Raw genomic sequence first — 144179 nt, forward strand, 5'->3', positions numbered from 1 at the left:
GTTACGTGTCATGGAATCCTTTAGAGTTAAATTTGTGTTAGCATATATAGCACAGAAAGTGGTCTCTTCTGTTTGTATGCTAAGGAGTGTGACCATTTTTTAAACTATAAATGTAATTTTATTTGTGATTGCAAGTCAATTATTATTTTTATAAAATTACCAACGAGTAATGCTTATATTAAAGAGTACGTATAATTATTTTATAAGTTTTCTAATTATGTAAATATTGTTTATACCGACAATGCAAATAATTGATTCTTTTTTATCTATCTAAAGTTCTGGAATGATAGACATGACAATTGTAATTGCTGTCTAGATACTATACTTCTATAATTTATTAGTTATGACTCCAAGAAAAATGTCCTTGTTTTTTTTTTGTTTTAGCAACTGATTTCACAAACTCAATTTTGCAAATTTCAAGGAGATGTATGAACCGGGGTTCATTTTCAAATTGGGAAAATGTCCCTTTTCCCCTTTTTAGACACGTGATTCTAGATCTAATTGCTACACATTTCAAACATAAAATACGTGTAATAGACACGAATCACAATCTAAATCCTTTGAATCAAATCGAATTTAGATTCAAACTTCAAACTAGTCGAACTTCGAACAACTTTTACCCACACCCCTCAGTTTTCTCATATTTTTTCCTGAACTAGGCAAAAATGTAGTTCATAAAGAGCACAATGACCGGTCAGAGGCGTAACTAGGATTTCAAATTTATAGGTTCTAAATTTTAATCGTCTTAAATTATTGAGTTCTAAATTAATAATTTATATATATTCAATACTATTTTTCAAGACAAATACAGAGTTCGAACTGGGTTCGACCAAACCCGCTTTCAATATTCTAGCTCCGCCCCGTGATGACCAAAATACAAAATTCAATACAACCTTCACTAACCTCGTTAGTTTCCTTTTCTCTTTTTTTTTCAGGTCAATTGATCATCCTTGGATCAATGTGAATTCGCTAAAAAAGTGAGGGGTTAGGTGGATTATGTGGTAGTGGAGAGTCCGTTTCGGAGTGCGTAGGTAAATGACTAAACAGAAATGGTGAACATTCACAAAGGTAGCATTAATAACAATAATTGTTCTGGATGTCAATGGTATAGGTGGATAAAAGTTGTGGGCAATAGAAGTTCGAATTAAATAAGCAAGTTGGGACTTCAGCATATGACATTCGTTACTTTCTTTATTACTACCTAGTTCACTTTTATTTTGGCACGTTTTGACTTTTCACGTCTCTTAAAAAATAATAAATAAAATATATAATTTATCATGATACTCATACTAATTGATACATTTTTTATTAAATTTAAAAAAATAATTTAAATTTGAGTATAAATATTATGGGTATAAAAATAAAATAAAAATTATCTTTTCTTGATACACGTAAACCTTCCCGTTAAAAAGTTACTGGTATATTTGACCAAAACACAAATCTAGTGATTCAACAACCTCAATTTATCTCTCCAAGAGAAATTCTCTCTCTTTCTGTCTCTCATTTAAATTTGAAGTGTTTATTGTTTTTGATGGATTCCCATCCAAGAAAAAGTACCAATATAGCGTCTGACGCCAAACACAATGAAAGTAGTACTGTACTTGTTTAACCTTTTTTTAAAAACAACTAGCTTCATGTTTGCCATTAATGTTTGAACTTATATAGCATGAACTCAACGTACATTTTTTTTGGCATGACCGAATGAAATACATATATCTTCTTGACATTTTTCCATTACCCTTTGTTCAGCACCACCATTTTAAGGGCAGATAGGTGCAAATGATATTTCGTATTCATATAAGATTTAGGAAAAGACCGTACCCAAGAGATTTGATATAGATAATTTGACTAATACAAATATTAATAATTGTTTTCACGATTTAAACAAGTAACCCATAGGTCACACGAAGATTAGTAATTGCTTCAATGCTTCTTTTTAAGCACCACCGTTTTAGCTTGGTCGATAATGTGAAGTGTGAACTAAAACATTATAAGTGCAAGTTATATATTATATCTTGGCAAGGCTTCCATACTAGTACTAGTACTACTAGTAATGATGAAGTGCAGTCTCCTTTGAGTCACGCCTAGTATGGTAATGCCATATGACGCCTTCGGATGAGTGTAAAGCATGGGGAAGATAGCTGGATCTAAATTAAGCCAATTAGTTTAGGCTATTTATAGTAAGTTGGGAGGAAATATTCAGCTCTTTGGATCCGACTCAGGGCAACTACGTTTTAATAAAGTTAAAAAGTTAAATGATTGATAAGGTTAATATGAACCCGTCTCATACAAATTTCTCATTTTGTGTGTTGAGAGCTCCACAAGACGAGAAGAAATACTCTCGAATCTCTCCTATTCTTCTATTAAATTAAAGTATTATTTTTGTTATTCATTTTCTTTGAGTCAGGAGTCAAATTCAGGACCATCAAATGCAGTAGAGCTCTTTAAAGAGTGGGCTTGGGCCATCAGCTCATTATGAGGAACCAAACTATAATACAAGGTTTGGGTAATTTTTGAGAGATCTTTACACAAATATCCGTACACATTCATTGTTTACTTTTTCTAACCATATAAATAACGGTAAATGTCCAAATATACTTCTCTACTTTCGAAAATGGTCCAAGAATACCCTTCGTTATACTATTGAGTTATCTATATCCATGCAGTCATACTTTGGGTTCAAATATACCCCTCATTTAAACGGAGGGACACGTGTCATAGCCATGTTGGTCAATTCTAAATATCTTCTAATTAATTAAAAAGACTCATTATCCATACCCGAAAAATAATTTTTTTTTTGTTGTAAAAACTGGAAAAAAACTGAAATTATTTTTACTAAAAACTGAAAAAAAACAAAAATATTTTTTTTTCCAGTTTTTACAAAAAAACTGCTTTAGAAAAAACTGAAAAATATTTTTTAAAACAATATTTTTGTAAAAACTGAAAACAAAAAACTGAAAATTAATTTTCTAAAGCAATTTTTTTGTAAAAACTAGAAAAAACTGATTTTTTTTTACTAAAAACTGAAAAAAAAAAAAAATCTTTCTAGTTTTTACAAAAAACTGCTTTAAAAAAAGCTGAAAAATATTTTCTAAAACAATATTTTTGTAAAAACTGAAATAAAACTAAAAAGTAATTTTCTAAAGCAAAATTTTTGTAAAAACTGAAAAAACAAATATTTTTTTTTTCAGTTTTTAGTTAAAAATATTTTAGTTTTTTCCAGTTTTTAATTGCTTTAGAAAATTATTTTTCATTTTTTTTTTCAGTTTTTACAAAAATATTATTTTTGAATTTTTCCCCCCAGTTTTTTAAAGCAAATGTTTTTTGTAAAAACTGGAAAAAAAAATGTTTTCATTTTTTCAGTTTTTTGTAAAAACAAAATTAGTTTTTTTTTAAGTTTTTACAAAAAAAAAAAAATTATTTTCGAATATGGGTAATAAGTCTTTTTAATTAATTAGGAGATATTTAGAATTGACCAACAAGACGATGACACGTGTCCCTCCGTTTAAAATGAGGGGTATATTTGAACCCAAAGTATGACTGCAGGGGTATAGATAACCCAATAGTATAAGGAGTGGTATTTGTAGACCATTTTCGAAAGTAGAGGGGTATATTTTATCCTTTGCTGTATAAATAATCTATACATTGATAATATATATATATATATATATATATATATATATATATATATATATATATATACGGTCAAATCCGAGTTTGCCCTACGTGTAATTAGTCGAGATTGTAACATGATAGAACCGAGGGTCGTCATTGTAAAATCGAGATAAGAAATATCGAGCTCGAGATCCGGAGATCGACCAATACCAAGACCGACCAAGATCGAGCTAAGAGACAGAGAGCCGTTGTAGCCGCACTTAGGGAGAGAATCTCGGCAGGAATTAAGGAAAAACTAATTAACTAATCTATCATGGGATCCTCACTATGTATTTTTTATTATATCCAAAGTAGAATTTTTTCACTATATTAAGAATGAGTATCATTTATGTAAGGGGCACATTGAACATCTAGAGAAGCAAACATTGATACACTCACATTTCAAAGATTATTACACTGATATATAATAGAGATTATCCTTTTTGAGCTTTGACATTGATTCATCTTACTTATTTATAAATCATTCTCTACTCAATTTAGTTTGTATTTCATTCCTTTTTTACGGTCAATGTTCGATATATATTTCTACTTACTTTTTCGATTTGTACCAAGTTATACCACGTATCCTTAGAACTATGTATAAATTCAACTCTATTTGTTTTTTTGGATAAACAATATATATTATACCTCCGCCAACTACTTATAATTTAAGAGGCTGGATGTACAACTATTTGAGTTACTTTTTCAATTCTTTTTGATTCATCCTTGGCTTTTGGATGTGAGCACACCTACAATCATAATGGCCTCTTCTACCCTTGAGCCGAGCCTAATTACGCTTTACAAGAATACTTTTGAAATTATAACATATCATGACAGTTGTATGATTATAGAGTAAAAAGAAAAAATTAAAATTTTTAAATACAAAAAAGATGTCATTCTTTTTTATATGAATTAAAAATAAATAGTATCATACAAAATGAATCAGAAGGTATACATATATTTTAGGAATTGAAATTGCATGTTGGACATTGCAATAAAGCTTTAATTTAACATGTAATAACATATTGCTGTTTTAGATAACTCACTAATTCTATTATATAAAGTTATGTGTAATTATTTTCTTGGCTGAATTTATTAAGTAAATGTTTTTTACACCATTTGAATAAAACTTAAATCAGTGTTTTTTTTTTCTTCCCTTTTTCTGGACTTGGTTAAAAAGAGAGTAAAATAAATGCTCTGCAATTAAGCTCCATTCAAGAATGAAAGCTAAAAACAGCTTTCTTTCCTTGAAGCAGTAGCAGCAGTAGAAGACCTTTATCAGATCCGATATACGAACAAATCAAACCCAAAAATAGCAAAACCCTGCCGCCAAGATTACAGCCATGGATGCTTTGAGGAAGCAAGCTTTCAAGCTAAGAGAACAAGTCGCCAAACAGCAACAGGTTCCGTCATTTTTTGTTTCTTAATCTAATTTTCTTGTTTTTTGAGCTGCGAGAAAATGTATAATATCCTTGGAATTCTGGGTACCCTTTATGTGTTTCTTTTTGTAGGTAATCTTAATTCATAGCGATCATCTACTAGAACTATAAAATGGGAAAAATTCAATTTTGGGCTGTGAGAGACGAGCTAATTTTTACTGATTCATTTAGCAAAGTTCAATTTTGATCCAATCATATTTCTTCTTGATTCTCCAAATTGGTCTACTTTGAGCATAAGTTCTATGCACTAATGTAGAAAATATTTACACTATCAGGTCATTTATTAGCCAATTAAGTAAATCTCTTAATAAATATTAATTGGTAATCTGGTAAAAATGGTAACTAACCTGGTATCAGAGGTTAAAATTCACCGTAGAAAGAAATTAAGCTTTCAGTGCATATAACTTAAGTCCATCTTGGTTTAATGTGTGAATGGATACTTGAATTCTGAGAATCCCCACATTTGCATTATTAGAAAAGAAAAAGAAAAAAAGCAATGATAATGAAGCCCCCCACCTTTCTCAAGAATTCAACTAAGTAACTGACTTTTTCAGTGATGGTACAAGTTGTTTGTTTTCACAGTGAGTGTTATTCTTGTAGTGTCAGATATTGATTCTTACTTGCTAGTTGTTTTGATGCTTAAACTTCAGGCAGTCATCAAGCAGTTTAGTACAACTGGTTATGAAAGTTCAGATGTTATGGTCGTTGATGAGGTAGAGATGCGAGTACATCACCAACTGGACAAGTTGTATAAGTCTACTCGCGAAAAAAGGGTAAGGATTTTCACTGCAATGTAAATAAAGCCTGTTCACTGTCTACAACTTTTCTTTCCATTGGCATATTGGAACATTTGATGTTCAGTCATTTACTTAACTGTGAAATTCGCTACAATATATTCCAGAATGCAACTTATATATGCAGAAAAGAACTGCTGATATACTGTTTTAGTCATATCAAAGCCTTCACTTTTCTCTTCCTGCGTCTTGCCAACGCTAAAAAGTGAGTGATTTAGCTCTTTTAGTTGGAGGAAGAGCTTTATTTGGGCTTTAGTTACATCTGACTTACAAGGGTGTGGCCTAGTGGTCAATGAGATTCACAAAACGTCTAGATTTATTAAATTTACTTGGGAGTATATTGGAAAATATTTTATATTGTTCTCTAGTACACCGTAGAATATTTTGTATTTAACGGTAGAACATATATGTAGAATCATAGAAATATAGAATAACTACTTATCAAAAAAAGAAATTCAGAATAACTACTTACCATGTTTTACGTGTGGTTGCTGTCCAAGAATTTATTTATTTGATATCCGCGTCAATGTTCCATGGTCTGAAAATGCTGAACTAAATGGTCGCTTCTGTTGTGATTCTTAGCTGGCCTACATTTTTGCCCACTAAGGCTGAATTTGGCCTAGCTCAGCTGGTCATAATGTGCTTGGCTCATTGACAAGCATTCACTTTTCTAAATCAGCTTGAGCTTGACCTCGTTCAAGATATTTTTAGTAGGCTTGCTAGTCATTTTCGTTACTTCTTCTCCGACTACTATAATTTATTCTTGGCTTTTTAAGATGCATTTGATCTTCTTCTTAGACGAGCTGAGCATAATGATGTCAAGCTTAGCTTGTTGTATCAGCTCGAGCTAGGTGCTTTGTTATATGCATGAGACAGTGTGTATCTGTTGACAAGATAAATGTCATGCTTGTGGAGAGCATTATATTCCTAGATCTTGTCTTTTGTAGTTGTGGATCTAGGACTTGGCAAATTCATTTCATAATTCTGATCTGAACTCATTGTGTTTCCCTTTCTGTCTTAAGTTAGGATATCTCTGTTTGTATCTTTTTGCAGGATTTTCAGAAAGAGATTGTTAAGGCAGCTGAAGCATTTACAGCTATAGGATACAAGCATATAGAAGCAGGTAAAACTTTTGAAGGCTATTTTGTACAAGTAGTCATGATTCTTTGGCCGTATTTGGACGTTCGATAAAATAATGACTGTCTTCTGCTACTTCTAAAAGATTCTGGCACTCCTTTATGCCTTCTTTAGGATAAGACAAGATTATCCTTAACCTTGATGTTTATCTTTCTTGTTTCTGGATACTGCTGGATAGGCTAGAAGTTCTGGAGTTCTCAAACCTGCCTAGAACTCCATCCTTCTCTCTCCCATTTTCATGGGAGCGGGACATGTTTTTTATTTTTATTTTTTCTATTTTTTTTATTTTTTTATTTCAACTTATTTTATGGAGGTTTATGCTAGCCAGGAACTAAATTATCAGAAGATTGCTGCAAATATGGAGTTGAAAATCCCAATGACGAGGTGTTAGCTAAGGCTGCTTCTATTTACGGTGATGCTCGTAAGCATGCAGAAAAGGAGGTTGAAGATCTAAACAAACTGTTCTTTAGTCAGGTTGGTAAAATGTTTTTCCTCTAATGTGCATGTAACTATGAAGTATGACCAATTATCAGGAGTATTTCAAAGAAAGCTAATTACAAGCAAAGATATATTGGCTCATTTGTTTGTTAAAGTTGCATGAGTTAGATAGAAGTTTTTCCTCTAGACCTAAAAGTCAGTGGATTGCGGCTATCAATGCAGTAGTTTAGTTTTAGTCCCTGCCTAGCCTAAGACCCTGATATCCTTACACGAATAGGCTAATAGCCGCTTTTTCCTTTCCGGTGTTCTCCTTCAATATACGTGGCAAGAAGGATGTCACTTCCGTGTTCCCTTGTGCTTGGAGTTTTTCTCTTTAATACTGGTTTCTGGATGGTTTTCTGTAAGCATATGCGTCAGTTGCAAAGGAAAAATATAACCACCTACCACCCTATTCCCCAACCAAAAAGAAGGATAAATAACATATGTAAAGAATCATGGCTTGGTGCGGTATATGCGGAGTAATATTTGGCACTATCCACTATCAAATGGATGGGAAAGTTGATACATGAAGGTGCAAATACTTTCTCGTAGATGAACATATTGAAACATAACCTGGATAAAGTGAACTCATAAGTCCCTGCTTCCTGTGATTAACAATGTTGTGATGGCCTTGTCTGGATTCTAGTGCAGTAAATGAATTCAATCTTTTCAGTTCTTCCAAATGATTAATTGTGTTATGCCTTTCTTGGATTTTGCTTCAGTAAAGAAGTTTTTTCTTTTCAGTTATTACAAAGTTGCAACTATTTGGTGGAAAGATCAACCAGTATTCTCTCCAACTTATGTAATTTGTGGCATCATTTATCAGGGCTATGTAGCAAACTGGGTCCTGATTCTACTGCAAGATTTGTTTAAAAGAGGATGCTAGTGAACTTTTTGTCACATGAAACATACTTTTAGAAGATATTTCACTACCTTATTTTTCACTTTTCTTTCTGTTATTTCTGATGAATTTAGCTTTTATAAGGCTTTAAATGGGGTCGTGTCCGGAACCTACATTTAGGGTTACTGCCTTATTCCTTGTTAAGATACTGCACATTTCTTGATACAGGAAATTTGTTACAGTAAACCTGCATTCAGTACTTCATAGTTCAGCCATACGTAGCAAACTGAAATGAGTTTTTGGATTTCCAGGTACTAGAACCATTGAGAGCTATGGTAGCTGGTTCTCCCTTAGAGGATGCTCGTCATCTTGCACAGCGTTACAGTAAAATGAGACAAGAGGCAGAGATACAGGTTACTGTACCGATTATTTCTGTTCTTAAAAGACTGTTACTCTAACTGTCTGTTGATACTTGTCTTATTATCCAATTTGCACTGTCATCACATCCTTAGTATTGAATTAATCTTAAGCAGGCAGCCGAAGTTTCTAGAAGACAAGCTCGGGTGAGGGAAGCTCCCATCCCAGAGAATGTGGCAAAGCTGCACGCAGCAGAAACTAAAATGCACGAACTCAAAGCCAACATGGCAGTACTAGGTAAAGAAGCAGCGGCAGCATTAGCTGCTGTAGAATCACAGCAGGAGAGGCTTACATATCAGAGGCTTGTTGCAATGGTATATATGCTGGTGCAGATTTGCTTCTCATGGAGTTGATACTTAATTTTTTTCCCCATAAACAACCATTTTCAAACTGTGGTTAATGTGAGCATTGAAGGGGAGCCTTAGCGGAACTGGTAAAGTTGCTGCCATGTGACTAGGAGGTCACGGGTTCGAGCCGTGGAAACATACTCTTGCAGAAATGCAGGGTAAGGTTGCGTACAATAGACCCTTGTGGTCCGGCCCTTCCCCGGGCGTATAGCGGGAGCTTAGTGCACCGGGCTGCCCTTTTTTGGTTAACGTGTGCATTATCATCTGCAGGTTGAAGCAGAAAGGCTTTATCATGAGAGAGTTGCTGTTATTCTGGGTAATATTGAAGCTGAGGTGAGTGTTAATTATTTCTCCGGAGGTATGCTTTACACCTAGGTAATTTTTCTAACACGAGAATTTGCAATTTGTACAGATAGTTTCTGAAAAACAGCGAAAAGAGGCTGCTCCTCCTGTAGCCACACTTCCTGTAAACCCTCCAGCTCACTTACCTGAGAAAACAAAATACTTTTTGGCCGAGGTAACCTCTGCTTTAGCAACAGTTGTCTAAGTTGTCATAATCTTATCGCAGACTGATTTATTTTAACTATACCATTTGAAAGAGATCTCTGAGGAAAAGCTGATTGTGAATCAGGATGTATTGCTGGTCTGAGCTCTTTTAAACTGTGGTGCTCTAAAGACATTCTTATCAGAGTGGTTTTTACTGTTTTATTAATGAGTTAAGTATTTAATGAAGCATGGTCATAATTTTGTGCCTCTCAAACAGGCGGTTCATTCTTTTGAAGCTGAATCAGAAAAGGAGCTAAGCTTGGCAGTGGGTGATTTTGTTGTTGTTCGTAAGGTTGTTTATTTCATTCTAAAATTCTGTCCCTTCTTCTTTTGGCCCCTCTTTCTTAAGATATAAACATATTGATTATAAAGTTTAGACATAAACTCACTTATACATCTACTGGAGCATCATCCTTTGTAGTATCTTAAAACCCTTTTAAATTCCTAAGACTTTTCCAGTTTACCAGTAAAGATGATTGCTGTCACTAGTCCTCTGAAGTTCTGTCTTCCAATTTATCTGAAAAATAATTTAAGATATGCCCAACTAGAGGAAGTGGAAAGACAAAAAGCAAACAAATATAGAATACTATATAAATGAAAAAGGAAAACCGCAAGTCCTTAAACTCTCTTGTCCTGTATAGCTTTTTTATCCGACTTCTCAAAACTTGTAGAGTCCAATCAATCAAACTGTTGTTATTCTGAGATGTAATGAGATAGTGTAGACTCCAATAAAAGTAATCATGGTTAAATCTTCTATTCCTTCAGATCCATCTTGCATTAAAGAGTGCCTTCCTTTTCTAATTGCATGCTATGTTCAGGTAACTCAATCAGGGTGGTCCGAAGGAGAATGCAAAGGCAAGGCTGGTTGGTTTCCGTCTGAGTACGTGGAGAAACGACAAAGAGTACCTACTTATAATGGAGCGGGTGAAGTTTACTGAGGTTTAACGTCTTGGCTGCTAGTACTTGTTGACCTGTTGTCAGTTAAAACCATTTTGTTCATGCAGAGCTTAGAGTCGAGTGTGTCACATATTGCTTTCAATTCTTTCAGGCTTATACTGTGGATATAAAAAATTACAGAAAATTCTTTTGGTCCTTTTCCTTTTTTCCCATGGTCGTAGAGGTGTCATTACTGATCGGACAAAAGTGATATACAGCGAGTTAAGTGACCTCCTTCTCTGATGGTTGTGAAAATTGTTGTGGGAATTTGTGAATTATGAAAGAAATCACTGCTTGCTTATTACTGAGATCTGTAGAACACTAACAATGATAAAGGTTGCATATGCATTAGTTAGAAGGAATGCACCAAATCATGCTTTCAATAACATAGAACATGAAATATATAGGAGGGCCACCACATAAAGAATTCTACGTATCATTGATTGTTTTTGCTTCTGTTGTCTATCTATTCAGATGCACATAGTTATTGCTTCACGAGTCACATTTTAGAAAGAAAATCATATTGAATTTAGTATCCAAAATACTCATCTTATATAGTCCAGAACATAATGCAAGCATAGTTAAACTATTCTACTGCAATATCAAATACATAGTGGAAATATATCCAGAATCGGTTGTAGAGTTCATTGAGCAGCTATTTTGGAGTACTTTTCCAAAACAACATATATAAATAGCGATCATAGAAATCTTTCATGTTTACTTCTTGTTGTGTAAAAATTAATTTTGTATTTGAGTGCTTTTAGACTTTTGACAATACATGTATAGAAAGAAGAGAGCATTTTAAAATTTGATATGGGCATGCAAATATATGGATGTTTTGGCGGCAAAACTGGGAGCCCGCATGCTTATAATATGGGATTCTTTATTTATACGAGGTTGAGGTAGGCCTAACAAGTACTGGTGAGAGGTGATTAGGCAGGGCATGACGTTGCTTCAGCTCATGATAGAAGGGTGTGGAGGTCGATGATTAGGGTAGAAGATTAATATACAGTTGGAAGTTTCTCATTTGCTTACCAATAGTCTTACTAGCACGCATGTCTCTTCATATTCGTAGATCTTTATTCCGTCATGTGGGTTTGTTCGGCCCGAGTATTGTATTCCATGTTGTTACTAGTTGGTACTATTTATCCTTTTTCTCCTTTTTTCTTCTTCTCTTTTCCTTTTCTTGCTTTCCTCCTCCTCCTTATGTTCCTCCTCCTCCTTCTTCTCGCTCTTTCCAAGCCAAGAGTCTATTGGAAACAACCTCTCTACCTTCACTAGGTAGGGGTAAGGTCTGCGTACCCGCTATCTTCTGCAGACCTTACCTGTTGGGAATATACTGGATCTGTTGTTGTTGTAGGGACCAAACCTTACCTCCAAAATACAACATTAGATTGGTAGAGATCAATCTTCAAAAGGAGGAGCTGAAATAGGGACTAGAAAAATTAAATCATCCTATTTAGCTCAACCTATCCTACTCAACTTACAAAGAAAGTAGCTTTATCAACAAAACAATTAGATGAGAATATAAATGTTAAATGAGTGATCAATTGCACACAACATAAGTTAATCAGCTGAATAAATATGCTATAAGGAATTTGATCCCAATATAAATATTAAAAGAGTGAATTGCTGATTGCATGTATGTACCCCATAGGATTTGGTTACCACCGAGCAAGTTATTACTATTATTATTTTAAGAAAATCTCCATGCCTGATGCCGTGTAGTTGTAGAGTGTTACGTTTTTGGTAAGTTTGGTAATAAAGATATATATTTATCATAGAGTTGACAGTGTGAATCTCTTTTTGTTTATTAGTCTTAGTTTCCATTTATTAATTTCTTATTCATAAATAGTTTTTCTATGTTATGCCTAGCTCGTATTCCATTTTCCACCGCACCCTTTCTCTTTCACCCCTCACTCCAAAACCAAACTCTTTTACGATAAAAACTTAACAGTGTTCCCACTAAATTAATAGACAAATGCAGAAATGCTATATATGTTTGTACACAGACTTCTCATTTAACAATGATAAACTAGTAGTATGTGTTTTCTCCTCATTAAATCACTTAACTGTAATAAATTCAAATAATTTAGTGTAAATAGTAAATTTATACCACTCTTTTATAAAGGTAAATATTAATGTTGTCTACATAGACAGCCACACTCACACTCACACTCACACTCTTCTTTTTTAAGTCTTGACTTTCTCATCGTCACATTCTTTGCGTTGTCTTTCGTCCCTTTTCCACTTTTCTATAAACCTCTTCTATTTTGAAAATTAATTGATTTTTAATATTCATTTTCCTATCTTTTTCCTTTTCTAATGTACGTTATGTATTGTGTGAAGTTAATTTTCCCCCTCCTAGCTAAAGAAACAACTGTTTTAATCCTCAATAAATACTTGTAATCTTACGTAGGTCCTCTATTTTAGTTGGATTGTTAATTGAAACTAAATTTTCATGCATACTAGCAATAGTAATACAAAATGACAAGATATTATTATACATAGAGCGTTCCTTTGTTCAGGCAGTTTTCATCGTTAGAACATTATGCTTATTCAATGGAGTAGAGTGATGCTAAATTATGTAAATTATTTTTAAAACAGAATAAAAAAGAAGCTAAAAATCGGTACACTCTGTTACAACTCATACTGTCAAAAAGTTTCTAGAAGAGATATATAATTCTCTATTTTTTGTTTTGATGGATAAGCGAAGGGAAGAAAAAGATTTGGTATATAAAAATCCGAATATTACGCATGTAGTGTAAGGTAATACTCGAAAAATACAGTAAGCTACCGCTTAATTCCCGTGGTGTTAATCGTGCTATTTGACTATAATAATACGGTCAAAATTTTCTAGAAGAGATAACTATTTTTTCACGGATAGAAAAAATAACTAAAGAAGCGCCGCCCCCAAAAACAAAAAACCCTCCAAAAAGAAGAGAGAACTTTTCCGTGTTCGCGTTCATACGTTTAATGATGTGATATAGACAATCTATTCAAATACAAACATCAATTACACAATTTAAACCCGTGATCATAGGTCAAATAGAAATAACTTTACCGTTCCGGACTCTACTCCCCTAAAAAAAAAAAAAAAAGCTAAAAAGCAGAAGAATAGCAGTTTGTTTAGAAATTTAAGTACATAAGTCCTAATTATACTTGGAGAAAAAGAAATTTACAGCTATAAATACGCTAAAATGGCACCTAAGATCCAAATTATCTAATTGAAGAGCTTACTATACTATTCTTGAATATTTGCGCAAACCACTTCTTTCTTTCTTTCTTCCCGTGACCACTTTTCTTCTTCTTCTTGGCTTTGAAGAATTTTATTCTTCAAAGCTTACTTTCTTATCTCTCCACTGTGTTATATCTTTAAAGAACCCTACATATATATAGAAGAGCACAACATCTTCACAAAGGTTTATTAATCAATAAGGGATAGCGAAAAGGAAGAAAAATCCTTTTTCTATATTCCCCTCAAGATTCAAGAAAATGGCCGATAATAGTGGAGAAAAAATAGAAAAAGGGTCGAGAAAAGGAGATCAAGATCAAAAAGTGCCATTTTACAGGTTATTTTCGTTTGCAGATAGGCTGGATGTTACCCTAATGATCATTGGAACGATAGGAGCCATTGGCAATGGATTAACTCAACCTTTAATGACACTCATTTTTGGCCAGCTTGTTAATTCTTTTGGTTCTTCTTCTGATGATGATGTTGTTCACAAAATCTCAAAGGTACCCATTTTATTGAAATCTTTTCCTTTCCTTCTCGTCTCCTTTTTTGTTTCATTTGTATAAATTGTTTGTTTGTTCTCTTAATTTACTGGAAATATTTTTGTTTATTCTTGATATTCATCAGCTTTTTCATTTTCCTGTTTCGAAATAGTTTTATTTTATCCATTTAATCTGATGGTTTCATGCAGTTAAAGTTGCGACGTTCTAACCACAAGCATAAACCTAAAACTTGACTTCTAAGGTCTCATTCAACAGCATACATAAAAAGTTTTTATTTTCTTCTTTTGTGGTTGGGAGGGGGGAGGCATGAAAATCTGGTTTTTCTTAAAACCCTTCATCTGTTCTATTAAGCAATTGTAATTAAAATTTCAGAGAAAGTAGATAACTACATTCCACAAATTAGTTTTAATACTATATTTCATATTTGAAGAGAGTTGGTAAATGCGCAATCAATTTAACACCATATCTATATGTATTAAAGTTGATTCTATTTCTTAAAACTTATTATTCGTTGATATACGGTTGTTTCATTGTTTGATTACTCTACTTCATGTTAGATAAAATACTTGGAATGCATTTGTAAGAAGACCCTATTTTAAGTAATCATTAATTAGTATGTTTTCATTTTTATTGAAGAAGTGACAAGTTCCACTCATCTGACTAGAACCTATAGCTATTTTGCAGAGGTAAAATGAGATAGTGTAAAACTATTTAAACTTATATAATGTAAAAGTAAACTATCAGCTAATCACCTTTACAAGAATGATAAGAGAAGTATCCTTAGTGCTGCCTCGCATCTACTACTTTGGTCTTTTTAATAGACATGTCAATTTTGGATTTACAAGAGAATAACAATTAGAATTCACTTTTCGCCTTGTGGCAAACATAATTATGATTTTCTCATGTAGATTTCTATTTGGTTTTTGCTATGTAACGCAATCATAACTTTTTTGCTTATCTTAATTTCAAAATCTTTCAATTTTTCCTTTGCGAAATTCCCACTAGAAAGTGGGAAAGAACAAAAGCATATACCTATGAAATGTGCACTCTAATGTTTTGTCTCACGTCCCAATCAACATTGTGAATACAGTGATTCGTAAGTGGTATAATAACCAAAGCTTTTGACTAAAATGTGTTGCCTTTTCTCCTTTAACTTCTTCTTCTTCTCTCTCTCTCTTTTTATTTATTTATTTATTTATTTTAATTTTTTATTTCCAGGTTTCCATTTACTATGTCTACCTCGCTATTGGGTCTGGCATTGCATCCCTTCTACGTAAGTGTACACAACTTGGTTTTTAGTGTCAGTGATATTCTTGGTAAATACACAAAAGTAGTATATCTGTAGTTATAACATGAGTATAACTAAAACATCAAAATACCAAAAGTTACTCTTTTAATAAATAATACATAGAAATTCATCTAAAATATTTGTAATGTGTCCGATATTAATATAAATATAGTTGCACCAAATAAATGTCATAGTCAAAGGAGGCCCACTCATTAGCGGTAATTATTCAATGGATGTCTTTAAGAATATCGGTGCTTTGCGTGCATGTTTTATAAAGGCATAATAGAAGTAAAAGGACAAGTTCAATCAATTACTACCCCACCGTGCTTAGAAAAAAATGTTGTCTTGGTTTATATTATGATAGATATATATCTTTTGGATCAGTAAATTCCCAAGAAAAGGTAATTTCCCAAGATTAATTGTATAATCAATCTAAGTATCAGGAAAGTGTAAAATGAACCAGAAAAGAGAACTAGTAAATTTGAGTTCTTGAACTAAATAGTAATGGAAAGAACATGTGCACTCAATATTGAGAGCTTAATTGTTACTAATTAAACATTACAGAAATGTCATGTTGGATGGTTACTGGAGAGAGACAAGCGACTCGAATTCGGGGATTGTATTTGAAAACAATCTTGAGGCAAGACATTGCCTTCTTTGACACTGAAACTACAACTGGAGAAGTCATTGGAAGAATGTCTGGAGATACTATTCTCATTCAAGATGCCTTGGGTGAAAAGGTGCAGTTTCTTATTAATAACAAATGCTACTGCAATTGACTAATGTTTTAGTTTTCTTGCAATAAGAAAAAATAATCATAACAAACGTATGTTGAATGATTCCAGGTCGGGAAGTTCATCCAATTCCTGTCAACATTTGTTGGAGGCTTCATAATTGCCTTCATAAAGGGATGGCTTCTCTCAATAGTATTGGTTTCTTGCATACCTGCTCTTGTCATTGCTGGAGGAGCTATGGCATTGATCATGTCCAAAATGTCAAGTCGCGGACAAGTTGCCTATGCACAAGCTGGAAATGTAGTTGAGCAAACAATAGGAGCAATCAGAACAGTAAAGACTCAAAATAACTATCCAAATCTTTCTACATGTTTTTGTATTAAACGTGCAAATTTAATCTAAAAAACTTGTTAACTTTAGGTTGCAGCATTCACAGGAGAGAAGCTGGCGATAAGTAAGTATGACAGCAAACTAAAAATTGCTTGTGCTGCTACTGTTCAACAAGGGCTTGTTTCAGGCGTTGGACTTGGCACAGTCTTACTCGTCGTCTTCTCTACTTATGGACTAGCCGTTTGGTATGGTTCCAAACTGATAATTGAGAAAGGTTATAATGGTGGAGATGTCATCAATGTTATCATGGCTATAATGACTGGTGGAATGTAAGCATAAAATTCTTTGTTTAAAGCATCTTAATTTTTTTTGCATTGGAAAATTGGCGTAGGCTAAAGAGTGTGCCAACCCTTTTGTTTGTTCTCTTACCAATTTGCAGGTCACTAGGCCAAACAACACCATCATTGAATGCATTTGCAGCAGGACAAGCTGCAGCCTACAAAATGTTTGAGACAATCAACCGGAAACCTCTGATTGACACATCTGACACGAGCGGGATTGTGTTGGAAGACGTCAAGGGTGAAATTGAGCTTAAAGATGTGTACTTCAGGTATCCAGCCAGGCCAGATGTGCAAATATTTAGCGGATTCTCACTTGTTGTACCTAGTGGAAAAACTGCAGCTTTGGTTGGGCAAAGTGGAAGTGGGAAGTCCACAGTTATCAGTTTACTGGAGAGATTCTATGATCCTGAAGCCGGAGAGGTACTCATAGATGGTGTCAATTTGAAGAAATTCCAACTCAAATGGCTAAGGCAGCAGATGGGATTAGTAAGTCAGGAACCTATCCTGTTTGCAACAACCATAAAAGAGAATATCAGTTATGGTAAAGAAAATGCTACTGACGACGAGATTAAGACAGCTATTGAACTTGCTAATGCTGCTAAGTTCCTCAACAAACTTCCCCAGGTAAAATATTTTCCCATTATTCCATATTCACACACATCCAATTAACTGTTAAATAAGCAAAGGATTCTGTAACTTTAAATTCATTCTTTTCATCGCGGCGATCTATAGGGGCTTGACACTATGGTAGGTGAGCATGGAACACAACTATCTGGGGGACAAAAGCAAAGACTTGCAATAGCAAGGGCTATTCTAAAGAACCCAAAAATACTTCTCCTCGATGAAGCTACAAGTGCACTTGATGCTGAATCAGAGCGAATCGTGCAAGAAGCACTTGAGAAAGTCATGGCGAATAGAACAACTGTGGTTGTTGCTCATCGTCTAACAACCATTAGAAATGCTGATCTTATAGCAGTGGTGAATGCTGGAAAATTACTAGAACAAGGTAAGAATTCTACAGAATGTTTACCAAGCTTTATTTTGTGTTTAACTAAGCTATAAGCACTTTTTTTCCCTCTCATCACGAAAATAGGAACGCATGCTGAGTTGATACAAGATCCAAATGGGGCGTATTCCCAGCTTGTGCGAATGCAAGGAGGAAATAGGGAAGAAGAGAACACAAAAAATATGGACCTTGATAAGGTGGATTTAACCACGGATTTGGAGAATAACTTGAGCAGGTCATCAAGTCAGCGATTGTCAGCAGTGAAGCGATCAACAAGCCACGGATCATCTAGACATTCCTTCACACTCAGCTATCCTGTTCCGGGGCTAATTGATATTCATGAAGCAGAAATAGGAGATGAGGGCAAGAAAAAAGAAGATAAAGGAAGCTTAGAGAAACGAAAGAAAGTTTCCATTAGGCGGCTTGCTGAACTAAACAAACCTGAGCTTCCATATTTGCTACTTGGATCGTTGGCTGCGATCATACATGGTCTGATTTTCCCCTTATTTGGACTCTTGCTATCAACAGCTATTAAAATATTCTTTTATCCACCACATAAGTTGCGAACTGAATCAAGATTCTGGTCACTCATGTACGTTGGCCTTGGTGTGGTAACTTTGCTAGTTGTACCTTTCCAGAACTACTTATTTGGAGTTGCAGGTGGGAAATTGATCGAGAGAATTCGTTCTTTGACGTTTAAGAAAGTAGTCCACCAAGAAATCAGCTGGTTCGATGACCCTGCAAATTCAAGGTATGTTAGCAAATCAATAAGCATTGAATTCTTCCCCTCTAACTTAACATAGTATCACAGGCTAAATAACTGAAATTTTCTCGAGTGCAGCGGTGCAGTGGGTGCAAGGTTATCAACTGATGCTTCTACAGTCAGGACGATTATGGGTGATGCACTGGCACTTATTGTACAGAACATAGCAACTGTAGTAGCCGGCCTTGTGATAGCCTTCACTGCTAATTGGATTTTGGCAATTATAATCCTTCTTGTGTTACCTTTAATTGGTTTGCAAGGATTCCTCCAGACCAAGTTGTACAAAGGCTTTAGTGCCGATGCCAAGGTTTTCCATTTTTCTCATCGCTAAATAAATTTCATTAAAGGTGCTTGAATATAATTTGAATAACCTTCTAGGTGATGTATGAAGAAGCCAGCCAAATAGCAAATGATGCTGTTGGCAGCATCAGAACAGTGGCATCATTCTGTGCAGAGGAGAAAGTGATGGACATGTACCAAAAGAAATGTGAAGGTCCAATGAAGCAAGGAGTAAAGATAGGAATTGTTAGTGGAGCTAGCTTTGGTTTTGGTTCTTTTATACTGTATTGTACAAATGCCTTCTGTTTCTACATAGGATCTGTCCTTATTCATCATGGATTAGCAACATTTGGCCAAGTTTTTAAGGTAAAAGAACTTAGTTTTCTCTTTCTTTTCAGCTCTTGCTTATCTGTATTTAGTTTCTGAAAGAAATCCTTATTATTGCAGGTTTTCTTTGCATTGACACTATCAGCTGTTGGAGTTACTCAAAGCACTGGAATGGCTCCAGATGCTAACAAAGCCAAGGATTCTATAGCTTCTATTTTCGACATTCTTGATAGAAAACCCAAGATTGACTCAAGTTCTGATGTTGGCACTACTCTAGCTGTTATTCGCGGAGACATTGAATTCAAACATGTGAGTTACAGATATGCAACTCGCCCGGATGTCCAAATCTTCAAGGACTTATGCCTAACCATCCCTTCTGGAAAGGTAGTTCCTAGTACTCCCTCTAACATTATAATAACGTGCTTTATCTTTTATTCGACTGGCTTAACATTTCGCTTCTCTTTGTAGACTGTTGCTCTAGTGGGAGAGAGTGGAAGTGGGAAATCAACTGTCATTAGCCTAATAGAGAGGTTCTATAATCCTGAATCAGGAGAGATATATTTGGATGGTGTAGAAATCAAACAATTCAAGTTAAGTTGGCTAAGGCAACAAATGGGCCTGGTTAGTCAAGAACCAATACTGTTTAACGAAACTATTCGTGACAACATTGCCTACAGCAGACAAGGGAATGCAACAGAAGAAGAGATCATTCAAGCAGCAAAATCAGCAAATGCACACAACTTTGTATCCTCATTGCCTCAAGGATATGATACATCTGTTGGGGAAAGAGGGGTACAGTTATCCGGTGGACAAAAGCAAAGAATAGCTATAGCGAGAGCAATACTGAAGGATCCAAAGATTCTATTGCTAGACGAGGCAACAAGTGCATTAGATGCAGAATCAGAACGTATAGTACAAGAAGCATTGGATCGAGTAATGGTAAATAGGACAACCGTGGTAGTAGCTCATCGCTTAACCACAATCAAAGGGGCTGATATAATTGCTGTTGTGAAGAATGGAGTCATTGCTGAGAAAGGAAGGCATGAAGTTCTTATGAACATAAAAGATGGAGTTTATGCATCCTTAGTAGCATTGCATATGACTTCAACCTGATTACTGAAATCAACATTATTTCTTCATCTTGTGACCAAGACTTAGATAAGGTCTCTTTTTGTCTTTCTTTTATTCCCACTCATATACATTTCTTTCTTTTTTCTTTTTCACTTTTTTTTTTCCCGCTTATGTTGCTCAAGTGTACAGTCTCTTGGGGTTATATGATTTGTATTTCAAAATATTGTCAAAGAACAATTTTACCTTTCTCGATAAAATTCTTTAACCCTTTGTTGGATTATGACATCACAACCATGTATAGCAGCAAAAGCATTTTATAGTAATTCATAATTTTCCACCAAAATGACCCCAATAACATCAGAATCTTAGCGAAGTAACGCAAACAACTAGTAGTATATTTAATCATATAGGATAATAACTTAAACATAATACAAATATAGGGATATTGAGGAGTTTCAACTTGCTGGATTCTCATAATTTTCAAATTCTCATAACATCCAAGTAGGATTTCTTATCAAGCTTACGAGCAAATAAACCTCTGAAATAATCTGTAGCTCCAATATTTTTGAACTTTGCCGGGTTTTCAGAGGAAATGATGCTTGGAGCAGGACCAATTTGTCCATCAAGTTTTGGACTGTAAAATGTTGCAATTGAGAGTCTTTCCTTTTCGTTGTTAACCGTTGCTCTATGCTCAATGCTACGGTAGGTTCCATTAGTCACTATCTGCAAATGTATACATACATATTAGTAAATACAGTTAGAGTAAAAGAAAAGGCCAATTTAGCAGATTAATTACCTCTAAGATATCACCAATGTTGACAATGAAGGCATTAGGAAGAGGACTAATAGGAATCCATAGACCATCTTTCTTAATCTGAAGTCCTTCCATTTGGTTAAGTTGAAGGAGAATAGTGAGGCCAACAGCATCTGAATGAGGAGAAAGTCCTATCACTTTCTCTGGTTCGGGACAGGGTGGATAGTAGTTCATCCTCATCGTTTGCATCCCTTCTCCAAACAGTTCCCTCATGTATTCTCCATCCATATTCAATACTTTTGCTATCAAATCAATTATCTTTAAAGCCAATGTTTTCAATTCAGCTGCGTATAGTTCAACTGTTTCTCTGCTTCAACACAACTACTAATTAGCCATCCTGAATTTAGTTGGCATGAGATAACTGCATCTCAAATCAACTCGGATTCAACATATATATGCACAATTGATAGTGCAAAGAATTTTAATGATACTGTATTTTGACGTGTTGTAGCAAGTAAAATTGCCTTATTTTTCATGTTACTAATTCCAGTTTATATCAACACTTACTTTTGGTAAGGTGTTTGGACAAGTTTTTATAAGGAAAAACAGAAGAAGCATAAGCAATTTTTGAGGTTACTGATTTCACTTTTTATGAATGCTTACCCATATTAATCATTTATGGGGAATACCTGAATAGTAGAGGGAGGTGGGGGAAGATATGTTGTTTTCTCAAAAAAGGAGGGAGGGTTGTCAAGAAGAAGAGATCAGCCCAGTCAAGTTTCTGGTCCTCAGAAACAACAAAAGCTTGTCCAAAACCATCCAAATCTCCATCCACTTGCTTCCACATTTTCTTTTGGTCCATTGGTAGGTTGAAGAAATCTTGAGTATCCTTCTTCACTTTCTCAACTAATGAACCACTCACACCGTGATTTATCACCTGGGTAATCATTGCAAACAACAATAGAAGGAATATGCAATTAAATTAAATTTTTGAGAATCTAATACGTCAAATTTGTACGTGTAAATATTCATATCTACTGTAAACCCTCCTAGCTAACGGTATTAGAATTAATAATCCCTGAATTATTTAGTTCTAATGCTTTGTGTTGAATTAAATGAGATTACGGGTAATCACTTATTTTTCCATGTTTGATTGGTGAGTGTAAATCTTTTTTAATGTTTTGTTAGAAAGTAAGAAAATATTTTTAGGAAAATAATTTTTTATGTTATTCTGTTCACCCCTTCCCCCAAGTCTTATGTTTTCTGTGCTCTCCCCCTCCCCCACCCCATATACCCAACAATTTACACAAACCAAAAGAACTTAATGTGTTACTTCACTTTTTTACGCAAAACAACGTTGAAATTTGTGCTCCATAGCTAAAAAGAAAACACTCTTTTTTTAGTTGCAAAAGAAATTACTCCTTCCACAATATGAAAATAAAGTACTAATTTTGTTGAAATGAGAGAAAATACTTTTTTTACATCATGAAAAAAATATTCTTTTTGTTGAAATGAAAGAAAATACTTTTTACTACATCATTTTGTTGAAATGAAACAAAATATTTTTTCTACATTACGGAAAAAAGTACTTTTTTTGTTAAAATAATTTTTTCTTTTATATTGTGAAAAGAAAATACTCATTTGTTAAAATGAAAAAATAATACGGCAAAGGGCCAAATATACTCTTGTACTTTCGAAAATGGTCTAAGAATACCCCTCGTTATACTATTGAGCTATATATACCCTTCCAGTCATACTTTGGAACAAATATACCCTTATTTTGGATGGAGTGCCACGTGTCAGCACCAGATGAAAACGACCCATTTCTTTTTTTTTTTTACCCGACCCGTTTTAAAAAACCCACCACCCGACCCGTTTTAAAAAACCCACCACCCGACCCGTTTTAAAATTCAGTTTTTTTAAAGCATATATTTTGTAAAAATTAGAATTTTTTTTTGTAAAAACTGAAAAAAAAAATTACAAAATATATATTTTAAAGTCTTTTTAGTTTATTTAAAGTATTTTTTATTGTAAAAACTGAAAAAAATATTTTTTTAAAAAATGCTTTAAAAACTGAAAAATATATATTATGTAAAAACTGAAAAAAAGGAATTTGCAAAATATATATATTTCAGTTTTTTCAGTTTTTTAAAGTATGTTTTTTGTAAAAATTGAAAAAAAAAAGATTTTGCAAAATATTTCTATTTTTTTAAAACTAATGCATATGTAGTCCACTGATTTAGGAGAGTCTTTTTTTTTTTTTTTTTCAGTTTTTACAAAAAAAAAGCTTTAAAAAAACTGAAAAGACTTAAAAATATATATTTTGCAAATTTTTTTTTTTCCAGTTTTTACAGAATATATATTTTTCAGTTTTTAAAGTACTTTTAAAAAAATATTTTTTTTTCCAGTTTTAACAAAAAATATACTTTAAAAAAATTGAAAAGACTTAAAAATATATATTTTGCAATTTGTTTTTATTTATTTTTTTTTTCAGTTTTTATAAAAAAAATTCTAGTTTTTACAAAATATATGCTTTAAAAAAACTGAATTTTAAAACGGGTCGGGTGGTGGGTTTTTTAAAACGGATCGGGTAAAAAAAAGAAAATGGGTCGTTTTCATCTGGTGCTGACACGTGGCACTCCATCCAAAATAAGGGTATATTTATTCCAAAGTATGACGGAAAAAGTATATATAATCCAATAGTATAACGAGGGGTATTCTTAGACGATTTTCGAAAGTATAGGGGTATATTTGGCCCTTTGCCAAAAATAATACCTAGCTAGATAACGAAATAAAATAATTCGCGGATTACTTATTCCCGAATTGAAAATTTTAACTAAACGCGGGTAAGATAATCTTACATATATCTAGAGATTATTTTCTTTATCCTGGTACCCAGAAGCGGAACTAGATTATTAGCTACGGGTTCGGACGAATCTAATAGCTTTTGTTTATATGCGGTATTTCTATTAGAAGATCCATTCGAGTATATATAACTATTCAATTGCGAACCAAGTAACTAAGACGAGCTATGAATTCGATGGTAAATTCAGGACCATAAATTTTAAATCTTGGCTTCGCCCTGCTACTCCCAAATGACCCCTAACGATACTTGTGTACAATTATACAAAATTTTCAAATTTTTAATAGCAGAAAACCAAGGCCGGCTAGTAAAATATATATTCCACAAAAGAACCTGGAAAAATCCCCCGTCTTTGCAAGCAGAATCAAGCTTCTTCAATTCGATTTCATCTCCAAGAAGTAAGCTTTCCATGTTGATGATTGGGATATTATCAGAGAAACTAATAAAATGAGATGATTTGATCGGAGAAAAATCTTGATCATCTCTCAGGTAACGCGCCGGGACTTTTTCCGGTGAGTCTTTGGCCAGTTCTTGAACACTTGGCACAGCCAAAGTTCCACCTAGTGTCGCTGCCAAATTTTCCTCCATCATTATAACCACTAACTTATAATTTTGCTCATGTTAATTAATACACACAACTATATATAGTATCTCTTAATGCGTGTATGGTGGGGGTAGAATTAGGCACACCTAACCTCATCATAATATATAGAAGAATACGATATGAGTTTAATATATTTATATAATCAAATCATTTAAAAGATAATTATAATTACTATATTGTAATTTTATTTGTAAATAATTTAGGAAATACACATAAGTTATCTGTTATAATCAATTAAATTATACTTAAAGTGTTAAAATTTTTATACAGCAACAGTATGCAAAATCATATTCAAACATTGTTAAAGTTTTTTGTTTCCAAAAGATTGTCTGGATTCTGTTTGAAAGAACATTGACCACAAAACAAAACAAAAATATGTAGTAAACGTGCGTAATTGCTTACCTTGCAGTGCAGGGCAAATGATAAAATGTTTTCTAGAAGCGGTTTGCATAATGTGAAGAGGAAAAAGTTACATGTGGAGGAGCCACTCTTTGCCGAGGAGAGTCAATTGATATCGTTTCACTAGAAAATGACACTGCATAAATAGGTCAAATTGTTCCTAAAAATATTAGGTGGCATGTCACACCATAATCAAATTTCTCTGTTAACAGTATTTGCGAGTGTATTCACGACTTTCCCTCTAAAAAATATTCAAAGGAAAAACAGGAGAGGTGAGGAATTGGACCCTTGTTAATAAGGTAAAAATTCATGTAGCCAACCAATTATTTTATAGACATTTTATGTAGGAGCGGATTTACCTGGAGGGGTGTGGGACACATGAACCCATACTCCCGTCTCTAGATTTTATATTGAGTTTTTTTTTAAAAAATATAAAAATATTTGAGATCCTTTCATTAGATGTAATATTTAATAGAACTATGAAGTGCATTTATTTTTATTTATTATAAATAATGAGTTGTATCACTGACTTATCAAGTGTTACTGAAATGCGTCAATCATGTCTTTGTTTTTCTATATTCATATGTCAAGATTTCTTATATCTTTTTTGAATTTGAAATGGTATTTCGATAATTTAAAATTAAATAGAATATATTATTATTTAGGTATCATCTTGATTTTTATGTTTAATTATTAAATTCAGTTAACCTTGAAAGTATATATTAACGAAAAATTATTGTTAGACAACTAAGAAAATAACTATCACGTGTTACTAAAAAAATTCTCCCATAAGAATATTTTAATAGATCATATGTTTTGTCAATTTTTTAATTTTTACTAAATATATATTCACTTATCGAAACTTTATCTATAACTTAAACTAAGTAAGATTAAAAAATATTCATGTAAAAAAATTCGAAAAATCAGACAAAATCGAACCAATCCAAATCGATATATCATAGTAAAATTAAACCAACTCGGTCCATGTACACCCCTAGTTATTATCATAGCAAAAATTTGATGGAGTCAAGCCAAACGATAGTATAATGTATCCATACTTTTAAAATCCTAGATACGTAACAATTTTAAGTCGACCCATAACTAGTAGGTTGGGCAGGAGAAAACGACCTGAATATCATCTTTTTCCTATTGTTTGATTGCGTAAGTTGAGAAAGCATAAAATCAGCTCCCTCGATTCCACTATTATAATACTCTCTCTTCCAATTTATATTATTTAATTTGATCGACACAATGTTTTAAAAAAAAAAAAATTTAAATTTATGGTGGTAAACATATCATAATATATTTGTGTGGCTAAAATACTTTTAAAATATTTGATCATAATAAATATATAATAATATTTGTTTGGTTATAAAATTTATTATTACGAAAAAACAAAAAATTTAAAGTTATATTACTTTAAATATAAAAATATATCATTATTTGTGGAACAAATTAATTAATTAGAAAATAGTGTCACATGCAGGGGCTGATTTACCTTATGAGGTGGGGGTGCCACGCCACCCGTTCGTTCGCTAAAATTTTTACTATGTACATAATATCTCTATGAAGAAATGTATATATGAATAGAGTGACACCCAGAAGTCACAAAGTGAAAGTGAGTGCCATTGGTTCACGCTTCCCTTTGAAGGCTTTCCTTGGAGTAGCTCATTTGATTTTTCCTTTTTTCTACTTATTAAGATTTCTTTTATTTTCAGTTGAGCCCTAGGGCCTCACCTCTTTTCCTTTTTCGGTGCTTTCCCTCATTTTCTTCCTTTTATTACTTGCTAAGTCTCTCTTCTTCATTTTTTTTTGACTTTCAGTCCTCGTTTTGTTTCTATCATTATACCTTACTTTATGAACAATTATTTTCTATAGATAATTTAAATTGATTTTAAATAGCATATAATTTCTTTATTTTTAATGAAACGATATTAATTTATGTATTGGAGTATAATTTGAGCAATAACTTCTATTGGGTTTTGAAAAAATATTAAATGGCTTGATTGATAGTCGTTTTGAGTCGAATATCATAGGTTGAATGTTGAAGTTTTTTCTTTAAAAATAGTTGTCATATAACTCAAAAATTAAGATGGAAAAATAAATAAAGAACAATACAAGTAAATTAATCTAGTCAAACAAAGAATATATAGTATAGTTAAGCTACTCTTTAAGCAAATATTTATATTGGAGGCGCTCTTTCATGAAATGTTATTTTTCTTTTGCATTTTTATTTAGAATGTGTTTAAATTAAGCGTTAAAAATTTGAACTAAAATCGAACTTATTTGCTTTGTGAATGAAAGGCCTATTCAAATTAACAAAAAACTAACCGACCCGACCCATTATTCCTAATCTGTCTTTATAGCTACTGACATGTATACTGAATGCATAACATGCTGGCACCCGCAACATTCAAATCCTGGATCCGCATCCGGTCACGGTCACATAAGGTAGAAGTTGGAAGAAGTCACAGGGAATAGTACTTTATAACTTATGGTTGAGAATTGAGATTTAAGAAATTTAGAACTAGCTAGTTTTTTAGACGGATAAGGGTCTGATTTGCCCTTCTACTATCATAAATAGGCCTTATTTACCATCTGTTTAATTTTTCTATCAAAAATATCCTTACCGTTATATATTAGGTTCATATTTACCCCTTAAACGCTTAAAATAGTTACATTTGCCCTTCGTTATACTTTAGGATCATATTTACCCCTCTACTCTTCAAAAAGGGTTACATTTGCCCTTCGTTATACTTTTTTGACATATTTATCCTTACAATTATACCCTACATTTACCCTCATCTGGTAGATCGCCATGTTCCACATTTTTGTTTTCCTACATGGGACCTAATTGAATTTCTTTTCTTCCAATTTAAATATGGTCACTTATTTGAGATAATTTAACCTGTCCACCCAATTTAAATAAGACACACTAACTAAAATAAATAAAAATCATAATTCCCAATCCCCACCCCCCACCCCCACAAACAATAACTTTGAACTCAAAATCACTAATCTAATATAACTCACAATTATTGCAGTAACCAAAGTAAATTACAAGAAATTGCACAACAATAGAGTTAATGAAGTCTTATTTAAATTGGGTGGGCATGTTAAATTATCTTAAATAGGTGACCATATTTAAATTGGAAGAAAAGAAATCCACATAGGCGCCATGTAGGAAAACAAAGGTGGGATATGGCGATCTACCGGATGAGGGTAAATGTAGGGTATAATTGTAAGGATAAATATGTCAAGAAAATATAACGAAGGGCAAATGTAACTCTTTTTGAAGAGTAGAGGGGTAAATATGATCCTAAAATATAACGAAGGGCAAATATAACTCTTTTAAACGTTTAAGGGGTAAATATGAACCTAATGTATAAATATTTTTGATAGAAAACGTAAACGGAGGATAAATAAGACCTATTTATGATAGTAGATGGGCAAATTAGACCCTTATCCGTTCTCTAGATGTTTTCGTGGGTGATTCTCATGGTGTCCACATACGATTTCCCGACAACGGGAGAAGTTGTATCAATTAATTATTGATTAATTTAATAATTATAGCAATAAGAATTATTTTAGTATATTATTATACAATACGATGCATTCAAAGTAAATAACAAAAATGCCACTCTTTAAACAATAGCAAATGATATACTCAATTAGTTCAAATATTATATCCACAAAACAATACAATATACATAGTACGAAACTATACAATAGTAAAAACCCTCCAAACAAGTTGTAATAAAAGCAAATCATGATAATAATATTCAACACATAGGAGTGATTTATTTTATTTTATCTTTCATATTAAAGGTTTTACAGGTTATTTAATTTGCACTAGTGATTCTCATGGTGTCCAAATATGATTTCCCATCAAGTTTACGGGTGAAGAATCCTCTAAAATATTCATGGACATTTATAGTTTTAAATATCGGTGGAGTATCAGCAGTAATAAGGCTAGTTGCTGGACCTAATTCACCATCCAATCTTGGACTATGAAATGTTGCTATGGAGATCCTTTCTTTCACTGCGCTCACCACTGATCTATGCTCTATGCTTCTGTAAATTCCATTTGAAAATATCTGGAAAACAAATAAACTTATATATAATAAGCAGATGAATAGATTTAAAAGTGTGATTTCCAACACTTGATAAAATAAGAGGGAGGGAGATTGAATGGAGAAAGTACCTCCAAAGAATCTCCAACATTGACTACGAAAGCATTGGGGAGGGGTAAAATGGGAATCCAAATTCCATCTTTCCTAATTTGAAGACCTTCAGTTTCATTTACTTGAAGAAGGATTGCTAAGGCACATGCATCAGAGTGAGGGCAAAGTCCCATCACAAGATCTGGTTGTGGACAGGGTGGATAATAATTCATTCTCATTGATTGCATCCCTTTTTCAAAAAGGTTGTTCACTTCTTCTGCTTTAATCCCCACAGCTTTACCCAACACTTTCAAAACTTTCATGGCTAGCTCCTTTACTTCTTCTGAGTACGCATCAATTGTCTCTCTACATATTCCAAAAAGATGAAATTTATAAGATCTAATTTCGATGTAGGTAATTCGATCGGGTCAAATCAGAATCTAGAGTCCGTAAGTTCAAAACAAATATTATCTTCTAATATGTACTATAATACATAATTCAAGAAAAAAACAATGGTTCAGGTGAACCTAACAGTAGCAGCCGCCGTAGCTATGTTGGGCTTAAGCTTGTTAAAAGCTTAAAATAAAGAGTGAATGAAAAATGAACGGAAAATGAAATATTTGAATTTTTCGCTTTGATAAAGCAATATTGGAAGAGGAAAAGAGTTTTGATGGTATATATACAATTGTTTTTCTTTTGGTTCTTAAAGAGTTAAGAAGAAGGCAAGCATCACGCCATCATCGTCGCTTGGCTTTCAATTGGTTAATTTTAATTCAAATTAGCCGTTTTTGTAACGATAAATTAATTTTCCTCCGCGTTTGATTTTCCCGTTTTATTTTGCGTAAATAGCCATTTATGTAATGGCCGTTTTTACGTGAACAGTCAAAACAGTAATTCTGAAGAGTTGCACCTCTTCGTTTAAACCCAATCTGTTGGCTATAAGTAGCAGACCACTCCCTCATATTTTCCTTATGAAAATTCCAAAATCTCCTTCTTTCTTCTACATTGTTTTAACTACAAAGAAAGCAACAGTAAGTGTGATTTGCTACAGATCATTGTGTTCGCTGAAACACTGGGGTTTGAAGTACCGCTACACTAGTGTGTAATCCGTTCTATCCTGGGAAAAAATAATCCACAACCACGAGTACTAGGAGGGGATTAAGTTCCTTAAGGAAATACTGTGAATTCAGTGAGCTCAAATTAAATTCTATTAATTCTACATTTCTATTTTTACGTTATTTTATTTCCAGAATTACTTTATAAATACAGATTACTAACAAGCTGAAGGAACTTTACTATATTCTGTATTTGTATTGTATATACTGTTCTGGAGACTAAAACATGTGTGGTTTTCTACTCCCAGTTTGGAAATTAAAGCCTTCGTGGTTTTCTACTCCATTTTTATCTTAACGTATATTTTGTTTTATTTTATTATCTGTTATTTGGAGATTAAAATCTTAGTGATTTTCTACTTCGTTGGAGATTAAAATCTACGTGATTTTCTACTCCAGTTTATTCGATTTTAAGATATAAAAACTTCACTGTATATTAAACATTTGTTTGTGTCATCCTTTTACGGAAATGACGACTGAGAACGAAAACCAGGTTGTTCCTATGGTGACTGCCAATGCATCGACAAGTCGAACAACACCGGCATTGGCACCGACACCGATAGAAAAGCACGAAAAATCTTCCGAGATTGATTTTAAGCGGTGGCAGCAGAAGATGTTCTTCTACTTGGCGATTTTAAGTCTACATAAGTTCATTAAGGAAGATGTTCCTGTTCTGCCTAACGAAACTCCATAAAATGAACGCTTCCTCGTGATTGAGGCATGGAAGCATTCTGATTTTTTGTGCAAGAATTATATTCTTAGCGGACTGGAGGACGATCTGTATAACGTCTACAGTAATATGGAGACGTCAAAAGAACTGTGGATTGCGCTTGAAAAGAAATAAAAAAAACTGAGGATGCCGAGTTGAAAAGATTTGTTGCCGCAAAAGTTTTGGACTACAAAATGGTAGATAGCAAGTCTGTTATTACCCAAGTTCAGGAATTGTAAGTGATTGTTCACGATCTCATTGCTGAAGGTATAAGTCGAATTAATACTTTTGTTGAAAGTATTAATTATATTATTATTACTAATATAATTTTTATTGAAGGTCTTGTCATCAATGAAACATTCCAAGTTGCAGCAATGATTGAGAAGTTGCCTCCTTTGTGGAAGGACTTCAAAAATTACTTGAAACACAAACGCAAGGAGATGTCGCTCGAAGATCTCATTGTTCGGTTGAGGATCGAAGAGGACAAAGAAGCTGCTGAAAAGAAGGGTCGTGGAAACTCAACAATAATGGGAGCAAACATTGTTGAGGATGCTCCACAAAATAGGAAGAAGCCTTCTAGACCAAAAAGCAACCCAAGCAAGAAGCGATTCAAAGAAAATTGCTACAACTACGGGAAAGATGGACACAAATCTGCAGATTGCCGTGCTCCAAAGAAAGACAGGAAGAAGGATCAAGCAAACATGGTTGAAAAGCACGAGGATATTGATGACTTGAGTGTTATGCTTTCTGAATGCAACCTGGTGGGAAATCCTAAGGAATAGTGGATCGATTCTGGAGCCACTCACCATGTTTATACTGTTAGAGAAGCGTTTGCTACATATACTCCCGTTGGACCCGAAGAGACGCTTTCTATGGGAAATTCTGCAACGCCCAAGATTGAAGGATGTGACAAGATATTTCTGAAAATGACTTCTGGCAAGATGGTGACTCTGAACAACGTCCTTCATGTTCCTGAAACTAGGAAGAACTTAGTCTCTACTGCACTTCTTGTCAAGAACGATTTTAAGTGAGTTTTTGTATCTGATAAGGTTGTAATAAGTAAGAACGAAATATTTGTAGGAAAAGGTTACCTCACTGAGGGCCTTTTCAAACTAAATGTAATGGTCATTGAGAATAATAAAATTTCAGCTTCTTCTTACTTACTTGAGTCAAATGATTTATGGCATAGACATTTGGGACATGTCAATTATAAAACCTTACGAAAAATGATTAATTTAGAAGTATTGCCTAAGTTTGAATGTGACCAATCAAAATATCAAATATGTGTGGAATCTAAGTATGTTAAACATCGTTATAAGTCTGTTGAAAGGAATTCAAATCCTTTAGACTTAATTCACACAGATATTTGCGACATGAAGTCAATACCATCTCGCGGTGGAAAGAAGTGTTTCATAACTTTTATTGACGATTGTACTCACTATTTCTATATTTACTTACTTAGTAGTAAAGATAAATCAATAGATGCATTCAAGCAATACAAAAATGAAGTTGAAATGCAACTTAAAAAAAAATAAAAATGATAAGAAGTGATAGGGATGGTGAATACAAATCTCCTTTTGAAGAAATATGTTTAGAATATGAAATTATTTACCAAACAACGGCCCCTTACACGCCCAAATCCAATGGGATTGCGAAAAAAAAAATCGTTCATTAAAGGAGATGATGAACGCGTTGTAGATAAGTTATGGTTTTGCACAAAACTTGTGGGGGGAAGCCATTCTTACGGTTAACCGGATACTAAATCGAGTACCCCATAGCAAAACGCAATCTATTCCATATGAAAAATAAAAAGAAAGGAACCCCAACTTGAATTATTTTAAAGTGTGGGGGTATTTGGCAGAAGTGCAAGTTCCTAAATCCAAAAGGGTAAAGATAGGACCGAAAATCGTTGATTGTGTTTTCATAGGATATGCGACCAATAATAAAGCATATTGATTTCTGATTCATAAATTAAAAAATTCCGACATCCATAATAATACGGTTATAGAATCAGATAATGCTGAATTTTTCTAAAATATATATCCGTATAAAAAAAAATATAAGTCGATTGGTGAAAGATCTAAATAACATCGGGAAGAAACAAAAGAAAGTACGTCTAATCAGGAGGATCCAAAACGTAGTAAACGTCAAAGAACATCTACTTCATGTGGACCATATTTTGTGACTTTCTTATTGAAAATGAGCCTCGAACATTTAAAGAAGCTATGTCTTCTTCGAAATCATTATTTTGGAAAGAGGCAGTCAATAGTAAAATAAAATCCATATTGAACAACCATACATGAGAATTGGTTGATCTTCCTCCTGAAAATAAACCGTTGGGTTCTAAATAGATTTTTAAGAGAAAAATGAAAGATGGTGGCACTATTGATAAATATAAGGCAAAACTTGTAGTCAAAGGGTATAGACAACGAGAAGGTTTTGACTATTTTGATACATACTCTCCAGTTACAAGAATTACGTCCATACGAACGTTAGTAACATTGGCTGCGGTATATGGTCTTGAAATTCATCAAATGAACGTTAAGACGGCCTTCTTAAATGGAGATTTGGAGGAAGAAATCAACATGGAACAACCTGAAAAGTTTGTGGTTCCAGGTAAAGAAAAGAAGGTATGTAGACTTGTTAAGTCCCTTTACGGACTAAAACAAGTACCCAAACAATGGCATGCGAAATTTTACTAAACAATGTTGTCAAATGGTTTTAAGATAAATGAATGTGATAAATGTGTGTACATTTAAAATGTTCCAAATCACATAATCATTGTTTGCTTATATGTGGATGATATGCTGATAATGAGTAATAACATTGCCAACATAAATGCGACTAAGTGTATGCTAACTAGCAAGTTTGATATGAAAGACTTGGGAGTTGCCGATTTAATTTTGGGCATTAAGATCCATAAGACTCCTCAAGGTCTGCATTGTCACAATCTCATTGCATGAAAATAGTACTTGAAAAATTCAAGCACTTCGATTTTAAAGTTATAAAGACTCCAATTGACGTGAATCTTGCACTAGCAAAGAACAAAGGCCAAAGCATATAACAATTGGATTATGCTCGTGTGTTGGGATGTTTAATGTATATCATGAATTCTACACGCCCAGATATAGCTTGTGCTATAAGTAATTTGAGTCGATACACGAGTAATCTATGTCAATCTCATTGGATGGAAATGAAACGAATTTTGAGATATGTAAAACATACCCAAGACTTTGCTTTGCACTACAGTAAATATCTTGCGGGTGATTGAAGGATACTGTGATGCAAATTAGATCATCGGTTCAACTGATTCTAAGTCCACAAGTGAATATATATTCACTATTGGTGGAGGAGCGGTATCTTGGAAGTCGTCTAAACAAACTTATATTGCCCGCTCTACAATGGAGGTTGAGTTTATAGCTTTAGATAAAACCTGTGAAGAAGCTGAATGGCTCTAAAATTTCTTGAAAGATATTCCATTTTGGCTCAAACCGATGGCCCCAATATGTATACATTACGATAGTCAAGCGACAATTGGAAGGGCTTGGAGCGTTATGTATAACGAGAAATCTCGTCATTTACGACGAAAACATAAAATCGTTAGGCAATTACTCTCTAGAGAAATTATCACGGTTGACTACGTAAAGTCAAACGATAATGTGTCGGATCCACTTACGAAAGGCATAACTAGAGAGGTAGTTGAGAAATCATCGAAGGGAATGGGACTATGTCCGAGGACAAGTCATTGTGGCGGTAACTCTACCTAGAAGACTGGAAATTCCAAGATCTAGGTTCAAGGAGATCAAACAAAGTCACCAATGACGGTTCAACATTGTCAACTAAAATTTTGGTCCATTCTCGTGATGAGACAATGTTCAGTACCAAGGATAAAGTATTAAGGCTTTTTAATGGTTTCGAAATTTGATACGGGGTATATCAAATAATGTATCTACGGGATGACACATTTAGGAATCACCTATGTAAGTGTGAAGTGTTAGCCGTTTCAAGGAGAATTTTGTAAGGCCAGTTCTTTACGCACTTATGAAACCAGGCGATGTTCATGGCTGAAACGAACACAACACTGAGAACCAAAGACGGTTAAGGGTTGATTGTGTGACTTATGGTTGTCTAGGTATACGCCAAAGTTCGACGGTTCAAAGATATCAAATCTACTGATTGACCGAGTATATCCGACATAAGCTCACTACGAAAAGTTCAAAGGGAAACCTACTTATCCAGATGCAATTAATCCTTGCTTGCGAATCACATAGTTTTTCATGCATATTTCCGTGATATATCATTCCCCATTAACGTGGGGGATTGTTGGGTTTAAGCATGTTAAAAGCTTAAAATAAAGAGTGGATGGAAAATGGAGGGAAAAATAAAAATATTTGAATTTTCCTCTTTGATAAATAGACATTGTCCCATATTGGAGGAGGAAAATTTTTTTGATGGGTATATATACAATTGCTCTTCTTCTACCTCTTAAAGAGTTAAGAAAAAGACAAGCCTCATGTTGTTGCCGTCGTCGCTTGTTCGGCTTCAGTTTCGACTTCGGATTTGGTCAAATAATTTGATTGATTATTTTTTGGACCAAATTTATTTGTTACTATTAAGATTTACGTAATATTATTTTAATCCAAATTAGATATTTTTGTAACGGTAAATTAGTTTTCCTCCGCGTTTGATTTTTCTGTTTTATTTTGTGTAAATAGCCATTTGCGTGGCCGTTTTTACGCGAACGGTCATTTTGAAGACGTGCACCTCTTCGTTTAAACCCAACCTGTTGGCTATAAATAGCAGACCATTCCCTCAGATTTTTCTTACGAAAATTTTGAAATCTCCTTCTTTCTTCTGCATTGTTTTAACTACAAAGAAAGCAATAGTAAGTGTGATTTGGTACCGATCATTGTGTTCGCTGAAACAGTAGGGTTTGAAGTATCGCTACACCAGTGTGTAATCCGTTCTATCCTGAGAGAAAATAATCCACAACCTCGGGTACTAGGAGGGGATTAAGTTCCTTAAGGAAACACTGTAAATTCAGTGAGCTCGGATTAAAATTCCTCGGATTAAATTATGTTAATTCTACATTTATGTTCTTTACGTTATTTTATTTCCAGAATTGCTTTACAAATACATATTACTAACAGATAAACCCCTCAAATATATTCTTAACATGATGTGATATTGTACGGTGTCCGTTTTGGACCAAGCCCACACGATTTTTCCGAAAAAGTCTCACACCATTAAGAACATTCAACTCCCATAAGTACTTTTTTTTTAAAAACTTTTCATGTGAGACTTTTTTCACACACATCTAACAAATATTCAGATGTTTGTTTTGTAACAAGTGTTGAATATTATGGTTGATTAATTGAGGACGACATTATAATACGTACCTAAATGAAAGGGAAAGCTTGGAAAATATAGGCTTCCTTAAATGTGTAGGCGAGGTCTTCAAGCAAAACATGTCTGCCCAGTCAAGCTTTTGATCATCAGAGACAACGAATAGCTGCCCAAACCCATCTGTATCCCCTGGCAATTGTTCAAACTTCTCTTTCGCTTCCAATGGCAGATTGAAGAATTTTTGAATCTCAGATTTCATTTTCTCCACCACTGAAGAACTTACTCCATGATTAATCAACTGCAGTGTTAGCATATTGAGTACACAAATTATTCATATTGAATATATTCAGTTGCAACCTGTATAATCTCATAGTAATATATGATAAATAAAAAGGTTATAATACGCGTTAAATCCAAATAACAATAATTAGTTATCAGAAACTAGGAAGTATAGATAAGTACCTGAAAAAAACCCCAATCTTTGGCTGCAAAATGCAATTTCTGAAGCTCGAGATTCATTGAATGATCAGTAGAGTTTAATCGTTGCAAGTCAATGACTGGAACTTCCTTATCTGACGATGAAATTGAACGGTCCTGATCATCACGTACATATCGCGATGGAATCGTCACCAATTTCTGCTTTGCCAGTTCCTGAACAGAAGGAACTTTCATGGAATCTTCTAGCTCTCCCGTATGTGCTTCCATGGCGTTTCTCCCTTTTAGCTAGATCTCTCCACTTCTCTACTATTTTCTGATCCCAATTTGCATTATTCAACAAGGATTGTAAGGTTATGACTAGGAAGATCTAATCAGATTTTTGCGTTTGTGATTTGACAACTCCTTAAATCCAACCGGTCTATATTCTATATGACATGATTAATGCCACAAGATTCAAATGATATTTTTGTACATTACTCACATTTTTAATTTAATACTATAAAATCCATAAGTCTCACTTCTTTGGCTAGTCAAAATAAGACACTTTGATTGAAGCAGAGGGAGTAAAGAAAAATGTAATATTTTTAATTAGTAAGTTGAAGATTACTGTTAAGAATGTAACATCACCATATATATTGTAGGGTCATGTTGTACCCAAAATAATTGAACTTGTTTTGTTGAAGGATACCTTTCCAAAAAAAAAGCCTTCTCAACTTCTAAAAATATAGCACTATCGCGTACATATGCAACTATGCAAGTAATAACTTATTCCCAATTTCATGCGATACTTTTAAGACTAAAATAAAGCAAATACTCTGTGAACATTTGGATTAGTGTGTTGAAATCTCCACGGTAACTTTAATTAGGGTATAAAAAATTGTACACGGATAATCTTTTTTACAAAGAAAATTATTTGAGGTGAAATTTAGAGTGGCAAAGCACCTAACGCCATCAATTTGATTTTTTGACCATTATACATTCTAAGCAGTTCATATATAGTTCAGTTATATTCATGACACAAAAAAACATTAGTTCTATAATTTGATCTAACTATAATTGGTTTTTAAGTAAGTTAATAATGTAAAAATATGCATTGTTCTGCTAGAAGAAAAAAATTAGAAAAAAATCCAGGAAACAAGAACCCGCCTACCATTCAACGGCTAACTGTCATTCCTCTCCCACTCTGAAACAAATTCAAGGAAACCAAACTCCCATTCAATAATTTTTTTTTTTCTTTTGAATTGAAAAGCAGAAACTTCTTTTCCAAATCATCCTTAGAAATCCGAGGAAATGGTGCCTAAATTTAGCAAGCTCAAGGTTTCAGAAAAAGCGAGGAAATTAGTATTTCCTGAAATGCTTGGTAGCTTAGTGGTTGGTAGAGAAGAAAGAAATTACATTATGGGGTCTGATAAAAGAGATGAATCTACCGGTGAAGAATTACGCACTTTTGAGCCTCATGGGTTTGCTCTAAAACATATGATTAAGGATCAAACTAATGATTTTGACGAGGAGCTTAGTGTTCCCCAAAAGACAAATAGGAGTTTGGGAGCAATTGTGCACGCCTGCATTAATGATGATGATGATGAAAAAAGATCTGATCTTGAATATGAGGTGAGACTGGTAATCATAATTTTCATTACTATGCACTACTAACAGTGTAAAAATGTTTATACGATCAGGTCACTTATTAAGTAATTACCGGTAAATCTTTTGACAAACATTAATTTGTAATATGTATAAAATAGATAATTAGTATACGATCATAAGTTAAAATTCATTGTTAGTCAATGTTTAAAATAAAAACAAAAAAACTAGCCCGATGCACAAAGTCTTGCAGCAATGGTAGAGTTGTCTCTGTGTTGTGACCTATATAAGAATTTACAATTCAATTTATAGGAAATAAAAGGTGAGATTTGAAGTGTGATAAATAGGTGCAGATCACCTCTAATCAAGAGCGAAAACAATGATACGGCATTTCTTATTATATATGTATAGTAGCTTAATGGTTTTTCCAAATATGCGGTTTCTAATTTTTCTTGTCTGGGCGTATCAATATATTTGTCGTTTCTCTAATTATTATTTATTGGTGGTGTTGCACAGCTTTCTGAGAAGGAGATTACTTTGGAGAAGTTGCAAAGAGTTGCCAGTTCAGGTATTCCAAACGGAGGGAGTTTGCGAGCAATAATTTGGAAGGTTATTATATTACCTGTACTAATATTAATAACATGCATGCTCCATTAGTATAAGCATTTTCGCAAACATACAACTAATATGACCTGATAGAACTAAATGGTGAACTAGATATGGGATTAAGCTGACGAAAGAGTACGTATCTTTATTAATGAAAGTAGAAGAATATAATCTTAAATCCAATTTGTCATAATTTTTCATCTAAAAGAATCTTTATTCATTCTGAGATTCCATACTTACTGCTTTGCTTGTTGAAACTTATGTCATGCTCATGGGAGAGTAATTACTGAATGTGTTATTGACTATTTATTAGTCCTTTTGCTCTATGTCTATATATGCTTCAATTTGACATAATGAATTGCAGCTATTGTTGGGGTATTTACCGACTTCTCCTGACTTATGGGAAAAGGAGTTGACTGAGAGTCGATTAAAATATGCTAAGCTCAAAGATGAGCTTTTACTAAACCCTGTAAGTTTCCACTAACCTTGTAATTTATGGTCTTAGTTTTGTTGTTTATTATGACTGTATATCAAATAACACTCTTTAATCTAGACAGTCAGAATTGTCAAGGAGAAAAGATAAAAGCTTGAGATTTCTTGGACATGATACTAACAGCAAAGTCAGTGAGGCCCTTGAACGCTACAACATCTCAAAAGAGGATCATCCGCTAAGCTTAGGTAAAACTAGTATATGGCATCAGTACTTTGAGGCAAGTACCTACCGCACTGTGTGTTCTTCTGCAACCTTTTTCTCTCACTGAAAACCATTTTTATGACAGTAGTGGTGTTTCTAGTTTACAGAAATTTCAGATCAAATAGACCGTGATTTGCAGCGAACTCATCCAGATTTAGAATTCTTCTCAGGAGACTCACCACTATCTAGGAAGAATAGGGTAACATTTTACTTGTCTTTGTCACCTCCTGATATTATTATGTATTACTGCTCTTGCAAATCATGGTGAGTCTGTGATGCCTTTTTTCTTTCTGACTTTACGTATGCTTTGCAGGAGTCGATGAGAAATATTCTTCTTTTGTTTGCAAAGTTAAATCCGGCAATTAGTTATGTGCAAGGTATGAATGAGGTCTTGGCCCCATTATACTATGTCTTCAGCACTGATAGTGATGAGCACAATACTGTAAGTGTCTTCCTCAAATTTGTTCATTATTTAAATTCGTGCCTTCGCCAACTCTTTCTCAGAACCCATAAATAGTAGAAGCAACATTTGTTTTTCCACTATGCAGGAAGATTTAGAAGCAGATACTTTTTCCTGTTTTGTTATACTAATGAGTAGCTGTGTGGATCACTTCTGTCAACAACTAGATAGCAGTTCTGTGGGTATCCACTCCACTCTTTCAAACTTGTCAAAGTTATTGAAAACCAATGATGAGGAATTGTGGCACCATCTTGAATATAAATCAAAGGTGAACCTATTCCTTAAGCACTGACAAATTATTTGCCTTTAATCTTCTGGTCTAATTACTTCCTCAAATTATTTGAGAGTTGCTTTTATGTGCAAGTAAACAGGTTGACCCGCAATTCTATGCGTTTAGGTGGATCACTCTGCTTCTTACTCAGGAGTTTAGGCTGCATCACATCCTAAGGATCTGGGATACACTTTTAAGCAATCCCTTTGGCCTTCAGGTTATTCTCCCTTCATTACCAACCAATTTGGACTACAACATATAATGTGTGTGTGTGTGTAGATTTAGAGGGATGACCTAATAATGTCACAGAGTGAGAACTAGATAAGAACCTATCATCTAATTCCAGGTTCATTTTACTGGTGGCTGAATACACCACTTGTAATGTGTCATTTGCAGGAAATGCTTTTGAGGATCTGTTGTGCTATGCTCATGTGTGTCAAAAGCAAACTACTGAGTGGTGATTTCGTTGACAACTTAAAACTTTTACAACATTTCCCTGAACTAGATGTTGAGCGCCTTCTCCAGATAGCACAGAGCATGACTATTGACACGTCGTTCCTTTCAGCTGTGTAACTCGTCCAACTAAACAAGCCATTGCTCAAACACAAAAAATATTAGTTGGAACTTCATACACATATGCCTTTCTTTTAGCTTGTTTTAAAAAATCAAAATTGAAGTTTATGTTATCCTCCTTTCTTTTTGCTCTTTGATCCTTACGTGGAATTTAAATTCTATCCTGGCTTTTTATGTTTTGTATTAAAGTGTAAATTTATTTTTTTCTCTTTACGTTTTAATTGCTCCAGCTAAGGAAAACAGAGATTGTACTTGCTTCAAAAAAAATATAGAAATACACAATACAATACAATACAATACAATACAATACAACACAACACAACACAATACAATACAATACAATAAGATATGATGGGTAACAACCATCCAAACAAGTTGAGTATCAAATGCGATCTAGGATTCCTCATCCTTAGTCTCTACCTTAAAGCGATCAATGAACGATTTTCCATCAAGTTTTCGTGCAAAAAAATCCTGCAAATATTTTTCAACACGAACATTTTGGAATTTTGCAGGATTATGTGGTCCAATGAGGGTGTGTGCAGGACCTAATTCAGAGTCAAGGTTAAAGATATAGAATGTTGCAAGAGATAGCCTCTCTTTGTTTGAGTTTACAACTGCTCTGTGCTCAATGCTCCTATAAACACCATTGCTCACTATCTGCCAATTCAATTAACACATTTTCCTAAATTAAATCCTTTCAAGAAAATTTAGAAGTTTGAATATCTGAAGTAAGAGATGACAGGGAAAACAAAAGCAAAACTTAACAGCTTTAACAAGGAAAATCTTATTTACCTCTATCATATCGCCCACATTGACAATCAAAGCATTTGGGAGGGGTTTTACAGGAACCCAAATACCATCTTTTCGAACTTGGAGACCTTCAGTTTCATTAAGCTGGAGAAGGATGGTGAGGGCATCAGCATCAGAATGAGGACTTAAGCCAATGGTTTTGTCTGGCTCAGGGCAAGGAGGATAACAATTCATCCTTATTAACTGCATACCATCAGTAAATAGATCTTTCATTTCATTTTCATCCATCTTTAAAGCCTTTGCCAATTGACATAAGATGCTTATTGCTAGGCTCTTGAATTCTTGGCACTGTGCTTCCATTATGTCCCTGCATTTCGAAAATATCCAATCATATCATACAAACATTGAAAGAGAAAGAGAGTGAAGATCAAGGTACAAGTTAGAGGATAATACTAGTTCTAACAAAAAGTATAGAACACGCACTACTAAAAAACTGTCAAAATCTGTCCAGAGCATATCGATCGAAATTGGTCGGAAAAAAATACCAACCGAAGTCGGTCGGAAACAAAGTAAATTGGTCGAAAAATTCAAATAACAAAATGTACATAAAAATACCAACCGCAATCGGTTGGAAAACGTGATCCCACAAAAAAGAAAGTTTATTTTATTTGACACAATTGAAATTTCCGACCAACTGTGATCGGAAAATGGTAAATCTTTGACCAAAGCCTGGTCAGACTTGCATACTATCTACAAAAAAAATAATTAATTAAAACAATTATAGAATACCGACCGATGTCGGTCGGTCGGTCGGAAATTCTAATTTATTTTTCACGCCCTGTGTCAATTTTTTTTTAATAATAATTAATTTATTTTTTCCCGCCCTGTGTCAATCGGCATCCAACACGCTATAACATATTTAAAAGCAAAATGTATAGTGCTATAAGATATAGTGCTATATTAAAACTTAAGTTGTAGCAACAACATATACTCGGTCAAATCACACGATTGGAGATATATATATATATATATATATATATATATATATATAAAATATTACAATTTAGGATGTTAAATAAATTAAATATTATGTACATATATGTATATATACATACACACATATGTATAGTGTCCATATAAAAGTATTTTAAAAACACACACACACACACATATATATATTAAATATTAAATATTATTTATTTAAAATCTATTTGTATAAATAGACTAAAACCGACTGACTTCGGTCGGTATTTCCATTAAATTAATTTTTTAAAAAAATTAAAATTGAAATACCGATCGATTTCGGTCGGAAATGTGGTGTCAAACGGTCAATTAAAAACTTAAATGTACCGACCGCAATTTAAAATTTTAATATAGGCTGCCACAGACGGTTTTTTTTTTCCCATTTCTCTCGTTTCTCTTTCTCTCATTCTTTCTTCCATAGCTTCTAACCCTTCCCAAATCCCATCCAAAATCAACTCATCACTCCCTTCTCACCTAAAATTAAACCCCCCACCCACTTCGTCTCCCTGTTCTCCGTCGGTCCCACCCCTGCCGCGCCACCACTGCCATGCCACCCGCTGCCGCTCCGCTCCAAAAATCATACCCCTCTTATCTCTTTGAAGGTTAGTTATCTATATTTGTTAATTTTAGTTGTTTAGATTCTTTCAATTGTATAAACTAGGGTTTACAATTTAGGATTTTGGGATTATTTAAATTAATTTATAATTCTTTAGATTTAGGACTTACTCTTATTGATTTTGTTTTGATATCATGTAAGGTACTTGGCTTAGCTAATTTAGAAGATATTATGTTAGAAGGTTATGATTATACTTTTGCTTAGCTAATTTTTATTTGTTTCAATTTTATTGATCACGATTTAGGGCTTATTAAACTATGAACTAGGGCTTATTAAATTATAATTTAGGGTATATTAATTATGATTAATAGTAAGTGAGTTAGTCTAATTGAATGGCTTAACTAATTCAATATTCTAGCTAGTCTAATTATGTTTAATGGTAGTGTTAGAACAATATTGTACTCAAATTAATTGCACTCAAATTATTTAAATGTTGTACTTTGTAACTAAAGTTTATTATGTAACTTAATTCTATAAATTAATTTGAATAGTCAATTAATATAACATGTAATTTATTTGTTCTTTGTGTAGATGGAATATCATAGTTGGATGTATAATAGAAATTATCCTAATCGTCGATTTTTAAGGGAGGAATTTATAGAAGGGGTTAAGGAATTTATTAGGCATGCAATGTCACTTGAACCGTTTCGGATTAGAGGGATGATTAGGTGTCCTTGTACGAAGTGCAAGTGTTTGAATTTTTTGGGTTCGGAGGATGTTACGACTCATCTTTATAGAAAGGGGTTTATGGATAATTATTTTGTGTCGACTAGTCATGGAGAGGTTGATGGTACTGATGGTGTATTTCATAATGTAGTTGTTGGTGAAAGTAATAGGTCGGTGGAGAATAACGTTCAACATCCTAGATACCATGAAATGGTTGCGAATGCTTTTGGGATGCACTTCGAGTTTGAAATCCTTGAAAGTATTGAACAAGCTCCCAACAAAGAGGCAAAATATTTTTATGAACAGTTAGAGGCCGCTAGTCGTCCACTAAGTGAAGGGAGTATTCACTCTCAGTTGTCTATTGCGGTTAGAGTATTAAGTATCAAATCAGATACCAATATTTTTCAAGCGGGAATGGATTCTTTCATTGGCCTTATGTGTGAATTAGTTGACCCAACTTTCAACATACCTGAAGATTTTTATAAGGTTAAAAGATTGGTTTCTAAGTTAGGACTCTCGTCTATGAGAATCGATTGTTATGAAGATGGTTGCATGTTGTATTATAAGGGTGATGCATATTTAGAAAGTTGTAAATTTTGTGAAAAACCTCGTTTTAAGCGGGTTTCCAGCGGGCAAAAGGTTGTTGTGAAGTCGATGCATTATTTACCTCTTATTCCTAGATTAAAGAGGTTGTATGCATCGATGAGTTCCGCTCCTCATATGAGATGGCACTATAAAAATATAAGGTCGCCCGGTATTATGTGTCATCCTTCAGATGGGGAAGCTTGGAAGCATTTTGATAGGACGTATCCGGATTATGCTAGTGAACTGAGGAATGTTCGGTTGGGTTTGTGTGCTGATGGTTTCACGCCATTTTCTGTTTCTGCAACACCATATTCATGCTAGTCAGTCTTTATTGCGCTGCATAATCTTCCGCCTGAAATGTGTGTATGACTAGTCCATATATATGTTTAAATTGTGTTATTTCCGGTCCCCAAAATCCAAAGAGTTTGATTAATGTATATTTATAACCTCTTATTGATGAGCTAAAACAGTTGTGGGAGACGTGGCATATCAACTAAGCAAAATTTCAACTTGCATGCTAATTTAATGTAGACCATTAATGATTTTTCTGTGTATGGAATGTTATCTGGGTGGATAACTGCTGGAAAGTTAGCATGTCCTTACTGCATGGAAAATGGTAAAGCGTTCACTTTAAAACATGGCCGAAAGCAGTCATGGTTTGATTGTCATCGTCAATTCTTGCCAGTTGATCATGAGTTCAGAAGGATGAAGAATACATTCAAAACGAACGCAGTTGAACATGATTTGCCACCTCCAATTTTGTCCCGGTGAGGAAATTTGGGAGAGGGTTCAGAACTTCACTAAAGTTACCGAAGCCCCACCTTCTAGATTTTCTGGATATGGCGTTGCTCATAACTTGACAAAACAGAGCATATTTTGGGAGTTGCCATATTGGAAGGATAATCTTCTCCGACACAATCTTGATGTCAATGCATATTGAGAAGAACTATTTTGACAATTTGTTCAACATAGTGATGGATGATAAGAATAAGACAAAAGATAACCCGAAGGCTAGACTGGATTTACAAGAATATTATAGGCGACCTGAATTATATTTGCAGTCTACGAATAATGGTAAGGTGTTCAAGACCAAGGCTAGCTACACATTCACTTTTGAATAAAGACGACAAATTTGTGAGTGGGTTACAAACCTAAAGATGCCTGAGGGATATGCTTCGAACCTGGAAAAATGATATGGTTAAAAGAAAGCTGATTCATATGAAAAGTCATGACTGTCATATCTTCATGAAAATTTATTCCCTATTACATTTTGTAGTTTGCCTGAAAGTATCTGGAAACCCATCACAATGATAAGTCTGTTCTTCAAAGACTTATGTTCAACCACATTAAGGGAAGAAAACCTATTTCAAATATATCGGAATATTCCTGTAATCAGTAATAAGCTGGAAGTGATTTTTTCGTGTGGTTTCTTTGCTGTGATGGAACACCTTCCAATTCACCTTGTACACGAGACGCGACTTGGATAGCCGGTTCAATACAAGTGGATGTATCCATTCGAGAGGTAATGATCAAACCTTGATTCATTCTTGTAATTTTCTTTAACTTTATCGTCTAATATGACATTGTGCAGGAATATCGGCAAGTGTAAACGATTTGTTAAACATAGGAATAGGATTGAAGGATCCATATGCGAAGCCTATCTTGCAAAGGAAACTGTCCATTTTTGTTTTTACTACTTCGACAGTCATGTGCCATGGTGTTAGAAATAGGCCCAATCAGCACAATGTCATGATTGATAATGATCCATTATATCCACCAATGTCCATATTCAATCAACCAGGCCGAGGTTCTAAAGATTGATCAAAAAGGGGCCTAAGTAGTATGGAGTACAAATGAGCTTCAAATTATGTGTTGCTAAATTATCCGGAAGTTCAACCCTTTCTTAAGTAAGTGTTGACGTAAGATTAATTTACATGGACTACTCTTTAATTCGGTTGATGTAACTAACAAAATTTCAATGTGTCGCTCAATGACTTTGTGAGTCAAATTGGCCATGATGCTGTATATTCTACATTTGAGGCATGATTTAAAGAGTGTGTAAGTGCATCTTACATACTTTCTCACATGTGAATATACATACTTGGCCACTTGTGAATACACTTGCTCACTTGTGATTGATTTAACATGACATGTAGGTCAATAATCTAAACTACGGTGTTAATCAATTTTTGAAAGATATATCTTGGGGACCTGCACCTACAGTTACAACTATGTCTAAGTATTTTGTGAATGGTTATAAATTTCACACCGAGGAATGCTCTAAGTATAAAAAAAAAGCAATAACAGTGGGGTGTGTGTCAAAGGTGGTGAAGGTAACCAGGATGGGAAAAATGATTATTATGGCGTGATCAAAGAGATTCTAGAATTATCATATTCAGGTTGGCCAAATAAGAAGATCATACTTTTTCGATGCAAGTGATTTGACCCAACACCTAGAAGAGGTCTAAATGTACACTTGCAATACAACATAATTGAGGTTAATAATAGAGGGAGTATGATCGCTATGATCCTTTTATAATTGCAGAAAAAGTTAGGCAAGTGTATTATGCTCCATATCCATTGCGGAGGGATAAGGTTGATTGGTTGGTTGTAATCAAAACTAAGCCTGTTGGTGGGGTGAAAGTTGAGAATGTGCTAGGTATTACTTACCAAAATGATACCTCAAGTGTTAACGAAATGGTGGATGATCAGTTAGAAAAATGACTTGGAGCATCCTCAACGCATATTAGAAGAAGTTAATATGGATGAAATAACCATCATAGAAAATGAGGACGAAGAATCACCTGATGAAAATGAAATAAGTGAAGAGGAAGAATTTTCGGACGAGGAAGGATACTTCGAAGACGACTAGCATGTTAGTTTTTTCAAGCGCTCTCAACTTATATAGATGTATTTTCTCAATTCTAACATTTTCTTTAATTTATGCAGATGACTGGTAGGGGTTGAGGTAGGTCTAGGAAGGATAAGAGGCCTATTGATCTGAGGATAGTGCTACACCCTCGCTTCATTCCACTCCACACTTGCATCCCTCCGCTGCTGATGGACGGCAACAATCTTCTAGGCACACATCTTTTCCACCACATCTATCTACTCATCAGACTACCTACCATTCGCTCTCCCAGTAATATTCTTACCATTCTCCACCACAGGGCTATACCCCGCTTCCTCCATATGATCTTGCATATAGTTATATGGGTCCATCGAGTCAGCAGTCACAGGTCCATGTGGTGATGCGCCCGTCATCTGCTCAATTTGATTCACCACCAGCTGGATCACATCCATCTAGATTACAGCCACTCGGATCGTAGTAGTGGTCTGAATCGCAGCATGGGTCTAGATCGCATCCATCTTCATCAGCGACCCCGTCTCCCTCTATATGGAGTTCGTCTCCTAGCATTTCTAGACTTCGCCTTCGGGATAGTAGCGCTGAGCCAGATGCCACCCCTTCTACGCACGCTTTAGATACACCGGAGGATGATGATCTAGAAGAAGTGCGGTATGATCGTTATCATAGAATGATCATTAGGCCTGAGGGCAATAGGTAAGATTTATTTATTACTTCTTTATTTTTGTTGAATTATAATAACTAGTCTTGTTTATTTAATGTAATTGCTATGTTGCAGGTTCATACCTAGTCATCAGACTACAAAGATAATCACTAAAGCTCTTGGCCGGCTGTATGATGCACACTATGCGACTTGGGGTGATTTTCCACCGAAGCTCGTGGAGCAAATCTTCAACCAATTTAAGATTTTAATACAATTCTTATCTATTTAAGTAATATATTAACAATATTTTCATCTAATGTTACCCACTTCATTTGCAGACTAATTGTGTCTGGGAGGACCGGCATAACAGTTCCATTCTTGCAAATTTTGAGTTCAAATACTGTAAGAGACTATCTGATTCCTTTTGTTCTGCTCGAAAGAAGAGCAAGAAGCCTTCATGGGTTCTACCGCATTTATGAGAGGGTCTACTGAGGCAGTGGACCACTGAAAAATTCTAAAAGAGGAGTGAACAGGGAAAGAAGGCTCGAGCATCTAAGAAGAGTGGCTACTTGCACTGTGTGGGTACAAGGAGCATGGGGACTGCGAGAAAACTACTATTAATTCCTTAAAATATTTAAATTTATTTTTATCGAACTATATTTATATATTTTAATTTAGCCAACATTTTTTATTATATTTGTAGGGAAAAAAATATGGGAGGAAGATGACTCATGATGAGTTCTTCATGGAGACTCACATCCGGAAGAAGAAGGCGCTGACATATCCAAGTAGATGGGTTGAGGACCGGGCGGAGACCACATATGTAAGTTTAATAACTACTATAACTTGAAATTAATATTTATAATATTATATAATTAATAATTTTCTATCTTCTAAATAAAGAATCGCTATAAGACTATTGTGGAGGAGTACAGTCAGAGCTTGCCACCGAATGAGCAAGGCGAGCGACCTTCCATTTCAGACAAAGAAGCGCAGAAGATATGGTTGGATGTTGTCGGTGGTCCTAAAAAGGGGATAGCATACGACCTTCCAGAGAGATTATTTCGGCGCTACATGGTTGGATTGCAAGGTATAGGGACTTCCGCCCAGGGCGGCGAGGCACTTGATAGGTCGACTCTCTCGGCTATGGAAAAGAATATCTCAAAACTGTCAGCAGAGCTTGAAGAGGCAAAGAATAGAGAAGAAAAGAGAGATAAACAATTTGATAGCCTTCAAGGTCAGCTAGAAAAGAGGGACCAACAATTTAATGTCCTTCAAGATCAGCTGACCAATCTTCTTGCTAGTGATGCTTTCCCCATTCCTCGGTCTCGTGAGTCTTCCCCAGATGCTAATCCTTCTCGTCGTGATCCTTCGAACAATGCCAATGATGAAGCTTCTAGTAGTGAAGATGGAGATGATGCAGTACAAAACACTCCTTGAATGGTGTGTATTGCTAAACAAAGTCTTGAACTTATGAATATTTAGTTGGAATAGTTTTGAATGATGACTGTATTGTTAATATTACTTTGTTATTGAACATTTGTATTGTTGTTGTTGTGGTTGGCGTTGTTGTTGTGGTTGTTATTAGCATTGTTGTAGTGGTAGACGTTGGTTAATTGTTGTTGTTGTTGGTTAATTGTGGTTGAATGACAGCAATGTAATGCTGCCATTATAGGATGGTTATTGGTTGTAATTGGCAGGTAGTGTAGCTTAAAAACAGCCATATTCTGCCAGGTTTTTACCCAAAAAACCAATCGATTTTGTTCGGTAATTTCAATGTGCAATTTGCATAAATTTGAAATTACCGACCAAAGTCGGTCGGAAATAAACTTTTTTATTTATTTATTTATTTATTTTTTAATAATTTCGGTTGGTAATTTCAAATTTAAAAAGAAATAAAAAATTATCAAATAATTATATTTCTAACCGAAATCGATCGCTATTTTAAAAAATAAATAAATAAAAATTTAAAAATTATATTTATTTTCCCGGCAAAAAATGTCAGATAAAGTGGTCAAACTTGGTTGAATTAACCGACCGACTTCGGTCGGAAATTGCAACCGTCTTCGGTCGCCACACGTTAGCGATCACTATTTTTCGACGAATTAAAATCGGTCAAAAATCGGTCGGTTTTCTTTTATTTTTGACCAATTTCGATTGGTTTTCTTGGACGATTTTTGGCAGTTTTCTAATAGTGACATCTGGTCAATTAATCTCAACTCCAAGCATTAAGTAACAAGAATATTATGGCTTAAGGTACATGTGTAGTTGAGCACGAATAGAGTTACACAAACACGAAAAAAATCAGGAACCTCCGCCATCAATCGTGACCATCATTTATCACAATTATCAGTTGCCGTCATTAACTACCACCATCACCACTAGCTATTATGTACCTACAACCACTATCAACTATACCACTGCGGGTCAACGCCCACAGCTACCGTTGTAAGCCATCACCACCAGTGACATATTATAAGTTTATTATTTCTAATAATTTTTAATGTAGTATTAGATTAATTAGTTGTTTTATTTGAATTTATATTTTTAAATTTTCAACATGACAAATTTTACATATTCAGATATTTAGCTCTTAGTAGAACATCTTAATATTCAAATTTACACATTTTAATCTTAAGAAAGATAAATGGGACCTTACTACATAATGGCTAGCTACACTACTAGAAATTCGGCAAAAACCGACCAAGGTCGACCGACCAACTTTGGTCGGTAATTATTATTTTCTACAAAATAACCGACCAAAGTTGGTCGGTTTTTCAAAATATTTTTTTTTTAATTTTTTTTTACGAAACCGACCAAAGTTGGTCGGTTTTCTTTAGCGCAAAAATGCGGGAAACTATTTTTGAGTCCCGCAAAATTTATTTTTCAAGAAACCGACCAACTTTGGTCGGTAATTTTATTTTTTAATAAAATCGACCAACTTTGGTCAGTTATTTTCGTGCAAAAATACAATTAAAGAGTATAAATCAAATAAAAGACAGTCTTAAAACAAAATGCACCAATGATCTAGTGGTAGAATAGTGTCCTGCCACAGTACATACCCCGGTTCGATTCCCAGATGGTGACTCTTTTGATTACATAATTAAAAAACTGACCAACTTTGGTCGATTGTTTTTGCAATATTTGTTTTTTGAATTTAATTGACCGACCAACGTTGGTAGGTAATTTCCTACCAATTTTGGTCGGTATGCTTTTCCTACCGTCAAAATACCATCCACACTTAAATGGTCGCGTTTTGGTCGGTAGTTGGCCATAAACGACCAACTTTGGTCGGTTTTTTTTGGTCGATGTTTAGCGAATTTCTAGTAGTGCTGTTTATAAATTCTTATTTCCCAAAAGAATTAAATGGCCATTGCACAAGCAAAATACGACTAGCAAATAGTATGTATATCTTGTAAGTATATTATTTCATGTTTCTTTTTTTCTTTTGCATTTCGCATTCTCTTGTAACTATTGTAAGAGAACCATTCTAATCCATTTGAAAGGCTAAACTCAGAAATTTCGTGTGATGAGAGAGAGAGAAAGAGAGAGGTACCTAAGTGAGATAGGGAGCTTGGGGAATAAGTGAGGTTTTCTCAAATGGGTCGGGAGAGTGGTCATGTAAAACAAGTCAGCCCAGTCTAATTTTTGCTCTTCAGAAAAAACAAAGGCTTGCCCATATCCTTCAACATCCCCTTCTACTTGCTCAAACTTCTTCTTCTCTTCCAATGGTAGATCGAAAAATGCTCGGATTTCTGACTTCACATTCTCCACCAATGATGAACTCACTCCATGATTCACCAACTGCAAGAAACAAGTATTAAAAATATTGTTAAATTCTGTTGTAACATAAGTATATTCTTTGGGTGGTGGTTGTTGATGACTAATGAGGGCGGATATGCGGTCCAAGTTATCGGATTTGACAGAACTCAATAGATTTAGCTCAGATCTTATATTTATATCAATAAATCTACTTAATATATATAAATAATTTATCAAGATAACAAAACAAGATTATGAGTCCAGAATTCAAAAAGTTTTTGAAATCCTGGATCCACATTCATTTTTGGTACAACTATCTCCATTTCCTCTGCATTGACACGATCAGTACTACTACCGGAGTGAAATAATGGATCTAAAGAAGAAAAGAGGCTAGACTATATTAGTAACAAGCAAAGCTTGTAACCATTTCTCTACAACTTAAAATCTTAAAATGAAGGGCATTTGATCATTGAAATTAATATAGGTACCTGGAAAAATCCCCATTCTTTGCAAGCAAAATGAAGCCTCTGAAGCTCTGAATCATCATTTCCAATTGCGAGCAGTTTTTCCATGTCAATGACTGGAACTTGAGGCAATATGGAAGAGGAATTGGATGTCAAAACAGGCGTTTCGATATCATCACGAATATATCGTGGCGGAACGGCTAGTTGTTGCTTTGCCAGCTCTTGAACGCTAGGTACTTTCAAACTGCTACCTATCTTTCTCGAGCTTGCAGCTTCTTCCATCAATTAATGAGGTTTTTTCTAAGGGAACTTGTTTCATATAGATAGTAAACGTATAGAGGTCGATCTGAAATTGTAAGTGTGCTCGTAAAATATATACACATGTTGATACTGCATTGACCCTGTTGAGTTCCTTCTTTTTTAAGCATGGTAACAATATTATATATGTACAAAGGATTGTTCTAGGCCATCTTTACAGTTGACAATATTATATACTTAGCTTTTTCCTAGCTCCTACTACAGAAATTCTTTAAATTTTTGCCGGCGTTAATAGACAATGACAAATTGAGGTAGTGATACGTGATCCAAAGAAAGAAAACAATTTTTTGTAGTTTTCAAAAAATTCTAGTTGACATCTTCACAACTAGGTTACTTGCCAACTTTCAAAAACCATTTGCAGCATAATACCACTCCAATTTCCAAACCATGAAGCGGCACTACAAATAAATCTACCAGTGCAACACTCAATTCTCCGGCAAAATTGTCTTAGATTTTTGTTAATCTGGATCAAATTCCTTGTTTGAAAATTAAAACAGTTAGAAATTGAAAATCCAAACATGACAGATATTGTTCATAACAAGGAATGCAATTTCATCATACATAGAGTCAGTCACTTAAATAACTACTCTAAAAGTAAACGAAAAGATTATTCCAAATCTAAGCACTCTATATATTTATACTACTCTGTTTCCATTTGCGCAAATCTCAAAATGTTTGGCATTATACAACTTGCAATATTTTATAACAACTTTTAAATTTATATACTATTCAAAATTTAATACTGCAATGCTTCTCAATCAAACTGACTGTTCGACTATTGTTTTAATATTTTCTTCCATCACGCCAATATAATACAACAGTCAAATTAATTTTTCTACTTTATTACAGTCATCAAAGAGTGAAACTCCAAATTACAATAGCAAGAGTAACTTGTAAAAATATTTCACGAGATATAGATAAGCTAATATCCAACTAAAGTACCAAATGCTGCCTAGGATTCGTCATCCCTCGTCTCTACCTTCATGAAATCAACATATGATTTTCCTTCAAGTTTTCGCGCAAAAAAGTCCTTAATATATTTTTCCACGGGAACTCTTCGGAAAACTGCTGGATTATTTGGTCCAATAAGACTGTGTGCAGGTCCTAGTTCGGAGTCAAGGTTGGCGGTATAGAATGTTGCAACAGATAGCCTCACTTCGTTTGAATTTACAACTGCTCTGTGCTCAACGCTCCTATAAACACCATTGCTCACTATCTGCCAAGTCAAATAATACATTTACACAAAATTATAACTTGCTATCACTATGTTACCATCCTTTGAAAAATCAGTTACTCAAGAAGGAAATTCTTATTTACCTCCATCATGTCGCCAATATTCACAATCAACGCATTTGGGAGTGGTTTTACAGGCACCCAGATACCATCTTTCCGGACTTGGAGGCCTTCAGTTTCATTTAGCTGGAAAAGGATGGTAAGGGCACCGGCATCAGAATGAGGGCTGAAGCCAATGGTCTTATCTGGCTCAGGACAAGGAGGATAATAATTCACCCTTATTGACTGCATACCATCACCGAATAGATCTCTCATTTCCTTTTCATCCATCCTTAAAGTCTGCGCCAGTTGACAAAGGATGATTATTGCTAGGCTCTTGATTTCTTTGCAGTATGCTTCCATTATGTCCCTGCATCTCCAGAGTAGCATAGCCATAACCATGTTGCAACTTTTACCACATCTAAATCAAATTTATGATCTAAACCGTAGCACCACAATGTTAACACATCCTTCCATGCGATAGAAAAATCAGCTTTAAGATTATCGGCGGAGTGTGTTAGAATAATCTTATATCTAACCATAAGTATATTAGAGTTTAGTTCTATGCTGACAGTATACAAATATTACACATTCAGGTTACTTTAAAGTTTTAAGGTAATTACAAGTAAATCCCTATGATAGACATCGATTCATAACTTGGTAACTTTATGGCTATCAATGCATTGTCCATATCAAGAGACGTTCCAAATACTATTCAAAGGGATCTTGGTCCCTCCTCCACTACAACAATGCGTAAAGTATCAATCATATTATATAAAACATTTAGAGAGTAGTAGAGTGAAGATCAATTCACACGCACTCAGAATACAAGTTCTACGAAAGAGTATATAATAATAAGTTCGGTTATTCTCAAGCAACATTAAGGCACAAGAATATTATGACTCAAGTTACATATTCGGCCTTCGCATTTTGTGTTTGTAAATTATTAACTTACAGATCTTACAACCTATTTTCTTACAGGTCCCAGGAGGATAAAAGAAAGGCACCTTACTCCTGTTCAAGAATGGTCCAACCGTTTAAGGGATTTGAACTTTTTCCCTTTATTATATTAAGACCTCAGTAGAAAGATGGAGAGGAAAGATCCGGCACCTGAGCTTTAAAGGCAACTTTTGAAACAAGTTCCGGATATGCGGGGGAAGAGTGGTTATGCCAAACATATCGCTCCAATCAAGCTTTTGCTCCTCTGATACAACATTTAGCTGCCCAAACCCCTCATAGCTGTCTTCGTGTTGCCATAGCTTCTTCTTTTCTGCCATTGGAAGTTTGAACAATTCTGTGACCTCTCTCTTGAAGTCCTCCAGTGTTGAAGGTGTCAGTCCGTGGTTTATAACCTAACTTCAACAAATAAATGCTCGGAAATTTTACAACCTTTACACAGTTAAAGCTTAGCTCTACCAGAAACAAAGTCAAAATGAGAAGGAAGGGAGCATGGAGTCTTATGCATTTTAGACTCCATTATTGTGATATTATGCTTAATCCTTGAGAAGTTGAATAGAAGTCCCCATTAAGGAAAAGGGAAAAGGGAAAAGTTGAAGATGAGTGTTACGGTCCAAGTTTCATTGCATTTAGACTCCACTACTATGATATTATGCTTAATCCTTGAGAAGCTGAATAGAAGTCCCTTTGGGGAAATGAGAAAAGTTGAAGATAAGTGTTACGCTCCAAGTTTTTATCATGTCTGGGATGTTGAACTCGAGCAAAATAGATGAAAATTATGTTAAGAATCTTAATAGAAAAGTGGAAAAGGACTGAATGCAACTAAAAAAATTATATTGATGTCAAGAAAGTGTACTTAATATTTGTCATAAAATTAAAAATATTTTAGGCTTGTTTGTCCTGTAATTAATGAAAAAGCAATAATTTCAAAACTAATACAATACGATAAATATTGTAGTAAAATCTATATTTTAATAGCTTGATGGATTAGAATTCTTGAAACTAGTTAGAGTTGCATATTACTAGTGTTGAATATATTAAAAGGCTTTAAATTTATAAAATACCACATAGTTGAGACAGAAAAGGTAATATCAGTTTCACTGATTGACAAAGGAAAGTATTTTTACTCAGGTTTTAGGAACTAAGAGAAAATCCAAATCAGTATTTTTACAAACCCCACAAGCCTCAATTTATGGATACAAGAGGCCGCGAAAAGCTAAGAATAATTGAATAAGTAAACAACTTAATTATTAGGAAGGGCAAACCTGGAGGAAACCCCATTCTTGACAGAATAAGTAAACAACTTAATTATTAGGAAGGGCAAACCTGGAGGAAACCCCATTCTTGACAAGCTGAGTGAAGCTTTTGAAGCTCGGAATCCATGGAATCCCCTGAAATCAATTTTTTAAGATCGATAACAGGGACAGCAGGAACCACTGCTCCGTCAGATATGACCAGAGATTCTTGTTCTGGGCGGACATACCTGGCTGGAATCTTGGTTAGGTGCTCTGTGGCAAGCTCTTGAACACTTGGCACTAACAGAGATTTCCCAAAGTTCACTACGGCCAGTGGTGACTCCATTGGCTCACACAATCCTGTTGAGCTCTTGGAAACTTGAATGTATTAATGTGTCAATGAAAACAAACAGCCAAAACCAAATCTGCAGAATCCTTTTAGCTATAGATTCCATTTAGCTTTGGGTTTATCAATTTCTTCCAAGGCCATTTATTTATTAAGTAATTATAAATATAATATATGTCTTTGGAATCATCATCAACTACCAGTTTTACATAGCCATCGGTGTACCGCAACTCTATTTGATTCTCTAAAACAATGAGAATTGGAAGTCTTGTACGTAATCACATGTAAGAAAACAATTTCTATAGTTCTCAAATTTCCTCCGAGAAATTCTTCAGTGTTCGTTGCCATCTTCACAATTAGGTTCGAATTTCACATGTACCTGCAACTATCAAAACCATTGGCAGCATACCACTGTGAACCATGAAGCAACGTTAAAGCCTCTGCCTCCATATATGTTTTCAGGCAAAGAGAACTACAATGCAAGACTGAATGCTCCGGCAGTATTATCTTAGATTTATGTTAAAATATAAGTCAAAGTCGTCATATAATGAAACAAAGAGTATAATATTTTTCTTCTTCTTTATTACTGTTATCAAACAGTGGAACTCCAAATTACAATAGCAACAGTAACTTGTAAGAATATTTCACTGGATATAAATAAGCTAATAACCAACCAAAATATCAACTGCTACCTAGGATTTGTCATCCCTCACCTCTTCCTTCATGAAATCAATGTACGATTTTCCATCAATTTTTCGTGCAAAAAAATCCTTGAAATATTTTTCCACGGGAACTCTTCGGAAAATTGCTGGACTACTTGGTCCAATGAGGCTGTGTGCAGGTCCCAATTCGGAGTCAAGGTTGGAGCTATAGAATGTTGCAACAGATAGCCTCTCTTTGTTTGAGTTTACAACTGCTCTGTGCTCAATGCTCCTATAAACACCATTGCTCACTATCTGCCAAGTCAAACAACACATGCACAGAATTAAAACTTATACTTTCACTAATATCCTTTTTGAAAATGAGCTCTTTATTTCCAAAGATTATAAGATTCTACATCCAAGTAAACAGATTAGTAATATTTATTATATTTAATCGACATGTCTTGAGCTGATTCCAATTTGTATGACTTCCAATTTGTTCAAAACGGGAAAGTTTTTGACTTAATCAAATAAAATGAAGATGTTAAGACTGCCCTACTTCACCTCCCTCAAAAGCATCTTCTTCTCTTTGCAGAGAACGGGTAAATACTTTAAATCATGTGTAATTTTATTAACTCGCAAAACCAATGGTCTGAATTAAGTCCTTTCAAGATTTTAAAAGAGTTAATATATGAAGCATGATAACACGGTGAATAAACCAAAGTTAACCAATAGATTGCACACCAAAATTGCAATTCACTACGTTACCAACCTTTGAGAAATTGGTTACTCAACAAGAATGTTTTTATTTACCTCCATAATATCGCCAATATTCACAATTAAAGCATTTGGGAGGGGTTTTATAGGCACCCAAATGCCGTCTTTTCGAACTTGGAGGCCTTCCGTTTCATTTAGCTGGAAAAGGATTGTGAGAGCATCAGCATCAGAATGAGGACTGAAGCCAATGGTTTTGTCTGGCTCAGGGCAAGGAGGATAATAATTCATCCTTATTGACTGCACACCATCGCTGAATAGCTCTCTCATTTCCTTTTCATCCATGCTTAAAGCCTTTGCCAATTGACTTAGGATGATCATTGCTAGGCTCTTGATTTCTTTGCAGTATGCTTCCATGATATCCCTGCATTTTGGAATTATCAACCATGATAACCTTGAACCTATACAACCTTCGAACCACATTTATCATCTAAAAAGTAGTAACACAATGTTTGCATTCCACATGACAGAAAGATGAGTACCAAGATTACATGCAGATTGTGTTAGAATCATATCTTATATCTAACCATTAGTATACTAACAAAATACACATAAAAGTAAATAAGTACAGAATAGGATAGGACATAACCATTCGGCAAAAATAACTTCTAAGTAACGAAAGCTTCAAATCTTAATACACCACTTTTCAGATGGTGTTTTTTCTGAAAGTGTGGGACACTTAGAGCCCGTTTGGACATAAAAAATATTTCACTTTTTTCCGAAATCAGTGGCCATAAAATTTTCAATTTTCACTTGAAGATGAATTTTGGAATTTTTCGAAAATTTGAAAAACTCCAAAAAGCTATTTTTCAAAATTCACTCAAATCACTCACAAAACTTCAAAACAACCCAAAATAATACATGTCCAGACACAACTCTAATTTTCAAATACCATTTTCACTTGAAAATATTTTTCACTTTTTTTTGAAATTTTACAATTCTTATGTCCAAACGCCCACTTAATATGTTTTTTAAATACAAATGTATTTATCTCTTTGCATCTTCCCTTCAAAGATGTAACTCCAGTAAACATATGCTTTATTATACATCAGATATAAGTGAAATAAGACATGGATGTGTTAACGGTTTATGGGTATTGCAGTGTACACACGACTTCGGGGTAGAGGCCTACCTGAGGTTTGAGGGCAATTTTTGGAACAAGTCCATTTGCCGGATATGAGGGGGAAGAGTAGTTAAGTAAAACATATCACTCCAATCAAGTTTCTGCTCATCTGATACAACAAATAGCTGCCCAAATCCTTCATGGTTGTCTTCCTGTTGCCATAGCTTCTTCTTTTCTTCCATTGGGAGTCTGAACAATTGGATAACCTCTCTCTTGAAGTTCTCCAGTATTGAAGGTGTCACTCCATGGTTTATAACCTACATTTTCAAGAGAAGCGGTAAAAATGTATTGATCAACCAATAAATGAGAAGGAAGAAAACATGGAATCTTATGCATTTCAGATTCTATTACTGTGATATTACGCTTCATTCCTGAGAAAATTGTAACACTCCGTAAATTCGGACTAGGTGTGGACATGTTAAATGAGTATTAAGATGGCATCTTAGACATATGAAGTCCTATCGGGATGAGTATGGGTGAAAAGAGTTGTTTTGGAATCAAGACGGAGAGTGCGGTGTATAAGATTCGATAAAATCGACTAAGTTTATGGAAGGTCTGTCTTCTAGAAGGATTTCGTAAATATCAGTTGGGAATTTGGGAAAACGTAAAACATAAAAATTGTAGCCGTTTGAAATATCTTTCCAACTATATATTGTGGAGCCCGAACAGATTTCTGAGCAAAATGTTATGTGCGTTTTACTGGACAATGCGCAGTATGCCCGCCTAGATGGTCTCGTGCGCGGCCGCGCACTTGTGGCAGTGCTGCTGCCCTGCTGCGCGTCCAGGTGCGCGGTTGGGCCTTCAGGTGCGCGGGAGTGCACCCGAGGGTCATTTTTAAATCCCTACTTCGTCCCCCACACCCCAAAACACAAAAACTTGCTCTAGAAAGGGAAGCTCTCAAGAACCTAACTCATTCAAGGTCCCTCCACCATCTAAGGTAAGTTCTAATGGTGATTCTAAGGTAATTTCAATTCTCCAACATCTTATTAACATGGGTAAACCCTCCAAATCATTAGATATTCGATTGGGAGATCAGTTTTGAGAGACAAAACCCTAGAACTCGAATTCAAGAAGATTGAACGTCAAGAAGGTAATATCTTCACCCTCTAATTGATTATAGCATTGGATTAATGATTATAGACTACAAGTTCATGAGATATGGGTTGATGGTTTTGATAGAAAAGCATGAACGATTATAGGTTTGGGTTGTCGATTGTTGATTATTTATTAAGGGTATTTTTTATCTTATGGGTGATGAAGAATGATATTGATTATAGCAAATTGAGATTTTAGAATTTATCTATGAGCAAGAGAATGGGTTGTTGGGTGTAGAAACACCATTAATAAGGGTTATGAAGCTTTATGCCCACCAAGTGTTTGAGAAAATGCCTAAGTGACCAAAACATGAGTATTATAGCTAATATGGAATCCCTTTGACTTGTAGTGATATAGATTAAAGTTGGAAGGGTTGGCGAATGTTGTATTACACTCAAGAGCAGGAAGTTAAGGTATGTGAGGCTAACTCTCTATGTTTGGGAATGTTAATGATTCTCCTTACACTACGTTTCTTTTACGACATTACTAATTGCCTCAGAAGTATAGTTAAGCCTAGCTCCTTGAATAGTTACAGAACTTCTATTATCTAGCTTCATAACTCGTTCATGACTTTTATTCCAAACGTTGTGAGCTCAGTGCGTAATCAATATAGACTTGTGTTTGATGCCCATGAGTCTCAGTCTTGATTACTCAGCATGTCATCAACAGTTGAAGTTTTAGTTTTCATAATCAGTTCATGAATACATGTCTCAGTCTAGCTCTATTCAGCATTTAAGTATCATGTAACTCAGTATGGTTCAATATTTCTGTATCATGTATTTCAGTATGATTCTCAATTCCTGATTTTTAATCCCTAAATGTTGAACACCTGTATTTGGGCCTGAGGCCGCAGTTTATGCTTTGTGCATCTTTGGGCCTAAGGCCGCAGTTTATGCTTTATGCATCTTTGGGCTTGAGGCCGCAGTTTATGCTTTATGCATCTTTCGGCATGAGGCCGCAGTTATGTATACGTATACTTGGGCCCGAGGCCGCAGTTTGTGCACAGATATATTGGGCCTGAGGCCGCAGTTTAATATACAGATAAACAGGTTGTTCATCATTCAGAAGAGGGAGTATCCTTACTTCCTTTGTTCAGTTTCAGTTATCAGTTATCATTTCAGTTATCAGTTATCATTTCAGTTTCAGTTTCAACAATTATCATTTCAGTTGTCAATTATCAATTCTCAGTTATCAGCTCAGTATCAGTTCCAGCATTTAAAGTTCTTTCTTTCAGTTGCATTACATACCAGTGCAATTCAAATGTACTGTCGTCCCTTTTGCCCGAGGCCTCCATCTCACGATGCAGGTAATGATTTACAGGTTGACGATTCAGAGCGCTAGGATTCTCGTACCAGCTATTTGGCAAGCCCCAGTTCTTTCGGGGCATTACCATTACTTTATAGTCTTTCAGTATTTACGGACAGTCAGTGTTCTAGTACTTCATTAGAAGCTTTATAGACTAGAGTAACAGTTAGACATAGTCGCAAGCTTTTCATGTTAAGCAATGTTTGCTACATATATGTTCCAGAATTATATTAGTGTTTCCGCCTTTTGATTTATATCATTTAGACTTTCAGTATATCAACATGTGCTAGTTTATCTTACGCATTCAGTATGTTATGATATCACATGTTGATTCAGCCAACTAGTTGGTTCGCTTGGTCGCATGTAGTCAGGCACCAGATGCCGTGTTACGTCTAGGCCCAGGTTCGGGGCGTGACAAAAATGAATATATAAGTCTCTTCCAAAAAAGGAAAAAAGGAAAAGGAAAAGTTGACTCTAATGGAGATCCAATTGAAGTATAATCAAGCGCTATCCTAAATCATAGTCCCAAATAGAGAGATAAATTTAGACCTTTTTCCCGAAATATTTTAGTACAATACAATAAATTGTACTAAGAGTTAAATTCTAATTTGCTAAGTGAATTTATAATTTTAAAACTAGATAGAGTTGAGCATTATTACTGCCAAAGATTTTAGAAAGCTTTAAATTGAAAAATAAATACCACATAGATTGAGACAAAAATAAAGTACACTATCAGTTTCAGTGGCTGACAAAGCAAAGGAGTTTTAATTCATTTTAATTTTATAAGGGTTCAGGGTTTAGGAACTAAGAAAGGAAACTCCTAATCAAAAAGTTTACAACCCCATAAGCCCCAATTTATGAATATAAAGAAACCATGGAAAGCAAAGAATAATTGAATAATTAAACAAATTATGAATGAAAATTAAACCTGGAGGAAACCCCATTGTTGGCAGGTTGAGTGAAGTTTTTGAAGCTCAGAATCCATGGAATCCCCAGATATCAACTTTTTCAGATCGATGACTGGGACTATAGGACCCACCGCTTCGTCGGATATGGCCTGAGATTCCTGTTCTGGACGTACATACCTGGCCGGAATATTAGTAAGGTGCTCTTTGGCAAGCTCTTGAACACTTGGAACCAACAGAGATTTCCCAAAGTTCACCACTTCCGGCGGCGACTCATCCATTGCCTCAGTCAACTGGCCTCTTCAATGAAAACAAACAAACAAAACCAATAGATTCCGCTTAGCTTTCTTTCTCTTCTTTTTCAATCGTGTTGGTTATTCAATTCCTTGAGCTGTTCAATGAATTGAATATATATATATATATATATATATATATATATATATATATATATATATATATATAAAGTGGAACCACCAAACCTCCAGCGGGAATCTCTAGGTAAACGTTTTATTTTGGAAAAAATAATTAAGGAAGGGTTCCAACTTCCAAGTTGTAATTGAAATTGAAAGAGGATAGATACTATCCACATTACATGGCAAAAATAAACTTACTCTGTAAGCAGTGATCAATATAATAAGAAGCACAATCTTGCCTAGCAAAATTGTACTAAAGCTAATCGATATGAAGCTCTCAAGATTGAAAGTTTAATTGTCTGCGTACTAGCCAGTTAGCTACAAGTTTTACATCGCCACCGGACTCTGTTTGATCCTGTAGAACACTTAGAAATGGAGGTCGCGTACGTCATCCAAGTTAAAAAAGAACAATTTTTATAGTTTTCAAAAATTTCGGGGAATTGTCCGCTGCCTCGATGCCATCTTCACAACTAGGGCATTCGATTTTCACATATACCTGCGAATTTTAAAAATCGATTTGCAGCATACTATTCCAAAACATGAAGCAACTCTAGAGCTTCTGCCTCCATATTTAATTTCCAGTAAAGAAGACTACCATGCAAGATTCTGAATTCTCCCGCCCTAGGATTAGCCATTTAGCGCGTGAACAATATAACATGGAAATTAATATTGAGTAAACTAGGAACAGGGAAGGATCTAATTTTGTATCATGTTAAGCATTTCGGCAATGAGTTCTGTCACTTCTTGCACTGATGTTTGAATGTTCGTACAGAGAATTATTCTCTTGTTTGCAGGCTGCAGCTGAAAAATTGATTGCTTTACTATTGGCATGAGGAGTGCTTTGCTAGCGGTTTATTTGAGAAATTGGCTGCAGTTGGCAATTTTGGTTTGTTTTGTTATCTATCATACTTATCTGAATATATTTCATTAAAGGATAAATGCACCAGCAAAAGCAGTAAACCATGGGATCCTTGCCACAGTTTTCTTGTCTGACCGTATCTCTGGGACATGTGGAGATGGATATGCTTAACTGGAACGTTGAAATCAAAGACTCATGCGATCGAGTCCATCTTTCTCTACTTAGTATATCACAAGCTGGAATACTTCACATATATGCAGTTAAATACATTATTGCACTATGAACAAATAAAGGGTGGGATAAAAACTGATGTATTTACACATAGAGCAGTCTACTATGGACAACAGTTAAGGAACAAGAAAAGTTCCACAAAAATGTGCGGAGGCACCGCCTCTAGCACGAGATCTCCCCATCTTCCCAGTCTCCATTCAATATTTCATCTTCATCATCATTTAAGTAATCCTCTTTGATGCATAAGCCAAGCCTTTCCAGAGGGTTGTCCCCCAATATGATAGTGAATCCATCTCCATTACCAGTTAGATTCTCAGCATCTGAGCAGCATTTACATAGTTTTTCTAGATCTCTTAGTATCTTCAAATTGTCTTCAAAATCAACGGTCCTTTCCATCTGCTCAGGCAGAAAAAAGATTTTCAGTACTTGAGGACTACAATTAGGATAAAGAAAATGTCATTCAGTTATTCTAATCGGTTCCGGGATATATTTTCTTCATTTGTTATTTCTACTCTCGCTTCATCCTTACTTTTTTTTCTGGAAAAAGGGGGTTATTGGTGGTTGGGGAGGGATGTGTAAAGAGTGGGTTGGGCGCGGAGGGGAGGAGGGATAGCTTCAAAAGTAACAGCAGACCTGCTGTAGAGCAATCCGGGCAGCTTCCCGTTGTCTCTCCCGCTGCATCTTTAAATCAGACTCTGCCTTCCTTCGAGAGGCAACTTCCGCAGCTTTAAGTTCTGCCTCAATGCGGGCTTTCTCTGCACACACCCAATGTTCTGTTAGAGAAACAGCACACATAAAATAAAGAAAACCATGTACAGTTAACTTGAGATGTAACCACTTAATACAGATACTTATTGAGTAGACAACCTCAAAAGAGATATAATGAAAAAAGGCCATCAACTACTTCAGCCTCACAACACTAGATTCATTCCAAGGTAGGTGTGTGCATTACAAATAACCAAACCATAAAAATTTTGATTATTTGATTTGATTGTTCCGTTATATTTTTTGGTTTGGTTTCAGATGAATTTAAAACCAAAAAACCGCAGTGGCTTTCTATTTTTCTTTAGCATTTAAATATCTCACGTTCTTAGAATTACAGTGTTATCAAAGGCGAAAAGCGCAAAAAAGCTCTAAGGTCTATTGGGGCTTTAAGCGCAAATAAAGCGTGAGCTTTAATGAAGAAAAGCACAACCGGAGAAAAACTATAAATATGTATGTGTAGTCTAAGACTAATATCTGTAAGCGTGAATACAAAATATGTGGACAAAGAATTTGAAGAAAATTTATGATAAAGTGAAATATAAATTTGTTAGTGTCGCCTCTTCAGGATTACGCTTATTGGCAAGGAAAAGTATGTCTTAGAACGAAGCGCCCGCTAAGTGAGGCGAAGCGCTCAACTTGTTTTGAGCCTCATTTCAGGGCTTAAGCGCGCCTTTGATAACAAAGCTTAGAAAGTTAGGATTTTGCAACTTCACTTAAGCTTCACAAAAACTTCCTGCTTTCTCGGTCTTTCTAGTTTCTCACTTTTACAACCAAAGGGCACTAAACATTTGGATTCGAAGCATGTGACTCGCGCAAAAGATAACTTAATGGATCATCAGATAGTATCTATTTGCTTTATCTGTCACTTTGTATTGAGCATCAAGACTTTTCAGTTGTTTAATATGTCATTTTTGTGAGTGAAATTAACCATCCTAAGTGAGGCGAAGCGCTCAACTTGTTTTGAGCCTCATTTCAGGGCTTAAGCGCGCGCGCGCTTAAAATAACAAAGCTTAGAAAGTTAGGATTTTGCAACTTCACTTAAGCTTCACAAAAACTTCCTGCTTTCTCGGTCTTTCTAGTTTCTCACTCTTACAACCAAAGGGCACTAAACATTTGGATTCGAAGCATGTGACTCGCGCAAAAGATAACTTAATGGATCATCAGATAGTATCTATTTGCTTTATCTGTCACTTTTTATTGAGCATCAAGACTTTTCAGTTGTTTAATATGTCATTTTTGTGAGTGAAATTAACCATCCTGATGCTATTGTTTCCTATTTGTCATAGTGAGAGCTTTAGAACAAACATTTCAGTATATAAGATTACTTTTGTGTTATGTGTTTGTACGATAAATGTTAGTTTAAGTTTCTCTTCCCTCAGAAAGATTTTGTGGAAAAAAATCTACATTTTGTTGTTTATGAAACTATCTCTATCTGCAGAAAACATGCTAAAATCTAGATATGAGCCCACAGGGATTAGCTCACTTGGCAAAGGTTGAGAGATTTGAGGCTTAGGTCACAAGTTCGATCCCTAAGCCAAACAAACTAAGCCTAGTATTTAAACGGAGAAAGATAGAGAGGCCAGCCCATCATCTCCGAGTTTCGGAGGCTGCAGTTGGTCCTAAGTTGGCTCCAGATTTCTCAGGATAAAAAATAAGAAATGCTTAAGATCTAATTTAGTTTGAAATTACTAATGTCCATTTAATATACCGATGCGATATGTTGAAAGTTTGCAATACACATTAATTCGCTAAATCTCATAGCTAATGAAGAGGAGAAGGCAACAAATATAAAACTCTGAAAAAGCAATCCAGGATAAAACAAACCGAGAAGGAAAAAATCCAATCAACCTGAGCTTACTTTGGTTTGAATTGGTTTTTTAAATCAAATCCAAACACTACAAGACCAAACAGGAAAAACTTAATACACGCCTTAGAGGACTTGTTTTGGGCTCAGATAGTTTGAAGCTTCTGTCCATTCAGCTACTATAGCCTATTTTAATCCAGGGCACTCTAGAAGATTAATTAACATCACATTAAGAGCTTTCTAGAATCCATGGCAGGACTAGAAATGGTGACAGTGCATAAAGCATCAGTTGGCTATTAAAAAAGTTAATGAAAATATCCTTCTGCCTTATATAATTTTGTTTTGTTTTATAAGTAAGCAATCCTCTATTTTATCTGCATCAATATTGATAACAAGCCAGATAGAGATTGTGATTCCATGTTAGTGTATTGAAATTACTTAAGAGATTTTTTATATAAGTAAAATTGCTTGAGTTTATTATCCCAATTCCATTTGAGCTACTACCATAAGAAGAAGTCAATCAATCAATCACAACATAAACCATCTTACCTTCGATTATAAAAATAAATAAATAAAACCATCTTACCTTCAAGCTGCTGCTTTTCTAGTTGGGCTCTTTCCTGCTGCATTCTATGCAGATCAGCCTTATCACCCTGATTCAGCAATAAACAGCTGTCTCAAACCAAACAACTTAAATAGTGTATGTTATATGTTCTCTCAAGAGGAAAAGGCAAGGAATTACATCAACTGGAAGCGATTTCTGTTTCGCTTTGATGATGGTGTCAGCAAATCGGCTCTTCAGCATTGCAGCACGTAGTGCTTTAGTCGGGGAAAGATCAATGTTCATTAGAGGATCCCAGCCTATTTCCAGAAAATAGTCATCAGCAGATTAGGCTTCAGTTCATTGGCCTTCTCGGGTACAAAAAGAAAAAATGATAGAAAGAGTGCAAGCAACATACTCACCTTCACCATATGTAGTAGTGGAAGCACAGGTTGATCTACTTGGACTGGAACAAGAATTTTCTTCATAAAGTACTCCTAGACCACCTGCATATTGTCGGCAACAGCATGTCAGTAAGAAGATTAATATTTTTTTATGCATGCTATTGAACAAATATAAGAGTGTTTTGCAATCACCATGAGAGTTCAGATCAGTTCTACATGAAGCTGATGCCAAGGAGTTTGTCACCTCTCTGTCCTGAAAATGCATACAGGGTGTCAGTTGCCAGGAAAGGAATGGCAAACGCCCTAAATCTATTCAAAGATATTTTTAACATCAAGACACCGACCCTTTTAGCAACACCCGAATGATCTTGTTCTAGCTTTCTTTCTGTAGGAAAATCTGAATCGCAAACAGAAGTACAACTCGTTTATTAGCAATTGAAGATTTGAGCTCCAAAGCGGCTGAAGAAAGAAGGGGGCAGAACAAACTTACTCCTGGGACGAGCATGGGTATCAACACCTTGAAGGTGGCAAGCAATAGTGTTTGCTTGTTGCTTGGTATTGGCAGAGCAAATAAAACCTGTGCTACTATCTGTGCCCAAAAAGACACATCTCCAATCAGCCCCTGGAAAAGATCCATAAGAGCAGAAATTTTATACCCGGCCTTTTCATACCTTTTTGGACAGTCTCCTGGGACGACAGATGCCCACCACTTTGTTTTACACTAGCGGGCTCTGCCTGTAAAAAAAGAGCACCAATTAGATAACATTTTAAGAGTTACAAAAAAAGATAACAGTTTAAAGTTTCCTTCGCAATAAACAGTTATTGTACCAGTTGAAGTTCAATCATGTGACTAAGATAAACGTCTTACCTTTTCTGTAGCTAAATTGGAATAAGCTCTAACCACCCTCTTCAATTCCAATAGTGTGTCATCATCATACTTATCTAGGTCCAGGCTAAGCTTCTCTTCTTTAAGACCCACCAACCCAAACTTTTGGAGAGCATTCTGCATTCTCTTAATTACATTTCCCCTAAGTAAATCAACAAGTTCTTTCTTCAGCTTTTGCTTCTCCTCCAAAGGCATTAGCCTGTTGCTCAGACCATTAGCATGAGGTGCAGATTTCTTAAAGGAAGTCTCCCTTGTATTCTTAAAGCCATTTCTTTTATCACTTGAAACACAATCCTGGCTGAATTTTTTGCTCTCAGATTTCCACTTTCCTTCCAGCAACTTCCACCTCTGATTAAAAATATTATCTAATCTCTTAGCCATGAGATGAAAATCATTATTAGGAGGATTATACTTCATTGCATTTGCAAACGTCAACCTCACATCAGCGGCAAATGCATCAACATCGAAGTACACATTGCCATCCAATTTAGCTTTGACTGTCCCCAAATCCATTGGTCTTGTAATTATAGTGAAGTAGTCAGGAATATTATATTGGACTGGATCCACTGGTACAAGGAAGGGCCACCCACTAGGATGAGCCATTAAGCCTTTCAGAATGTTACAGCATTGTTGCTTTACATTCCGATCCATTTTCCGCCTTTTCTCTCTTTCATTGTCCAGCACTAACTCAGGTGCACGTTTATTAGAGTCAGATGGCATAGGTAGTCTCACCTTTATATTCATCTCAGAGCCTCCCACAGATTCAGCCCGCACCCCCTTGGAAGAAATTTTTATTTTCAGCTTCTTCGTTACCATGCTATCACAAACGTTCATGGTGGGCAACTCCAGGAGCTGAAGAGAACTGTTCACTTTCGGAGATTGAGCAGTAACCATTGAACATACAGACCCTGGAATATATAGAGTAACGGAAAGGAATTAAAAGGGAAACCAGACGGCAACTTTGATAGAAATTTTTGAGATACAACTTTGATACGAGTAGAAAGAAAACTTAAAAAATACAACACTCGCCCAGCAAAAAAAGAGATGATTAAAAAACCAAAAATGTCCTTGATATCAAGACTCAGTTTATTTCTTGCAAGTCACCAAAATCCCATGAGAGAGAGAGAGAGAGAGAGAGAGAGAGAGAGAGAGAGAGAGAGAGAACAAAACATAGAAATTGTTATATACTCCTAAAACAGGGACTTTAAAAAGTTAGCATAAGCTCTTAGTTAATGTACTACACTTATTTCATTATTAAGATCTTCAACATGATTTGATTAACCCCCACCCACCCCTAGTTACCAAATTCTTTTTTTTAAGCATGAAATTTAGATGGCAACTAAAGTGTATGATCTCATCATCAAACTAAGAACTGATCAATATTGATGGAAAATTTGATGGATGAATAATTTTTCCCCGAATTATAAAGTATACAGAAAAGTTGCCTAAAAGGGAAAAAACTGAAGGAGAAAAAAATAACTTTTTGAGAAATTAAAAAACAAAATTTCAGAGAGTTGAAGCAAAAGATGAATTTAAAAAAAAGAAAACATCCTTTATGTTCCCCCATGACTTATATACAAAATTCAAACAAAACTATAAATTCCAAAAACATATGAATAGTTTTCCCCAAATTAAACGCATGCATAAGGAAGGAAGTTGAACCAAATAACGAATTCTCAAAAGCATCATGCTTGTTTTTCCCCAAAGAAGCACAAGACAATGATTTCAAAACATAATCCCATAATCTTTCTGCCCCTAAAAATCACACAGAAAGAACCAACAGAGTTGAATCAAACCAAATCAGTTCACACAAAAAGACCTATGATTTTATTTATCCTACATCACACATAGAATCGACAAAATTGAACCTAAACGACAAATTCCCCCAAAACACAAAGACCACGATCAAGCAAAGAACTATGATATTCAACAAAAGAGAAAAAAGAAAAAAAGACCCACAATTTATTTAACCTAAATTCGCACAAAGAAACAAACTTCATACTGAATTACCTGAAATTCAAATCAAAACCCCATTCAAGCCGAAATCAGTTTTCTTCCGAAAGTTAAAAGTTCTTAACAACAGAACTAAGAGAAGAGAAGACGGGCTCTGAGAGCCCTCTCCCCGATGCAGCAGGTGAAAGTTTTGGGGGAGTAGAAGAAACAAACTGCTATGAGTAGAAGCGTGCTGTTTATAGAGAGAGAGTGATGAGCGAGCGAGCGAGTCTCTGAAGTTTTAGGGTTTTTATCAATTCTTCTTGCCCTTGTTTCCTTGTCTCCCTAGTATGAGCCGCCTTTGATATTAAAGGGAAAAAGACCCTTTAACCCTTTGAAGGAATTTGGAATATTCCTGCTTTTATTTATTTTATTTTATTTTGCTTGAGCCCCAAGTTTAGGTTTAATAGTGTTTACTTACTAAGTAATTAGTGAATGACATCAGTAAATTTAGAAATAAAATTAATGCTAGTTCTAGCATATAAAAATTAATTCTTATAAAATTATAAATATTTTTGTTAGAATTAAATCTAAGATGAACTGTATTTTCTATTGTCCGCTTTTCGTTATAGATAATATTGAGGTTTTACTTTGTAATTATTTATGTGTTACTAGTTCTATCGTACGTGTGTTGCACGTGTATTCTGTGTGTATTAATAAAAACGTGTATAAAATATAAAATAAGAATAAATTATGTGTAGAAGCAATTATGTCGAGATAGACGCAACAATCATTTAAATAGAAAATAAATATTATTGCATTGATGCTATAGTTTAATTTAAAGTAATTCATTATCGCCTGTAAAGACGGAGATTTTAGGTAAGTTAGTTATATAATATTTGTAATTATAGATATTTTGTTGTATTAATGGTAGGTTATGTTGTTATTTATGTGTTTTCCTCTTTAAAATATTTAGGTAAGAATATTTGAATTTGAAATGTGTATCTATCTATTTATCTATATCTATATCTATATCTATATTAATATATAAGTATGAATACAATGTCGGTTTACGAAAATAACCTTGTAATATTAAGTATAATAACTTATAATAAAATGACATAACTGAAATTTTAGATATTAGCCTTATAATCCTATTAGTTTTAGGACATAATACTACACGTTATAATCCTACATGATTACCTTTAGGAATCATATTAGTATAATTACTTTCAGGCGATTTAATTCATATAAAATTGAACAAGTAAATATCTTTAGTTATGTAATCCTATTACTTTTAGGATATACTTCTTAAAAATTTCTATTACTAATTTAATTCGAAAACGTATTATAACGCCCTATTACTAATTCAATTTAAGAATGCATTATATTGTCCAAATCTATTTATAAAAATGAGAGCATATTTTATTATAAAAGCATAAATACAATATTAATATACCAAAATAACCCTAAAATATTAAGCGGAAGAACTCATAGGGAAATAACATAACTGCAATAACCTGTTTTTTTTACTACAATATCTTATTTGCATATTTTTAATATTTAAGATTTTAAAATTAATAAATTTTAATATATTAAATTCTTATTAAAAATATGTAGGAAAGTTTAATAAAATCAATTTCATAAGAATCTGCTGTATTGGCAATACATTACCACTCCATAATGTCCATATATATATATATATATATATATATATATATATATATATATATATATATATATATATATATATATTAAATGGATTGCTGTCACGACCCCAAATTCCCTCAGTAGGATGTCGTGATGGCACCTAGTCTCTAAGACTAGGTAAGCCTATCAATGCGGAATAATAATAAATATCTGAAATAAATAAACTACAATTCAAACAATTTTAACTCCCAAAATCCGGTAGAAATAAGTCACAAGCTTCTAAGAATTTATTCTCTATGTCTCTATACATCAGAGTCTAAAGCAAGTAAGGAAGACAACATAGTAAGATAGAAGGGGACTCCGGAGTCTGCGGACGCTGGGAGATATACCTCGAAGTCTCCTCGTACAGCTAGTTTACTGATGCATGGTCTGATAAGATGTACCTGGATCTGCACAAAAAGATGTGCAGAAGCGTAGTATGAGTACACCACAGTGGTACCCAGTAAGTGCCAAGCCTAATCTCGGTAGAGTAGTGACGAGGTCAGGTCAGGCCCTACTGGAGAATAAATAATGGCATGGTAAAATGTTTAAACAATATTATAAGATAAAATGACAATGGAAATGAATCAAGTAGTATGTCACATTTAATTACATCAAATAATGGCAAATAAATACCTCGTGGAAACAAAACAGAATTCTTTTCAACTTTAAGAAAATCACAACAATAATCAAAGGCAACTGCGGCCATAAATCAATATCAACAAGGGCACTCCCGAGGTACCGCCTTGTAGTCCCAAATCATAAACAAATTCACAATATCTCATTTTCTTATCTCACCGCGGGAGCCTTCACAATTTATTTTAAAGAAAATATTTTTTTCGAAATAGCGTCCCGCGTTTTAGCCATCCTTATCTCACCGCATGACTTCTAGTAGCTCCCTCTACTAGCCACGCGTATCAAGCCACCCTTATCTCATCGCATGCGTTTCAATACCCAGACCTTATACCACCGCATGTGTATCAATATCACAATATATCACAATTTGCACCTCATGTGCTCAAATAATTTAACTTGCCAAAATAATTCATCTAAAATATTGTTCCACAATAAAGAGCTCACGACTCATGTCAAAATAACTCAACAATAATATTTTTTCACAATAAAGAGCTCACGGCTCATGTCAAAATAATTCAACAATAATATTTTTTCACAATAAAGAGCTCACTGCTCCATCACAATGAGTACGAAAATCTTACAAAAAAGAGCTTACGGCTCATGTCAAAATAATTCTACAATAATATTTTTCCACAATAAAGAGCTCACTGCTCTATCACAATGAGTACGAAAATCTTACAAAAAAGAGCTCACGGCTCATGTCAAAATAATTCAACAATAATATTTTTTCACAATAAAGAGCTCACGGCTCATGTCAAAATAACTCAACAATAATATTTTTCCACAATAAAGAGCCCACGGCTCATGTCAAAATAATTCAACAATAATATTTTTTCACAATAAAGAGCTCACTGCTCTATCACAATGAGTACGAAAATCTTACAAAAATATTCAGGAGTAAATAATTCAGGAAAATAATATTTCAAAATCTTTAATACGTTGCTTCAATATCAAGTTTAAAAATATAAAATACTTCATATTAATAATATTTAATTTAAATAAAATCAACCTTCAAATAATGCACAGAATAAAAGAAACCAAGTTCCAACTAAACAGATAAAACAATTAGCAGGAAAAGGTCAAGCAAATTTAAAAATATAAACATTAAATCAATAATGAAGAATACAATAAAATAAAATAATTTAATTAATGCACAACAATGATCTACACAATTTAAAACATAATCTTTCACATTTAGCCCGTGTACACACTCGTCACCTCGTGTACATGACTTTTCACACATTATAATTATCAATCCTAGGGGAATTTCCCCCACACAAAGTTAGACAAGTCACTTACCTCGACTTGCTCCAATTTAACCAAGTATTATGTTTTTTTCTCATTTTTTGCAACTCCGATCGACTCATATCTAGTCATAATTAATTCGATACAGTCAACAAAAATAATAGTAATCAATTTCATAAGAAAATATTAAATTTTTTCAATAAAATCCGAAATTAGCTCAAAATTTGCTCGTGGGGCCCACATCTCGGAATCCGGCGAAACTTAAAAAATCCGATAACCCATTCAATTACGAGTCCACTCATATCAATTTTACCAAAATTCGATAACAACTCGACCTCCAAATCTTAAATTTTTATTTTTGGAAGATTTTGCAAAAATCTTGATTTTTCTTCCATAAATTCACGGATTCATGATGTAAATGAGTATGGAATCATGAAATATAATCAATATAAGATAAGGAACACTTGCCCCAATATTTTTCCGTGAAAATCGCCCAAGAACCGTGCTCCAAAAATCCAAAACGAAATGAATAAAATGACTATTTTTGGTCCTTAAGTTTCCGCCAATCCGTCACTAAAAGTCCATTTTCGTCACTAAAAGTCCACCAGAAACTGCTCTACCAGCTTTCCTTCAATCGATCATAACTTTATGTAAAAAATGTCCAAATGCTGAATGGTTTAACTTTCTGAAAACTAGAATCAAACGACTACAACTTTCATGTTTGAAAATTTTCCGATTCCTTATGAATTTCGAAATATAAGCTTCCAAAGTCGGCTCCACACATCAGAAATTTCTGGCGAAACTGCTCTACCAGCCTTCATTCAATCCATCATAACATTTTGTACAAATGTCCAAATAATGAATGGTTTAACTTTCTGGAAACTAGAATCAAAGAGCTAAAACTTTCATATTTTGAAATGTTTCCGATTCCTTATAGCTTGCGAGATATAAGCTTCCAAATTTGGCTCCACGCACCAAATATTTCTGGCGAAATTTCTGCACTGCAGCCTTCTTTGTCCGAAATCTATTCCGTTTACTTTTCGAAATTCACCCGAGACCCTCGGGACCTTAACCAATTATACCAACATGTCCCAAAGTACAATACGAACTTATTCGAGGCTTCAAACCACATCAAACAACATCAAAACGACGAATCGCACTTCAAATCAAAATTTATAAACTTTGAACTTTCAAATTCTATATCTTGTGCCGAAACACATCAAATCAATTCGGAATGATTTCAAATTTTTCACACAAGTCATAAATGACATAACAGACCTATTCCAATTTCCAGAATCGGATTTCGACCTCGATATCAAAAAGTCAACCCCCCGGCCAAACTTCCCAAAAATTCAACTTTTGGCATTTCAAGCCTAATTCTACTACGGACTTCCAAATGAAATTTCGATCACGCTCCTAAATCCAAAATCACCATACGGAGTTGTTGGAATCATCAAAATTCTATTCCAGGGTCGTTTGCACATAATTTGACATCCGGTCACTATTTGAACTTAAACTTTTAATTTTTTATCAAAATTCCATATCTCGGGCTAGGGACCTCGGAATATGATTCTGGGCATACGCCTAAGTCCCAAATCACGATGCAGACCTACCGGAACAGTCAAAACACTGATCCGAGTTCGTTTGCTTAAAATGTTGACCAAAGTCAACTCAGTTGAGTTTTAAAGCTCTAATTCACATTTTAATCCATTTTTCACCTGAAAACTTTTCAAAAAATTTTGTGGACTGTGCACGCAAGTCGAGGAATGACAAATAGTACTTTTCGAGGTCTTAGAATACAAAATTAATTATTAAATTTAAAGATGACATTTTGGGTCATCACAATTGCATAAAGAGTTGAAAATGAGAAAAAAATACCCCCACGATAATATATTTTTATATTATATTTGAACTATTTTCCCACTCAAATAATATTTTTAATCAATTTTTTGTGTAATATTGAAAAATACCCAATTATTAAACAACAACTAAAAATATATTTAAAATATAAATATGTGAGAAAGAGAAAAAAAATGATTGGTAAAAGTCAATACCACTAATGATTCTACAAACATAAAGATCTAAAGGTGAAATGTTATATCAATCTTTTACTCTTTGAAAATAAAATTTATAGTGGATAAAATTATAATTAAGATTAAATATTCAAAATAAGAGATGAACTAATATTAAGATCTGAATTAACATAGAATAAATTATTTTTTGTCCTAAAACCAAATAATTAAAAATTTTAATTAATTATTTAGCAAGATAATACAATTCAATTATTTTTTAAATTTATTATATGAGTAAAATTCTTATTCAAGTTAAAAAAAATCTTAGGATACATAAATTTATTCCATAAAAAAAATGCTTATAACACAAAGTAAAAAGGTTAGTATATTATTAAGAATCAAAATTCTATACAAGTGAGTGAAGAAGCACAATCAAAGCTAAATCTTAATAAAAAAATAAGCTTTCAAGACTATATTATAAAGAGTCGACTCTGTTATAATGGGATTATTCTTTGTAGATGCCTCCGGAGGAATCAGAATAAAATTTTTATGTCATGCATTACTTGCAAATATCATATTAAGGGGCATGACAGTGTTATCAATAATAGCAAGTGGTGTACCAACAACTATTTTATTATGAGGCCACCCACTTTATATTTGATATACATCTTCAAACAACTTAAATAACCATCACAAATATATCAAAGCAGAGCAATGTTGCTAAATTTATAAGGAAAGCAAAATTGATAATATGGGATGAAGAACTTATGGCAAAGTGTCAAACGATCGAAATAATTGTCCGAATTTCTTATCAATGAACTGTTTGGTAGAAAATTAATGGTTTGGGATGTGATTTATGTCAAGTACTACCAGTAGTTCCAAAATCGACAAAAGTAGAGACTGTAAATGTCACGACCCAATTTCACCTATAGGTCGTGATGGCGCCCAACACTACCGCTAGGCAAGCCAAGTTAATAAATTAAGCATATATTGACAAAATTTAAAACCAAGAAAATAATAAAACCCAAATTCTATCAATGTGTGTGCCAAGACCTGGTATCACAAGTGTATGAGCATCTAGTAGATTATACAAAATCTCAAATACTGTCTGAAATAAAATAGACATAATGAAAAACACAAGGAGAGACATTAGTAGTTGTAGAACGGCTCAGAAATGCAGCTCATCACTATGCCCCTGGATAGCGTGGTGTAAGATAATAGATCCTCCACTAGTACTTGCCTCAGGTCCTGCACAAAAAGTGCAGCAAGTGTAGTATGAGTACGTAAAAAACGTGTACCCAGTAAGTATCAAGCCTAATCTCGAAGTGGTAAAGACGAGATGGCCGACTTTGACACTCACTATGGGTCAATAATAATAATGGAAATACAACTAGGATATTTAAACGAGCATGATTTACAAAATTTAAAATAATTTATTTAATCAGCGGAAATAATCAAATTCCTTCAAATGCAACAATCTTCAGTATATTAATTAAATTCCTCCAATTCAAATAATTTTTAATTTATCAATTAAATATCATTTACAGGAATAACAATTAATTCTTTACCAAGCAAAAATAATAATTCATTAAATTCCAAGGATTTTTCAATTTATCAATTAGCTTCGCAAGATGAAATAACTATTAAAGTATCGTATAATTATTATTATTAAGCACGATTTCTGCCGAGGATGTACGACTCGATCCAGAGTGTCGTGTACATTGCCGAGGGACGTGCGACGCTGTAACGACCCAACCGGTCGTTTTAACTTTTAGAACTTCATTCCCTTAAATAAAACTTTTCGTATGTACTTTAATGATTTATGACTTGTGGGGATAGTTGGTTCGGGATTTGGAAGTGTTTGGGTTAAAATCGGAACACTTGGTTCCTTAAGTTGACTTTAAAAGGCTAAGTTTGACTTTTATCAACATTTTGAGCAAACAAACTCGGATCAGTGTTTTGGCAGTTTCGGTAGAACCATATCGTGATTTGGGACTTGGGCGTATGCCCGGAATTAAATTCCGAGGTCCCTAGCCCGAGATATGAAATTTTGATAAAAAATTAAAGTTTAAGTTCAAATAGTGACCGGATGTCAAATTATGTGCAAACGGCCCCGAAATAGAATTTTGATGATTCCAACAGCTCTGTATATTGATTTTGGACTTAGGAGCGTGATCGGAATTTTATTTGAAAGTCTGTAGTGAAATTAGGCTTGAAATGGCTAAAATAAAAATTTAAAGTTTGGAAGTTTGACCGGGGAGTTGACTTTTTGATATCGGGGTCGGAATCCAGTTCTGAAATTCAAAGCTCCGTTATGTCATTTATGACTTGTGTGCAAAATTTAAGGTCAATCGGATTTGATTTGATAGGTTCCGGCATCGAATGTAGAAGTTGAAAATTCTTAGTTTCATTAAGCTTGGATTGGGGTATGATTCGTGGTTTTAGCGTTGTTTGATGTGATTTAGAGGTTCGACTAAGTTCGTATGATGTTTTAGGACTTGTTGGTATATTTGGTTGAGGTCCCGAGTACCTCAGGTGAGTTTCGGATGGTTAACGGATCAAAAATTGGACTTAAACAGCTGCCGCAATATTTCTCTTCTGGAAATTCTGGGCTGTGATCGAGCCCAAGATCGAGGCCCAAAATCGAGCTCCCAATATCGAGCTCCCCGAGATCGAGCTCCCAAGATCGAGTTCCCGAGATCGAGCTCCCAAGATCGAACTAGACAGATCTGTAAGTTATAAAATTAGAGGCATTCAACCCATTTGCCATTTTTGACAAACTTGAGCTTGAACAAAGGCGACTTTTGATAGATTTTCAAGGAAAGACATTTGGGGTAAGTGATTCCAACTCGGATTTGGTCTATATACACAAATATATAATTGTTTTCACCATTTAATTAGTGTTTTGAGATTGAAATTTGGAAAATTTTAGAAATCTCATAGAAATGAATTTTTGAGATTTCGGTATCGATTCGGAGTCGGATTTGAGTGAAATTGGTATGGTTGGACTCGTAATTGAATGGGTTGTCGGATTTCATAACTTTCGCCGGATTCCGGGATGTGGGCCCCACGGACGAATTTTAATTAATTTCGAAATTTTTATTAAAAATGTAGTATTTTCTTATATAATTAATTCCTATAATTTTTAGTGATTGTATCGAATTATTTATGGTTAGATTTGAGCCAATAAAAGTTGGATAATCGAGGAAAGGGCCTTCTAGTGGATTAAATTGGAGCAAGTTGAGGTAAGTCTCTTGTCTAATCTTGTGAAGGGGAAATTTACCCCATAAATGATTAAATTAGATAATTGTTGCTAATTGCGGGGACTACGTACGCACGAGGTGACGAGAGTCCGTGCGTAACTACTATTAATGCTAAAGTCCGGGTAGTTTAGGACTCAAAGCATGAATTACTTGTGTAAATTATATTCTTTGTTTAATTAATATTATTTGATATATATATATATATATATATATATATATATATATATATATATATATATATATATATATATATTGTGAATTGTTAGATAAAAATATTAAAGGATGGAAATCTCATATACTTTTTTTTTTTCTGTTTAAATTAATTAATTGTTAAGAGAAATTGTTCTTCCTCCTGCATTTATCTTATAACAAATATACTCTTATTCCGGAGGTACATAAGAAAATGTCCTTCTTTCTTGTGAAGCGGGCCGAACGCCTCAGCAGGATAGATGCATCTATTGATCGTGCCGCACGTCCCTCGGCAGTGTACACGAAACTCTAGATCGGGCCGTACGTCCTCGGCAGATATCGTATTTAATAATAATAATAATTATACGATACTTGGACAGTTTATTGCAGCTTGTAAAGCTATTTGATAAATTGAAATTTTTATTGAAATTGAAGGATTTAATTAATAGATTAAAAATTATTTGAATTGAAGGAATTTAATTAATATATTTAGAATTATTGGAATTGAAGGAATTTAATTACTTCTGCTGGTTCAATAAAATTATTGTTAACTCTGTGAATCACATTGATATAAATATTTATATTTTCATGATTATTTAATATTATTGACCCATAGTGAGTGTCATAGTCGGCCATCTCGTCTCTACCTCTTCGAGATTAGGCTTGATACTTATTGGGTACACGTTATTTTTCATACTCATACTGCACTTGCTGCACATTTTATTATGCAGGTACATATATGTATAGCGGCCTTGTGGGCGCAGAGGTGTGGTTAATAATTGTGGGGATATTGGTGAGCTTCATTCTATATTACGATCCGCAACTAACAGAATCTCCTTCAGAGTTATTATATTTTCTTATCTAATTTGTATTCTGGACATATGGTGTATTTTATTTTAATTCCCTAGTAAATGCTCATGCACTTGTGACACCGAGTTTTGGGAATGGTTGTGAATTGTTTAGAAATTTAGCTGCAAAAATATTTATCATTTACTCTATAAGTTTTATCTCTACAATTTTATTAAAGAAATTTTTATTTCAAAAATACTAAAATGGGTAATTAAGTTAATTGATTATGGTTGGCTTGCCTGACAGTGGTGTCCGGCGCCATCACAGCCTTTTTGGATTTTGGGCCGTGACAAATGATATCAGAGCCCTAGGTTCACTTAGGTCTCACGAGTCATGATCAAGTCTAGTAGAGTCTTGCGTATCAGTACGGAGACGTCTGTACTTATCTTCGAGAGGCTACAGGGTTGTTAGGAATACTTTCTTTTTTGATTCCTCATCGTGCGATTCGATTCCTTTGAGGCTTATGCCTTCATTTCCCTCTTATTTAATCTTATGCGACGCGAAGCGCTTGTTATAAATTGGGGATCGAGGAAATTTTAATGATACTACAGATGTAGTACAGGATACTTCTCCCTGCGCAATTAATTGGGCTATTGTTGTCGCCTTACGAAAGGTCGCTCTGTCGTTTCAAATTAAGTATCAGTACTACTTAAGGTTTCGAGATTTGGCATTGATTGTTATGATAATTCGTGCGTTGTTATCGTACAGTATTTATGAAATGGTAAAATTCCCCGTCTATGTGTCAGGGCAGTAACCGACTTGAAAGAAGGTTTTCTCAGTACATGATTCAGAGGTTCCATGTTTTAATTCCAGCGGAGGAAAAGCAATCGGACTATAAATGTTCAGGTTTGGGGATTGATGGAGTAACGAAACTTGATATTTTTGAGTGTGGTAGAGTTCTCAATTTTGATGTGGTGTCATCGCCTTGTAAAATGCGTTAAGGTTTGTCGGTGTTATGGTTTTCTTTAAATCGCCTTCACGATGGGGTGTTAGGAATTTGTATAGGAGAAGCAGTCGCTAGAGATCGCGGTGTGCAGTGATTTAGGATTGAAGCAACGTTCCTAGTATTGATATCTCGAGAAAGATGATCGTCAAAAAGGTTTAAAGCTGGTAACGAGCTATTGGTTCGTGCTACAGAGACGGATTTTGAGTTAAGGCAACAACTGGGCAGCGAAGGATGAGGAAGGACATGTGGAAGGTGCCTTGCGGTGATTAGGTTCCGAAAAGGCCAAGTGTAAGAAAACAGAAGCAGAGTAGTTGCTTAAAGGAGATGGTTGACCAAAGTGGGAGAGTGGCAAGGTAGCACATGGGTTACGTGGTAGGATGATTACACGTCTTGAGGAACCTTTTGAGTGATTTGGGATGTAAAATGGACAGTGACTAGGTCTACGAACTTAAGTTGTAATATTAGCTGCTATTTTGAGGAAGATTGGATACAACAGGAGGGAGTTGCTTGATATGAAGAAGGATACAACATGACTTTGAATTGGAATGTATTGTCGCACCTCTAGTTGACGTCCATGAGAAGTGAATGGACGGGTGCAGTTGGTGAATGAGCTCGGACTCAGGATGATCTACTGATTTCGTAGTAATTGCACCCAGTGCAGCGACGTTGGAATATGTCAGCATGTAATTTCCACAGGTGGGTTATCTCCTGTAAGTAAGTTAGCGGTCGCGTGGTATTGACGAAGCTTCTGCGAAGAATTCTACTGGCTACCCGGTAAGAGATTTAATATGTAAATGTGGCTAGTGGTTCTGAGTGGTTGTTAAAGGTTAATAGAAGGATTTCGAGAAAATTTGGCGAGTTGCGTGTGTAGGGCCATGTCAACGATGAAGAAAGAATCTCGGTGGATTCCAATAAAGTTTGTAATTGTAGCTTCAAGCTAAGTGGGAGAGCCCCACCGTCTATGATTAGATTACGTAGTGTCACATTGTGCGGTTTCTGGTTATCGGTGTATTGGTGGGTCATTGCAACTAAGGAAAGAAAATATCAGTGGTAATTTGAGCAAAGGATTTAGGAAATGTGTGCCATATTTGGCCTTATCAATTCATATTCAGGTTTTTGGAAGACTCAGAGTTTATGCTTTGTGTAGATATAATGCACAGGAAAGTGAGACAGTCAGATGTTTCCTTGATAAAGTGTCCATGTGCTAGCAGGGCCTTGGAATTGATCATGTTTGGGAACAAGTCAGAGCAAGTGACTCTCAATAACGGTCTTAGCGGGTTCAAAAAATTTAAAGTGCGGTGTCTAAGGATCTCGAGTTCGTAGTATGGTTGAGTATCGAGCTTTTACAACAGATTATGAAACATGGCTTGGAGTACTCTGCGTTATCTTCAGGTTGTGGTGTAGCATTTGAGAAACGGAAGAAAATAACTTCAGATTCATAAAAGAAGTATCAGAATGGGTGTAACAATTGAAGATGAAAAAGTGCGCACAAGAAGGGATATGAGATAATTTGTGGGTTTGAAATAACGTGGTCTCGTGAAATAAGGTCACTCGGGATGAGTGCGGATTTGAGTTCGTGATGTAATGAATGGAGTTATTATTATTTCTAAGGCAAGTTGAGAATAAATTGAGAAAAGGACGGGTCGGCTAACAATGGTTGAATCGGAATGATGGTGGCAATGATTAGTTCCTTCAGTGCATAAGAGTTATGCATGTAATTTGTGGTTGTACGTGCGAGGCTTGGCGGCCGCCGTAATTGATTTTATTTGGAGGAATTCAAGTATTATGACATGTTATGTGTAGAGGGATCCCGGAAGAGTTATGATGGTTTAGACCACTGCTTGAGACCGATATTTTCTACGGATATGGAAATTCAGTCAGGTGTTGCAATGGTTCTCTGGAAATAAGTTAAGCAGAAGGTTTCTATATGATGAAGTGTTTACCCTATTAGTGGTTCGGGAGTTATGATGGAATTCTTGTACTCTTGCGCATTGGCGTGGTTAAGTGCACTAAGTAGCATGGGATTCGAAAGTTGAGGATTTAATATTTCGGTTCGGTGTTGACAAGGATGTCATGAGCTCGGATGAGCAGGAAAGGGATTTAGATGTTTAAAGTAAGATGGTATTATTTTTGGCATCATCTAAGGTCAATGTGAGGTGTAAGAGACCTTGTGTATTGATTTGTGGATTCTTGATATGCTTTACAATATTAGTGTAACCGGTAGCATGGATGTGCAGACTTGTTACCTGGTGCGAAAGGTCGTGGGAGCCTGTCTCACGGAAAGATTGTGTAAGAGTGATAAGTAGTCACTTGATTGAGTGAATATTGAAACCAAGTATGAAGATTATGGTAATATCGCTGATTCGAGAATTTATGCCTGGAGGGCACTCGGTTCATTTGGTTGTGTACTGTGAAAGTTTTTTTTCCGATTATGACAGCTATTCTTGTGTGTTATGGGGAAAAGGGTTATTATGGATCCTTGAAAGGTTATTAGCCTAGTATGGTGCGATCAGAATCGGCTTGAGGTCTGTGGATGGATTTAAATATGAATACGGTCTCTACATCAGGCGATGTATTCATTTCAGCATAAAATCTCCCTCTGGAGGAGTATTCAGACATTGGATGTCATTTCATCGTCGGTTATTTCATCTAATACTATATTGTGCCATGTGAGTTATGAAACGGCTTGATAAATTTCTTATGTGATGAGGTTCCGCGTAGCGATGGTGTTATGTGAGCAGGATGGCTCTCGAGATTCAGATTATATATTGCACCTTAGTTGTGCTTGAGTTTTGTAACGTATGGCGCTGTCGGTCCTTCCAGGGGGGGGGGTGATATTATGCACTGAGCGTGCTAGTGTCCGATATTCGGATATTTTCTAGTAATGAGCATTTTAGCTCGGTAAGTATTTTCTTATAGATTCTTTTTGTGCGGATCGGGGGGCACGCCGCCACGGGTATGTTGTTTGGATCGGGTTGCACGCTGCAACGGTATCATGCGTGGATCGGGTTGCATGCCGCAACAGTGTGATGTCGAGTACAGTCACCTATATTCTATTTTGTGTGTGTTGTGTCCCATTTTTTGAGGAAGGTTCATGTCACATTTTCAGTTGTCTAATTAGTCACGTAGGTTGAGTAATCCTTTCCTGAGTTCGTTTTCCTTATGTATCGCAATCGAGTCCGTAGCTTATTAGCTAATTGTGGCATCATATGAGGCTTTTTTATCATGTCTGAGGTAGTTTATTGCCTAAGCAACTTATACTTGGTGAGACGAGATTATTGGATTTGGGATCAGTGCGATCGGATTATATGGAGTGTAATAAAGAGCAAATACCATTATTTGGTTATAATGAGGCAATGGTTCTTGTTAGAAGGAGAAACTCAATAATTGTTGACTCGACAGTTGATTATGAATTTTCTACACATTTCTTCCATCGTGGAAGCATTTCAAGAGTTGGAACAGGACTTATATGTATCATGAGGTGTGTTGCAAACATCATATTCGTGGAATTTTGGCTATTGTTATCGGATGATGTTATTATAGTCATGTGAATGATGAGGTGCATGGTCTAAATTCAACAAAGGTATGCAATCATGTATTGGTGCATCGTGTAGTGATTGATACGACATTCATAGGTTGGAAATAGGCATGGTGGAGAATTATGGATGTTAGCGGTCGCGTGGTATTGACGAAGCTTCTGCGAAGAATTCTACTGGCTACCCGGTAAGAGATTTAATATGTAAATGTGGCTAGTGGTTCTGAGTGGTTGTTAAAGGTTAATAGAAGGATTTCGAGAAAATTTGGCGAGTTGCGTGTGTAGGGCCATGTCAACGATGAAGAAAGAATCTCGGTGGATTCCAATAAAGTTTGTAATTGTAGCTTCAAGCTAAGTGGGAGAGCCCCACCGTCTATGATTAGATTACGTAGTGTCACATTGTGCGGTTTCTGGTTATCGGTGTATTGGTGGGTCATTGCAACTAAGGAAAGAAAATATCAGTGGTAATTTGAGCAAAGGATTTAGGAAATGTGTGCCATATTTGGCCTTATCAATTCATATTCAGGTTTTTGGAAGACTCAGAGTTTATGCTTTGTGTAGATATAATGCACAGGAAAGTGAGACAGTCAGATGTTTCCTTGATAAAGTGTCCATGTGCTAGCAGGGCCTTGGAATTGATCATGTTTGGGAACAAGTCAGAGCAAGTGACTCTCAATAACGGTCTTAGCGGGTTCAAAAAATTTAAAGTGCGGTGTCTAAGGATCTCGAGTTCGTAGTATGGTTGAGTATCGAGCTTTTACAACAGATTATGAAACATGGCTTGGAGTACTCTGCGTTATCTTCAGGTTGTGGTGTAGCATTTGAGAAACGGAAGAAAATAACTTCAGATTCATAAAAGAAGTATCAGAATGGGTGTAACAATTGAAGATGAAAAAGTGCGCACAAGAAGGGATATGAGATAATTTGTGGGTTTGAAATAACGTGGTCTCGTGAAATAAGGTCACTCGGGATGAGTGCGGATTTGAGTTCGTGATGTAATGAATGGAGTTATTATTATTTCTAAGGCAAGTTGAGAATAAATTGAGAAAAGGACGGGTCGGCTAACAATGGTTGAATCGGAATGATGGTGGCAATGATTAGTTCCTTCAGTGCATAAGAGTTATGCATGTAATTTGTGGTTGTACGTGCGAGGCTTGGCGGCCGCCGTAATTGATTTTATTTGGAGGAATTCAAGTATTATGACATGTTATGTGTAGAGGGATCCCGGAAGAGTTATGATGGTTTAGACCACTGCTTGAGACCGATATTTTCTACGGATATGGAAATTCAGTCAGGTGTTGCAATGGTTCTCTGGAAATAAGTTAAGCAGAAGGTTTCTATATGATGAAGTGTTTACCCTATTAGTGGTTCGGGAGTTATGATGGAATTCTTGTACTCTTGCGCATTGGCGTGGTTAAGTGCACTAAGTAGCATGGGATTCGAAAGTTGAGGATTTAATATTTCGGTTCGGTGTTGACAAGGATGTCATGAGCTCGGATGAGCAGGAAAGGGATTTAGATGTTTAAAGTAAGATGGTATTATTTTTGGCATCATCTAAGGTCAATGTGAGGTGTAAGAGACCTTGTGTATTGATTTGTGGATTCTTGATATGCTTTACAATATTAGTGTAACCGGTAGCATGGATGTGCAGACTTGTTACCTGGTGCGAAAGGTCGTGGGAGCCTGTCTCACGGAAAGATTGTGTAAGAGTGATAAGTAGTCACTTGATTGAGTGAATATTGAAACCAAGTATGAAGATTATGGTAATATCGCTGATTCGAGAATTTATGCCTGGAGGGCACTCGGTTCATTTGGTTGTGTACTGTGAAAGTTTTTTTTCCGATTATGACAGCTATTCTTGTGTGTTATGGGGAAAAGGGTTATTATGGATCCTTGAAAGGTTATTAGCCTAGTATGGTGCGATCAGAATCGGCTTGAGGTCTGTGGATGGATTTAAATATGAATACGGTCTCTACATCAGGCGATGTATTCATTTCAGCATAAAATCTCCCTCTGGAGGAGTATTCAGACATTGGATGTCATTTCATCGTCGGTTATTTCATCTAATACTATATTGTGCCATGTGAGTTATGAAACGGCTTGATAAATTTCTTATGTGATGAGGTTCCGCGTAGCGATGGTGTTATGTGAGCAGGATGGCTCTCGAGATTCAGATTATATATTGCACCTTAGTTGTGCTTGAGTTTTGTAACGTATGGCGCTGTCGGTCCTTCCAGGGGGGGGGGTGATATTATGCACTGAGCGTGCTAGTGTCCGATATTCGGATATTTTCTAGTAATGAGCATTTTAGCTCGGTAAGTATTTTCTTATAGATTCTTTTTGTGCGGATCGGGGGGCACGCCGCCACGGGTATGTTGTTTGGATCGGGTTGCACGCTGCAACGGTATCATGCGTGGATCGGGTTGCATGCCGCAACAGTGTGATGTCGAGTACAGTCACCTATATTCTATTTTGTGTGTGTTGTGTCCCATTTTTTGAGGAAGGTTCATGTCACATTTTCAGTTGTCTAATTAGTCACGTAGGTTGAGTAATCCTTTCCTGAGTTCGTTTTCCTTATGTATCGCAATCGAGTCCGTAGCTTATTAGCTAATTGTGGCATCATATGAGGCTTTTTTATCATGTCTGAGGTAGTTTATTGCCTAAGCAACTTATACTTGGTGAGACGAGATTATTGGATTTGGGATCAGTGCGATCGGATTATATGGAGTGTAATAAAGAGCAAATACCATTATTTGGTTATAATGAGGCAATGGTTCTTGTTAGAAGGAGAAACTCAATAATTGTTGACTCGACAGTTGATTATGAATTTTCTACACATTTCTTCCATCGTGGAAGCATTTCAAGAGTTGGAACAGGACTTATATGTATCATGAGGTGTGTTGCAAACATCATATTCGTGGAATTTTGGCTATTGTTATCGGATGATGTTATTATAGTCATGTGAATGATGAGGTGCATGGTCTAAATTCAACAAAGGTATGCAATCATGTATTGGTGCATCGTGTAGTGATTGATACGACATTCATAGGTTGGAAATAGGCATGGTGGAGAATTATGGATGTTAGCGGTCACGTGGTATTGACGAAGCTTCTGCGAAGAATTCTACTGGCTACCCGGTAAGAGATTTAATATGTAAATGTGGCTAGTGGTTCTGAGTGGTTGTTAAAGGTTAATAGAAGGATTTCGAGAAAATTTGGCGAGTTGCGTGTGTAGGGCCATGTCAACGATGAAGAAAGAATCTCGGTGGATTCCAATAAAGTTTGTAATTGTAGCTTCAAGCTAAGTGGGAGAGCCCCACCGTCTATGATTAGATTACGTAGTGTCACATTGTGCGGTTTCTGGTTATCGGTGTATTGGTGGGTCATTGCAACTAAGGAAAGAAAATATCAGTGGTAATTTGAGCAAAGGATTTAGGAAATGTGTGCCATATTTGGCCTTATCAATTCATATTCAGGTTTTTGGAAGACTCAGAGTTTATGCTTTGTGTAGATATAATGCACAGGAAAGTGAGACAGTCAGATGTTTCCTTGATAAAGTGTCCATGTGCTAGCAGGGCCTTGGAATTGATCATGTTTGGGAACAAGTCAGAGCAAGTGACTCTCAATAACGGTCTTAGCGGGTTCAAAAAATTTAAAGTGCGGTGTCTAAGGATCTCGAGTTCGTAGTATGGTTGAGTATCGAGCTTTTACAACAGATTATGAAACATGGCTTGGAGTACTCTGCGTTATCTTCAGGTTGTGGTGTAGCATTTGAGAAACGGAAGAAAATAACTTCAGATTCATAAAAGAAGTATCAGAATGGGTGTAACAATTGAAGATGAAAAAGTGCGCACAAGAAGGGATATGAGATAATTTGTGGGTTTGAAATAACGTGGTCTCGTGAAATAAGGTCACTCGGGATGAGTGCGGATTTGAGTTCGTGATGTAATGAATGGAGTTATTATTATTTCTAAGGCAAGTTGAGAATAAATTGAGAAAAGGACGGGTCGGCTAACAATGGTTGAATCGGAATGATGGTGGCAATGATTAGTTCCTTCAGTGCATAAGAGTTATGCATGTAATTTGTGGTTGTACGTGCGAGGCTTGGCGGCCGCCGTAATTGATTTTATTTGGAGGAATTCAAGTATTATGACATGTTATGTGTAGAGGGATCCCGGAAGAGTTATGATGGTTTAGACCACTGCTTGAGACCGATATTTTCTACGGATATGGAAATTCAGTCAGGTGTTGCAATGGTTCTCTGGAAATAAGTTAAGCAGAAGGTTTCTATATGATGAAGTGTTTACCCTATTAGTGGTTCGGGAGTTATGATGGAATTCTTGTACTCTTGCGCATTGGCGTGGTTAAGTGCACTAAGTAGCATGGGATTCGAAAGTTGAGGATTTAATATTTCGGTTCGGTGTTGACAAGGATGTCATGAGCTCGGATGAGCAGGAAAGGGATTTAGATGTTTAAAGTAAGATGGTATTATTTTTGGCATCATCTAAGGTCAATGTGAGGTGTAAGAGACCTTGTGTATTGATTTGTGGATTCTTGATATGCTTTACAATATTAGTGTAACCGGTAGCATGGATGTGCAGACTTGTTACCTGGTGCGAAAGGTCGTGGGAGCCTGTCTCACGGAAAGATTGTGTAAGAGTGATAAGTAGTCACTTGATTGAGTGAATATTGAAACCAAGTATGAAGATTACGGTAATATCGCTGATTCGAGAATTTATGCCTGGAGGGCACTCGGTTCATTTGGTTGTGTACTGTGAAAGTTTTTTTTCCGATTATGACAGCTATTCTTGTGTGTTATGGGGAAAAGGGTTATTATGGATCCTTGAAAGGTTATTAGCCTAGTATGGTGCGATCAGAATCGGCTTGAGGTCTGTGGATGGATTTAAATATGAATACGGGCTCTACATCAGGCGATGTATTCATTTCAGCATAAAATCTCCCTCTGGAGGAGTATTCAGACATTGGATGTCATTTCATCGTCGGTTATTTCATCTAATACTATATTGTGCCATGTGAGTTATGAAACGGCTTGATAAATTTCTTATGTGATGAGGTTCCGCGTAGCGATGGTGTTATGTGAGCAGGATGGCTCTCGAGATTCAGATTATATATTGCACCTTAGTTGTGCTTGAGTTTTGTAACGTATGGCGCTGTCGGTCCTTCCAGGGGGGGTGATATTATGCACTGAGCGTGCTAGTGTCCGATATTCGGATATTTTCTAGTAATGAGCATTTTAGCTCGGTAAGTATTTTCTTATAGATTCTTTTTGTGCGGATCGGGGGGCACGCCGCCACGGGTATGTTGTTTGGATCGGGTTGCACGCTGCAACGGTATCATGCGTGGATCGGGTTGCATGCCGCAACAGTGTGATGTCGAGTACAGTCACCTATATTCTATTTTGTGTGTGTTGTGTCCCATTTTTTGAGGAAGGTTCATGTCACATTTTCAGTTGTCTAATTAGTCACGTAGGTTGAGTAATCCTTTCCTGAGTTCGTTTTCCTTATGTATCGCAATCGAGTCCGTAGCTTATTAGCTAATTGTGGCATCATATGAGGCTTTTTTATCATGTCTGAGGTAGTTTATTGCCTAAGCAACTTATACTTGGTGAGACGAGATTATTGGATTTGGGATCAGTGCGATCAGATTATATGGAGTGTAATAAAGAGCAAATACCATTATTTGGTTATAATGAGGCAATGGTTCTTGTTAGAAGGAGAAACTCAATAATTGTTGACTCGACAGTTGATTATGAATTTTCTACACATTTCTTCCATCGTGGAAGCATTTCAAGAGTTGGAACAGGACTTATATGTATCATGAGGTGTGTTGCAAACATCATATTCGTGGAATTTTGGCTATTGTTATCGGATGATGTTATTATAGTCATGTGAATGATGAGGTGCATGGTCTAAATTCAACAAAGGTATGCAATCATGTATTGGTGCATCGTGTAGTGATTGATACGACATTCATAGGTTGGAAATAGGCATGGTGGAGAATTATGGATGTTAGAATTGGGTTCTAAGGCTTAGTTGCCAAAATAAATGGGAGAATTTTAATATTGGCTCGAGTTAATGTGCTTAACTGGGTGTGCTAACACGGGTAGGTGAACGAGGTGTTAAAAAAATAATATTTTTGGATAACTCCGGAACACTCCTTAGCACGTTCGAGGACGAACATATATTTAAGTGGGAGAGAATGTAACGACCCAACCGGTCGTTTTAACTTTTAGAACTCCGTTCCCTTAAATAAAATTTTTCGTATGTGCTTTAATGATTTATGACTTGTGGGGATGGTTGGTTCGGGATTTGGAAGTGTTTGGGTTGAAATCGGAACACTTGGTTCCTTAAGTTGGCTTTAAAAGGCCAAGTTTGACTTTTGTCAACATTTTGAGCAGACAGACTCGGATCAGTATTTTGACAGTTTCGGTAGGATCATATCGTGATTTGGGACTTGGGCGTATGCCCGGAATTAAATTCCAAGGTCCCTAGCCCGAGATATGGAATTTTGATGAAAAATTAAAAGTTTAAGTTCAAATAGTGACCTGATGTCAAATTATGTGCAAACGACCCCGGAATAGAATTTTGATGATTCCAACAGCTCTATATGTTGATTTTGGACTTAGGAGCGTGATCGAAATTTTATTTGGAAGTCCGTAGTGAAATTAGGCTTGAAATGGCTAAAATAGGAATTTAAAGTTTGGAAGTTTGACCGGGGAGTTGACTTTTTGATATCGGGGTCGGAATCCAGTTCTGAAAATTTTAACAGTTCTGTTATATCATTTATGACTTGTGTGCAAAATTTGAGGTCAATCAGACTTGATTTGATAGGTTCCGGCATCGAATGTAGCAGTTGAAAATTCTTAGTTTCATTAAGCTTGAATTGGGGTATGATTCATGGTTTTAGCGTTGTTTGATGTGATTTATAGGTTCGACTAAGTTCGTATGATATTTTAGGACTTGTTGGTATATTTGGTTGAGGTCCCGAGGACCTCGGGTGAGTTTCGGATGGTTAACGGATCAAAAATTGGACTTAAACAGATGCTGCAATATTTCTCTTCTGCTGGAAATTCTGGGCTGTGATCGAGCCCAAGATCAAGGCACAAAATCGAGGCACAAAATCGTGCTCCCAAAATAGAGCTCCCGAGATCGAGCTCCCGAGATCGAGCTCCCGAGATCGAGCTCCTGAGATTGAACTGGACAGATCTGTAAGTTATAAAAACAGAGGCATTCAACCCATTTGTCATTTTTGACAAACTTGAGCTTGAACAGAGGCGACTTTTGACATATTTTCAAGGAAAGACATTTGGGGTAAGTGATTCCAACTCAGATTTGGTCTATATACACAAATATATCATTGTTTTCACCATTTAATTAATGTTTTGAGATTGAAATTTGGAAAATTTTAAAAATCTCATAGAAACGAATTTTTGAGATTTCGGTATCGATTCGGAGTCGGATTTGAGTGAAACTGGTATGGTTGGACTCGTAATTGAATGGGTTATCAGATTTCATAACTTTCGCCAGATTCCGAGATATGGGCCCACAGACGAATTTTAATTAATTTCGGAATTTTTATTTAAAATGTAGTATTTTCTTATAGAATTGATTCCTATAATTTTTAGTGATTGTATCGAATTAGTTATGGTTAGATTCGAGCCAATCAAAGTTGGATAATCGAGGAAAGGGCCTTCTAGTGGATTAAATTGGAGCAAATTGAGGCAAGTCTTTTGTCTAATCTTGTGAAGGGGAAATTTACCCCATAGATGATTAAATTAGATAATTGTTGCTAATTGCGGGGACTACGTACGCACGAGGTGACGAGAGTCCGTGAGTAGCTACTATTAATGCTAAAGTCCGGGTAGTTTAGGACTCAAAGCATGAATTACTTGTGTAAATTGTATTCTTCGTTTAATTAATATTATTTGATATATATATACATATATATATTGTGAATTGTTAGATAAAAATATTAAAGGACGGAAATCTCATATACTTGATTTTTTTTTCTGTTTAAATTAATTAATTATTAAGAGAAATTATTCTTCCTCCTGAATTTATCTTATAACAAATATACTCTCATTCCGAAGGTACGTAAGAAAATGTCCTCCTTTCTTGTGGAGCGGGCCAAACGCCTCGGCAGGATAGATGCATCTATGGATCGTGCCACACGTCCCTCGGCAGTGTACACGAAACTCTGGATTGGGCCGTACGTGTCATGACCCAATTTCACCTATAGGTCATGATGGCGCCCAACACTACAGCTAGGCAAGCCAACTAATAAGTCAAACGTACATTGGTTAAACTTTTATTCCAAGAAAATAATAAAATACTAACTTCTACCAATGTGTGTGTGCCAAGACCCGGTGTCACAAGTGCATGAGCATCTAGTAGATTATACAAAACTCCAAATACTATCTGAAATGAAATAGACAGAATATAAATATAAGAAGAGACACTGGTAGCTGCAGAACGGCTCAGAAAGGCAGCTCACCACTATGCCTCGGGATGACGTAGGTATGTGATGATAGGTCCTCCACTAGTACCTGTGTAAGATCCTGCACAAAAAGTGCAGCAAGTATAGTATGAGTACGTAAACAACGTGTACCCAGTAAGTATCAAGCCTAATCTCGAAGTGGTAGAGACGAGATGGCCGACTTTGACACTCACTATGGGTCAATAATAATAACTGAAATAAAACTAGGATATTTAAATCAACATGATTTACAGAATTTACAACAATTTATTTAATCAGCAGAAATAATTAAATTCCTTCAAATGTAACAATTCTCAATATATTAATTAAATTCATTCAATTCAAATAATTTCCAATTTATCAATTAAACCTCATTTACAGAAGTAACAATTAATTCCTTAACAAGCAAGAATAATAATTCATTAAATTCCAAGGATTTTTCAATTTATTAATTAGCTTCACAAGCTGAAATAAATTATTAAAGTATCGTGTAATTATTATTATTAAGCACGATTTCTGCCGAGGACGTACGACCCGATCCAGAGTGTCGTGTACATTACCGAGGGACGTGCAGCGTGATCCATAGATGTATCTATCCTGCCGAGGCGTTCGGCCCGCTCCACAAGAAAGGAGGACATTTTCTTATGTGCCTCCGGAAGGAGAGTATATTTATTATAAGATAAATTTGGGAGAAGAATAATTTCTGTTAATAATTAATTAATTTAAACAAAAATTAAGCATATGAAAATTTCATATTTTTCTACTTTTCATAACAATTCACAATATATACATCAATTATTTTAATTAATAAAGAATACAATTCACACAAGTAATTCATGTTTTGAGTCTTAAATTACCCGGACTTTAGCATTAATAGTAGCTACGCACGGACTCTCGTCACCTCGTGCTTACGTAGCCCCCGCAATTAGCAATAATTATTAAATTTAATCCCTATGGGGTAATTTTCCCCTCACAAGATTAGACAAGAGACTTACCTCGTCTTGCTCCAATTAATCCACTATAAGGCCTTTTCCACGATTATCCAACTCTGTCTTGCTCGAATTTATCCAAAATAATTCGATACAATCACTAAAAATTATAGGAATAAATTCTATAAGAAAATACTACATTTTTAATAAAAATCTCAAAATTAATTAAAAATTCGTCTGTGGGGCCCACGTCTCGGAATCCTGCAAAAGTTACGAAATCCGACAACCCATTCAATTACGAGTCCAACCATACCAGTTTCACTCAAATCCGACTCCGAATCGATACCGAAATCTCAAATATTCGTTTCTATGAGATTTCTAAAAATTTCCCAAATTTAAATCTCAAAACACTAATTTATGGTGAAAACAATTATATACTTGTATATGTAGACCAAATCCGAGTTAGAATCACTTACCCCCAATATTTTTCCCTTGAAAATCTGACAAAAGTCGCCTCTGCTCAAGCTCATGTTCGTCAAAAATGGCAAATGGAACGAATGTCCTCTGTTTTTATAACTTACAGCTCTATCCAGTTCGATCAAGGAGCTCGATCAGGGGAGCTCGATCTCAGGGAGCTCGATCTTATGGAGCTCAATCTTGGGAGCTCGATCTTGGGAGCTGGTCATGGCCTCGATCAGGCCTCGAGCCTGGGACATGGTCATGGCCTCGATCAAGTTCAATCTTGGGTCTTGATCCTGGCCCTCGAGCCTTGCCTTCGATCATGGCCCTCGAGCCTTGACTTCGATCGTGTCTTCGATACTGAGCCTCGTCCCTGACTTTGACTCAGGCCTCGATCGTGGGCTCGATATCTGGGTTCGATCTGGGGCTCGATCATAGCCCAGAATATACAGCAGAAGGGAAAATTGCAGCAATTTTTTAAGTCCAACTTTTGATGAGTTAACCATCCGAAACTCACCCGAGGCCCTCAGAACCTCAACCAAATATACCAACAAGTCCTAAAACATCATACAAACTTAGTCGAACCTCTAAATCACATCAAACAATGCTAAAACTTTGAATCATACCCCAATTCAAGCTTAATGAAACTAAGAGCTTTCAACTTCTACATTCGATGTCGGAACCTATCAAATCAACTCCGATTGACCTCAAATTTTACACACAAGTCATAAATTATATAACGGAGCTATGAAAATTTTCGGAACTGGATTCCGACTCCGGTATCAAAAAGTCAACTCATCGGTCAAACTTCCAAACTTAAATTCTTATTTTTAGCCATTTCAAGCCTAATTTAACTACGGACTTCCAAATAAAATTCCGAACACGCTCCTAAGTCCAAAATAACCATACGAAGCTTTTGGAATCATCAAAATTCTATTCCGGGGGTCATTTTCTCAAAATGTTGACCGAAGTCAAACTTAGCACTTTAAGGCCAACTTAAGGAACCAAGTGTTCCAGTTTCACCCCAAACACTTCCAAATCCCGAACCAATCATCCCCGCAAGTCATAACTCATTACAAGAACCTACGGGAAGTTTTATTTTAGGGAACAGGGTTCTAAAAGTTAAAATGACTGGTTGGGTCATTACATTCTCCACCTCTTAAACAAACGTTCGTCGTCGAACAGGTTTAGAATTGTACCTGGAATGCTGAATAAGTGTGGATATCTGCTCCGCATGTCTTCCTCGGCCTCCCAAGTCGTTTCCTCGACTGGTTGGCCCCTCCACTGGACTTTTACTGCAGAAATCCTCTTGGACCTCAATTGGCGAACCTGTTTATCAACAATGGAAATTGGCTCCTCTTCATAACCCAAGCTATTATCTAGTTGAACTGTGCTGAAGTCTAACACATGTGATAGGTCGGCATGATACTTTCGGAGCATAGATACGTGAAAAATCGGATGAACTCCCGATAGACTGGGAGGCAATGCAAGATCATAAGCAACCTCCCCAACTCATTTCAACACCTCAAATGGGCCTATATACCTTGGGCTCAACTTGCCCTTCTTCCCGAATCTCAAAATTCCCTTTATCGGCGAAACCTTCAAGAGAACTTTTTCACCTACAATAAATGATATATCACACGCTTTCTGATCCGCATAACTCTTTTGTCTGGACTGTGCTATACGAAGTCGCTCCTGAATCAACTTTACCTTTTCCAAGGCATCCCTTACCAAATCAGTACCATATAACTTAGCCTTACCTGGCTCAAACCATCCGATAGGTGAACGACATCGCCGACCATATAAAGCCTCAAATGGAGCCATCTCGATGTTGGATTGGTAACTGTTATTATAAGCAAACTCGGCCAAAGGCAGGAAACGATCCCACTGACCTCCAAAGTCGATCACACATGCCTTGAGCATATCCTCCAAAATCTGAATTGTCCTCTCTGACTGTCCATCGGTCTGCGGATGAAAGGCTGTGCTGAGCTCTACACGGGTCCCTAACTCACTCTGTACTGCTCTCCATAAATGTGAAGTAAACTGAGGGCCTCTATCTGATATGATGGAAATTGGCACACCGTGCAACCGAACTATCTCCTGAATATAAATCTGGGCCAACCTCTCTGAAGTAAACGTAGTCACAACAGGAATAAAATGTGCAGACTTAATCAACCTGTCAACAATCACCAAACTGCATCAAACTTCCTCAAGGTCCGCGGCAACCCAACTACAAAGTCCATAGTAATTCGTTCCCATTTCCACTCTGGTATAGTCATCTGCTGAAGTAGGCCACCTGGCCTCTGGTGCTCATATTTAACTTGCTGGCAATTTAGACACTTAGATACATACTCAACTATGTCCTTTTTCATTCGTCGCCACCAATAATGTTGCCTCAAGTCACGATACATCTAAGTAGCACCTGGATGAATAGAATACCGAGAACTGTGTGCCTCTTCCAGGATCTTTTTCCTCAGTCGATCCACATTAGGAACATATAGACGATCCTGGAGTCACAGAACACCATCCGCTCTAATAGTAACTTCCTTGGCACCACCTCGTAGTACCGTTTCACGAAGAACCATCAAGTATGGGTCATCATACTGGCAAGCCTTGATCTGCTCAAATAGTGAAGATTGGGCCACCACATATGCAAGAACTCGGCTGGGCTCTGAAATATCCAGCCTCACAAGTTTGTTAGCCAAGGATTGAATATTTGAGGCTAATGGCCTTTCCTCTGCTGAAATGAAAGCCAAACTACCCATACTCTCTGCCTTCCTGCTCAAGGCATCTGCAACCACATTTGCTTTGCCCGGATGATACAAGATTGTAATATCATAATCTTTTAGTAACTCCAGCCATCTGCGCTGCCTCAAATTTAGATCCCTCTGCTTGAACAAATGCTGCAAACTACGATGATCAGTGTAAACTTCACAAGACACCCCATAAAGATAATGCCTCCAAATCTTTAGAGCTTGAACAATCGCAGCTAACTCCAAATCATGTACTGGATAATTCTTCTCGTGGGGCTTTAGCTGACGTGAAGCTTATGTAACAACTCGCCTTTCCTGCATCAATACACAACCCAAGCCAATGCGTGACGCGTCGCAATACACTGTATATATTCCCGAACCAGATGGTAACACTAACACGGGTGCTGTAGTCAGTGCTGTCTTGAGCTTCTGAAAGCTTGACTCACAATCATCAGACCTTCGGAACTGAACACCCTTCTGGGTTAATTTGGTCAAAGGTGCTGCAATAGATGAAAAAACTTCCACGAACCGACGATAATAACCTGCTAAACCCAGAAAACTCCTGCTCTCAGTCGCCGAAGTGGGACGCTGCCAATTTTGAATTGCCTCAATCTTTTTGGGATGAACTTTAATACCTTCGCCCGATATAATATGTCCCAAAAATGCAACAGACTCTAGTCAAAACTCACATTTAGAGAACTTGGCATATAGCTTTTGTTCCCGCAATATCTGAAGCACTACTCTCATATGCTGCTCATGTTCCTCCTTACTGCGCGAATAGATTAATATGTCATCAATGAAGACAATGACAAACGAATCAATATATGGCATGAATACCCTGTTCATCAGATCCATAAACGCTGCCGGGGCATTAGTTAAACCGAAGGACATCACCAAAAACTCATAATGACCATATCTAGTCCGAAAAGCAGTCTTCGGAACATCCAAATCCCGAATCTTCAACTGATGGTACCCCGACCTCAAGTCGATCTTAGAGAATACCCTAACACCCTGCAATTGGTCAAATAGATTATCAATACGCGGCAACGGGTACTTGTTCTTAATAGTGACTTTGTTCAATTGGCGATAATCAATACACATCCGCATTGTTCCATCCTTCTTTTTCACAAACAATACGGGTGCACCCCAAGGCGATACATTCGGTCTGACAAACCCTTTGGCTAGTAACTCTTCAAGTTGTTCTTTCAATTCTTTCAGAGCCATGCGATACGGTGGGATAGATATAGGCTGGGTATCTGAAGCCAAGTCAATACAGAAATCAATATCACGATCAGGTGGCATACCTGGAAGATCTGACGGAAATACATCGGGGAACTCCCGAACTACAGGCACTGAATCAATAGCCGGAGTCTCTGCAGTAGTATCCCGAACATAGGCTAGATAAGCCAAACAACCCTTCTCAACCATGTGTTGAGCCTTTATAAAAGAAATAACTCGATTAAATGAACAAACAGGTGAACCCTTCCACTCTATCTTAGGCAATGCTGGAATAGCCAAGCTAACAGTCTTGGCATGACAATCTAGAATATCATGATATGGAGATAACCAGTCCATGCCTAGAATAATTTCAAAGTCGGTCATCTCAAGCAATAGGAGATCTGCTCTAGTTTCATAACCACAGAATGTAATAATACAGGACCGGTAGATCCGGTTCACAACAACAGAATCGCCCACAAGAGTGGACACATAAACAAGAGTACTCAAGGACTCACGAGAAACACACAGGAATGGAGCAAATAGAGATAACACATATGAATACGTAGATTTTGGATCAAATAATACTGAGGCATCTTTGCCACAAACAGAAATAATACCTGTAATCACGGCATCTGAGGCCTCTGCATCTGGTCTAGCCAGAAAAGCATAAAACCGAGCTGGAAAGCCAACTGTCTGGCCTCCGCCTGGCTGACCTCCACCTCTAGGACGGCCCCTACCCACATGTCCTCCGCCTCTCGGTGGTCGGACTACTGGTGGAGCAACTGGTCCGGTAAGCATAGGCTGCTGACCCTGATGTACTAGTCTACCTCGAATCCTGGGGCAAAACCTCCGCATGTGACTGGGATCCCCGCACTCGTAACAACTCTTTGGTGCGATGGGCTGCTGACTAAGTGTCTGGCCCTGGGGACCTGAATACCCACGGAAAGAACCCTGAATATCTGGAGGGCGATAAGAACTCTCTGGTATAGCACTTAAATAAGGTCGTACTGGAGCACCTCGAGGAGGTGGTGGTGCTGGATATGGGGGTCTGCTGGAGTGCCCCCTCACGAACTGACCTCTGCCCTCGGACGGAGCACCTCTAAACTCTCCAGAGTACCTGAACCGCTTATCTCTTATAATCTGCTCTCGGCTCCACTGACGTACACCCTCAATCCTCCGGGCTATCTCCACAACTCGCTCATAAGAAGTACCTATCTCAACCTCTCGAGCCATAGTGGCCTGAATACCAATATGTAAACCGGCTACAAACCTTCGCACTCTCTCCGCCTCAATAGGGAGTATCATTAGTGCATGGCAAGATAATTCAGAAAACCTCGCCTCATAATCAGTCACTGACATTTGACCCTGCTGGAGCTGCTCAAACTGAAACCACAACTCTTCCCTCTGGGAGGGTGGAATATACCTGTCCAAGAAGATACGGGTGAACCTGTCCCAAGTCATGGGAGGAGAATCTGCTGGTCTGCCAAGAGCATAAGACTGCCACCATCTACGGGCTCTACCCTCTAGCTGAAAAGTAGCGAAATCAACCCCATGGGATTCCAATATCCTCATGTTGTACAGTCTATCCTTGCAATGATCAATGAAATCCTGTGGATCCTCATGTCGCTCACCCACGAAGACAGGAGGATGTAGTCTAGTCCATCTGTCCAATAGTTTCTAAGGATCGGCGGCTACAGCTGGCCTGGGCTCAGGTGTAGCTGCTGCCACTGGCTGGACTCTACCCACAGGTAGTGCACCCTGGGTATGATATACAGCAGTTGCATGTCCATGAGCCTGCGCGGTAGTGGTCTGTGCTCCCCCGCCCGCCTGAGATGTGGCTGGGTCTGCCGGAAATAAACTGGCCTGAGTCATATTGTCCATGAATCGCAGCATACGACCCCATGACATCCTGAAATCCCGATGCAAATGTGAAGTCCACCGGAGCTGGCTCTGCCACAAGCACCTCACCCTGCTCCTCAATAATGGGATTCTCTGTTGGATTCACTGGTGGCATAACTGGAACAGTCCTGGGATGTCCTCGCCCTCTACCACGGCCTGGAGCCCTCCCTCGGCCTCTGCCTCGGCCTCTAGCAACTGGGGAGTAGCTCTTCCCTGGTCTGGAATCTCATTAGAGTGTGTTCTGACCATCTGTGAGAGAATAAGAGAAGGATATTTAGTACTACATCAATTGCACGATGGAATATGAAGAAAGGTAGTTTCCTAACACCATATAGCCTCTCGAAGATAAGTACAGACGTCGTCGTACCGATCTGCAAGACTCTATTAGGTCTGCTCATAACTTGTGAGACCTACATGAACCTAGTGCTTTGATACCATGTTGTCACGACCCAATTTCACCTGTAGGTCATGATGGCGCCCAACACTACAGCTAGGCAAGCCAACTAATAAGTCAAACGTACATTGGTTCAACTTTTATTCCAAGAAAATAATAAAATACCAACTTCTACCAATGTGTGTGTGCCAAGACCTGGTGTTATAAGTGCATGAGCATCTAGTAGATTATACAAAACACCAAATACTGTCTGAAATAAAATAGACAGAATATAAATATAAGAAGAAACACTGGTAGCTGCAGAATGGCTCAGAAAGGCAGCTCACTACTATGCCTCGGGATGATGTGGGTATGTGATGATAGGTCCTCCACTAGTACATGTCTCAGATCCTGCACAAAAAGTGCAGCAAGTATAGTATGAGTACGTAAACAACGTGTACCCAGTAAGTATCAAGTCTAATCTCGAAGTGGTAGAGACGAGATGGCCGACTTTGACACTCACTATGGGTCAATAATAATAACTGAAATAAAACTAGGATATTTAAATCAACATGATTTACAGAATTTACAATAATTTATTTAATCAGCAGAAATAATCAAATTCCTTCAAATGTAACAATTCTTAATATATTAATTAAATTCCTTCAATTCAAATAATTTCCAATTTATCAATTAAACCTCATTTACAGGAGTAACAATTAATTCCTTAACAAGCAAGAATAATAATTCATTAAATTTCAAGGATTTTTCAATTTATTAATTAGCTTCACAAGCTGAAATAAATTATTAAAGTATCGTGTAATTATTATTATTAAGCACGATTTCTGCCGAGGACGTACGACCCGATCCAGAGTGTCGTGTACATTGCCGAGGGATGTGCGGCGCGATCCATAGATGCATCTATCCTGCCGAGGCGTTCGGCCCGCTCCACAAGAAAGGAGGACATTTTCTTATATGCCTCCGGAAAGAGAGTATATTTATTATAAGATAAATTTGGGAGGAGAACAATTTATTTTAACAACTAATGAATTTAAACAAAAATTAAGCATATGAAAATTTCATATTTTTCTACTTTTCATAACAATTCACAATATATACATCAATTATTTTAATTAATAAAGAATACAATTCACACAAGTAATTCATGTTTTGAGTCTTAAACTACCCGGACTTTAGCATTAATAGTAGCTACGCACGGACTCTCGTCACCTCGTGCGTACGTAGCCCCCGCAATTAGCAACAATTATTAAATCTAATCCCTATGGGGTAATTTTCCCCTCTCAAGATTAGACAAGAGACTTACCTCGTCTTGCTCCAATTAATCCACTATAAGGCCTTTTTCACGATTATCCAACTCTGTCTGGCTCGAATCTATCCAAAATAATTCGATACAATCACTAAAAATTATAGGAATCAATTCTATAAGAAAATACTACATTTAAAAAAAAAATCCCGAAATTAATTAAAAATTCGTCCGTGGGGCCCACATCTCGGAATCCGGCAAAAGTTACGAAATCCGACAACCCATTCAATTACGAGTCCAATCATACCAGTTTCACTCAAATCCGACTCTGAATCGATACCGAAATCTCAAAAATTCGTTTCTACGAGATTTCTAAAAATTTCCCAAATTTAAGTCTCAAAACACTAATTTTTGGTGAAAACATTGATATACTTGTATATGTAGACCAAATCCGAGTTAGAATCACTCACCCCAATATTTTTCCCTTGAAAATATGACAAAAGTCTCCTCTGCTCAAGCTCAAGTTCGTCAAAAATGGCAAATGGGACGAATGTCCTCTGTTTTTATAACTTACAGCTCTGTCCAGTTCGATCAAGGAGCTCGATTAGGGGAGCTCGATCTCAGGGAGCCCGATCTTGGGAGCTCGATCAAGGAGCTCTATCTTGGGAGCTCGATCTTGGGAGCTGGTCATGGCCTCGATCAAGCCTCGAGCCTGGGACATGGTCATGGCCTCGATCAAGTTCGATCTTGGGTCTTGATCCTGGACCTCGAGCCTTGCCTTCGATCATGGCCCTCGAGCCTTGCCTTTGATCGTGGCTTCAATACTGAGCCTCGTCCCTGACTTCGACTCAGGCCTCGATTATGGGCTCGATATCTGGGTTCGATCTGGGGCTCGATCATAGCCCAGAATATACAACAAAAGGGAAAATTGCAGCATCTTTTTAAGTCCAACTTTTGATCCGTTAACTATCCGAAACTCACCCGAGGCCCTCGGGACCTCAACCAAATATACCAACAAGTCCTAAAACATCATACGAACTTAGTCAAACCTCTAAATCACATCAAACAACGCTAAAACCATGAATCATACCCCAATTCAAGCTTAATGAAACTAAGAGTTTTCAACTTCTACATTCGATGTCGGAACCTATCAAATTAACTCCGATTGACCTCAAATGTTACACACAAGTCATAAATTACATAACAGAGCTATAAAAATTTTTGGAACTGGATTCCGACTCCGGTATCAAAAAGTCAACTCATCGGTCAAACTTCCAAACTTAAATTCTTGTTTTTAGCCATTTCAAGCCTAATTTAACTACGGACTTCCAAATAAAATTCCGAACACGCTCCTAAGTCCAAAATCACCATACGGAGCTGTTGGAATCATCAAAATTCTATTCCGGGGTCGTTTTCTCAAAATGTTGACCGAAGTCATTTTTAACACTTTAAGGCTAACTTAAGGAACCAAGTGTTTTGGTTTCACCCCAAACACTTCCAAATCCCGAACCAACTATCCCCGCAAGTCATAAATCATTACAAGCACCTACGGAAAGTTTTATTTTAGGAAACGGGGTTCTAAAAGTTAAAATGACCGGTACGGTCATTACAGTACGTCCTCGGCATATATCGTGCTTAATAATAATAATAATTACACGATACTTGGACAGTTTATTGCAGCTTGTAAAGTTATTTGATAAATTAGAATTTTTATTGAAATTGAAGGATTTAATTAATAGATTAGAAATTATTTGAATTGAAGGAATTTAATTAATATATTGAGAATTATTGGAATTGAAGGAATTTAATTACTTCTGCTGGTTCAATAAAATTATTGTTAACTCTGTGAATCACGTTGATATAAATATTTCTATTTTCATGATTATTTAATATTATTGACCCATAGTGAGTGTCATAGTCGGCCATCTCGTCTCTACCTCTTCGAGATTAGGCTTGATACTTATTGGGTACACGTTATTTTTCGTACTCATACTGCACTTGCTGCACATTTTATTGTGCAGGTACATATATGTATAGCGGCCTTGTGGGCGCAGAAGTGTGGTTAATAATTGTGGGGATATAGGTGAGCTTCATTCTATATTATGATCCGCAGCTAACAGAATCTCCTTCAGAGTTATTATATTTTTCTGTCTAATTTGTATTCTGGATATATGCTGTATTTTATTTTAATTCCCTAGTAAATGCTCATGCACTTGTGACACCGGGGTTTGGGAATGGTTGTGAATTGTTTAGAAATTTAGCTGCACAAATATTTATCATTTACTCTATAAGTTTTGTCTCTACAATTTTATTAAAGAAATTTTTATTTCAAAAATACTAAAATGGGTAATTACGTTAATTGATTATGGTTGGCTTGCCTGACAGTGGTGTCCGGTGCCATCACAGCCTTTTTGGATTTTGGGCCGTGACAGGCGTGATCCATAGATGCATCTATCTTGCCGAGGTATTCGGCCCGCTCCACTGGAAAGGAGGACATTTTTCTTATGTACCTCCGGAATGAGAGTATATTTGTTATAAGATAAATTCTGGAGGAAGAAGAATTTCTCTTAACAATTAATTAATTTAAACAGAAAAATCAAGTATATGAGATTTTCATCCTTTAATATTTTTATCTAATAATTCGCAATATATATATATATATATATATCAAATAATATTAATTGAACAAAGAATACAATTTACACAAGTAATTCATGCTTTGAGTCCTAAACTACCCGGACTTTAGCATTAATTGTAGCTACGCACGGACTCTCGTCACCTCGTACGTACGTAGCCCCCACAATTAGCAACAATTATTTAATTTTTAATCACCTATGAGGTAATTTCCTCCTCACAAGATTAGATAAGAGACTTACGTCTTCTTGCTCGAATTTAATCCACTACAAGGCCTTTTCCACGATAATCCAACTCTGCCTGGCTCGAATCTAGCCAAAAATAATTAGATACAATCACTAAAAATTATAGGAATCAATTCTATAAGAAAATACTACATTTTCAATAAAAATTCTAAAATTAATTAAATATTCGTCTGTGGGACCCACATCTCGGAATCCGACGAAATTTACGAAATATGAACACCCACTCAACCACGAGTCTACCCATACCAAAATCATTAAATTCCGATAACAATTCGGCCCTCAAATCCTCAAATCTATCGAGGAGGGTTTTCAAACTTTTCCAACTCAATTCACCAATTAAATGATAAAAATAGTGATGGATTCAGGTAATTTAACCAATATTGAATTAAGAACACTTACCCCGTTGTTTTCTCTGAAAATCTTCCAAATATAGCCTAAATCCGAGCTCCAAATCATTAAATCCCATTTTCAGAACTTAAACTATTTGCCCAGTGATTTCTTCTGCGCGATCGCGAACTTCCTCACGCGATCACGTAGCACAAATATTTCTGCCCAAACATTAACCCTACGCAATCGCATCAAGTCCCACGCGATCGCGATTCACCAGGTTCCGACACTACGCGATCGCATCCCTCTTCACGTGATCGCGTAGCACAACGCGCGGCCCAGCTTCCTCTCAAGTTTCCCCTACGCAATCGCAAACAATGACACGCGATCGCGATACACATTGGCCAACCCTTCACGATCGCGGACGTATCCACGCGATCGCAGTGAACAAATTCCCAGCTGCCCAAATTAACCCTACGCGGTCGCAACCCCAGTCACGCGATCGCGTAGAACAAATCCACCTCTGCCTAAATTACTCTACGCGATCGCAGACCAACTTACGCGATCGCGTATAAAGATACCAGAAGAAAATACCAGCAGCTATCAACAGTGTTCTAAAGGCCAAAAGTGATCCGTTAGTCGTCCGAAATTCACCCGAGCCCCTCGGGACCTCAACCAATTATACCAACAAGTCCCAAAACATCATACGAACTTAGTCGAAAACTCAAATCACACCAAACAACGCTAAAATCATGAATCATCCCTCAATTCAAGCTTAATGAAACTTAAGATTTCCAACTTCTACATTATGTACCGAAACCTATCAATTCAAGTCCGATTTACCTCAAATTTTGCACACAAGTCATAAATGACATAACGAAGCTATGAAAATTTTCAAATCTGGATTCCGACTCCGATATCAAAAAGTCAACTCCCCGGTTAAACTTCCAAACTTAAATTCCTATTTTAGCCATTTCAAGCGTAATTTAACTACGGACTTCCAAATAAAATTCCGAACATGCTCCTAAGTCCAAAATCATCAACGGAGCTGTTGGAATCATCAAAAATTTTATTCCGGGGTCGTTTTCTCAAAATGTTGACCGAAGTCAAACTTAGCACTTTAAGGCCAACTTAAGGAACCAAGTGTTCCGGTTTCAACCCAAACACTTCCAAATCCTGAACCAACCATCCCCACAAGACATAAATTATTAAAAGCACATACGAGAAGTTTTATTTTAGGGAACGGGATGCTAAAAGTTAAAATGATCGGTTGGGTCATTACAGTAAAAGCTAGCTTGCCAAAGTTATAATTCTGGCCTCAAATGAAAAAGATTCAACTGACAAGAAATATAAAGTAAGAACAGATCCGGTATTCCATATCTTCTTGCTTCGTATCGAAAATGAAGAAGAGCATCCAATAAAAGATGATTTGGTTTTTCGTGACACTTGGTTATCAATCTCAATGGTAATAGTAGGCATTTAATAAGAGAAATATTTCTATCATTAGATTAAAATATAATTTGTGCAAATTGCATTATAGAATTAAAAAGATATCTTAGCTAGCAGAAATAAATATGTTGATCAACTAAATAAAATGTTGATTGCGAAATTGTATAATAAAAATAAAATATTTTTCAATTTTTGACTCTACAAAAAATGACATAACTGCAATAACCTATTTTTGGATTACAATATCTTCTTTGCTAATTTTTAATATTTAAGATTTTGAAATTAATAAAATTTTATCTATTAAATTCTTATTAAAAATATGTAGGAAGGTTTAATAAAATCAATTTCATAAGAATCCGACGTATTGGCAATACATTACTACTCCATAATGTCAAATATATATATATATATATATATATATATATGGACTGCATAAAGAGTTGAAATTGAGAAAATGATATCCCACGATAATATATTTTAATGTTATATTTGAATTATTTTCCTACTAAGATAATATTTTTTTATCAATTTTTTGTGTAATATTGAAAAATACCCAATTATTAAACAATAACTAAGAAAATATTTAAGAATATAAATGTATGAGAAAGAGAAAAAAAATGATTGGTAAGAGTCAATACCACTAATGATTCTACAAACATAAAGATCTAAAAGTGAAATGTTATATCAATCTTTTACTCTTTGAAAGTAAAATTTATAGTGGATAGAATTATAATTAAGATTAAATATTCAAGACAAGAGATGAACTAATATTAAGATTTGAATTAACATAGAATAAATTATTTTTTGTGTTAAAGCTAAATAATTAAATCTTTTAATTAATTATTTAGCAAGAGAATCCAATTCAGTTATTTTTTAAATTCATTATATGAGTAAAATTCTTATTCAAGTTAAAAGAAATCTTAGGATACACAAATTTATTCCATAAAAAAGCTTAGAACACAAAGTAAAAAGGTTAGTATATTATTAAGAATCAAAATGCTATACAAGTGACTGAAGAAGCACAACCAAAGCTAAATATTAATAAAAAACAAGCTTTCAAGACTATATTATAAAGAGTCGACTCTAGTATAATGGGATTATTCTTTGAAGATGCCTCCGGCGGAATCAGAATAAAATTTCTATGTCATGCATTACTTGCAAATATCATATAAAGAGGCATGACAATGTTAGCAATAATAGCAAGTGGTGTACTAGCAACTTTTTTATTGTGAGGCCAACCACTTTAGATTTGATATACCTCTTCAAACAACTTAAATAACCATCACAAATAATTGTCCGGATTTCTTATTAATGAACTATTTGGTGGAAAATTAATGGTTTGGGAGGTAATTGTGATGACCCAAAATATCATCTTTAAATTTATTAATTAATACTGTGTTCTAAACCTCAGAAAACACAATTTATCATTACTCGACTTGCGTGCGCAGTCCGTAAAATTTTTGAAAAATTTTTATGCGAAAAAAATGAATTAAAATGTGAATTAGAGATTTAAAACTCAAATGAGTTGACCTTGGTCAATATTTTTAGCAAACAGACTCGGATCAGTGTTTTGAGTGTGGTGACACTCGTCATATCATGAGGGATTGCCCCAGACTTAGGAGGGGTGCACCTCCACGGATTTCTCAGGCCCCACCTATTCCACAGGGGCCTCAGGCTTCTCAGGCCATGATTACTGCACCAGTTGCCACTCCATCTACACAGCCAGCCAGAGGTAGAGGTCGGACAGGTAGAGGTCGCCCTAGAGGGGGAGGCCAGGCCAGATATTAGGCCCTTCCTTCTAGGACAGATGCCGTTGCATCTGATTCTGTTATCACAGGTATTATTCCGGTCTGTCATAGATATGCATCAATCTTATTTGATCCAGGCTCCACTTATTCTTATGTGTCATCTTATTTTGCCCCGTATTTGGGCGTATCACGTGATTCCTTGAGTTTTTCTGTTTATGTATCTACACCCGTGGGTGAATCTATTATTGTGGACCGTGTGTATCGGTCGTGTTTAATTGTTATCAGTGGTTTTGAGACCAGGGCCGATTTATTATTGCTCAGTATGGTGGATTTCGATATTATTTTGGGCATGGACTGGTTGTCGCCATATCATGCTATTCTTGAAAGAATTAAAAGAACAGTTAGAGGAATTTCTGGATAAGGGCTTTATTCGACCCTATGTATCGCCTTGGGGTGCTCCTGTCTTATTTATAAAGAAGAAAGATGGTTCTATGCGGATGTGTATTGATCCAGCTGAACAAGATTATAGTGAAGAACATATATCTATTTCCACGTATTGATGACCTATTTGATCAGCTTCAGGGTACCAGAGTGTTTTCTAAGATCGACTTGCGTTCAGGCTATCATCAGTTGAAGATTCCAGAGCCAGATATCCAGAAGACTGCTTTCAGGACTCGATACGGTCATTACGAGTTCCTTGTGATATCTTTTGGGCTGACCAATGCCCCAGCAGCATTTATGCACTTAATGAATAGTGTATTTTAGCCTTATCTTTATTCTTTCGTCATTGTGTTTATTTACGACATTCTGGTGTATTCCCGGAGTCGGGAAGATCATGAACAGCACCTGAGGAATGTGCTTCAGATTTTGAGAGAAAAGAAGTTATATGCAAAATTTTCAAAGTGTGAATTCTGGCTTGATTCAGTGGGATTTTTGGGTCATATAGTTTCGTGCGAGGGAATCAAGGTAGATCTGAAGAAGATTGAAGCAGTGCAAAGTTGGTCCAAACTGTCCTCAGTTACGGAAATCCGGAGTTTCCTTAGTTTGGCATGGTATTATCACCGATTTGTAAAGGGTTTCTCTTCTATTGCTGCATCTATGACCAAATTGATCCAGAAGGGTGCTCCGTTCAGGTGGACCGAGGAATGTGAGGAGATCTTTCAAAAGCTCAAGACAGCTTTGACTACAGCCCCAGTATTAGTATTACCTACAGGTACAGGGTCTTATACTGTGTATTGTGACGCGACACGTATTGGTATCGGCGCAGTGTTGATGCAAGATGGTAGGGTGATTGCCTACGCGTCCAGACAGTTAAAGGTGCATGAGAAGAATTATCTTGTACATGACCTGGAGTTAGCAGCTATCGTTCATTCCTTAAAAATTTAGCGGCATTATTTGTACGGTGTCCATTGTGAGGTCTACACCGATCACCGGAGTCTACAACATCTGTTTAAACAGAAGGATCTTAATTTGCGGCAGCGGAGATGGTTTGAGTTGCTTAAGGATTATGATATCACCATTCTCTATCATCCTGGGAAGGACAATGTAATGGTCGATGTCTTGAGTCGTAAGGCGGAGAGTTTGGGAAGCTTAGCATATTTACCGGTAGCAGAGAGGCCTTTAGCTTTGAATGTTCAGGCCTTAGCCAACCAGTTTGTTAGGTTGGATGTTTCCGAGCCGAGCCTAGTTTTGGCTTGTGTGGTTTATCAGTCTTCTCTTTATGATCATATCAGGGAGCGTCAGTATGATGACCCTCATTTGCTTGTCCTTAAGGATACAATTCAGCACGGTGATGCAAATGAAGTCACTATTGGAGATGACGGTGTACTACAGATGCAGGGCAGGCTATGTGTACCCAATGTAGATGGCTTGTGTGAGTTGATTCTCCAGGAGGCTCATAGTTCACGGTACTCCATTCATCCGGGTGCTGCAAAGATGTATCAAGACTTGAGACAACACTATTGGTGGAGGCGGATGAAGAAAGACATAGTGGAGTATGTATCTCGGTGTCTAAATTGTCAACATGTAAAATATGAGCATCAGTGATCGGGTGGATTACTTCAGAAGTTAGAGATTCCAGAATGAAAATGGGAGCGGATCACTATGGATTTCGTTGTTGGGCTCCCACGGACTCAGCGGAAGTTTGATGCAGTTTGGGTGATTGTGGATAGGCTGACCAAATCAGCTCATTTCATTCCTGTGATTACTACTTACTCTTCAGAGCAGCTGGCTCAGGTATATATTCGCGAGATTGTCAAACTTCACGGTGTACCGGTATCTATCATCTTTGACCGAGGTACACAGTTTACCTCACGATTTTGGAGGGCAGTACAACGTGAGTTGGGTACTCGGGTAGAGTTGAGTACAGCATTTCACCCTCAGATGGACGGGCAGTCCGAACGCACTATTCAGATACTGGAGGATATGCTTCGGGCATGTGTGATAGATTTTGGGGGTGCTTGGGATCAGTTCTTACCACTTGCGAGTTTGCTTACAACAACAGTTACCAGTCAAGCATTCAGATGGCTCCGTATGAGGCCTTGTATGGTAGGCGGTGCCGGTCTCCAGTGGGTTGGTTCAAACCGAGCGAGGCTAGACTATTGGGTACAATCTTAGTTCAGGATGCCTTGGAAAAGGTTAAGTTGATTCAGGATCGACTTCGTACAGCCCAATCTAGACAGAAAAATTATGCGGATCGGAAGGTTCGTGATGTTGCATTCATGGTTGGTGAGCGGGTATTGCTCCGGGTTTCGCCTATGAAGGGTGTGATGAGGTTCGGGAAGAAGGGCAAGTTGAGCCTTAGGTATATTGGGCCTTTTGAGATTCTTGAGATAGTTGGAGAGGTGGCTTACAGACTTGCACTACCACCTAGTCTTTCTGCAGTTTATCCGGTATTCCATGTTTCCATGCTTCGAAAATATCACGGCGATCCGTCTCATGTGTTAGACTTCAGTTCGGTTCAGTTGGACAAGGATCTATCTTATGTTGAGGAACCAGTGGCTATTTTGGATAGGCAGGTTTGAAAGCTGAGGTCAAAGAACATTGCTTCCGTGAAGGTTCAGTGGAGGGGTCATCCGGTCGAAGAGGCGACTTGGGAGATCGAGCATGATATGCACAGCTGTTATCCACACTTATTCACCAGCTCAGGTATTTTTTCTAACTCCGTTCGAGGACGAACATTTGTTTTAGAGGTGGAGAATGTGAGGACGCAAAATGTCATCTTTAAATTTAATAATTAATCATGTGTTCTAAGACCTCGAAAGTTTTTCGGAAAGTTTTTTATGAGAAAAACAATTAATTAAAATGTGAGTTAGAGCTTTAAAACTCAACTAAGTTGACCTTGGTCAACATTTTTAGCAAACAGACTCGGATCAGTATTTTGATAGTTTCGATAGGTCCGTATCATGATTTTTTAGACTTGGGCGTATGCTCGAAATCAAATTCCGAGGTCCCTAGCCCGAGATATGGAATTTTGGAGAAAAAATTAAAAGTATAAATTCAAATAGTGACCAGATGTCATATTATGTGCAAACGACCCCAGAATAGAATTTTGAATCAGCTCCGTATGGTGATTTTGGACTTAGAAGCGTGATCGAAATTTTATTTGGAAGTCCATAGTGAAATTAGGCTTAAAATGGCTAAAATAGGAATTTAAGTTTGGAAGTTTGACCGGGTTGACTTTTTGAATCGGGGTCGGAATTCAGTTCTGAAAATTTTAACAACTCCGTTATATCATTTATGACTTGTGTACAAAATTTGAGGTCAATCGGACTTGATTTGATAGGTTTCGACATCGAATGTAGAAGTTGAAAATTCTTAAGATTTATTAGGCTTGAATCTATGTGTGATTCGTGTTTTTAGTGTTGTTGGATGTGATTTGAAGATTCGACTATGTTCGTATGATGATTTAGGACTTGTTGGTATTTTCGGACGGGGTCCCGAGTACCCCGAGTGCGATTCGGATCGAAATCGGATCAATTTTTGGACTTAGGCAAATTCTGAAATTTGCAGCTTCTGGTGTCATCGCACCTGCGGACTCGCACAAGTGAGCTGTGGCTCACAGAAGCGGACGAAGGGCTGCCCAGTTGGAGCCGCAATTGCCGCTCATGTTGCGCAGAAGCGCTTGCGCATAAGCGAGAAGAAGGGCGCAGGTGTGGGCAGGTCCGCAAGTGCGATGGAATTTTCCGCACCTGCGAAGGCGCAGATGCGGTCCAAAGCTCACAGAAGCGAAGGCAGCTGGGCTGAGCAATTTCTGCAGATGCGGTATTTCACCGCAGATTCCTGTAACTGTTCTTTTAATTCTTTCAACTCTGCTGGGGCCATACGGTATGGTAGAATAGAAATGGGCTGAGTACCCGGTAATAGATCAATACTAAAATTAATATCCCTGTCGGGTGGCATACCCGGAAGATCTGTTGGAAATACATCAGGAAAATCCCTTACTGCAGGAACTGACTCTACAATAGGAGTATCAATACTAACATCTCTCACATAGGCCAGATACGCATCACACCCCTTCTCAACCATTCGTTGAGCTTTAAGAAATGAAACAACCCTGCTAGAAACATGATCCGAGGTACCTCTCCACTCTAGTTGCGGTAGACCCGGCATAGCCAATGTCACCGTCTTAGCGTAACAATCAAGAATAGCGTGATAGGGGGACAACCAGTCCATGCCCAAAATAATATCGAAATCCACCATACTGAGCAATAATAAATCAGCTCTGGTCTCAAAACCACTGATAACAATTAAATACGACCGATACACACGGTCCACAATAATGGATTCAGCCACAGGTGTAGATACATAAATAGAAGGACTCAAGTAATCACGTGATATGCCCAAATACGTGGCAAAATAAGATGACACATAAGAATAAGTGGAGCCTTGATCAAATAAAACTAATGCATCTCTATGACAGACCGGAATAATACCTGTGATAACATAATCGGATGCAACGACATCTGTCCTAGCAGGAAGGGCATAATATCTGGTCTGGCCTCCCCCTCTAGGGCGACCTCTACCTGCCCGACCTCTACCTCTAGCTGGCTGTGCAGGTGGAGTGGCAACTGGTGCAGTAATCATGGCCTGAGAAGCCTGAGGACCCTGTGGAATAGGTGGGGCCTGAGAAATTTGTGGAAGTGCACCCCTCCTAAATCTGGGGAAATCTGTCATAATATGACGAGTGTCACCACACTCAAAACAAGCCCTCGGAGGACGTGGTTGTTGAGACTGGCTCGGGCCTGATCGACTAGACTGTCCGCTGAAAGCACCCCGTACAGGAGGTACAGAAGACACTGGTGGTGCATAATATGGAACCTGTGGTCTGGGAGTAGTCGGAATACCACTGGAAGCTGGAAGTGCTAAATTAATAGGATGGCTCACATAACCTCTACCATGGCGGGCTGCAACTGGGGCACGAGAATTATTATATGTTCTAGAACCTATGGGTCTCTTAGCTTCCCTCTCTTCCCTCTTCCGAGTCCGCATATCTTCCAATCTTCTAGCAATTGACACCACATGTTGGTATGTGATGTCCATCTCTAGCTCTCGGGCCATACTGTATCTGATACTAGGGTGAAGACCCTTAATAAATCTACGAACCCGCTCTCGAACAGTAGCAACTAAGGCTGGTGCATGCCTAGCCAAATCACTGAATTAGACTGCATACTCTGACACAGTCATAGAATCCTGGCGCAACTGCTCAAACTCTGCGCGCCATGCATCCCTAAGACTCTGAGGAACATACTGCCTTAAGAACATATCTGAAAATTGAGTCCAAGTAAGTGAAGCTGCCTCAGCCGGACTATCCAACTCATATGCTCGCCACCACTGGTAGACTTCTCCTCTAAACTGGAATGCCGTGAAAGAAACCCCACTGGAATCCTCAATACCCATAGTAAGAAGGATACGGTGACATTCCTTCAGAAAACCCTGAGCATCCTCTGAAGCTAAACCACTGAAAGTGGGAAGGTGGTACTTCTTATACCTCTCGAGCCTGAGCTGCTCCCCCTCTGAAACTGCTGTCCTAATATCAGGCCGAACTGGGACAACTGGTTGCACTGGTATAACCCGTGGGGCATGTTCAACTTGGGCACGTGGCTATGGAGTATGGGCGGTGGGAGTCTGCGCTCCTTCCCCAGCCTGAGATGTGGCAGGAGCAAGTGGAATTAATCCTGCCTGAGATAAAGTGCCAAACATGCTCAAAAACTGGGCAAGAGTCTCCTGAAGTGCAATAGTAGTAACAGGCATCTCAGGTGCCTACTCTCCAACTGGAGCTACCGGTGGCTCTGGTGCAGCAGTTCGTGCAGGTGCTCTGGCTGCACAACGTGGTCTTCCTCGGCCTCTGGCTCGGCCTCTGCCCCGACCTCGGCCTCTTGCGGCTCCAACGGGGGTGCGGGTGTTTGATCATCAGATCCAGTCGTGCGTGTCCTCACCATCTGTGAGAGAATAGAAAGACAATTGTTTAAAATTTTGAAGTCAACAAATACGCACGATAAGGAATCAAAGAAGTGAATATTTCCTAACAGTTCTATAGCCTCGAAGATAAGTACAGACGTCTCCGTACCGATCCGCAAGACTCTACTAAACTTGTTTGTGACTCATGACACCTATGAATCTAGTGCTCTGATACCAATTTGTCACGACCCCAAATTTCCTCCGTAGGATATCGTGATGTCACCTAGTCTCTAAGACTAGGTAAGCCTATCAATGCGGAACAATAATAATATCTGAAATAGATAAACTATATTTCAAACAATTTCAACTCCTAAAACCCGGTAGAAATAAATCATAAGCTTCTAAGAATTTATTCCCAATGTCTCTATAAGTCAAGGTCTAAATAAAATATAAGGAAGCAACATAAAATGATAGAAGGGGACTCCGGAGTCTGCGGACGCTAGCAGATATACCTCGAAGTCTCCGTGCGCAGGTAACTCACTGACGTCTAGGCTGGTAAAATGTACCTGGATCTGCACAAAAAGATGTGCAGAAGTGTAGTATGAGTACACCACAGCGGTACCCAGTAAGTGCCAAGCCTAACCTCGGTAGAGTAGTGATGAGGTCAGGTGAGGCCCTACTGGAATATAATAATGGCATGGTAAAATGTTTATCAATGTAGTAAAATAAAATGACGTTGGAAATGAATCAAATAGTATGTCACATTTAATGACACCAAATAATTGCAAATAATATCTCGTGGAATCAAATAGAATTTCCTTCAACTTTATGAAAGTCACAACAATTAATCGAAAGCAACTATGGCCATAAATCAATATCAACAAGGGCACTACCGAGGTACCGCCTCGTAGTCTCAAATTATAAATAATTTCACAATATCTCATTTACTTATACCACCGCGGGAGCCTTCACAATTTATTTAAAGAAAGCATTTTTTCCCGAAATAGCATCCCGCGTTTTAGCCACCCTTATCACACCGCATGACTTCTAGTAGTCACCCCTACTAGCCACGCATATCAATCCACCCTTATCTCACCGCATGCATTTCAACACCCAGACCTTATACCACCGCATGCGTATCAATATCACAATATATCACAATTTGCACCTCAAGTACCCAATATTTCAATTTTCCACAAGAAAATCAATAACAATATTTTTCAATAATAAAGAGCTCACGGCTCATGCCAGAATAATCCAAAAAATAATCTTACGGAAATATTCAAGAATAAATAATTCAGAAAAATAATATTTCAAAATTTTAATATGTTGCTTCAATATCAAATTTAAAAATGCCAAATACTTCTTATTAATAATATATAATTTAAAGAAAATCAACCTTCAAATAATGCACAGTATAAAAGAAACCAAGATTCAATTAAACAGGTAAAACAATTAGCAGAAAAGGGTAAACAAATCTAAAATATATATCACAGATCAATGATGAAGAATATAACAAGATAAAATAATTTAATAACTGCGCAACAATGATCTACACAATTTAAAAATATAATCTTTCACATTTAGCCCGAGTACACACTCGTCACCTCGTATACACGACTTTCAACACATTTCAATAATCACATTAATATCAATTCTAGGGAAAATTTTTCCAACACAAGGTTAGACAAGTCAGTTACCTCGACTTGCTCCAATTTAATCAAGTATTATACTTTTTTCTTGATTTTACGACTCCGATCGACTCGTATCTAGTCATAATTAATTCGATACAGTCAACAAAAATTATAGAATTAATTCTATATGAAAATTCTATATTTGTTTTCAATAAAAATCCGAAATTAACTCAAAAATGGCTCAAAATTTGGCGAAAGTTACGAAACATGAACGCCCATTCAACCACGAGTCTAACCATACCAAAATAACTAAATTCCAATAACGATTCGACCCTCAAATCCACAAATCTATCCAAGAGGGTTTTCAAATTATTTCAACTTAAATCACCAATTAAATGTTAAAAACAGTGATGGATTCGGGTAATCTAACCAAGATTGAGTTAAGAACACTTACCCCAATGTTTTTCCTTGAAGATATTTCAAAAATCGCCTCTGCTCAAGCTCCAAGTTGTTAAAAATGGCGAATGGGACGAAACCCCCCTGTTTTTATAACTTACGGATCTATCCAGGCTGACCTCGATCGTGGAGTCCGATCCTGGACCTCGATCATGAGAGTCCGATCCTGGACCTCGATCATGGGGAGTCCGATCATGGGGAGTCCGATCATGGCCCTCGACCCTGGGGCTCGATCACAGTCGTCGATCCTGGCTATCGATCATGGCTTCGATCCTTATGGCCTTCGATCACTGGCCTTGGTCATAGCCCTCGATCCTGGGCCTTCGATCAGTGGCCTTCGATCATGGATCTCGAGCCTGCCTTCGATCCTCGGCTCGATTTCTGGGGGCTCGATTGCACAGCAGAAGAGAATTTGCAGCATCTTTTGCAGCAGCTGTTTAAGTCCCATTTTTGATCCGTTAACCATCCAAAACTCACCCGAGGCCCTCGGGACTCAACCCAATACACCAACAAGTCCTAAAATATCATACGGACTTAGTTGAAACCTCAAATCACATCAAACAACGCTAAAATCACGAATTACACATAGATTCAAGCCTAATGAACTTTGAAACTTTCAATTTCTACAAACAACACCAGAACCTAGCAAATCAAGTCCGATTGACCTCAAATTTTGCACGCAAGTCATAAATGGCATAACGGAGCTATGAAAATTTTCAGAATCGAATTTCGACCCTGATATCAAAAAGTCAACCCCTCGGTCAAACTTCCCAAAAATTCAACTTTCGGCATTTCAATCCTAATTCCACTACGGACTTCCAAATAATATTCCGATCACGCTCCTAAATCTAAAATCACCATACGGAGCTGTTGGAATCATCAAAATTCTATTCCGGGATCATTTGCACATAATTCGACATCCGGTTACTGTTTGAACTTAAACTTTAAATTTTTCATCAAAATTCCATATCTCGGGCTAAGGACCTCGGAATTTGATTCCGGGCATACGCCCAAGTCTCAATTCACGATACGGACCTACCGGAACTATCAAAATACTGATCCGAGTCTGTTTGCTCAAAATTTTGACCAAAGTCAACTTAGTTGTGTTTTAAATATCTAATTCACATTTTAATCCATTTTTCACTTGAAAACTTTCCTAAAACTTTTTTACGGACTGCACACGCAAGTCGAGTAATGGTAAATAGTGCTTAGATCACAAAATTAATCATTAAATTTAAAGATGACATTTTGGGTCATCACATTCTCCACCTCTAAAACAAATGTTCGTCCTCGAACGGAGTTAGAAAAAAGTACCTGAGATGGTGAATAAGTGTGGATAACAGCTGTGTATATCATGCTCGGCCTCCCAAGTCGCCTCCTCGACCGGATGACCCCTCCACTGAACCTTTACGGAAGCAATGTTCTTTGACCTCACCTTTCGAACCTGCCTATCTAAAATAGCCACTGGTTCCTCAACATAAGATAGATCCTTGTCCAACTTAACCGAACTGTAGTCTAACACATGAGACGGATCGCCGTGATATTTTTGAAGCATAGAAACATGGAATACCGGATGAACCGCAGAAAGACTAGGTGGTAGTGCAAGTTTGTAAGCCACCTCTCCAACTCTCTCAAGAATCACAAAAGGCCCAATATACCTAGGGCTCAACTTACCCTTCTTCCCGAACCTCATCACACCCTTCATAGGAGAAACCCTGAGCAATACCTGCTCACCAACCATGAATGCAACATCGTGAACCTTCCGATTCGCATAACTCTTATGTCTGGATTGGGCTGTACGAAGTCGATCCTGAATCATCTTAACCTTTTCCAGGGCATCCTTAGCCAAGTCTGTACCCAATAGTCTAGCCTCGCCCGGTTCAAACCAACCCACTGGAGACCGACACCGCCTACCATACAAGGCCTCATACGGAGCCATCTGAATGCTTGACTGGTAACTATTGTTGTAAGCAAAATCCGCAAGTGTTAAGAACTGATCCCAAGCACCCCCAAAATCTATCACACATGCCCGGCATATCCTTCAGTATCTGAATAGTGTGTTCGGACTGCCCATCCATCTGAGGGTAAAATTATGTACTCAACTCTACCCGAGTACCCAACTCACGCTATACTGCCCTCCAAAACCGTGAGGTAAACTTTGTACCTCGGTCAAAGATGATAGATACCGATACACCGTGAAGTCTGACAATCTCGCGAATATATACCTGAGCCAGCTGCTCTGAAGAGTAAGTAGTAATCACAGGAATGAAGTGAGCTGATTTGGTCAACCTATCCACAATCACCCAAACTGCATCAAACTTCCACTGAGTCCGTGGGAGCCCAACAACGAAATCCATAGTAATTCGCTCCCATTTCCATTTTGGAATCTCTAACTTCTGAAGTAATCCACCCGGTCGCTGATGCTCATATTTCACTTGTTGACAATTTAGACACCGAGATACATACCCCACTATGTCTTTCTGCATCCGCCTCCACCAATAGTGTTGTCTCAAGTCCTGATACATCTTTGCAGCACCCAGATGAATGGAGTACCGCGAACTGTGAGCCTCCTGGAGAATCAACTCACGCAAGCCATCCACATTAGGCACACATAGCCTGCCCTGCATCCGTAATACATCGTCATCTCCAATAGTGACTTACTTGGCGTCACCGTGCTGAACTGTATCCTTAAGGATAAGCAGATGGGGGTCATCATACTGGCGTTCCCTGATACGATCATAAAGAAAAGACTGAGAAACCACACAAGCCAAAACTCGACTCGGCTCGGAAACATCCAATCTAACAAACTGGTTGGCCAAGGCCTGAACATCCAAGGCCAAAGGCCTCTCTGCTACCGGTAAATATGCTAAGTTGCCCAAACTCTCCGCCTTACTACTCAAGGCATCGACCACCACATTGGCCTTCCCAGGATGATAGAGAATGGTGATATCATAATCCTTAAGCAACTCCAACCACCTCCGCTGCTGCAAGTTAAGATCCTTCTGTTTAAACAGATGCTGTAGACTCCGGTGATCGGTGTAGATCTCACAATGGACACCGTACAAATAATGCCGCCAAATTTTTAAGGCATGAACAATAGTTGCTAACTCCAGGTCATGTATAAGATAATTATTTTCATGCACCTTTAACTGTCTGGACGCGTAGGCAACCACCCTACCGTCTTGCATCAACACTGCACCGAGACCAATACACGACGCGTCACAATACATAGTATAAGATCATGTACCTGTAGGTAATACCAATACTGGGGCTATAGTCAAAGCTGTCTTGAGCTTTTGGAAGCTCTCCTCACATTCCTCGGTCCACCTGAATGGAGCACCCTTCTGGGTCAATTTGGTCATAGATGCAGCAATAGAAGAGAAACCCTTTACAAATCGGTGATAATACCCAACCAAACCAAGGAAACTCCGAATTTCCGTAACTGAGGACGGTCTGGACCAACTCTGCACTGCTTCAATCTTCTTTGGATCTACCTTGATCCCTTCGTACGAAACTATATGACCCAAAAATCCCACTGAATCAAGCCAGAATTCACACTTTGAAAATTTTGCATATAACTTCCTTTCTCTCAAAATCTGAAGCACAGTCCTCAGGTGTTGTTTATGATCTTCCCGACTTTGGGAATACACCAGAATATCATCAATAAATACAATGATGAAGGAATCAAGATAGGGTTGAAATAAACTATTCATTAAGTGCATAAATGCTGTTAGGGGGGTTGGTCAACCTAAAAGACATCACAAGGAACTCGTAATGACCGTACCGAGTCCTGAAAGCAGCCTTCGAAATATCTGGCTCCCGAATCTTCAACTGATGATAGCCTGAACGCAAGTCAATTTTTGAGAATACCCTGACACCCTGAAGCTGATCAAATAAGTCATCAATACGTGGCAATGGATACCTGTTCTTCACTGTAACCTTGTTCAACTGGTGATACACTAGGCCGAATGAAACCCTTATCAAGCAATTCCTGTAACTGTTCTTTTAATTCTTTCAACTCTGCTGGGGCCATACGGTATGGTAGAATAGAAATGGGCTGAGTACCCGGTAATAGATCAATACCAAAATTAATATCCCTGTCGGGTGGCATACCCGGAAGATCTGCTGGAAATACATCAGGAAAATCCCTTACTGCAGGAACTGACTTTACAATAGGAGTATCAATACTAACATCTCTCACATAGGCCAGATACGCATCACACCCCTTCTCAACCATTCGTTGAGCTTTAAGAAATGAAACAACCCTGCTAGGAACATGATCCGAGGTACCTCTCCACTCTAGCTGCGGTAGACCCGGCATAGCCAATGTCACCGTCTTGGCGTAACAATCAAGAATAGCGTGATAGGGGGACAACCAGTCCATGCCCAAAATAATATCGAAATCCACCATACTGAGCAATAATAAATCAGCTCTGGTCTCAAAACCACTGATAACAATTAAATACGACCGATACACACGGTCCACAATAATGGATTCAGCCACGGGTGTAGATACATAAATAGAAGGACTCAAGTGATCACGTGATACGCCCAAATACATGGCAAAATAAGATGACACATAAGAATAAGTGGAGCCTTGATCAAATAAAACTGATGCATCTCTATGACAGACCGGAATAATACCTGTGATAACATAATCGGATGCAACGACATCTGTCCTAGCAGGAAGGGCATAATATCTGGTCTGGCCTCCCCCTCTAGGGCGACCTCTACCTGCCCGACCTCTACCTCTAGCTGGCTGTGCAGGTGGAGTGGCAACTGGTGTAGTAATCATGGCCTGAGAAGCCTGAAGACCCTGTGGAATAGGTGGGGCCTGAGAAATTTGTGGAGGTGCACCCCTCCTAAATCTGGGGAAATCTGTCATAATATGACGAGTGTCACCACACTCAAAACAAGCCCTCGGAGGACGTGGCTGTTGAGACTGGCTCGGGCCTGATCGACTAGACTGTCCGCTGAAAGCACCCCATACAGGAGGTACAGAAGACACTAGTGGTGCATAATATGGAACCTGTGGTCTGGGAGTAGTCGGAATACCACTGGAAGCTGGAAGTGCTAAATTAATAGGATGGCTCACATAACCTCTACCATGACGGGCTGCAACTGGGGCACGAGAATTATTATATGTTCCAGAACCTATGGGTCTCTTAGCTTCCCTCTCTTCCCTCTCCCGAGTCCGCATATCTTCCAATCTTCTAGCAATTGACACCACATGTTGGTATGTGATGTCCATCTCTAGCTCTCGGGCCATACTGTATCTGATACTAGGGTGAAGACCCTTAATAAATCTGTGAACCCGCTCTCGAACAGTAGCAACTAAGGCTGGTGCATGCCTAGCCAAATCACTGAATTAGACTGCATACTCTGACACAGTCATAGAACCCTGGCGCAACTGCTCAAACTCTGCGCGCCATGCATCCCTAAGACTCTGAGGAACATACTGCCTTAAGAACATATCTGAAAATTGAGTCCAAGTAAGTGAAGCTGCCTCAGCCGGACTATCCAACTCATATGCCCGCCACCACTGGTAGACTGCTCCTCTAAACTGGAATGCCGTGAAAGAAACCCCACTGGAATCCTCAATACCCATAGTAAAGAGGATACAGTGACATTCCTTCAGAAAACCCTGAGCATCCTCTGAAGCTAAACCACTGAAAGTGGGAGGGTGGTACTTCTTATACCTCTCGAGCCTGAGCTGCTCCCCTTCTGAAACTGCTGTCCTAATATCAGGCCGAACTGGGACAACTGGTTGCACTGGTATAACCCGTGGGGCATGTTCAACTTGGGCACGTGGCTATGGAGTATGGGCGGTGGGAGTCTGTGCTCCTTCCCCAGCCTGAGATGTGGCAGGAGCAAGTGGAATTAATCCTGCCTGAGATAAAGTGCCAAACATGCTCAAAAACTGGGCAAGAGTCTCCTGAAGTGCAAGAGTAGTAACAGGCATCTCAGGTGCCTACTCTCCAACTGGAGCTACCGGTGGCTCTGGTGCAGTAGTTCGTGCAGGTGCTCTGGCTGCACCACGTGGTCTTCCTCGGCCTCTGCCCCGACCTCGGCCTCTTGCGGCTCCAACGGGGGCGCGGGTGTTTGATCATCAGATCCAGTCGTGCGTGTCCTCACCATCTGTGAGAGAATAGAAAGACAATTGTTTAAAATTTTGAAGTCAACAAATACGCACGATAAGGAATCAAAGAAGTGAATATTTCCTAACAGTTCCATAGCCTCGAAGATAAGTACAGACGTCTCCGTACCGATCCGCAAGACTCTACTAAACTTGTTTGTGACTCATGACACCTATGAACCTAGTGCTCTGATACCAACTTGTCACGACCCCAAATTTCCTCCGTAGGATGTCGTGATGTCACCTAGTCTCTAAGACTAGGTAAGCCTATCAATGCGGAATAACAATAATATCTGAAATAGATAAACTATATTTCAAACAATTTCAACTCCTAAAACCCGGTAGAAATAAATCATAAGCTTCTAAGAATTTATTCCCAATGTCTCTATAAGTCAAGGTCTAAATAAAATATAAGGAAGCAACATAAAATGATAGAAGGGGACTACGGAGTCTGCGGACGCTAGCAGATATACCTTGAAGTCTCCGTGCGCAGGTAACTCACTAACGTCTAGGCTGGTAAAATGTACCTGGATCTGCACAAAAAGATGTGCAGAAGTGTAGTATGAGTACACCACAGCGGTACCCAGTAAGTGCCAAGCCTAACCTCGGTAGAGTAGTGACGAGGTCAGGTGAGGCCCTACTGGAATATAATAATGGCATGGTAAAATTTTTATCAATGTAGTAAAATAAAATGACGTTGGAAATGAATCAAATAGTATGTCACATTTAATGACACCAAATAATTGCAAATAATATCTCGTGGAATCAAATAGAATTTCCTTCAACTTTATGAAAGTCACAACAATTAATCGAAAGCAACTATGGCCATAAATCAATATCAACAAGGGCACTACCGAGGTACCGCCTCGTAGTCTCAAATTATAAATAATTTCACAATATCTCATTTCCTTATACCACCGCGGGAGCCTTCACAATTTATTTAAAGAAAGCATTTTTTTTTCGAAATAGCATCCCGCGTTTTAGCCACCCTTATCACACCGCATGACTTCTAGTAGTCACCCCTACTAGCCACGCGTATCAAGCCACCCTTATCTCACCGCATGCGTTTCAACACCCAGACCTTATACCACCGCATGCGTATCAATATCACAATTTTCACCTCAAGTGCCCAATATTTCAATTTTCCACAAAAAAAATCAACAACAATATTTTTCAATAATAAAGAGCTCACGGCTCATGCCAGAATAATCCAAAAAAATCTTACGAAAATATTCAAGAATAAATAATTCAGGAAAATAATATTTCAAATTTTTAATACGTTGCTTCAATATCAAATTTAAAAATGTCAAATACTTTATATTAATAATATTTAATTTAAAGAAAATCAACCTTCAAATAATGCACAGTATAAAAGAAACCAAGTTTCAATTAAACAGGTAAAACAATTAGCAGAAAAGGGTAAACAAATCTAAAATATATATCACAGATCAATGATGAAGAATACAACAAGATAAAATAATTTAATAACTGCGCAACAATGATCTACACAATTTAAAAATATAATCTTTCACATTTAGCCCGAGTACACACTCGTCACCTCGTGTACACGACTTTCAACACATTTCAATAATCACATTAATATCAATTCTAGGGGAAATTTCCCCCACACAAGGTTAGACAAGTCACTTACCTCGATTTGCTCCAATTTAATCAAGTATTATGCTTTTTCCTTGATTTTCCGACTCCGATCGACTCGTATCTAGTCATAATTAATTCGATACAGTCAACAAAAACTATAGAATTAATTCTATACGAAAATACTACATTTATTTTTAATAAAAATCCGAAATTAACTCAAAAATGGCCCATGGGGCCCATGTCTCGAAATCCGGCGAAAGTTACGAAACATGAACGCCCATTCAACCACGAGTCTAACCATACCAAAATGACTAAATTCCAATAACGATTCGACCCTCAAATCCACAAATCTATCCAAGAGGGTTTTCAAATTTTTCCAACTTAAATCACCAATTAAATGTTAAAAACAGTGATGGATTCGGGTAATCTAACCAAGATTGAGTTAAGAACACTTACCCCAATGTTTTTCCTTGAAGATATATCAAAAATCGCCTCTGCTCAAGCTCCAAGTTGTTAAAAATGGCGAATGGGACGAAACCCCCTTATTTTTATAACTTACGGATCTGTCCAGGCTGACCTCGATCGTGGAGTCCGATCCTGGACCTCGATCATGGGAGTCCGATCATGGGGAGTCCGATCATGGGGAGTCCGATCATAGGGAGTCCGATCATGGCCCTCGACCCTGGGGCTCGATCACAACCGTCGATCCTGGCTATCGATCATGGCTTCGATCCTTATGGCCTTCGATCACTGGCCTTGGTCATAACCCTCAATCCTGGGCCTTCGATCATGGATCTCGAGCCTGCCTTCGATCCTCGGCTCAATTTCTGGGGGCTCGATTGCACAGCAGAAGAGAATTTGCAGCATCTTTTGCAGCAGCTGTTTAAGTCCCATTTTTGATCCGTTAACCATCCGAAACTCACCCGAGGCCCTCGGGACCTCAACCCAATACACCAACAAGTCCTAAAACATCATACGAACTTATTTGAAACCTCAAATCACATCAAACAACGCTAAAATCACGAATCACACATAGATTCAAGCCTAATGAACTTTGAAACTTTCAATTTCTACAAACAACATCGGAACCTATCAAATCAGGTCCGATTGACCTCAAATTTTGCATGCAAGTCATAAATGACATAACGGAGCTATAAAAATTTTCAGAATCGGATTTCGACCCCGATATCAAAAAGTCAACCCCTCGGTCAAACTTCCCAAAAAATCAACTTTCGGCATTTCAAGCCTAATTCCACTACGGACTTCCAAATAAAATTCCGATCAGGCTCCTAAGTTCAAAATCACCATACGGAGCTGTTGGAATCATCAAAATTCTATTCCGGGGTCATTTGCACATAATTCGACATCCGGTCACTATTTGAACTTAAACTTTAAATTTTTCATCAAAATTCCATATCTCGGGCTAAGGACCTCGGAATTTGATTCCGGGCATACGCCCAAGTCCCAATTCACGATACGGACCTACCAGACCTGTCAAAATACTGATCCGAGTCCGTTTGCTCAAAATGTTGACCAAAGTCAACTCAGTTGTGTTTTAAACATCTAATTCACATTTTAATCTATTTTTCACCTGAAAACTTTCCGAAAAACTTTTTACGGACTGCACATGCAAGTTGAGTAATGGTAAATAGTGCTTAGATCACATAATTAATCATTAAATTTAAAGATAATATTTTGTGTCATCACAAATTTGTTTGACCTTTTCCTGCTAATTGTTTTACCTATTTAGTTGAAACTTGGTTTCTTTTATTCTGTGCATTATTTGAAATTGATTTTCTTTAAATTAAATATTATTAATATGAAGTATTTGACATTTTTAAATTTGGTATTGAAGCAACGTATTAAAGATTTTGAAATATTATTTTGCTAAATTATTTATTTTCGAATATTTTTGTAATATATTTGTACTCATTGTGATGGAGTCGTGAGCTCTTTATTATGGAAAAATATTGTTGTTGATTTACTTTGGAAAATTGAAATATTTGGGCACTTGAGGTGCAAATTGTGATATGTTGTGATCTTGATAGGCATGCGGTGGTATAAGGTCTGGGTATTGAAACGCATACGGTGAGATAAGGGTGGCTTGATACGCGTGGCTAGTAGGGGGAACTACTCGAAATCATGCGGTGTGATAAGGATGGCTAAAATGCGGGATACTATTTCGGAAAAAATATTTTCTTTAAAATAAATTGTGAAGGCTCCCGTGGTGAGATAAAGAAATGAGATATTGTGAATTTGTTTATAATTTGGGACTACGAGGCGGTACCTCGAGAGTGCCCTTGTTGATATTTATTTATGGCCGCAGTTGCCTTGATTATTTGTTGTGATTTTCTTAAAGTTGAAAGGAAATTCGGTTTTGTTTCCACGAGATATTATTTGCCATTATTTTGCTTAATTAAATGGTGACACACTCCTTGATTCATTTTCAATGTCATTTTATTTTACTATATTGTTAAATATTTTACCATGCCATTATTATATTCCAGTAGGGCCTCACCTGACCTCGTCACTACTCTACCAAGGTTAGGCTTGGCACTTACTGGGTACCGCTGTGGTGTACTCATACTATGCTTCTGCACATCTTTTTGTGTAGATTCAGGTACATCTTACCAGCCTAGACGTTAGTGAGTTACCTGCGCACGGATACTTCGAGGTATATCTGTCAGCGCCCGCAGACTCCGGAGTCCCCTTCTATCATTTTTATGTTGCTTCCTTATTTTTCTTTAGACCTTGATATATAGAGACGTTGAGAATAAATTCTTAGAAGCTTGTGACTTATTTCTACCGGGTTTTAGGAGTTGAAATTGTTTGAATTGTAGTTTATTTATTTTATATATTTATTATTATTCTGTATTGATAGGATTACCTAGTCTTAGAAACTAGGTGCCATCACGACATCCTACGGAGGGAATTTGGGGTCGTGACAGTAATTTCTGTCAAGTACTATCATTAGTTCCAAAATCGACAAAAGTAGGGACTGTAAAAGATAACTTGCCAAAGTTATACTTCTGGCCTCAAATAAAAAAGATTCAACTGACAAGAAATATAAAGTATGAACAGATTCAGTATTCAGTGTCTTCTTTTTTCGTGTCGGAAACGAAGAAGAGCATCCAATAAAAGATGATTTATTTTTTCCTGACACCTAGTTATCAATCTCAATGGTAATAGTAGGCATTTAATAAGAGAAATATTTTTATCATTAGATTAAAACGCAATTTGTGCAAATTGCATGCTAGAATTAAAAGATATCTTAGCTAGTAGAAATGAATATGTTGATCAACTAAATAAAATGTTGATTGCAAAATTGTATAATAAAATAAAATATTTTTCAATTTTTGACTCAACAAAAAATGATACCAATAATTACTACCAAAAAGAATACTTTAATACCAGATGGCCTTCTACCATATATGTTTGTTGTCAAGTTTATTATTTCTTACGTATGTTAGTGTCACTGTATATATATAATAGACTAAGTTAAATTTAATCTTCCATTCATATAAGTTAATATAGAAAAAAATGTGTCTATCATACTACTGATCAAAAACTTAGATACGCTGAATAACGTATGTAATAGCACACATATGGTATATACAAGTTTTAACAATGACGTCATCCATGTAAAAATTATGATACTGGTCAATGTGCTTCTAAGTGATTTCTTATTCCTGAATTCAACTTTCGTCTTCCGAAACTAAGGAATATTCTTTTAAATTTGTGTGCAAATATTATTTAGTATGTTTATGTTTTGCAAATATAACAAATAAAGCACAAGGACAAACATCCTAAATATTGAACTATATTTACCGCAATATGTTTTCTTGCACGAATAACTGTATGTTGCACTTTCAAGAGGGATATCAAGATTGACAACAAGAGTTTTGGCTAAGGCAAAGCAACCAATGAATTAGGAGGAAACATACACACAAAAAAATTGTCCACGAAGAAGTGTTTGTTAAGATACCATCACATTAAATACTTTTAAACTATAATACATAATTATCTAACTAACATGACAAAATTGATCATTTGTATAAATTTTGATGATGTCCTTTTATTTTTAATTCATGTATTATGCTAATGTAATAATTCTTTTCGTCATTTATATGATTGTTGTATTATTATACATAAAATTTCTCTCATTAATTATTTTTTTTGTTCCTTCATATAAATAAATTTTTAAATCATCACGTGTTATTATTAACGTGCAACGCACGTTCATAGATACTAGTATACTCTAAACGTGTAGAAATGAACTGTCACGACCCAAATTTCACCTGTAGGTCGTGATGACGCCCAACACTACAGCTAGGCAAGCCAACTAATAAATTAAGCATACATTGATAAAATTTAAAACCAAGTAAATATAAACCCAAACTCTACCAATGTGTGTGCCAAGACCTGGTGTCACAAGTGAATGAGCATCCAGTAGATTATACAAAACTACAAATACTGTCTAAAATAAAATAGACAGAATATAAATATCAGAAGAGACACTGGTAGCTGCAGAACGGCTCAGAAAGGCAGCTCACCACTATGCCTCTGGATGACGTGGGTATGTGATGATAGGTCCTCCACTAGTACCTGTCTCAGATCCTGCACAAAAAGTACAGCAAGTGTAGTATGAGTACGTAAACAACGTGTACCAGTAAGTGTCAAGCCTAATCTCAAAGTGGTAGAGACGAGATGGCCGACTTTGACACTCACTATAGGTCAATAACAATTGAAATAAAACTAGGATATTTAAATCAATGTGATTTACAAAATTTATTTAATCAGCGAAAATAATCAAATTCCTTCAAATGTATCAATTTTTAATATATTAATTAAATTCCTTTAATTCAAATAAATTTCAATTTATCAATTAAATCTCATTTACAGGAGTAACAATTAATTCCTTAACAAGCAAGAATAATAATTCATTAAATTCCAAAGATTTTTCAATTTACTAATTAGCTTTACAAGCTGGAATAAATTATTAAAGCATCGTGTAATTATTATTATTATTAAGCACGATTTCTGCCGAGGACGTACGGCCCAATCCAGAGTGTCGTGTACACTGCCGAGGGACGTGCGGTGCGATCCATAGATGCATCTATCCTGCCGAGGCATTCGGCCCGCTCCACAAGAAAGGAGGACATTTTCTTATGTGCCTCCGGAAGGAGAGTATATTTGTTATAAGATAAATTTGGGAGGAGAACAATTTCTTTTAACAATTAATTGATTAAAACAGACAATCAAGCATGTGAGATTTCCATCCTTTAATATCTTTATCTAACAATTCACAATATATATTCATATAGATATCAATTAATATTAATTAATCAAAGAATACAATTTACACAAGTAATACATGCTTTGAGTCCTAAACTACCCGGACTTTAGCAATAATAGTAGCTACGCACGGACTCTCTTCACCTCGTGCGTACGTAGCCCCCACAATTAGCAACAATTATTTAATCTTAATCACCTATGAGGTAATTTTCCCCTCACAAGATTAGACAAGAGACTTACCTCGTCTTGCTCTAATTTAATCCACTATAAGGCCTTTTCCACGATTATCCAACTCTGTCTGGCTCGAATCTAGCCAAAATAATTCGATACAATCACTAAAAATTATAGGAAATAAATTCTATAAGGAAATACTACATTTTTAATAAAAATCCCGAAATTAATTAAAAATTCGCCCGCGGGGCCCACATCTCGGAATCCGGCGAAAGTTATGAAATCCGACAATCCATTCAATTACGAGTCCAACCATACCAGTTTCACTCAAATCCGACTCCGAATCAATACCGAAATCTCAAAATTTTATTTCTATGAGATTTCTAAACTTTTCCAAATTTCAATCTCAAAACACTAATTAACTCGTGAAAACAATGATATATTCTTGTATATTGATCAAATCCGAGTTACAATCACTTACCCCAATGTTTTTCCCTTGAAAATCTGCCAAAAGTCGCATCTGCTCAAGCTCAAGTTTGCCAAAAATGGCAAATGGGACGAATGTCCCCTGTTTTTATAACTGCCCAGCAGTTCGGAACTGGGCCTCGATCGCGGCATCGAACATGTGCCTTCGATCAGGGCATCGAGGGTTGGGCCTCGATCCTAGCCCTCGAGCCATACCTTCGATCATGCCATCGAGCCTTACCTTCGATCGTGACTTCGATCACAGGCTCGAGCCTGGACCTCGGTCATGGCCTCGATCAGGGTATCGAGGTTGGTCCTTCGATCATAGCCTCAATCATTGCATCGAGCTTGAGCCTTCGATCATGGCATCGAGCATGGGTCTCGATCCTAGCCCTCGAGCCTTATCTTCGATCATGCCCTCGAGCCTTACCTTCGATCGAGGCTTCGATACTGAGCCTCGTCCTTGGCTTTGACTCAGGCCTCGATCGTGGGCTCGATATCTGGGGCTCGATCTGAGGCTCAATATCTGTGGCTCGATCTGAGGCTCGATATCTGAGGCTCGATCACAGCCCAGAAAATATAGCAGAAGAGAAAATTGCAGCAGCTTTTTAAGTCCAACTTTTGATCCGTTAACCATCCGAAACTCACCAGAGGCCCTCGGGACCTCAACCAAATATACCAACAAGTCCTAAAACATCATACGAACTTAGTCGAACCTCTAAATCACATCAAACAACGCTAAAACTATGAATCATACCCCAATTCAAGCTTAATGAAACTTAGAGTTTTCAACTTCTACGTTCAATGTCGGAACCTATCAAATCAACTCCGATTGACCTCAAATTTTACACACAAGTCATAAATTACATAACGGAGCTATGAAAATTTTCGGAATTGGATTCCGACTCCGATATCAAAAAGTCAACCCCCCGGTCAAACTTTCAAACTTTAAATTCCTATTTTAGCCATTTCAAGCCTAATTTCACTACGGACTTCCAAATAAAATTCCGATCACGCTACTAAGTCCAAAATCACCATACGGAGCTGTTGGAATCATCAAAATTTTATTTCGGGGTCGTTTTCTCAAAATGTTGACCGAAGTCAAACTTAGCACTTTAAGGCCAACTTAAGGAACCAAGTGTTCCGGTTTCACCTCAAACACTTCCAAATCCCGAACCGACCATCCCCGCAAGTCATAAATCATTATAAGCACCTACGAAAAGTTTTATTTTAGGGAACGGGGTTCTAAAAGTTACAATGACCGGTTGGGTCATTACATTCTCCACCTCTTAAACAAATGTTCGACCTCGAACGGGTTTAGAATTGTACCTGGAGTGCTGAATAAGTCTGGATATCTGCTCTGCATGTTTTCCTCGGTCTCCCAAGTCGCTTCTTCGATTGGTTGGCCCCTCCACTGGACTTTTACTCCAGAAATCCTCTTGGATCTCAACTGGCAAACCTGTTTATCAACAATGGCAATTGGCTCCTCTTCATAACCCAAGCTATTATCTAGCTGAACTGTGCTGAAGTCTAACACATGTGATAGGTCGGCATGATACTTTCGGAGCATAGATACATGAAAAACCGGATGAACTCCCGATAGGCTGGGAGACAAGGCAAGCTCATAAACAACCTCTCCAACTCGTTTCAACACCTCAAATGGGCCTATAAACCTTGGGCTCAACTTGCCCTTCTTCCCGAATCTCATAATTCCCTTCATCGGCGAAACCTTCAAGAGAACTTTTTCACCTACCATAAATGATATATCACGCGCTTTCTGATCCGCGTAACTCTTTTGTCTGGACTGTGCTGTACGAAGTCGCTCCTGAATCAACTTTACCTTTTCCAAGGCATCCCTTACCAAATGAGTACCATATAACTTAGCCTCACCTGGCTCAAATCATCCGATAGGTGAACGATATCGCCGACCATATAAAGCCTCAAATGGAGCCATCTCGATGCTGGATTGGTAACTGTTATTATAAGCAAACTCGGCCAAAGGCAGTAAACGATCCCACTGACCTCCAAAGTCAATCACACATGCCCTGAGCATATCCTCCAAAATCTGAACTGTCCTCTCTGACTGTCCATCGATCTGCGGATGAAAGGCTGTGCTGAGCTCTACACGGGTCCCCAACTCACTCTGTACTGCTCTCCAGAAATGTGAAGTAAACTGAGGGCCTCTATCTGATATGATGGAAATTGGCACACCGTGCAACCAAACTATCTCCTGAATATAAATTTGGGCCAACCTCTCTGAAGTATACGTAGTCACAACAGGAATAAAATGTGCCGACTTGGTCAACCTGTCAACAATCACCCAAACTGCATCAAACTTCCTCAAGGTCCGCGGCAACCTAACTACAAAATCCATAGTAATTCTTTCCCATTTCCACTCTGGTATAGTCATCTGCTAGAGTAGGCCACCTGGCCTCTGGTGCTCATATTTTACTTGCTGATAATTTAGACACCGAGCTACATACTCAACTATGTCCTTTTTCATTCGTCGCCACCAATAATGTTGCCTCAAGTCACGATACATCTTAGTAGCACCTGGATGAATAGAATATCGAGAACTGTGTGCCTCTTCCAGGATCTTTTTCCTCAGTTCATCCACATTAGGAACACACAGACGATCCTGGAGTCGTAGAACACCATCTGCACCAATAGTGACTTCCTTGGTACCACCTCGTAGTACCGTTTCACGAAGAACCACCAGGTGTGGGTCATCATACTGGCGAGCCTTGATCTGTTCAAATAGTGAAGACCGGGCCACAACACATGCAAGAACTCGGCTGGGCTCTGAAATATCCAGCCTCACAAGTCTGTTAGCCAAAGACTGAATATCTGAGGCTAATGGTCTTTCCTCTGCTGAAATGAAAGCCAAACTACCCATACTCTCCGCCTTTCTGCTCAAGGCATCTGCAACCATATTTGCTTTGCCCGGATGATACAAGATAGTAATATCATAATCTTTTAGTAACTCCAGCCATCTGCGCTGCCTCAAATTTAGATCCCTCTGCTTGAACAAATGCTGCAAACTGTGATGATCAGTGTAAACTTCGCAAGACACCCCATAAAGATAATGCCTCCAAATCTTAAGAGCGTGAACAATCGCAGCTAACTCCAAATCATGTACCGGATAATTCTTTTCGTGGGGCTTCAGCTGACGTGAAACATATGCAATAACTTGCCCTTCCTGCATCAATACACAACCCAAGCCAACGCGCGAAGCGTCATAATACACTGTATACATCCCCGAACCAGAAGGCAACACTAACACTGGTGCTGTAGTCAATGATGTCTTGAGCTTCTGAAAGCTCACCTCACAATCATCGGACCATCGGAATGGAGCACCCTTCTGGGTTAATTTGGTCAAAGGTGCTGCAATAGATGAAAAACCTTCCACGAACCGACGATAATAACCTGCCAAACCCAGAAAACTCCTGATCTCCGTCGCCGAAGTGGGACGATGCCAATTCTGAACTGCCTCAATCTTTTTGGGATCAACTTTAATACCTTCGCCCGATACGATATGTCCCAAAAATGCTACAGACTCTAGCCAAAACTCACATTTAGAGAACTTAGCATATAGCTTTTGTTCCCGCAATGTCTGAAGCACTACTCTCATATGCTGCTCATGCTCCTTCTTACTACGAGAGTAGATCAAAATGTCATCAATGAAGACAATGACAAATGAGTCAATATATGGCCTGAATACCCTGTTCATCAGATCCATAAATGCTGCCGGTGCATTAGTTAAACCAAAAGACATTACCAGAAACTCATAATGACCATATCTAGTACGGAAAGCAGTCTTCGGAACATCCGAATCCCGAATCTTCAACTGATGGTACCCCGACCTCAAGTCGATCTTAGAGAATACCCTAGCACCCTACAACTGGTCAAATAGATTATCAATACGCGGCAACGGGTACTTGTTCTTAATAGTGACTTTGTTCAATTGGCGATAATCAATACACATCCGCATTGTTCCATCCTTCTTTTTCACAAACAATACGGGTGCACCCTAAGGCGATACACTCGGTCTGACAAACCCTTTGGCTAGTAACTCTTCAAGTTGTTCTTTTAATTCTTTCAATTCTTTCGGAGCCATGCGATACGGTGGGATAGATATAGGCTGGGTATCTGAAGCCAAGTCAATACAGAAATCAATATCACGATCAGGTGGCATACCTGGAAGATCTGACGGAAATACATCGGGAAACTCCCGAACTACAGGCACTGAATCAATAGCAGGAGTCTCTGCAGTAGTATCCCGAACATAGGCTAGATAAGCCAAACAACCCTTCTCAACCATGTGTTGAGCCTTTATAAAAGAAATAACTCGATTAAATGAACTAAACAGGCGAACCCTTCCACTCCAGCTTAGGCAATGCTGGAATAGCCAATGTAACAGTCTTGGCATGACAATCTAGAATAGCATGATATGGAGATAACCAGTCCATACCCAGAATAATTTCAAAATCGGTCATCTCAAGCAATAGGAGATCTGCTCTAGTTTCATAGCCACAGAATGTAATAATACAGGACTGGTAGATCCGGTTCACCACAACAGAATCGCCCACAGGAGTGGACACATAAACAGGAGTACTCAAGGACTCACGAGAAATACCCAGGAATAGAGCAAATAGAGATGACACATATGAATACGTAGATCCTGGATCAAATAATACTGAGGCATCTTTGCCACAAACAGAAATAATACATGTAATCACGGCATTTTAGGCCTCTACATCTGGTCTAGCCGGAAAAGCATAGAACCGAGCTGGAGCGCCAACTGGCTGGCCTCCGTCTGGATGACCTCCACCTCTAGGACGGCCCCTACCCACCTGTCCTCCACCTCTGGGTGGTCGGACTACTGGTGGAGCAACTGGTCCGGTAAGCATAGGCTGCTGATCCTGCTGTACTGGTCTACATCGAAGCCTGGGGAAAAACCTCCGTATGTGACTGGGATCCCCGCACTCGTAACAACTCTTCGGTGCGATGGGCTGCTGACTAAGTGTCTGGCCCTAGGGACCTGAATACCCACTAGGAGGACCCTGAATAGCTGGTGGGCGGTAAGAACTCTCTGGTATAGCACTGAAATAAGGTCGTACTGGAGCACCTCGAGGAGGTGGTGGTGCTGGATATGGGGGTCTGCTGGACTGTCCCCTCACGAACTGACCTCTGCCCCCGGACGGAGCATCTCTGAACTTTCCAGAGTACCTGAACCGCTTATCTCTTATAATCTGCTCTCGGCTCCGCTGACGTACCCCCTCAATCCTCCGGGCTATCTCCACAACTCGCTCATAAGAAGTACCCATCTCAACCTCTCGAGCCATAGTAGCCTGAATACTAGTATGTAAACCGACTACAAACCTACGCACTCTCTCCGCCTCAGTAGGGAGTATCATTAGTGCATGGCGAGATAATTCAGAAAACCTCGCCTCATAATCGGTCACTGACATCTGACCCTGCTGGAGCTGCTCAAACTGAAACCGCAACTCTTCCCTCTGGGAGGGTGGAATATACCTGTCCAAGAAGATGCGGGTGAACCTGTCCCAAGTCATGGGAGGAGAATCTGCTAGTCTGCCAAGAGCATAAGACTGCCACCATCTACGGGCTCTACCCTCTAGCTGAAAAGTAGCGAAATCAACCCCATGGGATTCCAATATCCTCATGTTGTACAGTCTATCCTTGCAACGATCAATGAAATCCTGTGGATCCTCATGTCGCTCACCCCCGAAGACAGGAGGATGTAGTCTAGTCCATCTATCCAATAGTTTCTGAGGATCGGCGGCTACAGCTGGTCCTGGGCTCAGGTGTAGCTGCTGCCACTGGCTGGACTCCACCCACGGGTAATGCACCCTGGGTCTGATATACAGCAGCTGCCTGTCCATGAGCCTGCGCAGTAGGGGTCTGTGCTCCCCCGCCCGCCTGAGATGTGGCTGGGTCTGCCTGAAATAAACCGGCCTGAGTCATATTATCCATGAATCGCAGTATACGACCCATAACATCCTGAAATCCCGGTGCAGATGTGAAGTCCACCTGAGCTGGCTCTGCCACAGGCACCTCACCCTGCTCCTCAATAATGGGATTCTCTACTGGATCCACTGGCGGCATAACCGGAATAGTCCTGGGACGTCCTCGCCCTCTATCACGGGCTGGAGCCCTCCCTCGGCCTCTGCCTCGGCCTCTAGCAACTAGGGGAGTAGCTCTTCCCTGGTCTGGAATATCATTAGAGCATGTTCTCACCATCTGTGAGAGAATAAAAGAAGGATATTTAGTACTACATCAATTGCACGATAGAATATGAAGAAAGGTAGCTTCCTAACACCATATAGCCTCTCAAAGATAAGTACAGACGTCTCCGTACCGATCCGCAAGACTCTTTTAGGTCTGCTCATAACTTGTGAGACCTACATGAACCTAGTGCTCTGATACCATATTGTCATGACCCAAATTTCACCTGTAGGTCGTGATGGCGCCCAACACTACAGCTAGGCAAGCCAACTAATAAATTAAGCATACATTGATAAAATTTAAAACCAAGTAAATATACACCCAAACTCTACCAATGTGTGTGCCAAGACCTGGTGTCACAAGTGAATGAGTGTCTAGTAGATTATACAAAACTCCAAATACTGTCTGAAATAAAATAGACAGAATATAAATATCAGAAGAGACATTGGTAGCTGCAGAATAGCTCAGAAAGGCAGTTCACCACTATGCCTCTGGATGACGTGGGTATGTGATGATAGGTCCTCCACTAGTACCTGTCTCAGATCCTGCACAAAAAGTGCAGCAAGTGTAGTATGAGTACGTAAACAACGTGTACCCAGTAAGTATCAAGCCTAATCTCAAAGTGGTAGAGACGAGATGGCCGACTTTGACACTCACTATAGGTCAATAACAATTGAAATAAAACTAGGATATTTAAATCAATGTGATTTACAAAATTTATTTAATCAGCGGAAATAATCAAATTCCTTCAAATGTATCAATTTTCAATATATTAATTAAATTCCTTTAATTCAAATAAATTCCAATTTATCAATTAAATCTCATTTACAGGAGTAACAATTAATTCCTTAACAAGCAAGAATAATAATTCATTAAATTCCAAAGATTTTCCAATTTACTAATTAGCTTTACAAGCTGGAATAAATTATTAAAGCATCATGTAATTATTATTATTATTATTAAGCACGATTTCTGCCGAGGACGTACGGCCCGATCCAGAGTGTCGTGTACACTGCCGAGGGACGTGCGGTGCGATCCATAGATGCATCTATCTTGCCGAGGCATTCGGCCCGCTCCACAAGAAAGGAGGACATTTTCTTATGTGCCTCCGGAAGGAGAGTATATTTGTTATAAGATAAATTTGGGAGGAGAACAATTTCTTTTAACAATTAATTGATTAAAACAGACAATCAAGCATGTGAGATTTCCATCCTTTAATATCTTTATCTAACAATTCACAATATATATTCACATAGATATCAATTAATATTAATTAATCAAAGAACACAATTTAGACAAGTAATACATGCTTTGAGTCCTAAACTACCCGGACTTTAGCATTAATAGTAGCTACGCACAGACTCTCGTCACCTCGTGCGTACGTAGCCTCCACAATTAGCAACCTATAAGGCCTTTTCCACGATTATCCAACTCTGTCTGGCTCGAATCTAGCCAAAATAATTCGATACAATCACTAAAAATTATAGGAAATAAATTCTATAAGGAAATACTACATTTTTAATAAAAATCCCGAAATTAATTAAAAATTCGCCCGCGGGGCCCACATCTCGGAATCCGGCAAAAGTTATGAAATCCGGAAACCCATTCAATTACGAGTCCAACCATACCAGTTTCACTCAAATCCGACTCCGAATCGATACCGAAATCTCAAAATTTCATTTCTATGAGATTTCTAAACTTTTCCAAATTTCAATTTCAAAACACTAATTAACTCGTGAAAACAATGATATATTCTTGTATATTGATCAAATCCGAGTTACAATCACTTACCCCAATGTTTTTCCCTTGAAAATCTGCCAAAAGTCGCCTCTGCTCAAGCTCAAGTTTGCCAAAAATGGCAAATGGGACGAATGTCCCCTGTTTTTATAACTGCCCAGCAGTTCGGAACTGGGCCTCGAACAGGGCCTCGATCGCGGCATCGAACATGTGCCTTCGATCAGGGCATCGAGGGTTGGGCCTCGATCCTAGCCCTCGAGCCATAACTTTGATCATGCCATCGAGCCTTACCTTCGATCGTGACTTCGATCACATGCTCGAGCCTGGACCTCGGTCATGGCCTCGATCAGGGTATCGAGGTTGGGCCTTCGATCATAGCCTCAATCATTGCATCAAGCTTGAGCCTTCGATCATGGCATCGAGCATGGGTCTCGATCCTAGCCCTCGAGCCTTATCTTCGATCATGCCCTCGAGCCTTGCCTTCGATCGACGCTTCGATAGTGAGCCTCGTCCTTGGCTTCGACTCAGGCCTCGATTGTGGGCTCGATATTTGGGGCTCGATCTCTGGGGCTCGATCTGAGGCTCGATATCTGGGGCTCGATCTGAGGCTCGATATCTGAGGCTCGATCTGAGGCTCGATATCTGGGGCTCGATCTGAGGCTCGATCACAGCCCAGAAAATGCAGCAGAAGAGAAAATTGCAGCAGCTTTTTAAGTCCAACTTTTGATCCGTTAACCATCCGAAACTCACCCGAGGCCCTCGGGACCTCAACCAAATATACCAACAAGTCCTAAAATATCATACGAACTTAGTCGAACCTCTAAATCACATCAAACAATGCTAAAACCATGAATCATACCCCAATTCAAGCTTAATGAAACTAAGAGTTTTCAACTTCTACGTTCAATGTCGGAACCTATCAAATCAACTCCGATTGACCTCAAATTTTACACACAAGTCATAAATTACATAACGGAGCTATGAAAATTTTCGGAATTGGATTCCGACTCCGATATCAAAAAGTCAACCCCCCGATCAAACTTTCAAACTTTAAATTCCTATTTTAGCCATTTCAAGCCTAATTTCACTACGGACTTCCAAATAAAATTCCGATCACGCTTCTAAGTCCAAAATCACCATACGGAGCTGTTGGAATCATCAAAATTCTATTCCGGGGTCATTTTCTATAAATATTGACCGAAGTCAAACTTAGCACTTTAAGGCCAACTTAAGGAACCAAGTGTTCCGGTTTCACCTCAAACACTTTCAAATCCCGAACCAACCATCCCCGCAAGTCATAAATCATTACAAGCACCTACGAAAAGTTTTATTTTAGGGAACGGGGTTCTAAAAGTTAAAATAACCGGTTGGGTCATTACATGAATAATTAAAACATGTACCCATATTCCATAGTTGTTTGAGTAAGAAAATACAAATTAAAGCCCGTATGGAATCAGGATAATTAGATTGTCTCAAAGCACGTTAGTCGTCTACTGTCATGTACTTAATTGTATAATTGTGTCATGATCTATTTATCAATTATTCTTGTTCCATGTAAACAAAAATTCAATAAAAAAATCAATGCTGCTGTAATTATTTTTCTAAAAGTAAATCCCTGGAATTTAGACCTATTTAAAAAGCAAAACGTAGCATCTAGCATCTCGTTTATTTCATTATTTGGTCCTGGAAGATATTTTAGTTGTATTACATAATTCATATAAGAAAATAAATAATATAAGGTAAAATTTTAATTGATTTACAATCTTAAATATTAGGATTTCTTACAGAGTTCAAATAAAAATAATATAACAGCTAAAATTTTATTTGATTTCAAAATATTAAATAATAAGGAAAATCACTAAATAATAATGTAAAATAGATTTTTAAAGGATGAAAAGTTTATTTATTTATTTTTATCCAACGTGCATACCCCTATGAGTGACTATAATAATTGTTTTAAATTCACACCTTATTAAATAATATATTTAAATTGTAAAATAAAAATTAAGAAAAGAATCAAGTCCCTATAAATGATATATATTAATTGTATGTAATTAACGTAGCAAAGGAAGAAATAGTACCTCAAAACAGTCTATTAAAAAAGCATATTCAAATTTAAGAAAAAATCATAGACTTCCTTCCTAGTTTAGAGTCTGTAATGTTAGTTAACTCGCTTCTAATTTGATATATTGCACTTAATATCCTTGGATTGATTTTTTCCTAACATTAATTTAACATAATTATCATTAATTAAAAAAAATGTCATCTGACTGATTTACCTTATTAAAGTATTAAACTATTTTGATTCATTGATGGTAGACTAGAATCATGTGTTTTAGTCATAGTTTGCACTCTAATTACTGTATTTTACTTGTGTTTGAGCTTAAATGATAGTGAATTGCACTTATTATGTATTTTATGCCTTGCAGAAAATGATTCCGAGCTAATTTGAACAAGTTGGAGTTTTGAAGTTATCACAACCCAAAATCCATTAAGGCCGTGATGGCGCCGGAAACCACTGTCAGGCAAGCCAACAATAAATACTAAATTGGGTTCTCATTTTTATTACTTTTGAAATCATATTTTCATTTAATATACTTAGTAAAGAATGGGGATTTATAGAGTAAATAATAATACTTTTAACAAATTCAATACAGAATAACCCATAATTCTTCCAAAACCCGGTGTCACAAGTGCATGAGCATTTACTAGGAATATAAAATAAAATACAATAACTGTGCGGAATACAAATTAGACAGAAAAATATAAATAACTATGAAGGAGACTCTACTGGCTGCGGATCGTAATATAGAATGCATTTCACCTAAGTCTCTGCATTAACCACACATTTATGCCCACAAGGCCACCAGACATATACGTACCTGCACAAAAAAGTGCAGCAAGTGTAGCATGAGTACGTAAACAACGTGTACCCAGTAAGTATCAAGCCTAATCTCGAAGAGGTAGAGACGAGATGGTCGACTTTGACACTCACTAAGGGTCAATAATAACAATTGAAATAAAAATAAAAATATCTAAATCAACATGATTCATAGTGTTAATAATAATCTTCTTTAACTAACAAAAATAATTAAATTTCTTCAAATGCAACAATTCCCAATCTATTAATTAAATTCACAAACTATAATTAAAATATCAAGTATCGTGTAATTATTATTATTATTAGGCACGATTTCTGCCGAGGTCGTACGACCCGATCCAGAGTATCGTGTACACTGCCGAGTGACGTGCGGCGCGATCCATAGATATATATATTGTAATGACCCAACCAGTCATTTTAACTTTTAGAACCCCGTTCCCTAAAATAAAACTTTCTGTAGGTGCTTGTAATGATTTATGACTTGCGGGGATGATTGGTTCGGGATTTGAAAGTGTTTGGGGTGAAACCAGAACACTTGGTTCCTTAAGTTGGCCTTAAAGTGCTAAGTTTGACTTCTGTCAACATTTTTGTGAAAATGACCCCGGAATAGAATTTTGATGATTCCAACAGCTCCGTATGGTAATTTTGGACTTAGGAGCGTGTTCGGAATTTTATTTGGAAGTCCATAGTTAAATTAGGCTTGAAATGGCTAAAAACAAGAATTTAAGTTTGGAAGTTTGACCGATGAGTTGACTTTTTGATACCGGAGTCGGAATCCAGTTTCAAAAATTTTCATAGCTCCGTTATGTAATCTATGACTTGTGTGTAAAATTTGAGGTCAATCGGAGTTGATTTGATAGGTTCCGACATTGAATGTAGAAGTTGAAAACTCTTAGTTTCATTAAGCTTGAATTGGGGTATGATTTATGGTTTTAGCGTTGTTTGATGTGATTTAGAGGTTCGACTAAGTTCGTATGATATTTTAGGACTTGTTGGTATATTTAGTTGAGGTCCCGAGGGCCTCGGGTGAGTTTCGTATGGTTAACGGATAACAAATTTGAGTTAAAAAGCTGCTGCAATTTTTCCTCTTCTGTTGGACATTCTGGGCTGTGATCGAGCCCAGATATCGAGCCAGATATCGAGCCCAGGTATCGAGCCCAGGGTTGACGAGGTACAGGCTTGAGATAGTGTATCGAAGCCATGATCGAAGGTCTAACTCGAGGGCCATGATCGAAGGTCCAGCTCGAGGGCCATGATCGAAGGCAAGGCTCGAGGACCAGGATCGAGACCCAAGATCGAGGGTCATAATCGAAGGCTCAAGCTCGATGCCATGATTGAGGATATGATCGAAGGCCCAACCTCGATGCCCTGATCGAGGCAATGACCGAGGTCCAGGCTCGAGCCTGTGATCGAAGCCGCGATCGAGGCCCTATTCGAGGACCAGTTCCGAAGGCTGCTGGGCAGTTTTATAAAAAGAGGGCATTTGTCCCATTTGCCATTTTTGACGAACTTGAGCTTGAGCAGAGACGACTTTTGAAAAATTTTCAAGGGAAAAACATTGGGGTAAGTGATTCTAACTCGGATTTGGTCTACATATACAAGTATATCATTGTTTTCACAATTTAATAAGTGTTTTGAGATTGAAATTTGGAAAAGTTTAGAAATCTCATAGAAACAAAATTTTGAGATTTCGGTATCGATTCAGAGTCAGATTTGAGTGAAACTGGTATGGTTGGACTTGTAATTGAATGGGTTATCGAATTTCATAACTTTCGCCGGATTCCGAGATGTGGGCCCCGCGGGCAAAATTTTAATTAATTTCGGGATCTTTTCTTAAAAATGTAGTATTTTTTTATAGAATTGATTTCTACAATATTTAGTGATTTTATCGAATTATTTTGGCTAGATTCGAGCCAGACGGAGTTGGATAATCGTGGAAAAGGCCCTATAGTGGATTAAATTGGAGCAAGACGATGTAAGTCTCTTGTCTAACCTTGTGAGGGGAAAATTACCCCATAGATGATTAAATTAATAATGGTTGCTAATTGTGGGGGCTACGTACGCATGAGGTGACGAGAGTCCGTGCGTAGCTACTATTAATGCTAAAGTCCGGGTAGTTTAGGACACAAAGCATGAATTACTTGTGGAAGTTATATTCTTTATTTAATTGAATTATTTGATATATAAACTGTGAATTGTTAGAAAATATAATAAAGATGAAAATTTCATATGCTTAATTTTCTATTTAAACTAATTAACTGTTTAAAGAAATTGTTCATCCTCCCGAATTTATCTTATAATGAATATACTCTCCTTCCGGAGGTACATAAGAAAATGTCCTCATTTTTTGTGGAGCGGGCCGAACGCCTCGGCAGGATAGATGCATCTATGGATCGCGCCGCACGTCCCTCGGCAGTGTACACGACACTCTGGATCGGGTCGTACGTCCTCGGCAGAAATCGTGCTTAATAATAATAATAATTACATGATGCTTTAATAATTTATTTCAGCTTGTGAAGCTAATTAGTAAATTGAAAAATCTTTGGAATTTAATGAATTATTATTCTTGCTTGTTAAGGAATTAATTGTTACTCCTGTAAATGAGATTTAATTGATAAATTGAAATTTATTTGAATTGAAGGATTTTAATTAATATATTGAGAATTGTTACATTTGAAGGAATTTGATTATTCATGCTGATTTAAATATCCTAGTTTTATTTCAGTTATTATTATTGACCCATAGTGAGTGTCAAAGTCGGCCATCTCGTCTCTACCACTT

General features: G+C 37.0%; 9 protein-coding genes across 19 annotated transcripts; 4 read left to right on the plus strand and 5 right to left on the minus strand.

Moving 5' to 3' along the window:
• Window positions 1–4779: 4779 nt before the first annotated feature.
• On the plus strand, window positions 4780–10892 carry LOC104104487 (SH3 domain-containing protein 3). Its single transcript, XM_009612588.4, has 10 exons — window positions 4780–5057; window positions 5744–5866; window positions 6941–7010; window positions 7353–7498; window positions 8654–8755; window positions 8876–9073; window positions 9377–9439; window positions 9519–9623; window positions 9870–9944; window positions 10471–10892. Exons 1-10 carry the CDS (start codon window positions 4998–5000, stop codon window positions 10588–10590), a joined length of 1062 nt encoding a protein of 353 aa, XP_009610883.1. The 5' UTR covers window positions 4780–4997; the 3' UTR covers window positions 10591–10892.
• A 2906-nt stretch (window positions 10893–13798) lies between these two features.
• Window positions 13799–20750, plus strand: LOC104104486 (ABC transporter B family member 9). The gene is made up of 12 exons (XM_009612587.4): window positions 13799–14326; window positions 15545–15599; window positions 16179–16354; window positions 16460–16681; window positions 16769–17007; window positions 17118–17643; window positions 17752–18025; window positions 18113–18776; window positions 18867–19095; window positions 19167–19433; window positions 19515–19778; window positions 19863–20750. The coding sequence occupies exons 1-12, from the start codon at window positions 14084–14086 to the stop codon at window positions 20505–20507; spliced, it is 3804 nt and encodes a 1267-aa protein (XP_009610882.1). The 5' UTR covers window positions 13799–14083; the 3' UTR covers window positions 20508–20750.
• Window positions 20751–20839: 89 nt separating this feature from the next.
• Window positions 20840–24704, minus strand: LOC104104485 (oxoglutarate-dependent flavonoid 7-O-demethylase 1-like). The gene is made up of 4 exons (XM_009612586.4): window positions 24416–24704; window positions 21909–22156; window positions 21262–21586; window positions 20840–21188 (listed from the first exon to the last, which is right to left on the minus strand). The coding sequence occupies exons 1-4, from the start codon at window positions 24671–24673 to the stop codon at window positions 20946–20948; spliced, it is 1074 nt and encodes a 357-aa protein (XP_009610881.3). The 5' UTR covers window positions 24674–24704; the 3' UTR covers window positions 20840–20945.
• A 4024-nt stretch (window positions 24705–28728) lies between these two features.
• Window positions 28729–37311, minus strand: LOC104104484 (oxoglutarate-dependent flavonoid 7-O-demethylase 1-like). The gene is made up of 4 exons (XM_009612585.4): window positions 36878–37311; window positions 36469–36713; window positions 29290–29614; window positions 28729–29182 (listed from the first exon to the last, which is right to left on the minus strand). Exons 1-4 carry the CDS (start codon window positions 37118–37120, stop codon window positions 28928–28930), a joined length of 1068 nt encoding a protein of 355 aa, XP_009610880.1. The 5' UTR covers window positions 37121–37311; the 3' UTR covers window positions 28729–28927.
• A 758-nt stretch (window positions 37312–38069) lies between these two features.
• Window positions 38070–41254, plus strand: LOC104104483 (uncharacterized). Of its 2 annotated transcripts, none has more exons than XM_009612584.4 (9): window positions 38070–38464; window positions 38954–39046; window positions 39408–39512; window positions 39601–39753; window positions 39838–39936; window positions 40051–40183; window positions 40290–40465; window positions 40569–40685; window positions 40865–41254. In XM_009612584.4, the coding sequence occupies exons 1-9, from the start codon at window positions 38144–38146 to the stop codon at window positions 41039–41041; spliced, it is 1374 nt and encodes a 457-aa protein (XP_009610879.1). In that variant the 5' UTR covers window positions 38070–38143; the 3' UTR covers window positions 41042–41254. The 2 variants fall into 2 exon arrangements, with proteins under 2 accessions (XP_009610879.1, XP_009610878.1); XM_009612583.4 differs by having other exon boundaries at window positions 40051–40179; window positions 40286–40465.
• An 18-nt stretch (window positions 41255–41272) lies between these two features.
• LOC138891429 (protein SRG1-like) lies at window positions 41273–52733 on the minus strand. The gene is made up of 4 exons (XM_070195445.1): window positions 52441–52733; window positions 51747–51994; window positions 41834–42158; window positions 41273–41698 (listed from the first exon to the last, which is right to left on the minus strand). Exons 1-4 carry the CDS (start codon window positions 52696–52698, stop codon window positions 41435–41437), a joined length of 1095 nt encoding a protein of 364 aa, XP_070051546.1. The 5' UTR covers window positions 52699–52733; the 3' UTR covers window positions 41273–41434.
• LOC104104481 (uncharacterized) lies at window positions 43146–49745 on the plus strand. 4 transcript variants are annotated; one of them, XM_070195448.1, is made up of 6 exons: window positions 43146–43416; window positions 47631–48243; window positions 48326–48405; window positions 48529–48592; window positions 48894–49013; window positions 49094–49745. In XM_070195448.1, exons 5-6 carry the CDS (start codon window positions 48915–48917, stop codon window positions 49628–49630), a joined length of 636 nt encoding a protein of 211 aa, XP_070051549.1. In that variant the 5' UTR covers window positions 43146–43416; window positions 47631–48243; window positions 48326–48405; window positions 48529–48592; window positions 48894–48914; the 3' UTR covers window positions 49631–49745. The 4 variants fall into 4 exon arrangements, with proteins under 4 accessions (XP_070051549.1, XP_033514136.1, XP_070051547.1 ...); XM_033658245.2 differs by having other exon boundaries at window positions 48326–48592; XM_070195446.1 differs by having other exon boundaries at window positions 48529–49013.
• A 771-nt stretch (window positions 52734–53504) lies between the features above and the next one.
• On the minus strand, window positions 53505–63513 carry LOC104104482 (protein SRG1-like). 6 transcript variants are annotated; one of them, XM_070195452.1, is made up of 5 exons: window positions 62999–63513; window positions 62411–62687; window positions 59092–59339; window positions 54052–54376; window positions 53505–53950 (listed from the first exon to the last, which is right to left on the minus strand). In XM_070195452.1, the coding sequence occupies exons 2-5, from the start codon at window positions 62666–62668 to the stop codon at window positions 53687–53689; spliced, it is 1095 nt and encodes a 364-aa protein (XP_070051553.1). In that variant the 5' UTR covers window positions 62669–62687; window positions 62999–63513; the 3' UTR covers window positions 53505–53686. The 6 variants fall into 6 exon arrangements, with proteins under 6 accessions (XP_070051553.1, XP_070051556.1, XP_070051557.1 ...); XM_070195455.1 differs by lacking the exon at window positions 62999–63513 and having other exon boundaries at window positions 54052–54153; window positions 54244–54376; window positions 62411–62793; XM_070195456.1 differs by lacking the exons at window positions 59092–59339; window positions 62411–62687; window positions 62999–63513 and adding exons at window positions 55117–55358; window positions 56290–56354; window positions 56447–57238.
• A 325-nt stretch (window positions 63514–63838) lies between these two features.
• LOC104104477 (transcription factor GTE12) lies at window positions 63839–70550 on the minus strand. 2 transcript variants are annotated; one of them, XM_070195450.1, is made up of 11 exons: window positions 70301–70550; window positions 68273–69198; window positions 68061–68139; window positions 67895–67981; window positions 67749–67801; window positions 67597–67657; window positions 67423–67506; window positions 67202–67320; window positions 67046–67112; window positions 64524–64645; window positions 63839–64286 (listed from the first exon to the last, which is right to left on the minus strand). In XM_070195450.1, the coding sequence occupies exons 2-11, from the start codon at window positions 69182–69184 to the stop codon at window positions 64053–64055; spliced, it is 1818 nt and encodes a 605-aa protein (XP_070051551.1). In that variant the 5' UTR covers window positions 69185–69198; window positions 70301–70550; the 3' UTR covers window positions 63839–64052. The 2 variants fall into 2 exon arrangements, with proteins under 2 accessions (XP_070051551.1, XP_009610867.1); XM_009612572.4 differs by having other exon boundaries at window positions 67895–67993; window positions 68076–68139; window positions 70301–70549.
• Between the last annotated feature and the right edge of the window lie 73629 nt (window positions 70551–144179).

The sequence above is a fragment of the Nicotiana tomentosiformis genome, chromosome 2 (assembly GCF_000390325.3).
Source record: "Nicotiana tomentosiformis chromosome 2, ASM39032v3, whole genome shotgun sequence".
In the NCBI taxonomy this organism is placed as follows: domain Eukaryota; kingdom Viridiplantae; phylum Streptophyta; class Magnoliopsida; order Solanales; family Solanaceae; genus Nicotiana; species Nicotiana tomentosiformis.

What these genes read in the sequence shown, in the direction of transcription:
- LOC104104487 (XM_009612588.4), top strand. Translation starts at nt 4,998, where the DNA reads ATGGATGCTTTGAGGAAGCAAGCTTTCAAGCTAAGAGAACAAGTCGCC. An exon ending in ATACAAGCATATAGAAGCAG is followed by an intron (nt 7,011 to 7,352) that starts GTAAAACTTTTG and finishes TATGCTAGCCAG; the next exon opens with GAACTAAATTATCAGAAGAT. An exon ending in CAAAATACTTTTTGGCCGAG is followed by an intron (nt 9,624 to 9,869) that starts GTAACCTCTGCT and finishes CCTCTCAAACAG; the next exon opens with GCGGTTCATTCTTTTGAAGC.
- LOC104104486 (XM_009612587.4), top strand. Translation starts at nt 14,084, where the DNA reads ATGGCCGATAATAGTGGAGAAAAAATAGAAAAAGGGTCGAGAAAAGGA. An exon ending in TTGTTCACAAAATCTCAAAG is followed by an intron (nt 14,327 to 15,544) that starts GTACCCATTTTA and finishes TTTTATTTCCAG; the next exon opens with GTTTCCATTTACTATGTCTA. An exon ending in CAATAGGAGCAATCAGAACA is followed by an intron (nt 16,682 to 16,768) that starts GTAAAGACTCAA and finishes TGTTAACTTTAG; the next exon opens with GTTGCAGCATTCACAGGAGA.
- LOC104104485 (XM_009612586.4), bottom strand. Translation starts at nt 24,673, where the DNA reads ATGATGGAGGAAAATTTGGCAGCGACACTAGGTGGAACTTTGGCTGTG. An exon ending in AAGACGGGGGATTTTTCCAG is followed by an intron (nt 22,157 to 24,415) that starts GTTCTTTTGTGG and finishes ATGATTACCCAG; the next exon opens with GTGATAAATCACGGTGTGAG. An exon ending in CACCTCCCTCTACTATTCAG is followed by an intron (nt 21,587 to 21,908) that starts GTATTCCCCATA and finishes GTGTTGAAGCAG; the next exon opens with AGAAACAGTTGAACTATACG.
- LOC104104484 (XM_009612585.4), bottom strand. Translation starts at nt 37,120, where the DNA reads ATGGAAGCACATACGGGAGAGCTAGAAGATTCCATGAAAGTTCCTTCT. An exon ending in AAGCTTTCCCTTTCATTTAG is followed by an intron (nt 29,615 to 36,468) that starts GTACGTATTATA and finishes TGGAATATGTAG; the next exon opens with AGAGACAATTGATGCGTACT. An exon ending in ATGTTGGAGATTCTTTGGAG is followed by an intron (nt 29,183 to 29,289) that starts GTACTTTCTCCA and finishes TTTGTTTTCCAG; the next exon opens with ATATTTTCAAATGGAATTTA.
- LOC104104483 (XM_009612584.4), top strand. Translation starts at nt 38,144, where the DNA reads ATGGTGCCTAAATTTAGCAAGCTCAAGGTTTCAGAAAAAGCGAGGAAA. An exon ending in TATGGCATCAGTACTTTGAG is followed by an intron (nt 39,754 to 39,837) that starts GCAAGTACCTAC and finishes TGGTGTTTCTAG; the next exon opens with TTTACAGAAATTTCAGATCA. An exon ending in CACTATCTAGGAAGAATAGG is followed by an intron (nt 39,937 to 40,050) that starts GTAACATTTTAC and finishes TATGCTTTGCAG; the next exon opens with GAGTCGATGAGAAATATTCT.
- LOC104104481 (XM_033658245.2), top strand. Translation starts at nt 48,915, where the DNA reads ATGACTCATGATGAGTTCTTCATGGAGACTCACATCCGGAAGAAGAAG. An exon ending in ACCGGGCGGAGACCACATAT is followed by an intron (nt 49,014 to 49,093) that starts GTAAGTTTAATA and finishes TTCTAAATAAAG; the next exon opens with AATCGCTATAAGACTATTGT.
- LOC138891429 (XM_070195445.1), bottom strand. Translation starts at nt 52,698, where the DNA reads ATGGAAGAAGCTGCAAGCTCGAGAAAGATAGGTAGCAGTTTGAAAGTA. An exon ending in AAGAATGGGGATTTTTCCAG is followed by an intron (nt 51,995 to 52,440) that starts GTACCTATATTA and finishes TGTTTCTTGCAG; the next exon opens with TTGGTGAATCATGGAGTGAG. An exon ending in AAGCTCCCTATCTCACTTAG is followed by an intron (nt 42,159 to 51,746) that starts GTACCTCTCTCT and finishes TTCGAAATGCAG; the next exon opens with GGACATAATGGAAGCACAGT.
- LOC104104482 (XM_070195452.1), bottom strand. Translation starts at nt 62,668, where the DNA reads ATGGATGAGTCGCCGCCGGAAGTGGTGAACTTTGGGAAATCTCTGTTG. An exon ending in AACAATGGGGTTTCCTCCAG is followed by an intron (nt 59,340 to 62,410) that starts GTTTAATTTTCA and finishes TTGAAAATGTAG; the next exon opens with GTTATAAACCATGGAGTGAC. An exon ending in ATATTGGCGACATGATGGAG is followed by an intron (nt 53,951 to 54,051) that starts GTAAATAAGAAT and finishes TTGACTTGGCAG; the next exon opens with ATAGTGAGCAATGGTGTTTA.
- LOC104104477 (XM_070195450.1), bottom strand. Translation starts at nt 69,184, where the DNA reads ATGGTTACTGCTCAATCTCCGAAAGTGAACAGTTCTCTTCAGCTCCTG. An exon ending in AAAAGGTATGAAAAGGCCGG is followed by an intron (nt 67,982 to 68,060) that starts GTATAAAATTTC and finishes ATAGTAGCACAG; the next exon opens with GTTTTATTTGCTCTGCCAAT. An exon ending in CCCGGATTGCTCTACAGCAG is followed by an intron (nt 64,287 to 64,523) that starts GTCTGCTGTTAC and finishes CTGCCTGAGCAG; the next exon opens with ATGGAAAGGACCGTTGATTT.